The sequence below is a fragment of the Epargyreus clarus genome, unplaced genomic scaffold, assembly GCF_041222505.1.
Source record: "Epargyreus clarus isolate Ecla_fem2 unplaced genomic scaffold, WU_Ecla_fem_2.2 ptg000001l, whole genome shotgun sequence".
Lineage (NCBI taxonomy): Eukaryota > Metazoa > Arthropoda > Insecta > Lepidoptera > Hesperiidae > Epargyreus > Epargyreus clarus.
In genome coordinates, this window is record NW_027332209.1 from 4,309,667 (window position 1) to 4,453,845 (window position 144,179).

The 144,179-nt window shown below is 34.8% G+C and overlaps 1 protein-coding gene across 3 annotated transcripts; it reads right to left on the minus strand.

Annotated features, from left to right (window-relative positions):
* Positions 1–1,393: 1,393 nt before the first annotated feature.
* LOC140743446 (uncharacterized) lies at positions 1,394–121,004 on the minus strand. Of its 3 annotated transcripts, none has more exons than XM_073074740.1 (2): positions 120,810–121,004; positions 1,394–5,115 (listed from the first exon to the last, which is right to left on the minus strand). In XM_073074740.1, the coding sequence occupies exon 2, from the start codon at positions 5,112–5,114 to the stop codon at positions 4,626–4,628; it is 489 nt and encodes a 162-aa protein (XP_072930841.1). In that variant the 5' UTR covers position 5,115; positions 120,810–121,004; the 3' UTR covers positions 1,394–4,625. The 3 variants fall into 3 exon arrangements, with proteins under 3 accessions (XP_072930841.1, XP_072930832.1, XP_072930822.1); XM_073074731.1 differs by lacking the exon at positions 120,810–121,004 and adding an exon at positions 20,683–20,908; XM_073074721.1 differs by lacking the exon at positions 120,810–121,004 and adding an exon at positions 5,473–5,722.
* Between the last annotated feature and the right edge of the window lie 23,175 nt (positions 121,005–144,179).

Genomic DNA, 144,179 nt, shown 5'->3' on the forward strand with positions numbered 1-144,179 from the left:
TAAAACGTGTATTTATTTTTAATTTAATATTTATTTAATGATCTCTTAGCTTAAGACAGGAAACATTTATAAAATAGCAGCTAATCACAATAATAAAATTATTATAACATTCATCAAACGTTTCTCTTTACACTCAACGATTTGTTAGCCGTGCCTCTAAATAGCCAAAATTAAGCTTGGACCACACTAAGGGTTTATAAAATAAAATAACATAAAACGAAAGAAATTTAGATCCAACTGCAATGGTGTAGCCACAGCTTTATGATAGTATTCTCAAAGATATTTTACTATTATGTCAATGCAAATAAGTTCGAGTTATATTACTCAACCATATAAAATGGTGCAATATATGAGCCGTTTTAAACACTTCTAAAATCTTCGCCTGGTGATCGACATTCAGTCATAATAATTATTGAAAAGATGGTTATTGATAAAATTAAAGCTCATTTATAGTTACCAAAGGAGCTTATAATGTCTATTTATTTAAAGATTCTGGGAATTTATCTTTTAGCATTTAATCAAATCTATTTGGCAGTTGTATATTGACAATGCATAAGTGTTACTCAAAAGATCAAATTATTACGCAAATGTGTTGACGCAACATAAAACTATTGTACCTTCAGTACTATTGCGAAATATGCGCATAACAGATTAAATAAGTATTGGAAGAAGTGAAAAGTCATTTTAGCTCCTTTTTCTTAAAATACATTTTTAAGTACTTTTGCTCCGGTATTTTTGGAAATGATGATTGTTTTTTTCAAAAGTCATTATTTCATAGCAACCGTATGTTATGTAAAAGATCTGATAATCTTGAAAATATACTTTTTTTTAGGTCTACGACTATTTTACTTCTTTTTTTTACTTTTTTTTAAAATATTGAATCGTGAATAATATTGAAGAGGTTCATCTGTAAAGCCCTTAGACTTTTCTGAATAATACTTTTTTTTACTTTTTAAGCATATTATTTTTGTTCAGTTTTCCTATCACATAACTAAATGCACGAATAACTGGCGTATGCAGCTATATGTGGCCGCACCACGCGTACGGATCGAGCTATTTTTAGTGATTGCAACAATTCTATAAGCTTTGGAATTGAGAACTTTTGCAATTAGATGTTAAGTATTATAAGTTTCTTGTAATAAGTAAATATCGGGTATAAAGAAGAAACCAGTTCAGTGGTTTAAGTAGGAAAATTAAATAATTAGATGTAAAGATGAGAGTAATTAATTTGCTTTATTTAATCAATTGCTTGTCATTACACAATTACTCATGACAAGTATGTGTATGACAAAATGTTTTCTACTTAAATGGATTTAAGTCCTTATATTTTACTTTTTTAGAAATAATTAGTGATAGAATACTAAAGTAAAGGATTGATAAATGATAAGATTCATTATATTTTGTATTTTTAATAATAAAATCATTTCAAATAGAATGACGACTTTATCTTTATATACAAAATGACTTTTGTGCTAGTTTGATAAACATTCTGTTTTCCTGTTTTTAACTTACATTGATCATTTTACATTTTCATTTAGTACACTTTTGGTTCAATCTCAAAGCTTACACAATAGTGCTTCACAATCACAAATGCCAAACATTTAATTAATACTGAATAATACGTAAAGTATTTCCCATATAACATTCTGAATCATTCAATATTACGATTTCTTTGTGTAAAAATATCTACCACGAGCACGCGGCGATCGCGTGACTGTGTCAAACAACCTATATATTGCGAGTTCAACATTATTATAAATCTACACAACGTACATAAACCGCAATGTATTACTATCATAATCAACAATTCTATAATCTCCATTTTGGTATGCAGACTGAGTATCGAATTATTCGATTACGGGCATTTCGCTCGTCAGAAGCGCTTCTTTTATGAGCTAAGCGAGAAAGAGACGGCAATATGAGTGAAAGACTGCTTTTTTCAACTCCATCAGTTAGGATCTATCCCCACAGACCGGAACTGAGAACATTAAGTAATGTTGCCGTGCGGCAGTATCTAAGTATGGTAAAATAATTTTGGAACGAGTGAAATTGACTTTTATACACTAAGACTTACACTATACGCCTCGATCCAGTTAATGGGGTAAGATCCTGATACCTCACAATATACAATAAGTACATTTGACTAAAAATAGAGGCTCGGCATATTGTTTTTAATCTCGCATCCCTTAAGGAGACAGTTCTGAGAGCCACGTGACCTTAGAAACAAATGATAAACTCTAAAAATCTCTTACTGAGTACATTCAATAATTAAAGCTCTGAATAAACTTTCATCCAATTGTTGCTAGAATACCCAACAGAGGCTGCCCTTTCCAACAGAGATCAGACATTATCCCAGATTCAGAAATCTACATGTATATTAGGCTAGTACAACATTAAAATAACTTCTACTCTACATAACATTGCAAAATATTGCTCGGTAGACAAGAGTCTATAGAGTCACTAGCTTTATTTCTGGACTTTTAAACGTGGCTCCCAGAAATGAGTATAATAAAAACAAATCACTTATAAATTACATATTTATGTGCGTTTACATCCATTTGTTGAATACTTTGGGTAGTGTTACCGATTAACAACTAATGAACGAGATTTGGAACGCCGCGTTATTCAGGAAGATTAACTTGCGTGCGGGACCGTACACGGTATAGCCGTCCCTTTCTTTCGTACGCCAACGACTCAATATGAGTGAGAGGAAATATTTAAGTGTAAAAGTGCCACTAAGTTTATTTTCCGAATAAAGCATTATGTGTGCGTTCCTGTACAAACCCTAACGGGTACAGCAGGGTGATTGAAGCACTTAATTTTATAATACATAATTCTTATCAACATACAAACTTCATACAAAATGAAACTACATCCACGTTACAGTGACAAAACATCTAAACGCACTACCGTCGAATATACGACTTAAAAATCGGATAATCCGTATAAAATTGCCGTAATAGAAAAGGAATCAATTTCTTTAAGCGCTTACATACATAGCTCAATGTCCAAAAAAGTCGGATGGGGAAACTAGCACAAATACGACATACAGGCTAGGCTAATATCACAGGAGTGCTGGGAACGGCGCGCCCCGCTCGCCCCCTACCACCCCACTCACCCCACGCTCCTCCAGGTACCTATTTACTATTCAGAGGGGCGAAACGGGCTACTACCAATATATTTTGCGACAATTAATACTTTAATAGAAAAAATAATTAATCCATTACCGAATGAATTGCACATTCTGTCCGATTACATTGCACAACCAAAGTTTTATATTTTGAACTAATATCGCCTACAATAAATTAACAATTCAACGTACAGTTGATATATAAGTACGTATATAAATTGACATAATGGTAACAAAGCGTAAATGGTGATAAAGGTAACACGGTCGAAACAAAATATACAAAAACATAATAATGCTTGAAATAATAACAAACATTCAAACTAAAGTCAGACTTAAAAAGAGACGAATTCGGGTGTCGGTCACTCAGTATATACTCGAGCAAGTTCAACGGAATCTCTAGGGATGTAAGTTGATTTAATTATTTATCGATATCTATATCGTAACTCTAAAACATCGACAATCTCTACACGGTATTACAGATAATGTTGTATTTTTCTACGACATAAATATTCAAGTAAAATGATCTTTTTTCGCAGACTAATGTCGAAGATAATTTTGGTGACCTTTTTCCGCCTATTCGAATTACTTGATTAAAACTTTAATATCGATATTTCAATCTTTACCGATATAATAATACCGCATATTTCAATATCGAAATTATCGATATTTCGATAAAAGCACATCCCTAGGAATCTCATCAGCTGGCGAGTGTGGACAATGCACACGCATTAAATATTTTCATTGTGTTACGATCGTCGTCGTAACGTTCGATTGGCCGGATAGTATTTCTTAATATGCGTGCTCTCTCACGCTCACAGTGCAGTGCACTTGGCTTTTACTTTCAAACTTTATACGCGAAATTATGTCTCACTCGAACAATATCTTTCATAAACTCGTAGCTTTAAACCTACACTAAACCCGATCTTCGCCGAAGCGACTCGAATAAGCTTGGAATATCATTAAAATATAACACGCAACCGTTCCCAGTCGTTTGCACTATCTCTTAAACGCTATATTTATTTTTACAATAATGTAACATTAATAATTATGGCTTAAAACTATTACTCCATTATAAAACTTAAATCCTCACTATCTGTTGTACACCGCGACGCGACGTCACAGCGGACAAACGCACTTCCGAGTCCTTCGATACACGATCGACGAACACTAATTGGACCGCGGCCGCCGGCAGCGCCTGAGCAACTTTCACTAAATAATAAAAACACGCTAACAAAGTAAGTACTCCTCTTAACAACAAAGAATTGGCTAAACGTCGACTGTCCATTCAGGGTAACGAAATCTATCAACGAGATGTCCAGCGGTCGGCCTGCGGGCCGCACTCGAGCGCGACCCGGAACGAGTCGCATTCGGGCGAGCTTGTTCGGAACGCGTCCGGTAACTCGGTCAGCGACTCGGACGCTTCGGGCTCGCGCGAGCGGTCTTCACTCGGGCGCTGGCATCACAGCGGAGAGTGCAGGTGCGCGGGGCGGCGCGGTCATGAGTCGAGAACCGTCAGGAGCCCGGGAGGCAGGAGAGGTACGTCTTGGCGGGGCATCTGCCGCGCCAGCTGCGCGCAGCCGAGGTTGGCGTCCCCGAGTTCGGGTATGGCGTCTAATAGAGCGAGGCATTCGTCCTCGACGGCGCGTCGGGCCTTCTTGCCGACCCAGGAATCGTCACACTCCTCCCTCGCGCGTCTCCGTCTGGCTTCCTTTTCCCTACGCGCCTCCTCGCTCAGCCGGCAATATGTGTTGTTAATGCACACAGATCTGCGAAGGTCGCGGGCGGGGTCCTCAATGTTTTCCAATTTCTGAGAGCAAATCTCAATGACGCGCTTGCGTTCCTCGTTGGCGCGTAGACGGGCTGAGATCATGGAGAGCTTGGGCCTCTGGGCGGGCTCGGTGCGCGGCGGGCCGAACATGTCGTCCTCAAACGCGTCAGCGATCTCCGCTCCGCGCGCGCTCTCCCGCTCCTCTTGCGGTGTCATTCTGTAACAATCACACAACCACATTAGCACTCGTTAGCGAATCTAAATTTACGCTAAAATATCGCTACCACCTCAATTTATTAAAGTGAAACCAGTTTTCGTTTCAAATATTTTTTCCTTCGATGAACAAAATTCAATAAATATTTTATTTTACTGCGTACTTTTTGCTTCCATTACAATAACTTAAAAATAACATTCAAGAATCTCGGCTCGTACGTCTTAACAGATTTCATAAACTCGCCAAATATTGTTAAAAACGTTCACATTCAAATTAATTAGTTACAGCGACTAGCCATTAAATAGACCAGTTTTTAAATGCGACTAGAATGTGACCTACAAAATTTCAAGTGTTACCAACCTTGCCGTCAGTTCTGGGGAGAGAATGAAAAATCCTGACATAAACATTGTAATACACAAAGAGTTGACCAACAATGAGATAAGTCTTTCAAGCACAAAAACAAAGTTCAAAACACTAGCACAGCGAGCGCGCAATTCGTCACTACGTCCTCGACGGTGGACGAGTATGAAGGCACAAGTGAAACAGAAATAACCCGAGGCGCGAGCGGCGTGTGCGCACCGCGGCGATCGCTTGACGAATGACAGTATACCTCGGTGTAGATAAGACATTGAAAAAGCCAATTGCGTCATTCGAATACGGCTACGTACGTGCCGAGAGGAGAGGAAACGGGTGACGTACGATATGAACCGTCATTATAAACGCTATTGACTATCGTGACTCGTTCTATTTGTTTACGACACGAGCCGCAGCCGAGCTACCGACTGCAGAAAACAGGTCCGCAGGTCTGAGCAGAGGATCTACAATTGCGACGGAATTTCCCGTTTCCGTAAATTAAAAAGGCCGTACTGTAGACTTTAGAGAACAATAGTTGATCGCGCTAATGTATCTACTCTGGTTTTAGATATTTGCACAATGAGGAAAACAAAGATCACTTCACAATCTCACTATTATTGGTTAGGAAATGTTTCAAGTTGCTTGATGTTTTCTAGGAATTGTATCAGAAACCTATACGGGATTGCATTGTATGCGGGGCATATTAATTAAATAACATTATCGCCTTAGCGCACTTAAAGGCCCGTGATATGACATGGTTATCGCGAAGGAGATAAAACTTTATATTTATTTTGGTGTCGGCACTTATTTCGAGCTGTAACAGTTAATCGCATTCGTTCACATTTGTCGAGGCTGAGAGTTCAATCTCCTTTCATCCGAGCGCTTTCTCGAAGTAACTAGTTTGACTATGAAACTGTTTTTGTAAGCACCGACTGTCTGACCTTCATTATAATTACAATTGTCAGAAAATCGCCACTGAATTAATAGATTCGTTTAATTTTCAATCCGACATTATAGACATTGTTAAGTTGTTTATTATATCGTCAAATCAATAACACACACAAGGTTTATGCTGTTTGTATTTTACGATGCACTTAATGAAGCCGATTGCAAATAGGAAAACCTTGGTAACGGATATGAAACAAATACCTATTTGTGTACGATTGCTTGGATATTAGATGAAAGTGACGTACTTCACCGGGTCCTTTTGGACATGGGTTTTCACTTACAATGAGTATTATGGTAACAAAGACATTCAACAAAATAGGGGCAATAAAGTGGAGGAAAATTGTAATCCATAAAATATCGATTTGTAATAATTTATTATGAAATATGTGAAAGGTCAATAAATGCGAGATGATGTCAATGTGAAGTTGGATGAAAGTTTTTGAATTAGAATCTTGACAATATGTGCTACAGCAGAACTTACAAAGACCAAGTGCAAATTGGCAAATTCCAATATTTGAGGACATGAATTTAAAGCAAGTTTTTTCTCCCATTATAGCAAGTGACAATTCATTTTTAGATTCGTAAATTCGAACCCCCATTTCTATAGCCAAATTCATCCTGAGATATCCGCTAGTCAAGCATACTTGTACAAGAAAAATTGAGGAACGAAAGTGAAGTGAGAACACTCAAGGTTTGACAACTGAGGAATTGTTCGAAGCTCTGATTTCGTTATAACAGCCTAGTAACTGAACAAAATCGGAGTTACGTAATACTTTCGTGTTGTAACCCGCAATATTTCAGTTATGTCAGCTGTAGATAGGGATGGCGATCTGAGATCGATTAATCGAAGAGTCGATCTTATGGGTCAAAAATTACGATTATTTTAATCGATCTTTCATCCTAGAAAATCGAAGATCGATCTTTCATCATAGAAAATCGAAGGTCGATCTTTTCGAAGTTGGTTGAATTTGTTATAATTATTTCAGTGTTTGTTTAGTCCTGATAAGCTTTTTTTCGCTATCACCGCCCTTAGAAGCTGAAAAGATTTATGGAGAGTCGATTCGTTGGGCCTAGTTTTTTTGTGAATCGATTATTGCACTTCGATTCGAATCGATTCAAGAATCGATCTTTTTTCGGAAAGAATCGCCATCCCTAGCCGTAAGGTTACTGTTGGCTTATTAAGAATGTAGACGGAGTATGAAAGTTATGTTTGCGAACTGCCCCGGTAATGGCAAGTAAATACCTTAGCTCTTTAATAATATTGTAATGAGCAATATGTAAGTCATCAAAGTAACAGCATATATTTTAATTACAGCATGGCGGACCTTCGACCCAAATTTTAATGAAACTGCAGATTATGCTGAAGAGGTTGTATTAGTAGACAATTTATTTTTAAAATTAGATCGAGCGAGCGATTTAATTTGGCTTTAGCTACTAAAGCCACAGGTAAACTTTAAGCAATACTAATGTAAAACATGTATAGTATGTTTAGAAGGAAATACTTAAACTGTATTACAAAATTATAAAACGTATTTATTTTATTTTACCTGGTTATCAAAGACTCCATAATATTATGTCATTTAAAATACAGGGCAAACGTCATAAGTCGGTAAAAAGGACATCTTCAGAAGACTAGATATAAAACACAAAATGACTTCAAATAACACATACTTTATGGAATTTAATATTTAAACTTTTTTGTATTTTTAGAATAGTAAAGAATTGAAATCTGTGGAACACGTACCGTCACAATCTGATTATCGAAAAGACGTTTACACGAAACGTGTTTTTGTTCTAAAATGGCTACCGCTAGCCGTCATCCGAGTATTTGGTTTAAATTTTCACTTTAAATTAAACGTAATAAATTAATTAGAATTTAGGTTTTCATTTTAGATGTTCACGGATTTTTAAATTTTGTGAATGACATTACAATGACGTTTAATTTTTAAAAATCAATTTAGCACGCACTTATTTTATTTTTTCTTTTGTTATTATTTTATTTTAATAAAAAATATTTACTTAGAAAGATAACTTTGACCTAAATATTGATCCTCCAACGAAAATAACACACAAAAAAAAACAAAATCTTTTTTATCATAGACACAAAAACGGTGCTTAAAAATGTATTCTTGTCTATGGCACGTCAGAAATAGGTTGGCCGCAAAAAGCGCAAGGCAGTCTGGTGGGCACTTGTGTGGGACAGAGAAAAGAAAGTGCATGCGAGTAGGTAGCGCGGGATTTATTAGATCGTAACTGGTGACGTCGGTGGCAACTGGCAATGTTGAGGGTAAAAAATAAGGAATTCTGTTCAAGATTATGCGGGGATGACGATTTTTGTGTTGCACTAGGAATGTTGGGCAGATAAAATAACCCTTATGTTTTATACTACACATTTATTTCGCTTTTTACCCGATTGTGGACTAATGTATTTTGAGCGTATGTATGGTCTCATTGTCTCATGTATGAATCATTTTAACATATGACGTATAGTTGGATTCATCAAAACTGCGGTAGGAACTTAAGTTATAATTTTAAGCAGAAGTTTTTTTTTTATAATCATGCTCTAGTTATCAAGTACCATGAGATAACTGCAAAACCCCATACTTAGATGTAGACGTAGGTAGAGCATTATATTTGAAAAAAAAAAACTATTACAATTCCTAAGCAGTCTTGTAACACAAACCTAGATGTCACAATTAACATTTAGATAAACGTAAATAAGATAGAGTTTAAACACAGCAATAAAGTGTAGGATCAAAGAGAATAACGAAAGTTGATTTACAACGGTGTCGTATTGCCAGCAGTGTAGAGTTTCCCACATACGTTATAATAATCATCGGCATGTAGAGTTGGCAGTATCTCTTGATGTCGTTAGTGTATATTTTTTATGTGTTGAATCAAATGATTGATCTGTTGTGGTCACTATCTCTTATGTACATCTACCCCAGATAGGATTGGACATACTTGAGATCGGCCATAAAGGCGTTGTAAACTGTGATAACTAAGTTAAAATGCTTCGTATAAATGTATCATCTTTACCACCCTTCAGATCAGAACACAAAAATACTAAAATGATGTTATTTGTCAGAAATGATTGTGGTGATACACTGGAATGGGACTAAGCCTTATCATATAGTATACATAACATTTAAACAACGCTATATCTAACACAAAAACACGTAATAGTCTAGTTCAACCATCAAACGTATTTCGATTTCTGCATCATAGCAACAGTATAAATTAATAAACGGTTTCTACACTCACAGTCCCACACTAGGATTCCCTGTGTCGTGGGTGCCATGGACACACACATAGACAAATGCACAAACACCCAGACCCAGAAACAGAAATATAAATTCATCATTTAAATACCTGTCTGGCCGGGGATCGAATCCGGGACCCTTTGCGCGTCAGACCAGTATTTTGACCGCTCCGCCACGCAGGTTTTACTGCAGTGTTCTGATTTGACTTGGTGGTAACTCGTATAAGACACTCATACGAGGCGTTTCAACTTAGTCCTCATTAAGAGAGCGCCTGAAGCCGATCTTAGGTAGGACCCCAATTACAGATATCCATGGACAGGTATCTATAGACATTTATCAACAGATGAACTGCAATGTTATTTGCCACTTCTTAGTATAAAAAAAGGTTCAATCGAATGGTTTGCGCAGTCGATTAAACGAATAGGTATTTAATGTTGCGCGGTAATCGCTGGTACAACGGCCCGACGACCTTCTCGACCGAAAATCGTCAAATAATGTAGTTGGGTAATTGAAGTGATGTAAAAACACTTGTTTTAAATAACAAATAGATAATGTAGCAATTTGTATGGCTACTACTGTATGTGTTGTGCGGAGTTTTTTTTTTATAATATAGGAGTAGCAGACGAGCATACAGTCCACCTGACGGTAAGTGACTACTGCCGCCCATGGACATCTGCAATCAACCCCAGATAGGATTAGATATTCCTACCTGAGGTCGGCCACAGATGCGCCGCTATCCCTGAGGACTAAGCTGGAACGCCTCGGAAAAGTATGTTTCCCTGACCACACCCTTCAAAACAGAACACAGCAGCGCCTAACACTGCTGTTATTAGGCAGAAATAGGTGTGGCAGTGGTGCCGCCGGAGTCAAACCACAAAGGGTTCTACCACCTTCTATATTATAAAAAGACATAGTATAGTATACTCTGTCTTTTTATAATATAGAAGTAGCAGACTAAACTGGAATGCCTCAGAAAAGTATGTCTCCCTTAACACACCCTTTAAACCTATATGATGCACCAGTTACCGTGCAATAAGTTGGTTCGAATAGAAACTTGGTTTTCAAGGGTGTTAAAGAGCGTTAGTGACACGAAGCATTATAATTTAGTTTACAGGAATAGCAACTTTATATACGTTTTATTTCAGTTCATATAAGCTTTAATTCTGTTAAAAAAATTACATATAAGGATTTAAAAATGGTTACGATTAATTACAAAAGAGTTAAATAAATGCTTGGAATTCATAGCAATAAATATAAAAAAAAATATTTATTTTATTTAGATTAAATACATACATGAATATAAAATCCCTAAATCTGTATCATATATTTTAGAGACGAATTTTTTTATTACTTCACAAACTACAAACACATCAAAGCAATATTTAATTAAACAAAGCAATTACTTAATACCTTCTCTGTTTTGAAGTATTTTAACGAGTTGTATCATTAGGCTCAAACAAAATCCATTCTTTCGGAGTTTCAATAGCCTTCACCGTATATTCGATGGTACTTAGAGCGTTCTTGGAGAGTAGGTCTCGGCAAATGATTGATCGTAGAATGTAGGCGTAGAGCCGGTTCTACTACGACACTGTCGCTAAAGAACTTCAAAACTGTTGTTCTTTTTTAAAATTTATTTTATTTTAATATTGATTTTTATTTACGGTGAGATTTCTGTCGCTGCTAAAGAAGTTAAACTGTTGTTCTTTTTTCGAATGTATTTTATTTAATATTGATTTTTAAATTACGTCTTTTCTTTTGATGCTACAGAGAACTTAAAATTTATTGTTTTATTTTTTAATCCATTTTCTTCTAATATTGTTTTTTAGTATTTAACGATTTCTCTCGTAAAATACCTTCAAAAATGTTGTTCTGTTTTTCAATGTATTTTATTTTATATTGATTTTTATTTACGGTCAGATTTCTGTAGCTGCTAAAGATAATTAAAACTGTTGTTATTTTTTAATGTAATTTGTTTTATTATCAAATTTAGGATGCAACGATATTTCTGTCGCGTATAAAGGGAATTAAAACTATTCCTTTTTCGGAGGCATTTCTGTCACTAAATAACATGTTGATGTTTTTATTGTTATGAATATGAATTTTGAGATTATCGTTATATGGTTAACTGTAACTTAGGGTGTATGGTGTTATGATAAAGTCATTTGGCACAAAACATACCTATCTTTTACAGATACTTTCTCCCATAAAGACAAAGGTCCTATCGTTGCTATGTGGTAATCACTACGGTACCTTCCACTAACTATATATTAAGTAGAAACTATTCACGACGGTATTCCTACCGTCATTATCTAATTATAAAATGTTATATTCGCTACCGACCTCCTACCCTTAATTGTAAATAAATCTACCGGGATTTTTATAACAAATTTCATGACGTTATTGTTCTCAAAATAATCAATGTCATTTTTACTGTGGACAGAGTAGGCATTTGATCTTTAGTAAGTTTAGACGATAAGTAAATAAGCAGGTGTAGGTGTAGAAACCCATAGTGCCGCAGTAGTAGTTGTCCTAGATCCCATAGTCTCACACAAAATCATAGATTAGTAAAGATTACTCACTCCTAACAAGAAAATGTACCCAGTATTGAGAATTGAAATAGATGTATAAAAAGTTTTGCCACGTGTCCGTGCTAAAATGTCCCTAAAATATTTGAAATAATTATTTATTTATAATGTAAATTACGCAGTATTAGTTATTTATTCGTAAATTTTCTCTAAAAATGTTTTTATTTGTCAAGAATTCAAAAAAAGAACTTACTAATAAGCCGTTTGCGGCTTCATTCAATTTCAAGGCGGCAAATTATCTTTACTGATCTATGCACAAAATACATAACACTTCAAAGATCTTAATCAATAATTAAGTCGTTTGTTTGGCCACTATCGAATCTAGAACCTTCTGAATAACAGACAGGTGTGGATCACTTTGGATTATCATAATGAATTTACTTTTAATTGTTTGTTTGTTTGTTTATTTAGGACGCAGACAACTACATAATGCTGTTAATTAAAAATTATTTTGCAATACTCCGCAGGCAGGTATTTAGGTTTCTTTTTGGAGATCTATATGTCTATATCTCATCTTTTTATGTGTCTAAATTATTCATGATACTAATATCACACAAAGAATCCTAACACATGGATAGTAATATATACCTACATTGGTATACCAATATATTAATTGTCTCGCACAGCAGAGAACAAAGTAAGAAATGTCGACAGTTTAGATAAAAAAAATATAGAACCAATAAAGAAAGCGTTATTATTATTTGTCATCAATACCGAGAAATGTGTCGAAAATAACAAGAAACAAAGAATCAACATGAACACGTAGTCGCAATACCTTATCACTACAGCATAATCACGTTCGATTTTAAAAACTCGATATTTCATAATTTAATTACTTATACAGAATTAGAACAATAATTTAGAATTTCCCGCATGCGCAGTGGTACTGACGCTCTTGGCTTAGGAATCCGCGTTCGATTTCCGGGGCGAACAGATATTTGTACGTCGTGTTATTGTCCCACTGCTGGGCACGTATCTCCTCTCAGTGGTTTAGCTGGGCACGTGTCTCCTCTCAGTGGTTTAAGTCATGCTCCACCGTGCTGACCAAGTGCGAATTGTGTGTGTGAGTATGTGAAGCTTAGTCCGCGTAAAACTGCTACTCCGCTCTGAATATAGAAATGAATCGCGTCGCCATAGCAAATTGTATGACTACACCTGCTCGCAACTTCGGAGCGGACTAGCAGTTTGGCGCGGACTATACCATACTTTTGAGAACCTTTTTTTATGGTGGCTATGTTATTCCTCGAGAGTGGCGACGCTTCAGATAAAATCTATTCTATATGGTGGCCACTGGCAGGTGACCACTCACCAGGTGGACTGAATGCTCATTTACTTCAATATTTTCAAAAACCTAAGAGAGTTCAATATCACGACGAGTCTACCGATCGTCAAATCCAATTAGAGTTTAATCCAATCGCGCCTCTATTTCTCGATACTAATAACTTTTTAATTACATTAGGGTTACAAGAGTTATTTGCGTGTAGCAACACGTTTCTGTCCCACTGCTGGGCATAGGTATTCACAGAGAAGTTCAGGCCATAATCCACCACGCTGCCCAAGCGGATTCGGTAGTTTTCTCACATCCTGGAGAAGACAATCCCACAGAGTTTCTTACCGGATCTTCTCAGTTGAGGTCGCGTTCCAATCCGGTAGTAGATTAGGAAAAAATATTGTAATTACAAATTTGTAGGTAGACATGTAAGTGGATTTAACAGGCATCTATGGTTTTAATGATGATTTCCTTCACCGTTTAAGCACATAATGTATATACTTGATTGATTATACTTATACGCACTATAATATGATTTGGTCTTTGAACTCTTAGAGTGAAGCTGAACTTAAAATTGTTATTCTATCACCATTTTATTTATTGACATGAATTTTAATATATACTTATACACATTACACATAAATGGCAATATAATAAGACATGCTTATGGAGTCGTGTGGGTAAATTTTGTGGTTTTACCGCGCGGCAAATCCATGCTTTACCGGATCAAGCACAAGAGTTTAGGCTCAAAGTAAGTATTTTTTCTGATTTAATTTAAAGTTCAAGGATACAAAAGTAATGATGTTGTAAGTTATGAAGCGTTGGGTAAATATTAGGTTTCCGATAGTATTGGATATGGTGATATGGCTAAGACGAAAATACGATAGATAATATGTGCATAGGTAGCCGCTTACGACATTTTTTTAAATACAATAAATCTTTACAAGTTATTGATACTCCATCAATATATATTATCCTCATACAAAGTTTAAAAGCGAAATTAAGCTGTAAATAAATTTTAATCTTTTTAATATTATTTTACCGAAAGAAAGTTCGAAGGAGAACTCTTTTAGCTGTCTCTGCGGAGTTGAACGCCTTATGTAAGCCTTATCTATATGTTTATGTGTCCTCATACGAAACACAATAGCTACTATACTAATAATTTAAGACAAAAATAGCTTCGGCGGCTTACAACAGTCAAATTATGTAGTATCCGGATATCCTTAGATTTAAATTATAATATTGAAGTTGCAAACGAGCATACGGTCCACTTGATGGTAAATAGGTACTGCTACCCATGGACCGATGTAATCAACCCCACATAAGTTTAGATTCTTACTTAAGGTTGGCAAAAGATGCGTCGACCCCTAAGGACAAAGTCGGAAAGCCTCGGATAAGTACGAGGTCCTCTTTACCACACCCTTCAAACCAGAACACAGCAGCGCTTAACGCTGCTGTTATTAGGCAGAAATAGGTGTGGCGGTGGTGCCGCCGCAGCCGTACTACAAATGATTCTTCAGAAACATTTACTTTATAACTATTTACTGTCCAATGAGTAAATAGCGTATATATAAATATAATTGATTATTGCCACTTCTACCCAACAAAGGCCAAAGTTGAGTCGCTTCTCTCACATAAATAGACCTGAAATGACAGTGGCAGGAAACTTCAAAGGTTTAGGCGTAACCATTTCACGTATGATTTGCTTTATATACCAACCAATATATATTTTCTTACTCATTTTATATATGAAAGACCTTTTCAGCCCTTATTTATGGTAACAATGTAAGAACATTGTAGAGACAATCACTATTTATGTGTGTGTAAGTGGCAAACACCTTTAGGTATATTTGTGTGCGTATATTAAGTGACTTTTTTTCGGAAATTGTAATAAAAAAAGGCGTTACTAAAGTTTACAACCTCAAAATACACTCGATAACGATAACAAAGAGTGAACAATCCGTCAAAATTTGTTTCACTTTTTCTAAGGTAGCAGAAACTCAAAAACAATTGTTTTTTTGGATATCATAAAAATAAGAGAGTGAAATTAAGATAATTTCTTTCAGAAATGTTATTTATTTCAATGATCAGATTGACCGCTAAATTTATAAGCTTCTAAATCAATTTCTTTATGTATCGACGATTTTATAATACCAATTCATTGTTATTTGTGGCCTCGGGAACAATAGCATTACAAGAACTTTATGAATTTCTAAATAAAAACCGTGTTATGCGACTTTTCAGAATTAGCCACAGCCAAGTGAGCTCGATGATGTGGATAGAACAGTTAGTTTTATGGCATTTTAACGGTAAGACACTGTTTTATCAAGAATGGTCTCTGGCTTAGAAAAGCAATTGATATGCAGTACATGACTTTGAGGCTTCGACGGTTACATTGTACATGCAGTGATATACCTATATAGGAGTGATAGCCTAGTGGTTAAGTAACTCGGCCTCTTGGTCGAAAGGTCCTAGGCACGCTTTGATTTTCAGTTAAGAAATTAATTATCACTTACTTAAAATGGTGAACGTCAAGAAACCTGCAAACCTGAGAAATCTTAAAAAAAAATTTCAAAGGTATGTGAAGTCTACCTTTTCGCATTTGGTTAGCGCGGTGGGGCAGTAATGGATTGATGATAATTATCTATATACTATCATCATTAACTCATTACATTCTACTACTGATATTTTATAAGAGAAAGGTTTAAGATTTAAGCCACCTATTCCTTGTTCAGTGGTAAGAATTATTAAAAATATCGAAATTCTAGAGAACTCACAATAAAAAAATATTGCTTATAACACCACCTTTGGACGAAAATAAATAAAAATGTGAGAAACCAACCCCAGTTACAAATAAGCTAATAGATATATTAAAGATATTATATATTAAAGATATTATAGATATTAAAGATAAAAATATTAAAGAGATATAAAATGATACCCACAAAATGTACACGAAATAAAATAATAAAGTAAGTTGTGTATTTGATAGTAGATATTAAAATATTTTCTTTGTGAGATAAATAACAGATAAATAATACTTAAAAGATTTTAGGATTCCGAAAACCGTAGAAATGTATCACAAATAAATAAGATATTTCACTGATAAGGACGTATTAATTACGGATATATTAATATGATGATTGATATTAAATAGAACGGTTCTTTCTAGTTTCTTTTTGTAATATAGGAGTCCACCTGAATGTAAGTGGCTACTGCCGCCCAATGGACATCTGTAATCAACCCTAGAAAATCTTTTCTATCTGATTCCTACTCCTAATCTTTTCTATCTTCCTGAAGTCGGCCACAGATGCGCCGCTATCCCTGAAGACTATGCTGGAACGATTCGGAAAAGTATGTCTCCCTTACCACACCCTTCAAACCATAAGACAGCCGTTGACATTGTTGTTCTAAGGTATAAATAGGTTTAGCGGTGGTGCCGCCAAGGTCGAACCACAATGGGTTCTTTAAATATATGTGCAGAGGTGAAAAAGTAGCCAAACGGTGAGATTTTAATAAGATTGCCTTTACAAGAAAATCTTATCTATTTATTATTTCGCAGTGTCAAGACAGACACGAATGACGCGGGGGGGCGGGATATTTTTGGTAACGCGACTGACATACAAATTTGCTTGTAGGCACCATCTGTACTTTTATATAACATATATTTGTGAGAACAATGGCAGTCGCAACATAAACGTACCGATTTTCGTTGTTAGTGTTAGGAATTTAATTGTAAAAAGTAACACCTATTTTAGACATGAGTAACACTTCTTATGTGTGTATGTTTTATAAAAAAGCATGTATATAGGCGTACAGTCCAACTGATATTAAGAAATAACTGCAGTTTACGGACATCTGCAAACACAATCGAATAGAAAAAATGCATTATGACTGTCTGCGTTTCAATGTTCAATGCTTATAACTTCTTATTAAACGCTTACAAATTCAAACTATTGCCTCAGCAAGTATTTGAACTGCAGGAGCATGTTACCGTTAAAACATAACTGTCCTCCGAGCTATAAAGCCTAATAGCATGTAATTTATCAAGGGGACTAATCGAAATTTCCATATAATGCGCATAATACCTTGCGGGTGTGTACTGGGAAAGTATAAAGTTGATAGTCCACAGCAGACAATGGACGACGCTCAACGGGAATAAATCAAGGGTAATAGCGACGCAGTCGACGCTCAAGAGTTATTGACTGTGTATATTACTTAATTTATTGCGGAAAAATCGGGCCTAGACACCATTCGATATGTATTATTTTAAACGTTTTGTGGTTATTTCGGTTTTTGTAAAATACGGTAGTTAAACCATGATAAATAATACTGATTAGCTTGCACGGTTAAAAAAGAAATGATTAATTAGTGCGCTTATTCAAAGTATTTTCTTCAATATATAAGTAAGTATTTTTCTATACTTAGTCAATAATAATATTTCATAATAAATTGGTCACTGCTAATCTTGAATGTCTAAGCAATGTTAAATACAAAAGATTAATAAGATAGAAGTCCTATTTGACGCCAATAACACCGTTTCTAGTTCTACCCTTAGGAATACGGGGACACGCCTCTCGTGTGTAAACCTTACCACACCCTTCAAACCAGAATACAAGGCACTACGTAAAACAGTAAACAGTAAAACATACTTTAGTACGCACATTTTTATTGAATGCTTAATATATTTTTTAAACTCATTATATACCTAACTATTAGATAAATTATTATGTAAAAAGATTATTAAAAATTGTAAGAGATTTTAAAACATATTTTAGCTCTACATTAAGTTACTAATTAAAAGATAATTTTAATAAATTAAACAAATTACCGTTATTTCTCAAACATTTCTTTGTTTAATAGTTTGTTATCGGGTCAACTAGAACAATATAACTGTTTTATTCTTACATTTACATACTATAATACTTTAAATAGACTTAACTACATTAAATAATAACTAAAATTGAACCCACATTACAGCGAATACAGTTATTTCAGTTAATTTTATAAACTGGATGTAACTAAAAAATGAAATCATCAGTATTAATTCTTCATTGTGGCACTGCTTAGCAAAGGTTTTTCTCAGAATAAGAAGGGTTTAGTTCATAATTAAATACTTAGTCAAGTGCGAACTAAATAAGTTAATTTATTTTAGAAAAAATAATACCTACATAAGTATTTTGAGAATTACGTAATTTAATTCTTACATTTAAGCCTGATTAACAAAATGGCTACCTACGCTGACTAATGCGAATTAAATAAGTTATTTTTTTTTTTTAATTAATACCTACATAAGTATTTTGAGAATTACGTAATTAAAATGTTACATTTAAGCCTTATTAACCAAATGGCTACCTATAACGCCATACTGTTTAATAAACTGTGATCACTTCAGTAAGCGAATAGGCCTGAATCTCTTTGTTCATGTCGTGGTAATCGTGGGAGATAGGGCGGGGATACGATAGCATCGTACAACAGATGCTTTGCAACACAGCCTTGAATATCAGCGCCGCTTTGCGTTTTATGTAAAGTTAACAACATTTTCTATCTTATTAATTAACTCGAGAATACTAATGATTAATTAAGCCTACTTTAGTTAAAACAGAAACGAGTATTGTCTATGGCTTCTTAGGCTAAAATGCAAGATGCTAAGGACGTGAAAAGACGTAAAAAGAGTTACGAAAAAAGTAGAATAACGAATTTCTCACTTTTTAATTCTACAAAATTATAAAAACATCACCGCACGTGCTATAACGTATCTGTGAAATCCGATTGATAAGATAATAACAATTTATAAGCATATTTTAAAACATGTCACTTTAAAATATTATTTAGTCATTAATATGAATAAAACTGAATTTTTAATGATTTAGCTTTTTTTTAAACTCGAGAACTCGTTAATGCTTAACTTTTAATCTGCCCGTTTACTTTTGTGGTGATGCTGTTGGCACTTTTCCCACGAACATAGTTATATAAAATATACGAGCGAGAAACATATATATTATCGCTCCATCCTTTTCGTACTCTACCTGCGATTTCGTAAGTAGAGTCAAAAGAAAATCGATTAAAAACGGAACACCATTTCCTTGTGTATAATTATTAATTATTAATGTTACTAACTTCAGCTCTATTTTTAGTTAAAAATCCATAAAACAGATAATCAATAATTCTCGATAGTTTATGGAAACCAATATTAAATCTATATTTGATCTGTGATCTGCCAACAAACCAATCAAACAAGTCAACGCTTATCTCGCAAAGCACTTAAAAAACTTTGAACTCTACATCAAAGTAACCTACTGCGTATATTTGACGATAATTATTTTGTATCAGTTCGAACTCTTTGTTGTTGGTACGTATGAGTCAAACGTAATAATTTACAGAATATTACCTAATATAAATAACGCATAAAATTTAAATTTTCATTTTTTTACAAAGAAATATAACTTTATGTAGAGCAGAGAGAGTTTCTATTTAATTACATAAGAAAGTCAACTTCATGTTATAAAGTTTAAATGTAATGTAATTGTTATTGTTAATAACAATAACGCACACTATGCATAAACACTACAATTTAGTATCAAATAATCATTGACGCATTATGTCCCTATTCCAATGTTCTCAGAATAGGAACGTACTAAAAATTCTTTCTCTCTTAGTAACGCGTCGAGAGAAAGAGACGACCATATTCTGTTACAAAAAATGTTGGCCAGGTAGAAATTGACAAATCTAGCGATCTCTAACGATAAAAAATACCCATTTCTACATTTCAATGACTAATTTGAATGTATTGTTTTAGTTTTCTACCTGAATACCGGTTTATCGTGTAAGTTTTTTAAACACATACATTTCCTAATAAGTTTGAAATTACGTTAAAAGCACTTTTAAATATATTAAATAAAATACAAATTAATTATTATCATTACATCATCAACGTATTCGATAATTAACACTTAAGACCTTCAGATATCAATCGCTACATAAGTTGTGCATTGTCAAATTGATAAAGATTCTTTGTTCAGATTATTTAAAAAATGTCTTATCTCAAAATCTACAATCAACGATAAATCTGTAACAAATACGACACAAAACACCAAAAAAAATTTAAACACATATAAACATATTAAAAAATATAAAAATAATTAATTACCTGTCTAATAAAAGTCAGTCCGAAAAAATAGAGCACTCAGTTCATAAACGAAAAAAAAAACAGTATATCACTTAGCTATTTAAAACTCGAACGCTTAATTTAAACATAATGCCAACCTCAAAGAGCTGTATCACACGAAACGATCAACTTAACACTTGTCCAAACAGCGCTGAAGCGGCTCGCGAGTGAGTGAGGAGTCACGTCTGAGACATGTGTTGTAGTCGGCTTCGCGCGCCAAACTGCGGCGCTTCGAACTTCCGAACGAAACGTTCACAGAGGGCGCGCAGGCGGGGAAGCGGCCTGTATGCGACCCTTCCTTGCAAAGGATACCTCATTATCCTCGCTGTAATCCATATGCCTTTTTGATAATTTTTATTTATAGGGTCTCTAGCGGTGACCTTTTTGATCTAGTGTCTAATAGTTAAAGCTTATCAGCTGATTATGTACACTGAGGTGGTCCGTTGCGTGCCAGCTATGTCTGAATAAATAACGGTACGAACATAACATCGTATAGAAATAATAATAAAAGTGAGAGTTGAAACTAAATTGAACGCGCGGTAAGCGTTAACGATAAAGAATTTTTATATTGCTTGTTAGTGGAACGCGTTCTTGCTAAAAAATAATATAACAACAGTTGCGATTAATTAAACATATTTATTTCATACGCTTACGTTATGCAAACGTTTAGCAAAAACGTTGTTTCTTACATTAATAATAATAGTAGAGTCGATTAGAGTATTATTAAAAGTAGAGTCGATGTAGAGAAAGAAAATATCGTTTATTAACCCTCTTTTTAATATACACAGATGTCAGGAGCGTCGTTAGATTGGAAACGTAATTTACATTTCAGTCATTTCGTGGATCAATACTTATTGTGAGAATATTGAAGAATACTTTTTAAAAATAGCCATAGAAAATAACTTTGTTAATTTGCTAAAATATCACACACGATTAGTTATAAAAGTATATACATATAATGATTAAGTCGTTCGTGACATAAATATAAGCATTAAGAACTCGTTTAATTAAGCAATTAATAAATAAGTAAACGCAAAAACTAGTAGTAAATAAGTAAGCAATAAAACAAGTTAATAATTTAATTGTTAGGAAGTTAAGCTACTTTAATAGTAATAAAAAGTCAACGACGAGTTTTACCTGTCACTATTTATAGTAACAATAAACAATAGTAATAATAATCAAAAAATAAATCTTAAATAAAATAAAATATTGATGGGACATGCATTTTTTTTATTATAAAACGAATATTTAAATATGTATATTATAACTTTCATATAAATTTCATACAAAGAAGAGTAGGTATGTATTTAAAAATGATAGCTAAATCGACGAATGATATATGAGCATTCAATTAAAACAGTAAAAAATCCTATTAAAAACAGACCAAAATTTCACACGGCATACGTAAATGATATAAAAAAGAAGAATAACGTCACATTTTATAATATTTTACCACATCAACATAAAAAATATATGCCTATCGATTTTTTTTAATAAATCCTTTATTAAAAAATACAAACCGATTTGTAAAACTTAGCAAGAAAATCAATTTTCGACTTAATATTGCACTATATCTGTTATCTGATTCTAATTTGTATCGCTTTATACTGAAAAACATTTATTTACACCTACGTATACTTTTCCAATCGGTGATTTTCCACTAAAGTACATTTAATTAGAGATGTGGTACGAACTTTTTGAACGTCAGATCTCGAACCTCTTGCTCTAAAGCCGTATGAATGAGCGAGATACCTATCTTGCCTAGTCGGTTAGTTATGGTAGAGATTTGGGTATCATGACACAAATACTTTATGACGATAGAAGACTATTTATCCCATACTTTGAAATTTCGTCATCCAGTTATAAAATACTTTGGATGAAGATAACAAAAATGTTTCTTATAATTACTTAGGTAATATTATTCATGATATTAATAAAAGGGCTGATGTAGATCATAGTGTAAATAGAGACACTAAGCAACCGTATATTGGTACCAATATGACATGGTATAAGAATTACAGTGGTACCAATGGTGAGAACTAAGTTAGTATGAAAAAATCATAGTGTGTGTACTTATACACGTAACAGAAGTGAAATTTGTTAATTACTTCTTCGGCATAATTAATTAAATATTTTACCTGTATAATATATTTTAACAAAGCAAAGGACTAAATGACGAAATTAAATAAAACAAATTATGTGTTACATCTGCGCGCGCAACTTAATTTTGCGCTAAATTTTTTTGCTAGTGCTAAAACACTTTGGTCTTTACTAAACCCGCTACAAGCATTATAACTTCAACAATAGCATGTATAATGTTAAAATTGATTTAAATTCAAACATGACCGAAACGCCAAACCAGCCGACCCTCGGAGTGCCATTCAATCACGCATGAAGGAGCAGTAGCTATAGCTTACAGATTACCTACTGCTATTATTGCAATTACCTTTTTGTACACAGTTATGCACGCTTCTTGGCCGAGTTACCTTGTAGAACTCGATATTACTCGTAGAATTAAAAATATTGATTGAATTGAAAACTATAGTTAAGTAGAAAATTCAAATTTTTGATGATACACTGTTTCAAGAATTCAAATTTTGTATCTTGTATTAGTAGTGTTACAAGTTACAAGTTGTAACTTGTAACTTGTATTAGTGATGCCATATTATGTAGAACTTGATGATTCAATGATTCATAAACTTAAGAATATACAGTCTAAGAATACTAAAACAAAAACGAGGAATTATGAAGACAAGTTTAAGATTTCTATTCTTTTCGATAGGTCTCAGTAGGGCGTCGATAAATGCGTCCAATGATTGTGGCAAAAACAATATGAAATACCTCTTACAATACCGTTATTTACAAAGTTTAGTACTGAGCCGGGGAATGGTAAGTCGTAAAAAGGTCGTGGATCAGTAAAAACCTACTAATCAAAGCAAGATTAGTGACATAAACGTTAAGATTAAATTCAATTAGGCCGATAGACACTATTATTTAAATTGTTGAAAGTGATCTCAGTAGATGACACCAAAGCATTAGTAATCGTGCAATAATCTTAGGTTTAAAATAAGAAACAACTATTTATAATCATATGCAACTATTTTATATGTTAGGAAATGATGAAAAACAATTTTAATATTTACAGAATGTTAGTACATATTATATACAGGGGACTGATTAATACCGTTAGTTACAAAGTGTTTAATTAATGCCTGTTCTTACAAAGTGTTAAAATATCAGGTTTAATATAAAAGTTCATGATGACCGTTACATATAAATTGATCATCGAAAAGTGCCCTACACCAAATAAGTTCAATAGTTAGTTTATGTTTGCAAATACATACTAGCGAATATTAAAAGGATTTAAACAAGGGAATGACTAATACCATTACACGATAAGTTATCCAAGCCAAATCAAGGCAGATCAAATCAAAATCAAAATCATGAAAGGTTTATACAAGGGATTGGCAAATACCGTTACGCAGTATTAAGAAGTTCGAGCCAGAGAATAGTGGGCCGTGGTTCAAGAGGCTATACCTATAGACTTTTTAGTATTTAGTACTGAATATCATAAAGGGTTTATACAAGAGACTGACGAATACCGTTACAGTGATAAGTAGTCTGAGCCAGAAGCTGGTAGGTCAACGTGTCTATATACTAGTATAAAATATTTGCGAGTATCAAAAAGGGTTTATACAAGGGACTGACGAATACCGTTACAGTATTAAGTAGTCTAAGCCAGAAGCTGGTGTCCACGTGTCTACATACTAGTATAAAATATTTGCGAGTATCAAAAAGGGTTTATACAAGGGACTGACGAATACCGTTACACAGAATTAAGTAATCGAAGCCAGACGATACGAGGATGCGGTCCACGTGTTTATATAGACTCCTTATGTATAATATATTAGCGAGTATCAAAAAGGGTTAATACAAGGGACTGACGAATACCGTTACACAGTGTTAAGTAGTGCGCCAGAGGATGGCGGGTCGAGGTTCAGTAATTGCGAAGACTTTCACCTTCGGCGCGCTCGCCAAGGCCGTGGAACACCGCTCTCCGCTTCCGTAGCTCGTGCCGGCGACGTGTCGTTTTCGTAATCGGGTTGACGACGTTGTGTTGTTACGAATAAATAGATATACCGTATGGATCGGTTTTCCTTATGTTGTGTCTATTTTTTGTAACTCTTATTTTCCAAAAATGATAATGTGGTTTAAAAATGTTTGTTATAATTATAGCAAAGTTTTAAATAATTAACATATTGACTAATGACTGAACAAAAAGTGCTACAGCAATACAACAAATTTAATATACTGCCGTTCATATTATAAATAAAATTAATAATATTATTTAAACATAAAAAAATGTTTTATTGCTTGAGTTTTCAAAGTAAGTATTAGTAAAATGTGAATTATAATGCATATTAAATAAAAAATACAAATAATTTCATAATAATAATTACATTGTTAAACAAACTAATATTTTAACTTAGTTCTGTTTCCTTCGGATAAAATCGTGAATTTATTACTAAACAACATCTATCTATTACTAGTTAATAAAATACTTAATTTTTCATTTTATACCCTTAACTTTGCTGCCAAATTTCAACAATATAATTCATGAATGGGCCCCCTAGCTACCACTTGGTTTGAACACCGCCTTACTTCCGCGACGAATGTTGCTTGCGATCGTTTTTGCAATCCTTTCGTCAACCAGTTGCTATGGTAGTTACGTAACGTAATGAAGCTTTATTGGTCGATTTACGGTATTAAGTGTTTTCTACTGTACTAGCAAACTGAGTATCAAAATCGACCTCAAACTGCAGTCAAATCCGACGAATCACAGTTTAAAACAGGGTTAAGAAGCATAAAATATTGCACAGGCGTAAGTCATATGACATAGACAAGCACTAGAAAAGTATTTTGGAAAATTCACTTCCTAAAGAGTCGTCCATATAAATATTTAGTAGCTGTTTAGAGCAAGCAGGTTATTGTTGCACCATTTTGTGCAAATCTCCTTATTAATAGTAATTTTCTAAGCAATAATAAAGGAATAACTCCCACCTCACTCTTCAGTCAATATTTAAATTTTAAGTATATTAGCGAGCGTTCTCATGAAAACCTGTTATTTAAGAACACTACTTTGATTCAATCTGTTAAACACAAGTGTAATATAAGTGTAAGTGCGAATTATAAGCGATTACACATTAAACAGATCCATTGACGGCAGCAGCGCCTACGTGGTATTGTTATTCATTACCTGTTCGCGGCGCTCGCCCGGGCTCAGCGAGCCGAGTGTGGGGCCGCCATGTTTGACACATTTGTAGGACAAAACGAACAAATTCTCACATAATATAGTATAATAATTAAAATATGGAACGTGTTTTTAATAATCAATCTTAGGGACATATATTTTATAGGAAAAAACGTTTGCAACCCAAAAAAGGGTTGCATATTGCTACATTTTTTGTTATATGGCAGAACAGCGCACCGATATTCTAATAAAAAATATTATGTGTTACCACGAATAAAGTGTGTTCTAATGAGCAGCGCTTGGTATTTCAGAATAGTACTTTGATTAAATCTGTTAAACATAAGTGTAATATAAGTGTAAGTGCGAATTATAAGCGATTACACATTAAACAGATCCATTGACGGCAGCAGCGCCTACGTGGTATTGTTATTAATTACCTGTTCGCGGCGCTCGCCCGGGCTCAGCGAGCCGAGTGTGGGGCCGCCATATTTGACACATTTGTGGGACAAAATGTATATGTAATACAATATCAACGCTTGAAAGATAATTCAAGATAATATTTTACACTCCTATATTAAAATAATCGTTTTTATTTATATTCATATTTTTATTTAGTTTACATTTATGAATACAAACATAAAAATAGAATTTGTAAAAATAGAAGCATATTCAGGGTACATGCCCCTAATATTTATAACTAAAATAGATATCATTACATCTCTGACATTATACACTTTGTGTAAACGGACAGTCCAGAACATTTCGCGCTGGTGGCAACCCTACTCCCAGTCGACCCATATTTACACTGCTCGGCGTGTACCATCTCATTCGGCTCGTTAAATCGAAGCTTTTAATAGAGATCACGGTTCAAGACGGAACATATCTGAATATCGCAGTCACGTGCAAAATCACGTGGAATTGCTGATTTCAGAATCAATCGCCAATGTTCAGACATTGACCCTCCATTTAACGGGGTTGAGATCAAAAATGTTCGGATTAAGAGAAAAAAAGAAAAAGTAAGTAAGAATGCCAAAGGGGAAATGTCATATTGACTTCTTGATGGAACAAGCACCATCGCATGTATTTCTGCCTATTAACAGCATTGGGCCTCATAGCTGCTATGTTGGTTTATAGAGTGACATAATTGCCCGAGGCGTTCCAATTTAGTCCTTAATTCATTTGTGGCCGACTTCAGGTGGGACTCTAATATGAGGTTGATTACAGATGTTTGTGGGCGGCAGTGGCCATTTAACATAACATACTAATGCACGTTAGTAAAAATATTTACTTATAGGTACTTAAAAGGTCGCAGCGCTACAATAATTGGTTAAGTTTGATTATTACTAACAGCCGTGAGTTTAGTCCAATGTCTTCCATAGACAGATTACATAATATACTATCGGCAAGATATCACACTATCTCTAAGTTATCAATGAGTACTTTACAGTTACAATAGTAATAGTAGAGAAATCCATGTTTAATTCAATTACCTACGTACTTAGAACTGTAATGTAAAATTTTAATCTAGTAACAGTACTTATTAAGTCATTTGTATACTAAATATGTATATTAATGTAAACTAAACCCGGTTATTAAAAAAAGTCTTGAATAATCCGTCATTTTCGGTATATTTCAAAGTAGAATGACTAATCATTGTTACTCATTTATACCTCTTTTACTTCACACATTTGCAAACCCCGGTGTCCATTGTTAGTAGGTCAATGGAAGATTCCTAAAGGATCCGAAACATTCTATTCTCCTCTCACTCGCTGTCTATAATGTGTAAGCGAGATATATCCAAAACCGCCATTTTGGATTACATGCTTTATAGAAACAAGTTAAGTTCAAATTACACTACTTTTCGAACGTATAATATTAATAGGTTACATTGGATGATGTCAAATATAACACAATACAATGCATAAATTGTTGTGCGGTAACAAAGCAAAGCATTAATTTATCCCGCAATGTACTTTATAGTCAGGGAACTGCCACAAAGGCAACCATTTTAATATCACAAAAACAGTACACTCTTAAATGTACTCGTAACAGAACTTTTATAACACCGGTTTAACGTGTAGGTATTTTATGTTGAATTTATTTAAGTTGACTGTATCGTATTACGGCAAGCTTTGATAATAGTTCTTCTCTTTGGGTCGTAATTGTTAAGGAAAAACAATTTTTGCGATTCACCAAAAAATAGATTTTGTGTGGAAATAATTTAAAATTTCAGTAAAAAAAAAAAAAAAATTTATAGTAATATGTTGCCGAATTAATAAAAAAATTGAAGAATGTAAAAATAATTCCATTCTTTCATTAATAAAAATATCAGATTACACAATAATGAAAAAATAAAACAAAGAAGTCTTATTAGTTATTTTACATCGCGTGAAAAATGTTTAAAAAGGTCATAAGCAATTTCGTATTATCTGTCATTAACTTAAAAATACACAGATTTACTATAAAAAACAAAGAATCCTTTCCCTATCCAATTCTAATCTGTTACCCCATAAAAACACTCATCACGTGCGGCCACCGAATTCTTGGAATAACATAACTGTAGGATTAATTCTTTGTTAGCTGTGACGAAGTTTACACAGTGTGTAAAAACCTCCACGAACGAACGACAACGACCGATTAATTTTCTAGGTTGTACATAGAATTTGACATTATTTTGCTCGGATTATCAAATATCGGTGAGTATCACCTTATCACTTATCACAATTTTATACTCATCGTGATGACGTGCGTGATAATGATTACGCTTTACGTATGATACTCGACGATCATGCCATATTATGTAAAGTACTAACTTTGCCCGCGGCTTTCTGTGTTGATCAATTGACACTGTCGTGGGTTCTTTTTAGTAGGTATTTAATTCTTTCAAAACAGTGATGGTGATATTTTGTTATTTTCTTCAAATAAATCTTAATGAAAGGTTTTTAAATTGTAATTTATTAAATTGGGTCGGTATTTTGTGCTGGATGCTTAAACAAACATAGGTACGAATAACAGTCATAAATAGTGCATATTGCTATAATTTAGTCTAATCTTAAAATTGTTAAGAAGATCTTCCTAATTATTTTACAATAAAATAGCGTTTTTTTAGATGATTCTACATATTTTTTTGAGTAAACCATACTCCACGTTATTTCCGATAAAAACTCCCAATTTGCTTTAAAATATCGTACTTACAAATAGATTCAGTATTTTTTTAGGTCAAACAGACGAAATTACAATACAGATATATAAACTTTATATTGAATAGATATCATATCACAATTTTGGCGAGAACGCCTCTCACTCAATATTTGCGTTACGAAAATCACCTTGTATCGCCACTTGCATTCCACGACTTATATACAATATTATATCACTTTGCAGCAAGTCTGGGCATGTCCCCACTATTTTCCGAAATGTCGTTACCCTTGCCTGCGAGGAAGCGAACGTAAAATACCAACAGTATTAAAAATAATTAGTCATGCTTAAAAATACATAACATTATGTTATTCGCATCTTTTAGTCAAAAAACTATTTTACATTAGGTGATATGTAGCTAGGTTATATTGAAGTAATTAAACTTCAAAATAAATGTATTTTTAACGCGACCGCTTATTTGCATATTATACCTATTATATAAATGTTATGTAAAAAACTTTAAAACACTTTTTCTTCTAATCGATTTCAATAAAATTTTTCGAAGTTAGAATGAAGAAGAATGTATAGGTAGACCCTAACGTTCTTTTTATTTATCCTTTTTAGTGAATCTTTAAGGTTCTTGCCTAAAAAAAATGAAAATCCGCGATGAAAGGGTGCACGAAGGGGAAGACACCCACAATTATAGCTATGCTGTCTATCAAGACAGCACGATATTTTATAAATACAAGTCGATTCTTCCATATTTTAAATTAAATATAAATTAAAATGTCAGTTTTTGTTTAAACAAACATTTTAACATGTAACATTTTAATATTTTTATTATACTACTTAACCTCGTAAAACCGAAGGAAAATTGATCGCAAATTGTATTTAAGACCGCAGGTACTTTGTGAAGAACCAATTTTTTATACCCTTTACCGCCGGGCACTTCAAATTAAAATTTAAATAAGTTAGAGGTATCATATTAGCTTAATACTTACTGGAGGTCTATGGGACACAATATAGAAGCTATTTAGCAAAAAAAAACCAATATTTTTTCGTACTTTTAAATGGGCCTCGGGGCTTACAGACTATAATAAATATTTTTTTAATAACTGTTTTATGACGACATGAAGAAGGGATTTGATTGATAGTTTCAATATTTTAAAAGTAATTAATAGTAAGTTAACATGTAGCTATGAAATTTAAAATAATTATATCAAGTTTTTGTTTTATTTTAATATTTATATTTAGACCCTTAGGAAGTTCCATCGGCTTCAATTATTATGGAAGGTATTTTTATGCTTATTATTTTAGACCTTCGTTAGGGACAGAAATAAAAAAAATGTTAGGAACAAAATCAGTCTTTAATTATTTATCAGTATCATTTTCGAACTATCAATAGCATTATTTATCTTATGGTTACAAAAACAGAGTTTAATGATTTGATGATTATATTACTTTAAAATATATTTTTTTATTAATATGTCATGAAATAAATGCAATGAACCTATTTGCCGACAAAGTTATGTAATTATTTATTAAATGCAACACAGTTTAAGATGACAATATTTTACATCTTTACAATTTATTATCAAACGAATAAGAAAACAATGTTCAATAAATATAACTATTAATTAACATCCGATCAGAAAAAAATAGAAACAAGATTTCTAACAAAACAAAACAACACACAAAATAAACACGTAATTTTCTTCAAACAAAAAATATGCAAATTAAAAAGATTAACAATGAAATTCTTTAAAACAATTTCTATCCCTCACGATACACAAATGTATTTGGCAACTTCCACACATCATCCAGGTTTTTTTATGGCACACCCTACATTTATTTTGGCTTTTCGCAAACTCAGGCATATGTCTGGCACTGCGTTTTCTGTATGAAAGTGACGGTGTGGGGATTAATGGTTTCTTGCCTCTTCTTACCGGAGTATTAGGATTATCATTTTCGTCAGACTCTGATCCAGTTGAGGTGTCACAATGGCTGTCGATCAAAACTTGACTCAAAACCATTTTAAAACCACGCAACTGAAGTATATTTTTTGGGATAACTCCTCTAGCTTTGAGATCTTCTTTGTAAGAAACCCACGAATTGGTGACAGCTAAGTCAAGCATATGACAGAAAAACCTATGCGTCCATTTTCTAGTTCTATGCCGGCTTGGACAAACGGATAGGAATCTGTCTGCTAAATCCACGCCACCCATGTTTGTGTTGTACGCTGTTACGACTTTTGGCCTCGCGATATATATAAAACTCCCTAAGCTTTTACTCCACCTTTTACAAATATCAGTAGGTTCTTTGGCATACAAATTAGACATAAGCAAAACGGCTTTATTGTCTAACCACTGACTTATCGCTAAACTATTGGCAGAGTTAGTTATTACTCGACAAGCCCCACGGCCTTCAATTTGCAGATCACGCGTATTGTTCTGTAATAAGGCTTTAGTTTGGGCTGGAATACGATTTTTCTGGATTGTTCCAGTAGCCATCAGATTTCTGTTAGTGAGTTCCTTCATTAATTTTACGCTAGTAAAATATCTAGTAGTAGTAGTAAAATAATTCAGTAAAATCATCATCAATGTCTTCCAAATCGGACTCATTTAAATATTTTTCTAAATTTTCTTCTAATTCCTTTTCAGTGAGGACTAAAAAGAGTAATTATAAGATTTAGTACTTTTAAAAGTGAGAAACTAAAACCGGTAGTCCCTTTGAAGGGACTATACGTTTATGAATAGATTTCATTAAAATGGCAAATGCTAATGATATTTTATACGTTTAATGTAATGAATTGATTTAAAATTTTATTATTGCAAAAAATAAAATCAATAGAAAATATCCTAGTAAAGGCCGACAGTCCTTTGCAAAAGCTTATAAACTTTAACTTTGAAAATAATCGGGAAATAGTCATTAAACCCGTGAAATAATTACGTCAGAGTTTTGAGACACTATTAAATTTTAATTAATAAACATTGTTTTGTAAATATTCTTACAGATTTTATAGAAAACAAAAGATTTTCTTACCATGTCCGCGTGTTCGCTCCATCGTTGCCAGTAAAATATCATTTCTTGACAGGTGTCATTATTTTTCAACTTAGATGACACCTCTCAAAGACAGGTAATGCTTCGAGTCCACAGACAAAAAATATATTTTTTTTGTAGGCGCGAATATTTGAATGTAGTTGACCGGTATAGTTTTAGTACTTTTAAAGGGCCGTTCGGTTTTAATTAAAATATGTCCATTCAAAATTCCCGGTTTTAGCGACTTTCAAAATTAAGTCCCTTTAAAGGGGCCGGAGGTCTTACGAGGTTAACATAAAACTGTTACATATATTACATAACATTAACATACGACTTTTTTGTTGTACAAACATTTTAAGATATAAAGTGATATATAACTACATTAATACACTTCCTTAAACAGGTTTAGATGCAAATAGCACAGATTGTTACGCTAATTATTGGTTCGTGCTGTAATTAAGGGCTCTAATTCATTTACAATAACACATTAGCAGCTAATCGGTAGGCAGTGAGTTGAAATGAATTTTGTAGCACGTAATGATAATGCCTTGAATATTGTACTGGATATCTTAATTATAGATTATTAGTTAGTTGAAACCTTTCTACTTCTTGGTACTTCCTGGAGGACGTCTGGAGTATATAATATATATTATACTGCTTAAATTGGAGGTAGGAGACCATAGCCAGTTTGTATCAGATGGTTTTACAGGGTCCATATGGCAAGTAAGATTTGAAGTGTACGGGTTAGGTTCGGTTGGGTTAGGTTTTCATACTGCCCATCGTAAGCGAAGGGGTCACCATATATCCTACTCCTGTAACAGAACTTTGGCGTAGGACGCAATTGTGTTCCTTCAATTGCCCTCGCCGTGGAGAGCAACTATGATAAGTTACCTCAGGTTTTCCAAAAATGGTTTTCAAATTGGCCATATGGCTGATAAGATTTAGCAACCAACGTCAACAAGAATCCATGGTTTAACGTGTCCTCTGATCTATGAAAACGTATAACTATCTATCTAAGGAAAACTTATAATAAAATATAATGAATATGAATAAGGCTTATTCGTTATTCGTATTTTATATTACTATAACAGTAATTTTAATTAAGCCTCAAACAACATGAAATAAACAGCCCTAGAATGCAAAATATTTTGCACCTATTACGTGCAAAGGAATAAGTACCTAGACATAAGTAATTTGTTTGTAAATGTCTACGAGACAAACAATACGCAGTTGATCTGGTGATGTTTTTCAACAACGCACAGCGTAGGCAAGCGAGTTCAACAACTTATAAGAAATAACGTGTGTACATGAAGCGAGATATTTTGCGTGTGCAATCATTCTCGAGGGTTTTGTGTTAATCTGCTAAGGATCTGGTAGTGCCCGTGATTGATAATCAATCAATGCATTTTTCTATATTATTATTCTATACATAAGACTTGTAACTAATAATATATTGATTATCAATTGATATATTACGTAAATAAAAAAATGGTAAAATTTTTGATCGTAATTCGAGATTAGAAAGTTTATTTATAACCACCACAAAGTACGTGTTAAATATCAAATACTTTTTTTTAATAATATATGAGTAGCAGACGAGCATGCAGTCCATCTGATGGTAAGTGGCTACTACCGCTCATAGACATCTGTAATCAACCCCAGATAGGATTAGATATTCCTACCTCTAAATTCCGTAAAAAATCATGTATTTATCATGTATCATCATGTATCATGTAAAATCATGTATTATTGGTGTTAAATATCAAATAAACTGTTAGCAGATGGGTAGTTGATAAGTTTAAAATAATAAAATCTCAAAAGTTTAACGACAATGCAACTTTTTACAATCCAACAGCTAGCCGTAGGTCATGTAGTCATTAATTCCTCGTGATTAACATTTGGTCTAGGGATGGCGATTCACCGAAAAAGATCGATTCTTGAATCGATTTGAATCGAAGAGTAATAAATCGATTCACAAAAAAATCGAGGTCCATAGAATCGATTCTGCAAAAATCGATCATCGATCTTTTCAGCTAAAAAGGAAGAAGATAGCTAAAAAAGCTATCAGGACCAAACAAGTACTGAAATACGTATCCGTTAGCAAAAATGTTTATAACACATTCAACCAACTTAAAAAAGATCGACTTTCGATTTTCTAGGATGAAAGATCGATTCACTGAATCGATCCATTACTGGAAATCGATTAAAATAATCGATTATTTTGGTCCAAAAGATGGATTCGATTAATCGATCTCAGATCGCCATCCCTAATTTAGTCGCTGGTGGTGATAAATTTACCATCGGGGCTATCTCTCGTTTAGATCGGGTAGACAGTGATTACTGTACGCCATATTTCATATTGATTCTTGTTGGTTTTAAGGCGTCTGGGTGCGACAAGTGTCGTGGTGCTAATAAACTAAGTAGTTTTTGTTTAGGCAGGTAACACATGGGCGACATTGAGCGTCACGAGGAATAGTTTGAGTTGGCGACTGTCGCCGAGGACTGTAGCAATGGGTGAAAGAGCCTAACACTGATGTTAGGCTGAAACACCTATTTCCAACGTGAAGCAATTATCGTTTAAAGAGGTGTAGATTCTGAATAAATTTCATATGAGGCGACTATAATAATTCTTAAAAGAAGCAACGCGTCTGCAATCGGCTTTAGATAGAGACCCTGTTCTACATCGTGGAGACCAACTACAGATAGGTAGATAGGTACTACTTTAAAGGTAGAACCCTTTGTGGTTCGACTCCGGCGGCACCAACGCCACACCTATTTCTGCCTAATAACAGCAGTGTTAGGCGCTGCTGTGTTGCGGTTTGAAGGGTGTGGTAAGGGAGACAGACTTTTTCGAGGCGTTCCAGCTTAGTCCTCAGGGGTAGCGGCGCATCTGTGGCCGACCTCAGGTAGGTATATCTAATCCTATCTGGGGTTGACTACAGTTGTCCATGGGCGGCAGTAGCCACTTATTATCGGGTGGACTGCATACTCCTTTGCTATTTCGATCTTATACAAAAATCCTTCGCAATCTGAGAGGAGACCCGTGCAGCAGTGGGACAATAATGGGTTGTCGATGATGATGATGAAAAAAACTCAAAAAGATAAAATCGGTTACTTACCAAAAGCATAATACAATACAATTCGCATTTGATTATATGAAATAACATGTTATCAAGCTTTGTGATAATGTAGTCCGTTATTTATAACACTAGCGTCAATTGTTATATATAAAATTAGTGTTTATTGTTATATTTATATTATGTGTCATAGAGTGTTAAAATATACGCTATTTAATCATGCTAGAAATATTAAAGTTATATCATCATCATCATCAACAACCCATTACTGTCCCACTGCTGGGCACGGGTCTCCTCTCAGAATTAGATTAGGCCATAGTCCACCGCGCTGGCCAAGTGCGTATTGGTAGACTTCACATACCTTTGAGATTTTTTTTATAAATATCTCAGGTATGCAGGTTTCCTCACGATGTTTTCCTTCACCGTTTAGCAAGTGATAATTAATTTCTAATACGCACATAATTTTGAAAATCAGAGGTGCGTGCCTGGGATTTGAACCTCGGACCCCTCGATCGAGAGGCCGAGTTTCTTACCCACTAGGCTATCAGTGTTGTTATAACGCCTACGTAATTAACGCTTATTACATTATTAATGATAATTAATAATAATTTTAGAGGTACAATTCTTTATAATTTGAGTGTGGGAGCACCGCTGCACCAATTTCTGCCTGAAATAGGGTCTTGTAAAAAGGAGGTATTTGTATGTAGGAGGTATCATATGTGCAAATACATTACATTTATCTAACGTGTGGTAATATGAACAATACAACTATTATAAAAACAAATAAAACTGGTTTGCTTTAAAATATAGCCTAAGTCACTCCTATAATTATGATGTATACAAAGATACCTTATTTGCAACCTGTTCGAGCTGCAGAGGGTTCAAATTAATTTCAAATTAGTTTTATTATCAGACCTAAATGTCTTACAATCTACCAGAGTCCACCACATCCTGAACCAAAACAGCAGCTTTACACTGCTATTTACGTAATAGTTCTTTCTCAGTTTCTATGTTCTTTTACAAATATGTACTTAGTTAAAGGTAGGTTAATGAAATCATAATTTACTGGCAACAGTAAATGCATACGATAAAATGATTGATATTGCATAATTAAATGCATACGAGCGCGTTTAACGACTGCGTTATACAAGTGTGAATTTTGTATTAGTTTCAGTATTACACTTAGGTATTTTTAAAGATTGTAGCCAACGAACATGGAGCCCACCTCATAAGTCACTGTTACCCATCTGGAACCATCTTATAAAACAGGTACTCTACCTAAACCTTACCATGAGTTTTTACGTTTTGACAAATATGACTATTTTGGTATTTACTTACGTATTTGCCCATACAATTTCCAATCAGCGCCCCAAGCGGATTGAATCAGAACTAGTGTCAGTAACGTAACATTAAATGTCTAAATTGACAAAACGGCGCTTTATGTATTGTCTCTCTCTTTTGCGAGCATGTGATGCAGACAAAAAGACTTGAGCAGTTGCTTATCGTTACGTTTACTGAGTCTACTGAAGCAAACGTAACAGAATAATGGATTGAGTAAATTAACGTAAAATTGTGGGATGTTTTGAAAACTCATGGTAAGGGTACTGATCACAAATAAATTGTTACACCAGAGGACAATGGTCGTCATAATAAGTCAGCCGGTATTTATAAGAAACAAGAACTGTTACATTAGAAGTAGATGTGGCCATGGTACCTCTCTGGTCGAACTGTACTTGTTTTACATTCAGTCGGTCAGCGTGGTTGATATTGGCTTAAATTTCCTTAGAGGTCACGATTATGAAGGTGGTAGAACCCTTTGCGGTTCGACTCCGGCGGCACTACCGCCACACCTATTTCTACCTAATAACAGCAGTGTTAGGCGCTGCTGTGTTCCGGTTTGAAGGGTGTGATAAGGGAGACAGACTTCTCCGAGGCGTTCCAGCTTAGTCCTCAGGGGTAGCAGTGCATCTGTGGCCGACCTCAGGTAGGAATATCTAATCCTATCTGGGGGTGATTACAGATGTCCATGGGCGGCAGTAGCTTACCATCAGGTGGACTGCATGCTCGTCTGCTCTTATATTATAAAAAAAAATCTATCGTGGGTGACATGAATCTCATGTCCAAAGTATTTATAAAACTTTAGTTTATAAATACGCACTTGATCAGCGCGGTGGAGATTTCCCAGGCTTTTCTCAGAAGTTTTACTCGACCGTGAGTCAGTACCTAGTACTAATGAAAACATTTACATATACTATGTATGTATTATACCAATAGTTCGGATCTACTTCCGATGTTGGCAATGAATTGGTATCACTATGTTCTAGTGCAGAGTAGAGAAAAAAGTATAAATAATATCTAAGCATATTTGTCTGCTTAATTATTCTAGATTTTATATAAAATTCTCGTGTCACAATGTTAATTACCATACTCCTCCGAAACGGCTTTACCGATTTCCACCAAATTTTTTATGCATATTCAGTAGGTCTGAGAATCGGCTACTATCTATTTTTCATACCCCTAAGTGATAAGGGTTGTTCATCCCTAACATTTTTTTATTTATATAGCAACACAACGTTTGCCGGGTCAGCTAGTATATTTTATAATAATATAGCCTTAGTACCAAAAACTTTTTAATAACTCATCTTCAAAGTATCTATGAAGTGTTGTAACTGCGATAATTACCAGAACGTATAACCGCTATAGCAATTTATCACAATTAACTGCTCAATATGGAGCATTCTGGCGTTTTTGCCAATGTTTCACTTTTTGCTCATCTATTTATCACTGACTGACATCGAGTTAGTGATATATCCGCGAAGAATAAATGCATTAAACTTGTTTAGCTAGATCATGAATGTATAATCAGCTTTAGACTCTGCTCTCTTATGTTGCATATATGTTCTGTATACTAGTATACTACTAATATACTTCTGTATACTATTGAAGGTAGAACCCTTTGTGGTTCGACTCCGGCGGCACCACCGCCACACCTATTTCTGCGTAATAGCATCAGTGTTAGGCGCTGCTGTGTTCCATTTTGAAGGGTGTGGTAAGGGAGACATACATTTCCGAGGCGTTCTAGCTTAGGCCTCAGGGGTAGCGGCGTTTCTGTGGCCGAATTCAGGTAGGAATATCTAACCTTATCTGGGGTTGATTACACTCGTCATGGGCGTCAGTAGCCACTTACCATCAGGTGGACTGCATGCGCGTCTGCTACTGCAATATTATATAAAAAAAACTAGTACAAGTGTTAATGGCAATTCTGACACGAATACAGTACGATAAATCGTAAATAAATAATGTGTCAAACCCATTACGATCACCATTCGCTAATATTCCACATTTTGGGTGCTACACACACATATACATATAAGGATATCCAGACCCAGAACTGATAATCTATTTAGTCCTTCTCTATCTACTTGTGAACAGAACAAATATTGTAAATAAAGTTTAAATAACCATGTTATTAGTATTACAAATATTTCTAAACACGATAATTTTAATTTTAAACTAAACACACTGATTTATCAGCAATGTTACAAAGCTGTAAATCCGTCTACATAATCTGTTTATCCAAAATATAAAAGGCAAGTTCCTAAAAGAATTTGCGGAAAGCCAAATTAAAAAGTTAAGAGCCTCGTAAATTACATTCATTAGTTGCGCGAAAATAGTTATTACAGAAACAGTTCACATTATTATAAATAAGCAACCGATACACCTCGCTTCTTAATTCAAACGCAATCAGTAAAAGTGGGCAGATTACATTATAGTTTGTTTACATTATTTTAAATTGAAGAAGAAACAGTGGCACCCATTACGTACATTCAAATGAGAACAAAGAGAGTAGCGTTATTTGGCAGCGGAGCCGAGGATTGCCGAAGTTTGCCGAGCGGAGCCGAGCGCCCGTGGCACCGATACGCGGCCGCGTCGCGCCGAGGCTGACTGACGTCGCTAGTCCTTGATTATTGAAAAAACAAGTGACAGTTTCATCAACATTTTACGGTTATTAACTTGTCGTTTTACGTCCATAAATTGTTGTATACCTGTTTGAGATTTATTGCATTAGTTGGCTCTTGAAAGGTGATAACGTTGCGAGATAAACGCCGTGCACTCGTAGACATTATTGTTACCTTGATGCAACTATTTCAACCGCGATACGATTTCCGTTATCAGCTGTTTCGGTCGACTGTTCTTTATTTACACCACTTAGATTATACAATATTAAACGCACCTCTATTTGCCATTGAAACTACGAATGTAATATGAAAATAGGAAGTTAATAATAGGAAATATTAGGTAATTTTATTACAACGTTTACCACAGAATTTAAATACATGGGATGCGATTTCCTCAAACTGAATGAATTTCAAGAATTTATAAAACAATCAAATCTACGTGTATATCCTGTTAGGCCACATATACCTATCTATCTTTATATAAGTAGGTATACCTATGTCTTTCTACTGTTGCAATACCTCCGTGTTCAAAACCTACCCGTTCTACTAAAACAAAAAGTAGTTTTAACAACATATTACTTTTTATTTTTTTTAATGTGTTGACCTATCATAGACTGAAAATATTAGGACCTAGTTTTATCCAACACAGATAGATAAGTACAGCGATTTTTGGCGCGCGAGCCAATGGCCATTTATATTAAAACAAATGATGATCGGGCAGATTGAATCATCCGTACGGAAGTAATTGATTCATACCGAATGATTTATCATAACCTATATAAAAGATGATTATGGCCAGTTATTTATTTACTCTACTAATAATATAGAATACGGTCAATTTATAAATAGTCTCGTTTATTACTGTATCATACTTTATAATTAAACCACTCATGGTCGTGTGAGCTCTGATCACGTTTAGGTTATTTGCAGTGCAAACGTTGCAGTCCACCTGATGGTAAGGTACCACTACGCCCAGGGACATCTGTAATCGATGTCTAATAGGATTGGTGTTCTATCTTAGATCGATTACTAATGTTATTCTTAGATTTGTAACATTTGTAAATCGACTACTGCTTCTATAATAGCGTCTAGCAACTGTAAAAGTTACTAAATATCAATTAAGATTGACTGCTTTCCCATTGCTTCAAAAGCAATTTATTTTATATATTACAAAGTTACATTTTACTCAATAACTGATACAGAAATAAATTTCAAACAATACTGCATCTAAAAGTAAATTGTAAACAGCGTTCTATGTGTTTTGAATATGTATATTGTATACGTCGCGCCGCTACCAATAGTAGAGTCGCCAAGTGGTAGAGTTCTACGTCAGCTCGATCGCCGTGCGTGTTGGTACTTAAACTAAATTATGTCTACTTAGGATTGGGGAATGTCAAATGACTGCTCTATAGTTGAAGATTATATTATACTACTACTAGCCTTCATTAGAAGTGAATATCAGTATATGGTTTTTAGAATTCAGTCCCCAAATATCGATATCGGGTGTTTCTTCACCTAGATCAATTTGCTTTCTCTGTGTGTTTTTAGCATCCTCCATATAAAATTCCAGTGATCTTTATAAAATTAATGTAGCGCGCATTAGGACTTGGACTCCTGTGACTTACATACTTATTATGATGTTCAGATGACCATCTGACGTCAGAAAGAACGTCACAGAACGGTGTGATCGTGATTTCTCCAAATTCTGTGACCTTAGCAGCTTAGACTATTTTATAGTCTTTAGTATACTCTTTAGGGTTATTAAAGGAGAAATTTCAGCTTCTATGACTAATATTCGATTATTTATATGGACTTTTATTACAAAGGTTGTGTTAAGCTTACCACTTCATATTAAATAGAGTCATTGATATTCTCAGGTTGTAGCCGCAACAATACTCAGTTTTTTTGCTGCTTCGCAATAAATTAGGACTCAAAAGGCAATCTTTCAAGCGCCAGAACTTCGACGTAATAATTATTAGGAGCATCAGACATTAGCTAAGGTCATTGACCATAAAAATCGGCCAAGGGCGAGTCGAGCTAACTCATAGTGGATTCCGTACTGTTCAATATAGTTGTTATCATACATACATATTAGTAATTGCTATCATACCGGCTGTAGAAGTACATGCAAAGTAAAATATTAAGTCTACCTATAACTGTTCAAAAGATACGTATATCAAAAATAAAAAAAATACCAGTTGATAATATGAGTTTGTTTTATACAGCCACCCCTTTATTTTTAACGTTATTATGTATAATATCGGTTGTAATAGCGGAACACACAATATTAATGCACACTTTTAAAAAAAAATAATGGTCTATTCAAGGGTTGGACCTCGTAGCAGACGGACAGAGGACGGCATAGTAATAGATCCCGTTTTTACCATTTGGATACAGAACCCTACAGAGATAGAAATCTAATCATAACTAGGTTAATTACAGACGTACAAGATATGCAAGAAGCAGTGGTCACCATGTAGACTGCACGTTTGCAATATTAAAAAAGCGGAACCCTACAAAGGTAGTCACTTGTATTAATATTTGAGGTAGTGTAACACTACGAACGTTGTTCGCGCTGGTCATGAAAGCATTGAGGTTATTTTTAGTCACCAATGTCACTTTGGATGCTATTTGCCAAAAGTGTCAATGACTCCGACTGTTGCGTATTCGTACGACACCTGTCGGTAAAAAGGAACCGATTTTGTTAATGCGACCTACTTGAATGACCCATTTTTCCGTTTCATTTCAATGGCATGTTTGTGATGTGATATTAGTACTAGTTAACTGGTTAGCGTGAAATTGCTTAGTTTAAGCAAGAAACTATGAATTTAGGTATAATGTAGGCATACCTACTAGCTATTGCCCGCGGCTTCACGCGTAGACTATAACAACTTAACACAATAGAAAACTTAAGCCCCTAACACTTTAGGGTTTGATTTTCCAGAAACAGGTGTTTAGTTATTTCTAACCAGAAAGTGAAATACAAATTTTCATAGGGCTCGCTCAAAATTAGCAAATTTTCAATCAAACTTTAAACCAACTTTAAACCCCTCAAGGGGTGACATATTAAAAAATCCTCTCTCGAAATAAACCTATTGTCCTTATTTAATGATCCTATCTTCAGTATTTTAGACTGCGAAAATCAGTCAATCGGTGAGTGAATGAGTATTCCATCCCTTTTATAATATAACTGTAAGTGACGACTTCGACTCCGGCGGTACCACTGCCTCACAATAGCAGTGTCAAGCGCTGCTGTGTTCTGGTTTGAGGGGTGTGGTAAGAGAGACATACTTTTCTGAGGCGTTCTAGCTAGTCTGTGGCCGACCTTAGGTAGTAATATCTAATCCTATCTGTGGTTGATTACAGATGTCCAAGGGCGGCAGTAGCCACTTACCATCAGGTGGACTGCATGCTCATCTGCTACGCCTATATTATTTAAAAAAATCTGTTATTAAATCTTAATGGTGTAGCCATTGAAAACATTTTATTTTCAATTAAATTCATATCGCTATTAATACGTATCATCTGCCTTGCTACCGTTATATAATTTTTTTTTTTTTTTTTTTTTTTTTTATAATATAGGAGTAGCAGACGAGCATGCAGTCCACCTGATGGTAAGTGGCTACTGCCGCCCATGGACATCTGTAATCAACCCCAGATAGGATTAGATATTCCTACCTGAGGTCGGCCACAGATGCGCCGCTACCCCTGAGGACTAAGCTGGAACGCCTCGGAAAAGTATGTCTCCCTTACCACACCCTTCAAACCGGAACACAGCAGCGCCTAACACTGCGGTTATTAGGTAGAAATAGGTGTGGCGGTGGTGCCGCCGGAGTCGAACCACAAAGGGTTCTACCACCTTCAAAATTATGACGTTACCTGACGTTACATGTTTTATTTTTGATAACGTGGGCGATTAAAATAGCTCATAAAGGCGTCTTTTAGACACAGTAGCCAAATAGACGCCTTATACAAGACTTAGGTATACTTTCCCTCATGACATCACTGATGATCTTACATAAATCTATACTTCGAACTAAGAACTGTTCTACCACCTTAAGATGTGTGTGTTAGAAGATATACTTCTTTGACATAATTATTAAAAAAACGACTAACAGACGAAAATAAAGAGGTACTACAAATAAATTATGTGTTACATCAACGCGCGCAATTTCGTCCTAAAATATGTGTTACACTGGCGCGCAATCTCATCAACGACCATTTAAAATGCACTCTGATCAGTTTTCTTAAACGTGCCAAAAGAATAACTTCAAAGAAACAGTATGACGAAATAGTTTCTATAATCAATACTCACAATACTCACAATTAAGTATATTATTTGTATTGTAATAAATATATCATAATGTAAATAAATATATAATTTTTAACTGCATACGTATGTTTGTAGCACGCGAATGGGTGACGAAGCGTCGTGACTTTACGTGACGAGTGTGATAAGCGGGGTTTCTAGATAGCCTTCAGCTCCAAAGGAATATCTGACTAATGACCGCTTTGGCAGATTCGCTAGTTTCTTTGAGAACAAGTACGTTATAAATACTGAAGTTTAGACAAATAAAATATCTTAAAATCTAAATCGAAATAGTTCTGATGCAAATATGTATGTGAACGATGTAACTGAATGTTTTTCGCGCGTATGTATGTGTGTGTGTGTGTGTGTGTGTGTGTGTGTGTGTGTGATATATAAACATGTCTCATACTATGAAACCCTGCAGCTCAAACGGCTTAAGGGATTCCAACATATAAGGTGTTGTTGAATTCGTCTAAATTGTGGGAATGACAGAGACTTCTTAGTTAATTACTTTTTAGTTAATTATTTTGAAATATTTGTTTGTTTTTATAATCATTAATAATTCAATTAATGTACGAGTAGATAATGCTATTAAAATCATAACAAATATAATTAAAAAAAAATATCGACAAGTCAAAAACTTCAATTACGATCAAAACAAAAATCGGCTAACACACTATCGATCCGCGATCACACATCCGTCGTAACGACGTGCTAAGTGTGACAAACGTAGCGGACGTGGCCGCGAACACACTGACAAGATTACAGAGGGGACCCTAATGGACAGCTTTCGAATACCCAGAAACACTTACCACCCAGGACTAAAAAATAAAATCTATGTACCTACATACTTGAAGAAGAAGAGGGTAATCTCATTAATGAGATCAATTGATTATGATAGTATTATGGTATTTCGCAAAAATGGTTTTAGTGATGTATTTAACATGTGCTTCCTTTCATTTCAGCATCTTTGACACGTGACAAAATTTTTGGTGATGTATTTATTTAACATGTGCTTCCTTATGGCCTCTCAGGTGGTCCAACGTTGGCATCCTAGACATGCACCTCTGATTTTTAGTAATGTTCATAATATAAGTTAATTATCACTTGCTATAACCATGAAGATGATATGCTTCCCCTATTCTGTTTTAGCAGAATGTGGTATGGTATGTCCCAGGCCTTTTAGGTTCATAGGAGAGACCCTAAAAGGGTTAGCTATTAAATATTTATATACGAGTACCTATCTAAATAAAACAAAGTTGAATCCAGATTCGTATAATCCCTACGGATTGATATTGCTTTATATACGAGTAAGTACACCTATCTAAGTAAACATGTATATTTGATGACGAATTTTGCTTTTTTACTGCTGAGTTTTGCCTACAATAATAGTGCCTATCTTAGTTTATAAGTTACACTTTAGCTACATCTTACTTAAGTTACATCACATGTTTATTAAAAAGAACCTATTTCTAAAGAATACAAATTACTAACAATTATGGCATTGAAAGCATAAGTAATCCCTTTATTTTCATATTTTTTTTTAAATAATTGTTGATAAAACTTTTTTTTTTTTTATAATATGAGAGTAGCAGACGAGCATGCAGTCCATCTGATGGTAAGTGGCTACTGCCGCCCATGGACATCTGTAATCAACCCCAGATAGGATTAGATATTCCTACCTGAGGTCGGCCACAGATGCGCCGCTACCCCTGAGGACTAAGCTGGAACGCCTCGGAAAAGTCTATCTCCCTTACCACACCCTTCAAACCGGAACACAGCAGCGCCTAACACTGCTGTTATTAGGTAGAAATAGGTGTGGCGGTGGTGCCGCCGGAGTCGAACCACAAAGGGTTCTACCACCTTCAGACTGTTTAATAAGCTACGATTTCACAGAGCTATCCAGATTAACCAGTTAGGGCATAGTAGTTAAAACTCGGTATCTCAACCGAAAGGTATGAAGTTCGAGAGAAGATCCATGCCCAGCAGTGGGACAGTTACTTTGGCAGTTATTTTTAAAATCATAAACACTTTGAAGATGGTAGAACCCTTTGCAGATTGACTCCGGCGGCATCACCGCCACACCTATTTCTGCCTCATAACTGCAGTGTTAAACGTTGCTGCGTTCTGGTTTGAAGGGTGTGGTAAAGGAGACATACTCTTCCGAGGCGTTCCAGCTAAGTCCTCAGGGGTAACGGCGCATCTGTAGCCGACATCAGGTAGAAATATCTAATCCTACCTCGGGTTGATTACAAATGTGCATGGGCGGCAGTAGCCACTTACAATCAGGTGGACTGAATGCTCGTCTGCTACTCGTATATTATAAAAAAAACTTGCCCAACCTACACGTTAGCATAGAGTAGATTATTAAACTCTGTAACATATCTGCCATGTTATCAAATGTATGACTGCTGATATCATATGTGTATATCTAAATATTGCCATGCACAGAGATAGGTATTATAATAATGTCTGGTACCTATCTTATCAATAATTCAATGAACACTTATCTTCGCTTCTGCTACATATATTAAAGCAATTACTTTCACTTGATAATATAAGCCTCATAGTTATTACTTAGTGCATGTGATCTAAAGTATTGTAAGTTTAATTGTCTGAAGCTGGTAGAATCCTTATTTGTTTGACTCCTGTACAAGAGAGTTATGTGCTGTTGTGTACTCTTTTGTAGGGCGTGGTACCGAAGAGACTCTTCTTCGAGGCGTTCCAACTTAGTCTGTCTTAGATACGAGTAATACTCTAAGACAGAATAAGTTGCAGTCGTTGGAGTAATCTAGATGTGTCGCTACCCCTGAGGACTAAGTTGGAAGTTGGAACGCCATATACAAGTGTCTGTAACTTACTATAACCATCAAATCAAAATACAGCAGCGCTTAACATTGTTGTTTTAAGGCTGAAATAATTTTGTAATGTAATAGCGAGAATTAAAACTAAACTTTCAGAAGACTCTTCAGTAAAAAAAAGTATTGTACACCTACGATGTTAAAAAAAAAACCTACTTACATTTCTTATATAAAGCCACCATTTACAAATCATAACACGAAACATGCTTAATTATGGAAGAACTAAAATTTCAATATTTATGACTAACCTAACCTAACCTAAATAGGATCACTTACATGACTGACTTCTATAAAGATTCGATCAAGTTACTATTAAGTCTGATTTACAAATAAGGCATTATAATGTTTCCGTTACTGCAACACCGTGTAGAAATACATCCTAAGACTTCTAAGAATGCTCCTTCTTACGTGATGACGGAGAAAGAAGTCTAAAAATAACAACCTACTTTCTGGATTTGTTGAAGGATATGTTTATATATGGACATTTTATGTTACGTCTTCTTTCCGTAATTGTTATATTACTACTCGATCGATTTATACTAAATATGTTAATATTCATATTATCATCATCATTATGTCGTTTTACAGAATAATCCTTATGAAGTAAAACTACAATGGAAAGTCAGAGAAATGAGATAACAATCAATATTTGTTTCATAAAAATGTTGATAAAAAATCAGATTAAAAAATTACAACCGAATTTCACTAGATAATATTTTATTAAAATGTCATATTTAATTTCTAATTAATTCCCAACACGCGAAATATTAGGATTTTGAATAATAAAAACCTTGATATCTTTTTTAATTTCAAAACAGTTAAAAGTTAAAAATATTCTTAGCGTGTATCCTGTAAAAATCTCGAATTGCAAGAAAAAACATTTTTTTCGCATTAAATATGAATAAGTATGAGCGTCATTAAATCTTTACATCAGTGGTACGCTAGCTTTAAGAATGCAAAAATATGTAGGATGCTTTAAAATTTACTCCGAATGCTTAGATCCTTACATCTGAATGGTATCTTAAGACGGTATGAAAAGGAAGGAGCTGAAAAAAGAAAGACGGGAAGTCAAGAGTTCCGTCTTTAAGGCTTCATGCCCGAGGCATGCTTAGCTCCTGTAGACACGTGGAATAATGCTAAGATAATCCGGATAATACATACAGACTTATTTGTTGTGCCCGTTTATATTTTAAACATATTTTTAACGTTCAATTATCGTTTGTAATGAAATTAATTTTATGATTTCTTATAATTAAATAAAAAAGTAAATAAAAATAATAAGATAAACATAATATAAATAACATCACAAACACATTCGGAGCTTTATTGACTTAATTTATCGTTTAAGGATGCTTATTTTAATTTTTTTTTATTTATCGTATCGTATTTAAAAAAAATTAAAAAAAAACTATAAAACTTTTATTACATTTATCTTGCTTTAAAGTCCAAAATTGTTTCATCATACTTATCAAATGATCCGAATATTATGAATATTTTGTACATAAACTGTTTTTTTTAAAACATAAAAAAATAATGATTCACACCTATTTCTGCCTCATAACAGTAGTGTTGAGTGCTGTTGTGTTCTGGTTTGAAGGGTGTGGTAAGGGAGATATGCTTTTCCGAGGCGTTCCAGCTTAGTCCTCAGGGGTACAAATATCTAATCCTATCTGGGGTTGATTACAGATGTCCACGGGCGGCAGTATAATATAAACTGAACTATTTCAGAGCTTCATTGTTTATAAATAATTAAAATTATAATCGTTGAGAGTAAATTAAATATCATTCATTACAATACTATACAAATATATGTACATACTTACCTACTCATTAATTGACCTACTTATTACGTATCACACAATTTAAGTGATACATTATTTCAATAACCATTTGTCATGCTTATTTTTATTTAAATTTACGCATTAACTACATATTTACACATTTAATGTATGTTGATACAACTTGATGTATTGACATAAATGTAAAAATTAATACATTATTTATTTTGTTGCCGTATTGTTCGACAATTTTAAATTTTTGACACATTTTGTCCATGTACTATGAGTAAATTTATGTTAAAAAAGTTAAAAAAAAGCACAAGCTGAACATTTTTTCGTATTATTTTCAGAAAACTTATTCATTTGTTACCTTTATCACAGGGGTGTATAAGAATTTTTGGTCTAAAATATTGTGTTTAGAATGATACCTCTAATCTAATCATACATTTTCATCCAAATCGAACGTGTATGCAAAATTTCAGCTCAATCGGTTGTAAATAACTGTTTTAAAATACGTAAACGTTTCGATCCTCACACTAAAAACAAGGTAAGTTAAATATTATTTAATTATTCATAATATTTAAATTACTTAAATATTTAATTAATAAAATCGTATATTGACATCAATTCTTGATGATTGTTCAAAATTTTAAATTAATCGGACCGTTCAAAGTGGGTAAAAATCGAGGTCAAAGATTCCGTTACATACATACATACATACAACCCAAGCTAATAAAAGGGTGTTAAAAAAGAAGTAGTTGCATACTTTAATTATTATTATAGTCCGCACCAAACTGCCAGTCCACTATGAAGTTGTTGCGAGCAGGTGTAGTCATCGATTTGCTATGGCGTCGCGACTCATTTCTATATTGGACAGCAATTCGGTGCGGACTAGCAATTTTACACGAACTATACCCTGTGACTGATGTGTAAAGTAAAAATAATATAGAATGCGTTTATTGATATACAAACTATGAATTATAAAGCAACCTACTACGCAAATTCAAAGGTTGTTGACCCATTTTTGCTGGCGACCGCGCACTAAGCTTAGCCGTTCCGCTTACCGTCTGACACTTCTACGTAAAGGCGGCTCCAGACGAGTGTAATGTATCGTGTAATGTAACGTGAAACGCATATCTTGGTATTGTTTGTTTTATAAAACCTACACTTAACGTATACGAGAGCCGTCACGAACCCTGTATATAAGGGCTCACGTTAGATTTCAAGATTGAAAGCATTATACGTTACAATCGTCTGAATGTGCCTTAAAATTGATTTGTGTATTATAACGTAACGTGAAACGCATATCTTGGTATTGTTTGTTTTATAAAACCTACACTTAACGCACACGAGAGCCGTCACGAACCCTGTATATCAGGGCTCACGTTAGATTTCAAGATTGCAAACGTTATACGTTAAAAGCGTATGAATTTACCTTAATATTGTGTATTAAAACAAATAACAGATTGTATGTTAATAGTACACAAAAAATCGTCACTTAAAGTCTACCTAACCGGGAATCTAACCCAGAACCCTCATCAGACTGATAAGATAAAAAATGTATGCGGTTGAGTGATCTATATTATTTTTAGCCAACGCGGAGGGTAATGTTTTCCGTGCCTATGTATGTGTCTTATTCTTTAGCTCGCACTATAGCCTACTTGACAGATCTTAACATATGAGGTACCGTTGGATTAGTCTAAATTGTGGTAGTGATATGTCACTACACTACATCCCTTTTCAATTAATTATTTTAGAACAAGCAGGATTTTTGTTTTCATAATAATTACTAGTTCCTAATGAATACTTCGAAGATTTGTACCAAATATTTCTATTTAAAACTACATTTATTAATACGTTTAATAATATAATAAACCTGTTATATTGACTTATTGCTTAGCTACATAGCACACTAAACTTAGCAGTTACTTTCGCACCCCTTTTATACACCCCCTTGTAACAAGGGTGTTGTGACGAAAGCAAATTAACAAATTGAAATGACTACATTAGAGTACACTACAATTTATACAAACATTGTATTAGACAACTTTCGAAAAAAATTAAAGCCTTTGAAGGCAAAGATTATATAGAATAGAACCACAGTTAGTCGCAAGTATTTTACGATGACTTATAACAAAAAAATAATATGTTTTCCCTTTAACTAATTATTTACTTTAATCTTTTAAAATAAACAAATATTCGGACAGAAAACTTATATTTTTAATAAAGAAGTGCACGTACATTATACGTTTCTCTACATTTGTGTCGCCGCCGTCTCTACAAATTATAAATATTCATACAATAAAATTATAATAATTTATTTATCTTTTCATTTAGTGATGTGTGCTTCAGTAAACATTTTAAAATATTTACTTCATTTTAATATTATTATGTAACCAAATAAAATCGCTTAAACTCAAATAAAACTGTTAAAAATACCATGTTATTGAACAATGATTATTTCATTACATCATACATTGGTCGGTCAATAGCGATATCGTTTATAACAACATATCGTAGGCATTGTTCCACTCGATTCATTCTCACTCCACTTCCAAATTACTGTACAGTGAAACCTATGCACGTGGTACACGGCTCGCTTTAAAAGGGATGCAGTAGACTTGCTACTTTTAGCGTCGGCAATTGACGACTTGCGCGCGTTAAAAATCAATTTATGTTTAATGTGGCTACCAAAGATCGATTTGACAATTTCTTCATATTTAAAATGAATTGTTAAGGTTTTGGTAGATCTTTGTTAGGTAAGGAATGTATAGATTAAATATTAACAAAGGGCATTAGCTCCTCTTCAGAAGGTAGATGGAGTGATCAAATACTACAGAGTTACAGACGGCACGATGTTAAGCGCGGGTCGTAAATACTTTCGGATACTCTTTGCAGCAACGAGACGCCAAAGACGCGATGTAGCATTAATTTTATTAGTAAAAAGCACATTTTCAATACCACGACCGAACGCAGAAAATCGCCAAATCGCGACGCATGTCTATGCAATCGCCAAAACGCAAAACGCCGATTCTAAAAGTAGCATGTCTGCTGCGGCCGTAAAAGGTTTCGGTTTTGAATACCAACACCAGACCGTATTTTTAGTAATAACAGATTTTTGTTATACTCGAAAACAACGCTCGCTCGGATTTCCACTTCGTCTAGTGTTCATTAAAAGACAAAAATACACAATTATGAAATATTCTCTCCATTTTGAAGTCGCTTTGTTTTGTGTAATTTCGGGTTTGAATGCGAGCGCGGATCTAATTCTTTTGCAAAACGTAGGTGGAAGCGCACAGCTACACTGTCTAGTCTAGATCTAGTCCAGACAGATCTAGCAAAGTCTGGCTCGAGTTCAGTGCACTGGTCGATGGTCCCCGTCAGTCTAGATTCGACTAGACACATAGAAGTACCAAATTTATGGACAACTCAGGAAATTTAAGTGTGTTTGAAAGAAATATTGTCATGAATAAATCTAAATTGTATAACGTCTTGCATAATTAGTTTAAATTTAAAAGCTAAGTCTAATAAGTTGACGTAATAGTGTTACTGTCTTTAGGAAGCACTATTTGCAGAACAAGCGCAGCTAATGCCAAATTTGAAATAACTAATCACGATTTTAATTAAATTCATTGCAACGCCATTTCGAATTATATTCACTACAACACAATGAAACATAATTGAAAACTAATATTACGTAAATACCACAGACTTATTATAGAAGCGATAAAGTTACGGAGCGATAAGTGGCAAATTAATTTTGTGGCGTCATAATGCCCATCTATAACGTGAGCGAACATAAGCCAATTAGCAGACAATCGCGCGTTTAAAGGAGGAGACAATACAAAGTCATGATCGGTTAAAAAAATGCCAAAAAGGGCGCCATTACAGCAAATTTAACAGAACCTATTATCTTCAACGCCGTAAATTAAACTAGGTACGTACCGACGGCCGACGAATCGGCCGACGGGTGACGCAACCGCGCAGACGTCCAAGTCGTCGTCCGACTTGTCGGTGGATACGTACGCGGATTTCAATCTGATTTCTTTGTCCGCACGGTTTTGTGTCGACTCGTCGCTCGATTGGTTGGACACCGCGACGGTGACATCTGTGGATGGGTCCGTTCGAGCCTTTGCGGAGACTATATAGTAGCTTCAAATTCAAAGATGCCAGCATAAGCGGGGAGAGTCAGGTGCGTTGAGTAAAGGAATCCAATTGCTAATCGTATGTATTAATCTTCAAGAATTTAATCAAAGTAGGTACTTAATTAATGTAAATTGATCAGGTTATTTTATTAGCGAAGCGGAATTAAGCATAATGTGGTTGTTCCATTTCAAAGGAATTATGACGACTATAAAATAATTATATTTGATCTTGATGTTATATGGTTAGTGATTAATGTTAGAACATTGAAATAATAATTATGTATAATGTTTTCGATCGATAATCTAAGACAGTATTGACATCGCCTTTAATTAAGACTCGCAAAGTAATTAGAAAAACATTAAACAACTTTGTCTGGGTAACTCTTCGCTGTGAGTTTTGAGATCAATAAATTTCTCTTTGCTTGTTTGCTCTACGAACTAGAATGTATGTAGATATACGTTTATTTATACATTTACTAGCTAACCCGGCAAACGTTGTGTTGCCATATAAATAAAAAATGTTAAAAGGTAAACAACCCTTATCACTTAGAGGTATGAAAAATAGATAGTAGTCGATTCTCAGACCTACTGAATATGCATATAAAATTTGGTGAAAATCGGTAAAGCCGTTTCGGAGGAGCACGGTTACTAACATTGTGACACGAGAATTTTATATATAAGATATATCAAAATATATGTTCATTTAGTGACTGTTTGCTAATGAGCATTGAAATAACTCACAGTGTGAATTGAATAATTGCCTACCGATTACTAAAACAAATTAGTCATAGAGGCCGTTTTGAAGTATCAAAAGTGTAAACGTATATTTTTATCACACCAATGGTTTGAACTCATAGATTAGTAAAGATTACTCACTCCTAACAAGAAAATGTACCCAGTTTTGAGAATTGAAATAGTTGCGTAAAAAAGTTTTGCCACGTCTCCGTGCTAAAATGTCCCTAAAATATTTGATATAATTATTTATTTATTACGTAAAATACGCAGTATTACTTATTTATCGTAATTACACTAAAAATGTTTTTATTTTTCAAGAATTCAAAAAAAGAACTTACTAAAATAAGCCGTTCGTGGCTTCATTCAATTTCAAGGCGGCGAAGTATCTTTACTAATCTATGTTTGAACTATTCACTCCCGCGTTCTTTTATGAAGAATTTCATTATCCCAAAGATGTTGCCATCAATTTCTAGAACTCAAATTAAACCAAGCATAAATAGTTGATCGAATTTTCACATAGCCCTATAAAAGTGAAATGAATGTGAAGCCTCTCTATTTAAGCCATAATTACATTTAGAACCAACTTTTATAACCACGTCATATTCAGAGCAATTCTATTTACAGAGGCTCTTGAATATTGAGTTTTCTGATTGTAAAAATTCCCCAACCCGATTCAACTTTATTTGAGTTGTGTTACGCAGTTTACACTGTAATGAGGTCCAACGGTTGCCTTTTGAGTAATTATGTTTGAGAATTTCACCAAAAAAATCACAGCTGGTAACTAGGACGCCATATTCTATTCGGACAGATTATGCGAAAGTAGTTCGAATTCCGAACGCTCGTCGGTGTCGTAAGTTTACACGACCAGCGTACTCAGAGCTCTGGTAAATTAACTTAAAACGAAACAAAACGATGTTACGACTGCGTTCACGATACAAGAAACTGTTATAGAGAAGCAGGAAAATATCCAAATATTTTAGTCCAAATGTATTTAACAATGTGTCAAATAAGCCGACATAATTTCCAAAAGATTCATTCATTCATCATCATTTAAAAATTACTCAAATCAATTGTTCATAATGTATAACATAATCGTATGAAACACTTATTCTTTAATATTCCTCAAAACAAGTAATACACCCAGAAACAGGGATACTGTATTCATTTGTGACATTTGTTTCGGAGCGTGCCTTTCAGATTTACCCCGACAGGTATTTCTCGGTCGGGAGGGACGGAAGAGGTCTCCATAAGCTGGTGATCGTCTAAGTACCTTTCACGATCTTCGCGTCACTTTCCCCGCTCGGGCGAGTTTTTTCGAACGTAACAACATCACGATTACATCAATGTAGCATGCGGATCGTTCCGCGTGTAAGCCACACCTGTGAATCGGAACGCATCGGCTGAATGAGCCACGATTTGGTTGAAGATTAAAAAAAAATGTCACCAATTTGACAGAACGAACTTAGCGCGTGTTTCAGAACGCGTCGGCTGAATGACGCATGAATTTGGTGGAGATTAAAAAAATTGTCACGGAGTTGACAGATAAAAACAAAAGTTTATCAATTTGACAGATGAAATATGTATGTCGCAATGCATTACCTGAATGTATCACGATTTGCATATAGTTTAAAAAATAATTTGGAAAAGGAAACAAAACGTAACGATTGAGGAAAAAAAATAAGGAAACATTTGTCAAGGCTTATTTTATGGTCTTAGAAATGTCCACACTTTTTGCATCAAGGCTGGGTTACATATTCAGAGTTATCTAATCCTCAAAACAGCTCAAATAAATCGTAAAATATATTACCGCTACTAAAAATCCACTGACATACATTTCAATGTTGTTTATAATTAACTTTACATTTTTGACATTTATAATGGGATTTAATATAAAATCATTAGATTTATTATTATAACGGTATAACTTGTCAATTTGTCAAGAAGTAGTACCTAATATAAGTATTTTACGTAAAAAGTAGTCAATAAATAAAGTAATAAAAAACCGTTATTTTTTATGAAAATGACGTCAAAATAATTGTAGTCATACATTAATCATTTTAGCCCCAAATAGTTTATGCTCAGTACTTCCTCAAGGAAGACAATAAAAGACAAACAAATTATGAAAACAGTTATTATGAAAACCCAAATACACAGTCTTTATACAATATAGAGCGTCGAGTATTGGACCACGCCCGCCACGTGTCGATAGCCTGTTTCGTCTAAACATCTCACTACAAATAAAGTCATACATTTAGCCATAGATTAGTAAAGATACTTCGCCGCCTTGAAATTATGAAGCCACAAACGGCTTATTAGTAAGTTCTTTTGAATTCTTGACAAATAAAAACATTTTTAGAGAAAATTTACGAATAAATAACTAATACTGCATAATTAACATCATAAATAAATAATTATTTAAAATATTTTAGGGACATTTTAGCACGGAGACGTGGCAAACCTTTTTTACGCAACTATTTCAATTCTCAAAACTGGGTACATTTTCTTGTTAGGAGTGAGTAATCTTTACTAAACTATGCATTTAGCAAACAAGACTCACAAACGTGGTCGAATAAACATTATTAAAGTTCCAACGAGCCAATATTGGTATTTAATTCAGGCATTACAAGTTATGGACCGCGGCGTAATCAGGACATTTCTAAACGTACGTATAAATTTTATGACTACTTATAATAAGTATTATAGATTTTTTTCGGCAGCTCGCGTGTTTAGGAATACATAATTAAGTTTTAGATTTAATTTTCCATTGCCACCGGTTGGTAACTAATGATCAGATGACGGTGTTTTTTTTTTTACTTCTGTAATTATCAAAAATTATGTTAAAAAATTAATTTATTCAAATTAACATACTTGTTAGATACTTCTAAATATTTGTAACTTGAAATGAGTGTAAATAAATATAGAAACCTGGCCGATGATTTTATGTTTTACATTCCCTATTTTGTTAATAATCGTATGATAATTAAGTAGTTAGTCTAATTATTATACAAAATCACTAGCTGACGCGGCAAACTTTGTGTTGCCATATAAATAAAAAAATGTTAAGGGTGAACAACCTTTATCACTTAGGGGTATGAAAAATAGAAAGTAGCCGATTCTCAGACCAGAATATGCATATAAAATTTGGTGAAAATCGGTAAAGCCGTTTCGGAGGAGTACGGTAACTAACATTGTGACGAGGGAATTTTATTTATAAGATAATAAATGCGCCGCGCATATCTCCGCGCGCCAGAAGATATGTTTTCGTAAAAAACATTGTAATTAATTTATCATGCATTACTCATTACGTATAAGTTAAAGGTTGTCCTATCTCTAGCACCCGTATAAATATATAAAGGTATTTTATGAATTTTATAATGTTAAAATGATAAATGCTTCGAAGGTATTAACTTTATTTTGCTTGCATTACAATCTAATAATAATTACTTTATTTTCTCTGACATACGGTCATCACACCATTCCCCCCTTATTTTTAAATTCCGAATAGCATCTCTTTTCTCTTTTTTATTTGACTTCTAAAATCTCTCCAGCCATTAACATACCTAAATATAAATTATTATTTTAAACATTGTATTATCGTGTAAATAACATAAAATAATTTATTAAAATATTACTATGATAAAAAATATTTGCTAACAATAAGGAAAATCCAAACGCGTACTCTTTCTACGCGAAATAATCACAATACACCCGACATCTCGGTAAACCGTCATGTAACGTGTAGTTATCGTTTTTGTGTTTATACAGTATTTCCGCTCAATAAGAGTGGCTTAGTTTAGTTTCAGAACGTTAGATTGTACGTTTCATTGTGTGCGTGGTGTATGTTTACATGCAAACTCACACAGTTAAACATGGTGACAGTAGGTCTTTTGATTTTGGAATATAACTAAGTACGCTGACATTATGACGTCATTCTCGATATGCCGTAAGTATTATGGTAATTATGGACCGACACTCGGTGGTCCATAATTCATGTAGTAAAAATCGAAATTTTTGTTTTAATTAAATTAAATTTAGTCGAAACTGTTGAAATTAATCTTAGATAATTACTTGTATTTGTGATGTACTACTAATATACTTAGTATAGAATTTGGAAATTGAAGTATGTAGTGTAGCTCTGCAATTATCTCTTACTCTACAACACCTAAAACCAGAACCCCCATCATAGATTAGTACTAATCTATGACCCCCATCTTATTTTTTCCCTTTTTATCAAATATTTTGAGAACTGTTAACTACAACAGGAGACAAATTCTTGAATGATTTTATTCTTTTTGTAAAAAAAACATCATAAAATAAAAAAGTTACATATTCGTACATGCGAGTTATGTAATGAAAAAAAAACGAAAACAGGTCATTGTTTATTAGAAAGCTTTTATGAAAACAAAAACATTATTATGCAACGCACACAAACAAACTCGTAATAAAATTACGTTAAATATAATTTTCTATCTTGTTTACAATTTTATTGACTAAAGGCAAAACAATCGATAAGTATGATGTTTCTTGTACAAATAAGTCGCTATCACTCGCTATCCAACAGTATTTTCTTATAAAAAATCTCTTTTTTAAGAATTAATGGAATGACTATATTTAAACGAACTAAGTCATTATTTTAATCAATAAGACATGGTTATAGTACTTAATACACTTTTTAAAAGCTTCTAAATAACCATACTTCAAACGCGCACGAGCAAAACAAACCAAAATTCTCGAGAAAAGAGTCATCAAGAACTATTCCGAAGAATCAATCTCATCTCGGACGTCGAATCCTATTTACGATAGATTCGCGCGAAATTTCTGCCTTCTATTTGTTTCGGTTCGAAATTCAATGTACTCAAGAACATACTGTGCGTTCCATTCCATCCTTCCATTCAACCGCACCACTATTATATTATAGTGTAAAACAACTTAATGCGATTTTAGACTCTATATCCCCGTAACACCGCACGTCTTTGTCAAAATAATGAGCATAGTATCGCGGCAGAAGCGCGCATCGAAAACGCACTGTTCTATTTTTAAAATCAATGCGGTGACCGAAGTGGGGCGTGTGTATCCTTTACAATTATGGAACAGTTATCGTTATATTAATACGTGACTGTACTATGCACGCATCTCCCAACAATGTACTCGCCCACTGACCTAGCGATCCGTTTGTATTCTACTGTTGTTCGACTTATCTTCTATTAAATTCATCGGAAGTTTTGATTTGAATTTCGAACATGTCAAAATTTAAAAGTAAAAACGCCCTTCATGCGTGGATTTTAGTTCTGTTATCGAAACTGTATGCATGTCGCTTTCTAGTGGCGTACTCGTACGTTCGTACATGCGTTGAAGCGTGAGCAATCTAAGCTGCCTACAATTTCTGTAACTCCATTATTTTCTTTTCTCGTGTTTTTGTAAGAATGACAAATTACGATCTGGTATTGGCAGTTATACGTATAGTACTGATCAGTAAGATATACGTAGATAAAATATAGTTACATAATAACGTAGATAGTGAAGTAGCAATATCGGTATACAGATAATAAATGTTTCTACTTTCGATTTTAATCTGCATGACGTATGGGTTGCGTGGATGCCATATGTCAAATGGTAACTTTGCGTTGGTCTTTTGAATATCGAACTCAAGCTCAGGTTGTATTACGGTCTATACACACAGCTGCCGAAAGTTTTATCTCGGGAATGACCCTGTATTTAAAGAACAATTTAAACTTTGCTGTGCTGAATATAGGGTTTATTTTAAGTTATATATTCTGTTGAAGTGTTCAGGTAGTCGTAAGTGGCGATGGAGCGTGCGTGTATTATACTAGAAAAGTATAAGTAAAACAAGCATTTTATGGTATTAAGCGTCACATTTTAAACGTACTCAATTTCACCTAGTATTTATAATTGTTGTATTATTCAAACTGAATACAATTCGAACTATGTATATTGGAGACAGTTCGATGTAAATATATAGATAGTTCAATTCATTCCTCATGCTTATCTAATATAATAATAACTGCTACTTAGATAAGATTTCAATTAGCAGCGGATTTACTTTGTATCTTTTACTTGCACATCCCACAGAACCAGATATTTAAGTATCTTACTAGTAACAGGTAGGTACTAAGTATCGAATTTACCTAATACGATCAACCTTAAGTGGTTTTGGCGAGCGTGTGAACAGTTACCTTCACGGGTGAGTCGGTCGGTGCGAGCAGGCCGTGCAGGACCGTTATGCGGCTATACCTATCTACAGTGTAATGACTCAGTACACAATGCAACCAAGAATTCGCTGAAGGACCCCGTACTGCGCTTATTGCTCGCTCAAACGCTCAATTATATAACATTAAAACTGATATTTAACCGATATTTGTGATATAACTGTATCGTTATTTTAACGGTGTTATATAGGTAAGGATAGAATTGTTATATCATCTATTCAAATCGTTGTTATATAGGTAAGGATAGAATTGTTATATCATCTATTCAAATCGTTGTTATCTAGTATTATCTAATATTATCAGTGCGATATAAAATGTGTGAAGTTATAACAATATAGTAGGATTCAATCCTGGTAGGATTGTTTTATGTAATTTATAATTGTAAAAATAAAATAGAAACGGAACATCTAATTACCTACCTTTTTTTATTAAAAAGCTTTTCAATAAAAACTCATTAAAACAACTTAACAAATGTGCTTCCTATAATTATTTACCTATTACTTTCATCTACAAGTATTGTGATTTTTATAATACATATTTTAGTAGGTAAAAAATAATTAAATGTAGTGAAAGTCATTAACAGAGTGCGGAGTGAAAGAGAGGTGCGTATTGAATGTTTCGCTCTAAAAAAAGTAAAACTGTACGCGACCTCGTTCGTACAGCGTCTTTAACCACAGATTATGTATGTCTAGATTCGTGGCGGAACAAACGACAGATAAAAAATGACTCGATTTTTAATTGATGTGTGAGTGACAGGCGTGTGGACTATAATGTATGTGTGCGTGAACTTTGTATGAACTACAGATAACAATAATAGCGGGAAAGTAATACATTTGCATTTTTGATGTATTCCTGTGCCCGACTGTTAATGTAGACATATTCGTTAGATCATTAAATAATGTTAACTAAAATGGCGCCATTTCTGTTCCCCTTTCGTGCATCTTTAATATGTGAGCAAGAAACATATAATAGCCGCCATTTTGAATTATGTATATTCATTTACGTTTCCGTTTTAAAACCAATACCAACCATAGTGCCATCCATAGACAATATTTAATAACAAGTGACGTACCTGAAACAAAAATGTACACTTTAGTAAAAATAACAATATTTTACGAACACTAATGATATTAATTAAGGGCTATACAAGATTGGCAACTGTGGAAGCGGTCAACCAAATATCTCTCCCGTCATATTTGTTATTCAGTGTTATGTTACTGGTCAGTGCTTTCTAAACTGATACTTATTGATGTAATTTAGGAATAAATTGAGGAACGTAACTAAAATATCTAAAAAAAAATACAGAAAGTTATTTAAAATTGTCTTTTCCTTTAGTTTGTCATTTATTCCCATTTTTTCTCCATTCTACAGTGTAATAATACTTCCCACTTTTTTTTAATAAACCTGTTCGGTACAAAATGAAAACCATTGATTTGTCTTTTAAATAACCAATATCAATCTATAGGCTTAGATTGACATTGCGTATTTTGCTTAGGAAGATTACCTAACATTTATTTTATAAAATATGACGATAAGAGAATGATAAAATTTACACTCGTCATTCTGTCGACACTGAATGTCGCAGTCATCGTTCTAAGACACTGTTCGAATAGTGTAGTGACACTAATGTCGTGACTTGTATAGTAATTTAACAAGTATATTATCGTTAAAATGCATACCAAGAACGGTACGCATACAAGTCGATTAAAACCAGTTTAGCGATGCAGCATAGTTTGTTACAGAAATCTTGTATAAAGTTTGGCAACTATTTGCATTTTTTAAATTTTGCAAGAATTATTGGAATATTAAGATAGTCTATTTTAGCTTGGTGAAATATGATCTGATCATTATAAGCAGTAGTCATGCCCAGCAGTGAAAATAAATTGCAATTGTATTTAAAATCAAATATTTGTAATAAAAATTGCAATTGTAATAATTTATTCTACAGTAATTCTTATAGAACTCTTTTTCAACACTCATCACATGTCAACACGGCTACCACTTCGGAATGTGTTTCGCTATAGAGACTAAACAGCGCAAAAACCTCCGTTTCAAAGTTATAGCTATTACTTAAAACAAACCTATTATTCATCACTACTATTTAGTATGAATAACACTATTACAATATATTTGACCAAGGCCCAAAACTTTGAGGCTCACTGTCCTAAGCGAATATGTTGGACATTTGCCATAGGGCTTTATCGTCACAGTTTATTTAACTTAGAGCGTTGACTCTATGTTATCTTATCACCAATGATAGCAGAAAAATGTATCGGGCGAGCGTGTTTTTGTGATCATACGATAATATTTGTATTTAAATGAGACGGCAAATTGGTTATTATACAGAAATTATGTAGATAATCCTGTGGTATTAATTTTAGACCATTTTACTGATGACCCAGGTTCGAATCCCAGGAACTTGCCCTAGCGTGGGTATGTATTAATAATAGATTATTTTACCTGCGAGGGAAAAGTGAATAATGTTACCTATTTATGTGATGAATGATTTTAAAATTATGACGTCACAATACTTCTGACTTGTGGATTATGACAGACACCTTTCTCACTGACGATATCGGAGCCCAAAAGAAGGACATAAACGTGTTAATGAACGCGGAAATTAATTAGCGAACTATTGTGAATAAATTAAACATATTTATAGCACTTTTTAATAACATAACTTGTAGGTAATACAACTATAAATATTTGTCAGTAGGTATATTTTAAAGCCTGACGCCGCACCCATCAAGGAATTATTAGTATTACGGATCATGATAAACACAAAAAAAAAGAACCAAATCAATTGAAATCCCAGATAATCCCAGATAACGAAACAAAAGAATCAAGCAGCCATTTACATATTTCGGATAATGAAGGTCTGTAACAATAAAATGTCGATCTCGGCTTTGATTCTACAAATATCGATATCGGTAACGTATCTAGATTATTATATCGTAGTGACGACAAAAAGTATTTTATTTTTATAAATGTACACATTTTGAAGGTGCTAGTATCCTTTGTAGCTCGACTCCGACGGCACCACCGCCACACCTATTTCTGCCTAACAACAGCAGTGTTAAGCGCTGCTGTATTCTTGTTTGAAGGGTGTGGTAAGAGAAACATAGTTTTCCGAGGCATTACAGCTCAGTCTTCAGAGGTAGCAGCGCATTAGTGGCCGACCTCAGGTAGGAATATAAACCTATCTGGGGTTGATTACAGATGTCCATGAGTGGCGGCCACTTACCATCAGGTGAATTGCACGCTCGTCTGCTACTCCTATACTATAAAAAAATGTAAAAAAAAACAAAGCTGTTAAATACGTATTTTATAACATAAGTAGGTGGCTATTGTGGTATATGTCCCATTATAAATCATACCAGTGTTCAATTCCAGTTGAAATAGTCATCTGTTTAATTAAGAGATGATCTCAATATTCATATGCCTATAACAGTGAGATGAAAACGTGAATAATATTTGTTAAATGTATTAATATTATTCATATAGTAGTTTAGTATTTTATTAAAAACGTATATGTAGAATGTAGATAGTGTTTATATCTTTGTGTTGTGTTATCATATCTCTACAAACTTTAGCAGTAAATTGCTAGCAGTAATTGCTAATACCACCTGAATTACGGCTTTTTTTTATCAAACAGTAACGACTAAAGATGGTAGAGCCCTTTGTGGTTCGACTCCAGAGGCTACCACCACACCTATTTCTCCTTGCTTACATCAGGGCTAGGTATTTGGTAAAGGAGACATACTTTTCCAAAAAATTTCAACTTAGTCCTCAGGGGTAGAAAACATTCATGAACAACCTCAGGTAGGAATTAAATCTTATCTGAAGATCATTTAATCTTATATGGACCGCATGGCATAAAACACATAATTGAAAATATTATAAAAAAAAATTATAACAATTACCAATACAACTTATTTAATACTGCCATAATAAACATTGAGTAATAAAGAACATACGAATAAACCGTTATTCTACAAGATTGAGAGGGCAAATTCATTTTTTATCTGTACCGTTGTGCTTCGTTCAAAATTTATTGCTTCGTAGCGTATCAAGGACGTGAAATAGGTCGCTTAACAAGTTCCGAAAAGATATCGACGAACGAACAGTAAATGCCTTAAAATATACAATGTAAGTGAGCAATTTTCAAAAGTATTTGCTCATACTTGTTTAACCAAACTGAGAGTTTGGCACCACCGCCACACCTATATCTGTCTAATAACAGCAGTGTTAAGCGCTCTTCTGTTCCGTTGAAGGGTGTGGTAAGGGACACATACTTATCGAGACGTTCCAACTTAATTCTCAGAGGTGGCAAGGACCTGTGGACTCAGGTAGTAATCTAATTTTATCTGGCATTTAACAGGTGTCTATGGGCGGCAGTAGCCACTTACCATCAGGAGGAATGCATACTGATTTGCTACTATAAAAACTTCAAAGTCCCTTATGTATATCAATCAAATACACCTTGGACTTTCATTTATGAGATGTTAAACAACTGCACACTGTTGCATAACTTAATTCCTCTATTTAATTCCTCATACTTGTCTATTATCTTAGAAGACCACCATATCATGCAGTATATGACCGCCAGTTTTACTGGGAAACGTAAAACGGAGCTATAATTATGAGAGGGAAATTACGAAGCGCACGGCCAACGCCATCTATCGGGGAGTATGGGAACAGCGTGACATTGCACGGCCGAGTGGAAATGAACTGAGTATGCCAAGAATTTACAACGAATACATACCTACGTAATTAGATTACGTTCTATCACTAAGTGGAACTGACTCTGTTATACTTGCTGAGACAAATATTATAAGGTCCTGCTCACCTCTACACAAACGGCCAAGTGTAAAACGAACTCGCGCGGGAGGGTTCCGTACTGTCATTAAATATTTAACACTACATATTTTTAAAATATCAGCATTTATTATTATAGCAGCTATAGACGTATATCTTGTTGTTTTCAATATAATTGAATGTAATGTAATTTACTTACTTTTAATTAACCAATCTACGTTTTTTCTATGTATGGGTGAAGTAGTAGTATGATGATGTATGTAGTTATCTTGTACAAGTTTATCTTTTTTGTAGTTGCCTGCTGTAATTAAATCTTTGTTTTCAATCCCGAAATCACAATCAATAAAAAAACGTATTAACAACTTATTACTTCACTAATAAGGATTATGACTTATCGACATTCAAATAAAGAACAATAAGGGTTGTGCATGTTAAAATATGTTACCGATTCTCAAAATCGGAACTCTTAATTGTCGGCAGTTAGTGACCACAATCCCATGCAATTATATTTGAAAAACTACTCCAGCAATAACAATATCAAAATGGAACTTGGAGAGCTGAGAATAAAGCGGTTTTTAGAGGTACCGTTAATATAATTTAGCTAAAATTAGGGACACATTTCACGATTTCGTTGCCCCCCGGCCCATGGCTTGAGGGACGAGGTTCCCACTAGGGATGTTCTGGACATAAAGTTTCGGATCTCGATATGGATACGGATTTATTTAAAATATTATTTCGGTTTCGGTTACGCTTAGAGATATGGAATTATTCCGAATCATTAGATAGTTTCGGATATGGATATTACATTTTTAGAGAATTGTAAAAATGAAGGAAATACAAATAGGTAAGGATTTGTTTTTATTTGGTAAGTAAACAGCATATACTCTTTAGCATAAAACATAAGAACCTACTAACTAACAGCATGTACTAACCTAACCAAAATTTATATCGGTTTCGGATATTTATTTCGTATAGTTACGGTTCCGGAGTTCCACAACATCACTAGTTCCCTCAGCCAGTGACAGAAGTTGCTCGATTAATTATGTCTCTGGCCCCTTTTCGAATATCGAATGAGAATTTACAGAATAGGGTTGTTTACTTAAATGATTTCGTTTAGAAATTGAGATTGTCCGTAATTCAATTAAAAATGTATCAGCGAGAACTATTTGCTCAGAAATTTGTTGTCAAATTAAATACTAAGATCTGTTGAAAGGGATTTGTGATTTGCCTTACAGTATCCCAATTTAAGTAATAAGTTTGTTATTATTGTCGCTCTAATTAATTTTATTACAGATTATTGATTTTACATTACTTTGTTGTTGTTAAATTTATGTATTTTTAGAAGACTATGTAAAGGAACTGAGTTTATATTTTATTTAACACTTGCCTATTTAATTCCGTGTTTCTTGTAGTATGAATCAAACAAAGACATGTTTTATTATAAATAACTTCTTTACATTTTTCTAAACCACTTGTTTTCATTATATAAGTAAACTTTGAAACTTGCAATTCCGGAATTGCAAACATGACTTCATTATATATGGAGGAAAAATAGATAACTACTGAAAAAAAATATTTAAAAATGAACGATAAAACAATAGTAATGTCAATGCTAATAAATATAGACACTGAGGGCTTATAGAACAATAGGTACAATAGTAATAATATTATATACTTTTTATTAATTTGAATTACTTCTTCATGAGGTATCATAAAAATCGTATGTAACATTGCCAAAACGCAACACACAGTGAATTTTAATTGCATAACCTAACATTACCAAAACTTAACAAAGACCACCATATTTTTAATTACACAAAGTGTAAATTACAGCTAGCATTTATAAAAATAACGCCTCCGAATTGTGAAGTAGTATTCGCCTTTGATTTTTGTTATTCATTTCGGCGAGGGGGTAGGGCGGGCCCTTGACACCCCTTTATTTAACCCGCTTTGCCGACTTGTCAGACAAAGAACGCCGGAACGGAAAGCCATAAATGATTTTGTCACTAACGGAGTATAAACAATTGTCATTTGATTAAACTAATCACCGATCCCTCAGTAGTATGGGAAAATAAAATAAATATTAATGTGTAAGGTCCGGTGGTTTAAATAAAATAAGTTTATTTAAAGTACATCTATGTACATACATACATCTATGTAGTTAATAAGACTTCGGCTATTCGTTAAGGATCGTTAGTACCGGCTTGGCAGATAAGGAACGCCTAAACGGTAACCCATAAATTTGGAATATAAATAATTGTCATTTCAATATAGTAGTAAATAATCGATTTGTTAGTCGACGTAGTTTATTAAATAAAGACTTGTCAAGAAACGTCCTAACCAAAAGGCATTAATGATTTTGTCACTAAGGGACTAAATCAAGAGTCATTCGATCGAAGTAATCAAGTAAAGATAACGTTTATTAAATAAAACTACTTGTTTAGTAAAAGGCGTACAATGTCATGCCATTATATGCTCGTAGTAAACTAAACTAGTAGAGAGTATATAACTTATCTAAATCAGGAGATGATGTAATCATAGGATAGCTCCGTGGGTAGCAAAATTTATTTAAATACACTACAGTACCCTTTCCAGGAGTTTTTACGTTTCGACAAATATGACTGTTTTGGTATTTGTTTACGTATTGGCCGTCCATAATATCTCAGTGTATAAAAACCACGTGTTACTCGTACTTTACAAATTTCCAGAAAAACAAGTCCTTAGAATTCCGTATTTCACCCTGTTCTTCCACTCATTATTTCACGGCAAGGCATCACATTCTGGGAAAAAGTTCAACAAAGGGAAAACTCGTGTCGTAATAAAATAAATAACCCATATTCCGTTTATTTAGCCTTTAGTATGAAATCTTAGGGACTTTTCTTATGATATTCTTTTTCATGCTCAAATGTTATGACAAAATCATGATCTTAAAACAGTATTTTGAAAACTGCTTTGACAAAATGAGTGGTGGTGATTAGGGGTCGCAATACCGGACCATCTAAGCAAAACCGGTATTTTCGGTACTGACCCCAGACAAATCCCGGTATTCCGGTTTTTTCGATATTATCGAGATTAAGATAAAGTTACTAATTTTTATTAAGCATTTTACTATGTAATGTTAATTTACTGGAATTCCGAAGGAAAATATGTCCTATTACTTAATACCAAGTTAATTACAGAAGTTTATTATTTATTAACGACGTTATGAGTTCCGAATTCATCAATAAATGAATTATATAAAAATATATGTGGAAAGCTGGAAAAAAATATCTCTGTAGTCGTGCACTCTTGACAGAGTGGTCGTGGCATGATGATGACAACTGGTCAGTCATCCACAGCTGCCTTGAACAGACGCTGTTGCGATCCTTCGCCACCGCCTTCTATGCTGGCCTTGCGGCAACACTCGACGAGGGAACACTGTTTGCTAGATTTTATAAGGTCTGTTCAGCGAGTAGGCGATCTGCCGCGTGACCTCTTTCCATCTACCTTTCACGGAACTACAACCGTACTACTGAGTTCTCGTCCCTAAATATGCGGCCGAAATATTTTAGTATCCTAATCCAGATAATCGTAGATCCAGAGAATAGTATTTCTAGGGCATCAATTTTACGGCGATCTTGCATCCGAATCGTCTACGTCTCTGCAGCGTAGAGAAGGATAGGAAAAACTAGACTTTTCATAAGTCTTATATGTAACCTAACGATAAGGCAGACGGGCTACCTGATGGAAAGCAGTCACCGTCGCCTATGGATATTTGCAACACCAGAGGAGTCGCCAATGCATCGCCGGCTTTGAAGGAGAGCTCTTTTTACACCCCTCTTGAAGAGCCCCATGTCATAGTCCTGAGGGAATACCTCAGGAGAAAGTTCATTCCACATTTTGCACGTACGCGGCAAAAATGAACGATCAAACCGAACCGTGGAGGACCGCCACGGGTCCAGTTGACGTGGATGGAACTTCATCCTTCGGCGAGAGGTGCGATGAAGAAAGGCGGCTTAGGCACCAGATCAAACAGTTCCTCAGAACACTCACCATTGTAAAGTCGGTAGAACTCGCAGAGGGAACCTATGTCCCTCCGCAGGCTTAAGGGTTCTAACCGATCAGAGATCGCTGGGACATCGACGATTCGCACCGCGCGTTTCTGTACGGAGTCAAGTGGTTTAAGCTGGTATTGTGGTGCCCCTGCCCAGAGATGCGAGCAGTACTCCATGTGGGGCCTCACTTGCGCTTCATAAAGCAGAAAGAGTTGGCCCCCAGTGAAGTACTCCTTGGCTCTGTTCAGGACGCCCAGTTTCTTTGAAGCCAACTTGGCTTTAACTTCCAAATGACTCCGATACTGCACGTCACACGAGATGTCAACTCCCAGAATCCCTACACTTTTACCAATGGTGAGCGGGGTACTTTGGAACTTAGGCGCTATGACGAATGGGGCTTTTTTAGCGGTAAACGCGCAGACTTGTGTCTTCATGGGGTTGAACTCAACAAGGGTAAGACGACCCCATTCCAAGACCTGCTCCAGAGAGTTCTCGATTTCAGACACAAGTCGTATTCTGCTTTCTTCCACGAATGTCCGGGAGGTGTCCGCACGGCCTGTGTACATACCATCTCCCGTGCTATGATCTGCATAGCAATGAATGCCACCGGTTAATAGCAGCAAATCATTGATATGCAGAATAAAAAGCGTGGGAGATAATACAGACCCTTGGGGCACGCCAGCGTTGATGAGCTCCGTGTCTGAGCAGCACCCGTCAACTACGACCTTAATATGCCGCTCAGACAGAAAGCTGGCTGTCTATGTGCACAACCTCTCGGGAAGACCTTAAGATGGTAACTTCGCGAGAAGGACCCTATGCCAGAGCCGGTCAAAGGCCTTAGCGATGTCCAGGCTTACGGCCAATGCCTTCCCGTTGCTCTCAACAGCTTGTTCCCAAAGGTGAATGAGGTACACAAGAAGATCACCAGCTGATCGGCCCTTGCGACAACCATATTGGTCTGTCTTGGTGTTTTTTGATATGTTGCGGTTCCTCCAAATCTTATCAAGCCTATCGACAGCAGATCTTGTTAAAGCGAAGATCGTGTTGGCGGGTTGTTTCTTGACGCCTATTGTCATAATTGTCATTGTTATAAAATATTTTGAAAATATATCATCTTCCTCTAAATGTTTCTTTTATTGTGATACACTCAAGAAATATAGCATAAAACTATAGTTACTGCACTTCCTTGTCGACCCTTTCGTATGAAGTGTAATGAAAATAGTGTGGGCCCAGTGTCGTGGTCACTGTCCATTTTCCCAGACGCGATTACATATGGTATGCAACATGTCAACCTCGAGTTCATCCATTGATCGAAACACTTCAATAGGAATATCATCTATATTAATTGCTTTGTCGCGTTTTAATAAGTTAAATAGCAGCGCGTACTTCATCTTTGAATATACATAGATGGTTCTTTTTGTTTATCATTATTTGGCATATGTTGTGTATAAGGTCGACTATTAGAGAAAAGTGATATGAAGTATTTTGCCATACATTGACGATTTCCTTAATTTCGGTAACAATCACACCATCAGAATCCTCAATAGCCCATGTTCTGGATTTAAATTGATGGGTTATACATCGGATTTTTTAAGAGATATTTTATTTCAAATCGAACCTTTTCTTTAGTTCTCCGACGAAGTTATACAATACGCCAAGTCTCACCTGACATCCAATGCTGATGTTTGTTGATTTTCATAGGTTGTGTCGATTGTAACGCTTGTTTAATATGGACTTTTGCATTGTGCCAGAGTCCATTGGAGTCAATTTATATGACTATAACTTTATTTTGTTTTATTTTACTAAAAACCGAAAATACCGAATATCCCGGTTTTTGTGAAATTAAAACCGGTATTAATAAGACCTAAATTTGGCCCGGTATCCCGGTATTTTCGAAATCTCGAATACCGGATTGCGACCCCTAGTGGTGATGCTTAATTTTGGAGTATTCTATTCATCCTTCCGTATCCTAATGGACAAAGAACTTTAGGAAGGAAGACTTAATATAATAGTTGACGCCACTCCATCAATATGGTGTGGAGAACTGGGAACTGGCCACAAAAGAAGTGGGACTGCATGCGTTTAGAAGAACCTAAATGTATGATGTAATTATTTAGAGATATCAGAACTTTCCTATCGTAATAATGTCACATAGTCGGAAATTCCATCTAAAGATCGAAGGTTTTTTGAAGATTTTTTCCATAATAAAAATGTGACGTCTCTCAAACCACTCCTGTCCCCTTTGTATCCATAATAAACTTAGTAATTTACCCTATTACTCCATACATCTTACCATAACCCCTTAAAACTTCATACACTAAGACGGAACTGTATATTTCAATTTGAACATTTTCGTTGGTAGCAAACCTAGCAATATTAAATCGTGTGTCAAAGGGAAGGTACTTTCGCTAAATTTTAATCGAAATGTTTCCTAACATTTTGATACACCGAAGCGCGTATTCATTAGAATTTGGGCGTACTTCCTGTATACGTGAATGCAGGTAATATTATAGAAGAAGTAATGGGGCATTCCACGAAAGTTCTACCTGAAATAGATTTTAGTCACGATGATGTTCCGTTGAATAAAAAAAGACTGATTTTACGCTCTTCTTGTCAAAGTTGATAAATCAAAGATATCTTGGATCAACCTCAATTCTCTTTACTGGGAAGACAGAATTGTGTTCAAATTCTGGTGTGTACTTTACCCATTTAACTCTGTTGTATGATTACTTCTCCTTCTTCTTATTCTTAAGGACCTCTAAGGTTCTAAATCCGGACAATTTCAAAAGTAAGCCTTTGCCAGCAGCAAAGAGCTTTCCTAAAAAGTCATACTTATCTCCTGAACTTAATTCCTCGTACGCCTCTATGACATCAAGAAAATGAGAATAGTGTAAAATTACTATCCATTCAAACTGTTATTAATTAATCTAATTGTTAAATCTATCTAATCACCCGCAATAATGGCAGCTCAATGTACTTATATTATTGAAGGCCATAATTTTTATCAATTCCGAACTTGGTTGGTAAATGACAGCGGTCCCCTCTATAGAACCCATAGATAGGGTCTCATTTGATTAGGGCTACCACGTGTCCAGATTTTACTGAACCAATCCTAGTTTGCAGGTGTTCTTACAATACAATGAACTCTAATTGTACGCTTTTTAAATTTTGTATTTTCATTTAATTTTATAGTGACGGTAAGACTAAAGTGTATTTGAATAACTGTATGTTCCTAGCTTTATATTTCGCAAATTTTCAATTTTCAATTTCTCACATCTCTGGATTTACTTCACCTTTCACAAAAATATCAGAACATGAGCTTTTTGATAAAAATACCTTGTCCTGGGGTCAAGTTTACAAATGGCCACCCTGTGTATTCAATGGCCGATACAAGTCAACCCCTGTGCATTTATTGTTTGCGATATATTTGAACAAGCGCACGCAACTGACACATGGTCACACCATTTCCTGTAATGGTTATAAGCAACAAAATTAGGCCGAACTAGGTACAAATCTAAAATGACCTACTTAAGGTTATTATCAGTTAGGTTAAGTCATACTCTACTCTGTATGGGATTGTTTAATACCTATTGTACTGATATTTTGTATTTTTTTTTGAGTTACTCGTATTATTTTTTATATCTATAAATGGAATCAATGATATAAAAATTAAGTGTCATTTTTTCGCTTTTATTTCTTTGTCTGTTTCTTTTTCTTGCGTATAGGTACTTCCATTCTGTGTTCCATTAGGATTATTTTCTTCTCATTTCATATTATTTTTTCTTTTCTTTCTTTCATTCTATCTTTCTTTTACATAGTGACAAGGTCCTTCAACTTAACATAAAATCGATATTTTTTCCGATGTCTCACTCACTTGCTAAATGTCAGCCCCCTATGCATAGGAAGCATGGGGTCCCAGTTGATGGCCGCACAAGACAACCCCTATACGTTTATTGTTCGCGATATGCCCTTGTTTTATTTTACGAAACGCCTTCTGGTGTATAGTTATATTTATAGTGTATAGTTTTAATAGAAGTATGCATTGAACCGACTACCTAATACCTACCATTACATCTTTATGATCATTACCAAATAGAATGCGAATTCTATCTGCAAATGCAGACAGACTTACACTCTTAACATTTACTTCACATTTCGTTATGTTACTTTTGAGTTTTTTTTAGGTCCAAAAATCATTGATCGTATTTAGTAATCTATGAGATTGTGTGAATTCCCGAGAACGTAATAGGAATTAGTTAACGTTTTAGATTATGTGGACCATTAAAATTTATAAGTTCTAATACATTTTATGTATTACAAAATGAGACTTGCTGTAATACTTTACTATATACAAACTATTAAATTTAGATATGTATATTGTGTAAATTAAATATAAACTTTAAAAATAAATTTATGTCTGAAAATTAATAAGATTGGGAGCAAATAGTGTACGTTTTTCCAAATTAGCAGGATAACTTTGAAAGTCAGCCCCAACGACAATACCCTATGGAATTAGTCCACCTATACAAGAATATAGATCACGGAATAAGTTTTTAAGGGATTTTTCGTTGATTTCAAAGTAGCAACAGTAGTATAATCATGTCAAATTATGGCTTGTTAATGTTTGTGTTACAATACCAAATGTCTAATATACCTCTGAAGTTACACCATAAATATATATTTTGCATTTTATTCGATATTCACATTACAAAATTATCTATGTAGTACGTCAAACATTAGTTAACCACAATAATATTGTTATACCAACTTTAACGGTAATGAGGATTTTTTGTTACACAACGTACCTACCTATTATAAAAGTAACAAACAAAAATGCAGAGCACCTAATAGCAATAAGTAGCTACTGCCGTCCATGGATATCTATAATCAACCCCCGATTAGAACGAAGTTCTTAGTTCGACCACAAATGCATTTTGGTTCCTGAAAACTAAATTGGTACACCAAGTGTATTTTTCATACCACACCCTTTAAACCAGAAAACAACGGGCCAGTTATTATATGATGTCTTAGAGCCGAACCACAAAGAGCTTTACCGCATTTAAAAACTACTACAATAATATTTATAAGTGCCTATTATTAAACAAAAATAATTACATTATAAATTTTCTCAAATAAAGATTCCGATGATCAAATCGCCAATCTCGTTCACGTGAATATAGCTACCACGCGCCGCGCTTCGGCCATCTTCGGGCATCGTCGGGTAAACTCGGCGAGCGTGTGAACATACACTAATACCCCGTAATAGCGCGGCTACAATCGTTTAAGCTTATGCCAGCAACCTCTCGATATGTACTCAATAAAAGGTTTTTAACGTTTTTCTTTTAAGTTCTTTGCGGTAACTTCTGGTATTATGTTGTATCCACGTTCTTTTTTGATACTGTAAGGTTATAATGCATAGATTAGTAAAGATACTTCGCCGCCTAGAAATTGAATGTAGCCAGAAACGGCTTATTTTCGTAAGTTCTTTTTTTGAATTCTTGGCAAATAAAAACATTTTTAGAGAAAATTTTCGAATAAATAACTAATACTTAATATACGTAATAAATAAATAATTATTTCAAATATTTTAGGGACATTTTAGCACGGAGACGTGGCAAAACTTTATTACGCAACTATTTCAATTCTCAAAACTGTGTACATTTTTTTGTTAGGAGTGAGTAATCTTTACTAATCTATGGTATAATGGTATAACCCCAAGAGTTTTAAATAGTAATTGTGTCGTTTTTTTTAGATCAATGATCTATTTATAAACAGTATAGTAGAAACGTAAAACAAAATAGGGCTGCAACCAAATTAATTTTACATTAATGCGTTTCTAAACAATGACTTTAAAGTATGTAAGACAAAAAAACACCGGAACAAAAATCCGTAAAATATTTTTTCCGATAATATTAAGTAACTATTAATTTCAAGTAGTTAAAAAAAACAAACTGTCACAACTGTAGCCGTTGGGGGTCTTAAAGATAACTCTTTTATTTTTAATCGTTAGCGACAGCAAATTGGTTAAGAAATAATTACGTACTGTTAAATTCAGCATCATTTTTACAATAGCTTACAAAAATGAACAAAAACGACGATGAGTAAAAGATAATCTTGTACTCAACTAAAAATTACTTTACTTTATATTATTATCACTAACACCCACACCTTGAACAGATATCTAGATTCATCATTCTGATTTTTGTGTGGCCGAGAATCGAAGCCAGAACCCTCTGCGTGTCAGACCTATATGACCGCTCTGTCAAACATCACTTTACACTTTGATAACAGATATTTAATTTTAGAAGCAAGTAATATTTATTTTTTTACAGAATTAAAAGGCATGTAAGTCTCCACAAAATATTTTCCTTCACCGTAAAGAAAGTGTATCAATTCCGCGTCAAAAATCTAAGTTGTTAGAAAAAGATTTAGGACTTTTTCTTAGACTCATCCTAAGTACTTTGTTCCTAGACTCTGCCTATTCCATTTATAAGTCGTTACCGCCATATCGTATCTACATGACATCAATTCTACACAAAAACTATATTGAACTTTACCACCATACTCATACACCCTTGTAAAATACAAGTAACAATTCTATAGAAAATAACACCCCAAGCAACCCCCATACATTTTGCGCACCTCCGTTATGGGGTAGCGTGACTTACGTTCCATTCTGCAGATATGATTAGGGGTTGGTTTTTAAAACAAACTTATTAAACCCTTGGCTTTTTGCTGTTGTATCATTCTATTTTTGTTTTACCTTGAAATTACCTTGCCGTAATGGTTATAAGAGTAAAACAAAAGTATTTATTTAATTAATATAATTCGGATTTTAAATAAGATCCAATTAGCCGGGTTTATCAGAAAACACTGTTAAGCTATTTATATTTAGATTACCCAGAAGCACTGCCGTATTTAAAAAATCAAAAACAATAGGACATTGGAAATTAATTAAAGGCCTCTTTATTATCACGCGGGTTGTTGTCACGCACGCGTGTCACACGTTGTATCTTTTCATAGATTCTTTTCTTATCATATATTATTCCTATCACAAGCATGCGTGAAAAGACTACAGCGCGTTAATTCACGCATATGGCTAAAACAAGTTTTAACGCATGACAAGAAAAAGAACCTAAAATAAACCTAATTTCACTTAAAGCAAAGTCTGAAAAATATATCAAATTGTCCGAATTTCTTTTTAAGTAGTTCAGTTTCGGTTTATGTAACCAAAACTTCGGATCACAATATAATAGACATAAACTTCTAAATGGACTAAGGCCACAGACTATAAATGAAATCTTAAAAAGCCGTAAAGCACCATCACTATTATCTGTTCCGTTGGAAGCCGGTCAATCGTTACGTCACTAATCTACTTGTTCTACGTACGACGAATAAGTGATTTACTATAGGCGCGATTAATCGCAGAGGACATATTATTTAAATTATCATGAATTATAAGCAGTAGCAGAGTGGTCGTAATATCGGTCTAAAGCCCAAAGGGTTCCGGGTTCGATTCTGGGTTCAATTAAATGATCATTTTTGGGCGTGGGTGGACGGGTCTTGGAATGTTTATGGCACCCATGTTATGAAAATCATATCATGGGGCTAACCGAAATATTAACAGTGTTACAGAAATGGAGTACGAGGTAGGAAAGAAAACGTGCGTCAAAGCAGTATTTCTGTATCTCAGAATTTCTGTGTATCTAACTGATGTTGTTTTTGCGGTGTTTATGTGGAGCGAAATCTCAAGAATTGATAATAAACCTCCTTATTCTTAAAACAATAAATGTGAGCCGTCACGGGACGCCTGGCAGATGTGAAACATCGACATTATTTTGTAAAAGTAATATGCAGAAAAGAACATATTGTGATAGGAACTAAATATGTCATAATGATAAAATAAAATATTACGATTTTTTTCCAGATAACGATGACTATTTATTGAATTCGATTGCGCATGGCGACGGGTCGCCACACCGTACACACTACTGCATATAGACTGTATATATATACCATCGTATAGCGTGGCGACGCCATGCGTCGCCACGCCAGAAATCGATTTTACGTGCGGCTATAGATGTTTCACATCAATAAATATAAATAACTTACATAGTTGTACTCGTAGCTTACTCGCGCACTATTTCACGGTGATACACGTCCCTAAGGAATTTGAATATCACTTTTATCGTTATTCGTTACGCTCTCTAGTGTTATCGTTAAACACCTACGATTTCTTTGAATCATCTTCAATCGATTATTGTCCCACTGCTGGGCACAGATTGCCTCTTAAATTGGGAAGTTATTAAATTACGGTCACAGTTCACATGGCTAAAGATATATGAGATAGTACCTAATATTTGTTGACGCTCTTTAAAAACATTTATGAGTTCGCATATGATTTTCTAAACATTTTTCAGGCCGTTGAAAGGATGTACAATAATATTATAATAGAAAAAAAGTGTAAGAAAATTATTTATTCAGTAGCCGGAAAACACAGCATATAGAAAGATTACAAGCATCCTTAAAATAAATTAGTTTAACATGAGTAAACAAAAAATACAAGTATACATATGACAAGTCTGTCTGGGAATCGAACCCCAGTCTCTTAAAGTTAGCCCAATTCATACCACAGGCCACTAGGCCATGACTCCTCATTCATATCACCAATCTCTGCATAATCATAGATAAATAAAGAAAAACCCTAAAACTGGAAAACTCAGTCAACACCAACCTTCACCTCGTTGCTTCAAGGATTCAGGCACATACTTGTACCAGCATACCTTGTTGTGACAAGATAAAGAATATTCAGTTTTTGTTGAAATGTATAGAACTGAAAAAATATTTCCTCTTTTTGAAGTTAAGCATACTTCTTAACGCCCCGCGTGGCGGAGCGGTTACCATGCCGGTCTGACGCGCAGAGTCCCGGGTTCGATCCCCGGCCAGAGAGATTTCTAAATGATGAATTTAGATTTCTGTTTGTGGGTCTGGGTGATTATGTATTTGTCTTTGTGTGTGTCCACGGCACCCTCGATACAGGGAATCCTAGTAGTGTGGGGCTGTGAGTGTAGAAAGCGTTTTTTTTCTTCGTGTCCGAAAATTTGGGAAAAGGTGAAACGGTTTTTTTAACGGAAACGGTTACGTTGGAGCGTTATGTTACGGTAATAAATAACTATTGATTTATAGATACCATGATACGGCGATACGATACATGTTCACGATACGATACGATATGATATTCAATTCTACTATAAAAGGCAGAGAAAATAAGTGTTTTTATATTATTTACGCCAAAGAAGTACCTTTTTTTGTTTTTATTTTTCTTCTCGAGGGGGAAACCTTCGAAAGGTACCCGGTGCCGTGGGACGCGACACGGGGTTATATGGATTTTTACCGCACTAAAACCCTCCCGGTGGCCGTCCTCAGCGCTGCGTAGAGGACTCCGGGATCTCCAAAGGAACGGAACCGGAGTCCTCTCAGCGCACTGCCCCGCTGTCCGTGATTCAACCTCACTTGGGCGGAGCCCATTGATCACCCCACCGTCCGATGTACACGACGGTATGCGACCACACATACCGCCGTCTTTCCCGGGGTCGCTAGCCGGGCGGTTCGAGCTCCCACTCTTACCACCCGCAACCCTGAAAGCCCCTTTTAGTCGCCTCTTACGACAAGCAGGAGATACTGTAGCCCTAGTCTGGTCCCGGAACTACAGGGACAAGCGCCAAAGAAGTACCTGTGACTACTTTAATGTGCACACACATGTATTTGCAGTCTGAACACATAAACGATATAGATACTGAAAGGTATTGACACATTTAAAAAACGATACCTATATGTACAAAGGTAGGTACTACCAATGAGCTCATAAGCAGCAGTGGACACTTAAAATCACACAGAACACATACCAATCTGTGCTGGAGTACGCTTCTAGCCTTGGCCCTTATTTATAGAACATCCATGGGATCTGACGCCCAGCAGTGGGACAAAAGGCACCCAGAACACTGTGCTACTTTCACAGAAACAATCAATTTTATATTGAAATACTAATTAATGACTAAATTTATGCTCTGATATAAATTAGTTGGTTAGTCATTTTGCAAAAATGTACAGTCATGCAGATGACGAGACGGTCTTGTGTAATTATAATGCTTATCTTAACGTTCAACGGAAAATTAACATGTGAAAATTATAGTCATAATCATCTTCTATCATGAATCCATTACTGTCCCACTGCTGGGCACGTGTATCTTCTAGGATTTTTTTTTCTAAGATTGAAGTAAGAGACATGCAAGTCTACCTGATAGTAAGTGGTCACTACCGCCCATCGACATCTGTAACCAATTTTATACAGAACAGGGGATCTCTTCTGACGACTTGAACTATATTGAAGACCCGCATAGCGTCACTATACCGGCCTGACGCGCTGAGGGTTCCAGGTTCGATCCCTGGTCATATAAATATCTGAATGATGTTATTAGATACCTTTTCTGGGTTTGTGTATATGTGTGTGGGTTCATGGCATAGACGACCCACGACGGGGAATCCTAGCGTGAGGTTATGAGTGTAGAAAGCCTATTTATTAAAACATCTGTAATTTCTCGAACGTGACTACAGTAACGAAACTGTATTTTTAACCTCCTAATCTATCCTTCACTTTTTCCCGGAACAAAAAGATTCCTATGGTACTCCCTAAGTACATTTCATTGAAACATTCGCCAAAATAGGTACAAGTTTGACCGAACATATTTTTTTAAAAGGGTTTTCGTGTTTCGATATCGTGCAAATAGATACGAGATAAGGAAAAGAGGTTTCAATATCACGGAAAGACAGTTCCATTTGATTATTATGTGCTAAATTACATCAAGCTTCAAATCTTTAATATCTAAAACCAACAGGATCTTAGATGAAATAGAACTTAGCTACTTTTCCATAAAATTAAAACTTTAGTTTATTTCATACATGTGTCATCAACCCGTTACTCTCCCAATGCTGGGTATGGATCTCCCCTCAGAGTATGACGCGTTTAGTTTATAGTATTTTCAAGAGCTTTTCAAAAACTTTTTCTTCTTTTAAGAAGTCTCAGGCCTATAGGTTTTCTAACGATGTTTTCGTTTACCGTTAAAGCAACTAATAAATATGTTTATACGCGCATACGATTTAAAAATCAGAGATCCTTGTCTGAGATTCGAACCTCGGAGTCTTGACTGAGAGCCCGAGTTTAAACCATAACTATCACGAAAGTTCATAGACATACGGATAGATAAACACACAGACAGACAGTGTGTAATATATTACAATGCTCATTTCAAGAGATCAATTTAGAAAATATCCTCTCCAAATATTTCCATTGTCGCAGAAGTCTTCATTGTTCATTCCACGTTTTGTACGTGGTGTTGTACACAATGTTCTGCAGTGGCCACTTGTTTCAGGATGACATCTCAAACTGCATTGAAAACAACAAAAAACATGATACAAAGTTTTAGTTTAGCAAATAACAGTAGGTCTTCATCGAAACCAAAAAGACTAACGGAGTTGGTCTTATAAACATTTCCTTATTTAGGATACATATCCTCTATGGAATAATAATGGAATTAATGGTGCAATTTGAACGATAGTTTCACATAATAGAAAAGTCAGTATACATTTCTACTTAAATTTTATTTTAATTAGATTTCAGAGGAAGGGTATCTTGATGAATAAAACACCGCGTGGAAGAAGCACATATGGATTCGATTACTTTGCATAACTCACCAAAACGTAAAAACATCGATTTCCGCTAAATAATGCCTGATATCAACTATCATAAATATAGTTATCAGTATAAAATCGCAGACGTATGAATACACACATTCTTAGCTAATCACGGCCACACTCGACGACACACACACACAATACACGTACATACCTTAAAACAATACATATGTTCTCATATACTATGACTTCATAGCCTCAATTCTACTTATTCTGAGATATATATCTCAGAATAATATTTTATATAGAACTGTGAAGCAGTGCACCTAATGGTTAAAAACTCGATCGAGGGGTCCGAAGTTCAAATTCCAGGCACGCATCTCTGATTTTTCAAAGTTATGTGCGTATTAGAAATTAATTATCACTTACTAAACGGTGAAAGAAAAACATCGTTAGGAAACCTGCATACCTGAGAGATTTATAAAAAATCTCAAATGTATGGGAAGTCTACCAATACGCACTTGGCCAGTGCAGTGGCCTAATCCTTCTTATTATGAGAGGAGATCCGTGCCCAGCAGTGGGGCAGTAATGGATTGATGATGATAGAACTGTTGTAATACTTAAACAATAAAGGGCTGATGAAGCTCATATGTACATACATATTTCTCTAGAAATCTTAATAACCCAGATAACTTTTGCCCATCTAGATCAATATGGCTTTCTAAGAAAACGAATCGGTCCAATAGAGTTGAAGATTACTTCTGACATAGAAACAGTCTTCACAATATCTATTTGCATAATACTTAGTTCATGATCAATGACAATTATCATCGTGACTTGAGGACATTACAATCGTGGCTCAGTTACATTATTATGATGACAAAGATCGGAATCCATATTTTATTGTTACTAATTACTGAAAGTTATGACCTACTTTCTCTAAAGGTAGAAATGAAATAAATAAAGAGGGAATAATGCAAGAAGAAGAAAAAGGCAAACAAATGTTTACTTTCTTCTTTGTATCTCCATTTTATAGGTTGGTATGAAAGATAGAATCCTTTGTGGTTCCACTTTGGTGGTACCACCTATTCCTACCTAATAACAAAAATGTTAAGCGCTGCTGTGTTCTAAGTTTAGGTGACATAATTATCCGAGATGTTCCAAGTTAGTCCTGAAGTGTAGGAACGCATTTGTGGCCGATCTCATTTAGGAATCTAATCTTACATAATATGTCCACTGGTGACAGTTACCACCATCGTGCTCGTTTGCTCCTACATTATAAAAAAGAAGCTAATGACATTTGACGCTAACCATATTCCATAACAAAGACCTTAAAATAAACCTTCCAAAGAAATCCAAAGAACTCCATTTGAATATCGAACAACATTACGCACCGGACTTATCGTGTACATGTATGTACGCATACGTATCAAGTGACGTGCAATGGCCATTCACTCGACGACAGTCGCTCGACGCATACCGCTATACTCAACTCAGCGTATTAGCCTTAAATGGGAAGTGAGCTACTCAATGGATTGATTGATCTACATGCAAACACTTCAGTTAGTTATTTCCAGTCTAGAAACGGTTGTAGAATATTTTTTCTGTTAAGGTATTTTCAGTGTTTGGTAGTATTTTTTACCCGACTGCCAAGGAAGGGTTATTGTAGATGATGTTGATGTTTAAACATAAGTTGTAAAATCCATCCAGAATCAGGAATCAGGAATCAGAAGCAGTTAGGAACATTTGAACATCAATGGATTTATAAGCTAATGTCATCTTCGAAAACAAATTTCCGTAAAACACTTTTACTTTTAATGCACTTATGTAAGCTATCAAGGTTTGAAGAGAAAGTGATGAATTTTGATATTGAGGAATTATTTCACTTTTAACAAAGTAAAGATAAAAGTAGTCCAAAAGTTTTCACTTTAAATCTAAAGAACTTAGAAAGATAACGATGAGAGTCATTCTCAGTTTCTATATATGATTTAAATCATGATTTTGGTTTTTTGAAAGTGGTAGAACCCTTTGTGGTTCGACTCTGGCGGCACTTCCGCCTATTTCTTCCTCATAACACCAGCATTAAGCCCTGCTGTGTGACATACTTACCGAAGCGTCCCAGCTTAGTCCTCAGGGGTAGCGGTCATCTGCGACCGACCTCAGGTAGGAATATCTGATCCTATCTGGCTAATTACAGATGTTCATGGGCGGCAGTAGCCACTTACTATCAGATGGACTGCATGGTCGTCTGTTACTCCTATATCATAATAATAAACTAGTGTCTCAAAGAAATGTAACATCGGCATTGTGACGTAACTTGAACACAACGATAATCTGCGATATCATAATAAATTAATGTATTAGCTACATGTGTATTGTTCGCGGATCATTGAATTCAAATAGCGGGCAATTTGACACCAATATCGGTATTGCGAAATGTAGGCACACGAATCTTAGCTCCGAAAATATGTCAAGATCGAAACCTGAGTACTGCAGCATAACTTCATCGGATAGGTATGCGGCGTTTTAACTCTGTTTTTAGGGTTCCGTACCCAAAGGGTAAAAACGGAACCCTATTACTAAGACTCCGCTGTCTGTTCGTCTGTCCGTCTGTCACAGGGCTCTACCGCTTAAACCGAAATAGATAGACACTTGAAACTTTTACATTAGGCCTTTGAAACTGCACTTTTCCGAATATTGATTTGGTATGGAAATATGACATTTTGTGTTGACATTGCCGCAAATTTGATTTGGGGTATTAGCGCTTTTTAACACGATTTCTATTTACTTTTACTTTATTCGACTCATTTTGAAAAATGTGTTGTTATACATTGAAATAGCCGATCCTAAATTTATATCGAATAATTGAGACATCACCATTAAACCTATATTTATAGTGTTGTTTTTAAATATTATAATTAGGTACTACTTAATAAAGAAAAATGAAGTAAAAGAAAAACTACTCGAAGATCTGAATTACGGCTGACCCTCACCCATTTCACAGATGAAATCGCGATATATTTTAAGCTTAGACCACAAGTAAATTTAAGCATTATATCATCTTTATACTACGCTCAAACGAAAGGATAAACATTGAAGTTGAACAGTGTAGGAGGAAGATGCAATGCCTACACTAAATAGTGAGTCAACGAAAACAATACAAGAATACATGAAAATATTTAATTACTGGCGACGGCCAGTGCCGGCCGACCCACTTTTAAGTGAACATTTGTAGGTCGTTTATCGCATTCCCTGGTACCAGCAAATCACGCACAACAATTCTAATAAACACTCACTGAGCATTTATTCTACGCACTGTACAATACTCGCGTAACTTCCCGTCCGCAAACACCATTGTTGTTTCAAACAGCAATGAATTCGCATCTAACTTTTGTCTCCGTCTTTATATGAGATTAATACAACAAAGTTAGGTAAATAGAGTTTTTGTGAGTACTTACCGGCACCAACCAAGGCCGAGTTGAGAAATCATTAACGTATGGACGCTCTTAATTGCATTCGAATAGTGTCAATGTTAATCAGGTGTTTTGAGATGTTACAAATCCCGTTTCAAATAGTTTAAGAAAGTAGCACTATATTAGACTGACAGTTTTTGGAGTACCTAAGTAATTTTTATTTATAATTTGACAAGGACCTAACTTAAGTACCTACAACTAACTTTAAAGGTGGTAGAAACATCCGTGGTTTGACTCCGCGGCACCACTGCCACACCTATTTCTCCTTTATAACAGCAGTGTTAAGCGCTGCTGTGTTTGCTTGGAAAGTGGACATACTTTTCCGAAAGTAGGCATTACAGCTTAGTCTTCAGGATAGCGGCGCATTTATGGCCGATCTCAGGTGGGAATCTGGTCTTGCCTGGGGTTGATTGCAGATGTTCATAGGAGGCAGTAGCCACTTAACATCAGGAGGAGTGCATGCTCCTATATGCCATGATACTTCTATATCATATAATCATAAAAAATACGCGATGATCTCATTTTAACGCGTATTTTTATATGTTAAAATATTTTAAACTAAGAGGAATGCGAATAATTTATTTTTATATATGGTAAGCCGAGGACACAGTGATAAACCGGTGATAACTATAAATTTCGATTATTTATCGGCGCAGACAGGCGCAATCCAAGGTGGTTTTGATTTTTAAAATGCGTTAAAAGAATTCATTATAACTTACTTTAAGATATTGTGTGGAAAACTAGAACAGAACCACAGACCTGTATCTTGTATATTTTTATTGTTGTTTTACATATTTGTAGGTGGTAGAACCCTTTGTGGTTCGACTCCGGCGGCACCACCGCCACACCTATTTCTGCCTAATAACAGCAGTGTTAGGCGCTGCTGTGTTCCGTTTTGAAGGGTGTAAGGGACACATACTTTTCCGAGGCGTTCTAGCTTAGTCCTCAAAGTGGCCAACCTCAGGTACGAATATCTAATCCTATCTGGGGTTGATTACAGATGTCCATGGGCGGCAATAGCCACTTACCATCAGGCGGACTACATGCTCGTCTGCTACTCCTATATTATAAAAAAAAAAACTATTTCATATTCTGTGGGCATAGAGTTAAAAATTATGAAACACCTATTTCACCATTTATGGAAAATCGACACTCAGGGGTAATATTACATTACAACTTAAGCGTACGAAACCACCGGCAGAAGCTAGTTTTGTTATATATTACGCCTATTCTTCTTTATAACTGTTTCATTATTAAAATTGCTTGTTAAATAGTGAAATTAAAAAGAACTCTAAATTATTTTTTGCTTACAATCGCGCAACGTAAAACATCCGTAATAGAGATTGAGGCTTACGTAAGCAACCACTAAGCAATCTACTAATGCTAGGCTTTAAGGAAAACGGAAATCTTCCGTTCCTATTTTAAGTTTTATTAAGAATTTTAGCTCTTCAATTCAAAGATTAGGAATTTCTTTTTATTCGTGACTTTGATATGTATTAGTACGCTAGCATCAATAGCTTAGTGGTTTAATGGTTTAGACTTTAGTACTCTTACTGTAATAGTCTAGTGGTTTGTGGTGATCCGAGGTTCGATTCCCAGGCCTCATTTTACAGCCTCCTCTCCTTTTGGCATAGATACGTAAAGATTACTCGCTCCGAACAAGAAAATGTAACCTTTTGACAATTGTTACTGTCATCTATTTTCGTGTTTGAAAAATATTTAACAAATATAGTTTGTAGATCTTTTACGAATGTACCGATATTTTTCTGCACTTTTTCTTCGATTTCGTGTCTTAACTGCGCATGTCGGCATTGTTACGCGTAAATTCTATCATGACAGCCATTAAACGGCTGACAGAATTGTCAGCCGTTTAAGTCATTTAATGGCTTCCTTCAATTACAAGGCGGTGAGATATCTATACTTATCTATGGCATAAACTCTATAAGTTAAATATCACCTGTGTAAACTACACGGTTGAGAGATGTTTAAAAAAACGTTCTCAAAGGTATATAAAATCCACCAATTTGCACTTAGCCAGCGCGGTAGATTACAGCCTAGACTGTCACTCTGAGAGGAGTCCCGTGCCCAGCAATAGGAATTTACTTTGGAATTACCGTAGATTGTAATTCTGTGTTATAAATATCTCTACAAATCTACACGAAAATCGAATACGAAATCTACACCAAACTTCGCCTATAGTTACTTAAGGTTAACTTAGTAATAATAGTCATTAAATCAGTAGAAGGTTGTTAATGGATTTGAATTAAATCTATTAATATACTACCATACAAGTTTACCTTTGATATTATTGTATTATCTATACTAATATTATAAAGAGGAAAACTTTGTTTTTTTGATTGTAATGAATAGGCTCAAAAACTACTGGACCGATTTCAAATTTTTTTTCACCATTCGAAAGCTACATTATCCACGAGTAACATAGGCTATATTTTATATGAAATATATTTGAAAATATATTAATATAATTATAGATTTTGAGGCGGTACAAAGTATGCCGGGTCAGCTAGTATTAAATAAGTTGAAAAGTAGTAACACTTTGTAATCTAACTGCGTTAAGAGATACTTATAATATACCTACCAATGTTAGGTACATATATTTCTACCTTTTAATGGTTATAAAGCTGCTGTTTTATTTTGAGGGGTATATTCAGACAGAGATCATACTATAAAGTATTCCAAATTCCAATACATCATCAGGAGTTGCAAACCATCATCGACCTCAATACACCCTTTTAATTGAGGTCAGTGATCTTGAGTAATTACAATGTCATGAACTCAAGTTACAGATGAGCCACATAATCGTACGTAATAACAAAATAAACAAAATTATTTTTAAGAGAAAATTTTTGAGTCTATCAATATGGATGTTTTCTATGAAATGATTTACATAATAATAATAAAAAAAAATAAACAAAATTTTTTTTTTCAAGCAATTTTTTTTACTGTATCAATAAAGCATTTTTGTATGCCAAGGAAAGTCATCATAGTTAACACAACGATCACATACATACTGTAACAGATAACAAACGACGGCATATGAATTTTTTGTACGGGCATGTATCATTTAAGTGCATAGCTGATAAGCATCTATTTCTGCCACAGGAATCCCACCTTTATGTAGTAGAAATTGGGTAGAAAGTCGTTCAAAGGATGAAAGAGACGGGGAAATACATGGCTAATGAATAATTTACACTAACCCACATCAACTGGAGATACATAGCTATCTACTGCTAGAAATTGTTCGGTACGTTAGTTAGTCTATTGAGCTTACGTATGAGCTTTTTGTTTTGGTTACTACTGTGAAAGGAAAGGTGCAAGTCGTTTCGTATACAATGAACTGAAGTTCCACAGCTTAGAGTTTTTGTAATAGGTGTAGATGTAGCAGACAAGAGTGTATTTGTGCAGTCCATATGACGAGTGGCCACTGTCGGCTATGAACTTTCTGTAACCGATCCCAGATAGGATTCGAGTTCTACCTGAGATCGACTACAAATGCTTTGCTATCACTGAGGTCTAAGTTGGAACGCCTGGGATAGGTATGTCTCCCTTACCACAAGAACATAGTAGCGCTTAACATTTCTGTCATAAGGGAGGAATTATTAATATTATCCCTTAATTTCAATGGTCTTTCTCCAAAATGTTTCGTTTGTTCTCCAAAATCTATACGATAGATTATAGCAATCAAATGTTATTGTGAAGTTTATGTAGACTGCTCATCATCATTGCCAATCATTGGCAGTCACTGCAGATTGGGTTCGCTTTATAAATAACCAAAAAATGTAATACATTTTCCTAGGATAAATACACTACCGAAATCAAATATGTACATTCTTAATTGATTTTCAGGGAAGCGGCCTATCTGGAAATCTCGATTTTTGTACCAAGTTCCATGTAATGTCCGTATGCCAATATTGAATATCAAAATAAAATATCAGATTTGCAGCCCACGCGCGGCTTCAAAGAAATACACACAAAGTTTATGCTAAAATTATGTAGGAATTATTTTCTGAAATATCGAAGTTAATAATGAATTGAACGAAAACATGATATGTAGGGGCAATATAGATCGATAATAGAGATACCACCTCCACATCCATTTCTAGCGTTATGGAGTTGTGCCTTTTAGTGTATGGGTTTGGATGTCGGCTGACTTACATAATATGACGCGACCATATGTAGTTCCGAGAACACGGGGAACACGGGCTACGGTATACCCTGCCTGTCGTAAGAGGCGACTAAAAGGGGCTTCCAGGATTGCGGATGGCAAGAGTGGGAGCTCAAACCGTCCGGCCAGCGATCCCGGGAAGGACGGCAGGACGTGTGTGTGCGGGACGTATTCCCTCGTGTACAACAGATGGTGTGGCGAGCGGCATGCTCACCTGGGCGGAGCCCGATGGGGCAACGCGCTAAGAGGACTCCGGTTGCGTTCCTTTGGAGATCCCGGAGCCCTCTACGCAGCGCCGAGGACGGCCAACGGGGGGGTTTTAGAGCGGTAAGAATCCCACATAACTCTGTGTCGCTCCCACGGCACCGGGTACCTTTCGAAGGTTTCCCCCTCGAAAACCAAAAAAGGGGTACCATACCCATTTTTAGTGTGATGGAGTTCTCTGTATCGGTGGAAGGGTGTGGATGCTGACTTACATATGACGTTACCATCTTAGTCATTAGTAATGACAATACATCTGTAATCGGCTTCAGGTAGAAATTGTCACAGATTTGTGTATTTGAAGGTGGTAGAACCCTTTGTGGTTCGACTCCGGCGGCACCACCGCCACACCTATTTCTGCCTAATAACAGCAGTGTTAGGCGCTGCTGTGTTCCGGTTTGAAGGGTGTGGTATGGGAGACAGACTTTTCCGAGGCGTTCCAGCTTAGTCCTCAATGGTAACGGCGCATCTGTGGCCGACCTCAGGTAGGAATATCTAATCCATGAGCTGCGTTGATTGGAATTATATCAAACTTATTTAAGCAGCCATTACAATATGAAATTGCTATATTGATCCATTAATTTATTCTAAGTTTATTGTAAAATGTTTTACAACCTAAATCAACTTAAGTGTGTCGCTAAATGTGTGTTGTGGTAACATATTACATGGAATCAAATGGCATTAGGAACTTGAGTATGTTACGTAATAACTAACCATCAAGCGATAACTAGATTATACTTGAGTATAACTCTACAGACAGTATTAAAGTCAGTTGCAGAGTATTTAAAATATATGTCTCGTTTTGCAATAAATGATTGAATGATCCATTGTAGAAAAAATAAATTGAATATTTATAGTACTTGCAACACATGCATATAACTGTATGGAAATTTGTTTATAAAAAAGCAAAGAAAATTATACATACACCCATTTTTATAGATAACTGCTTATGTCATTCAAACTATCTCGTAGTATCGTGAAGAAGCATTATGACATTAGTTCTCGTACCAGTACCCTGAGTATGAGTTTTTACGATTTTACAAAAATGAATGTTTTTGTATTTGTTTACGTATTTCCCATACTATTATAATCAGTTCTGATACAGTCCGCTAGGGGCGCTGATTGAAAATGTATGGGCAAATGCGTAAACAAATACAAACACAGTCATTTTGGTAAAGACGTAAAAACTTATACTAAAGGTACAGTTGCTAAAAATGATGGCACTGTTAGCTTGGTTTTAACATAGTTATTATTCAATGAAATTAGTCCGAACACGAATGCTCAGAGTGAAGGTCGGTCACCTACGTAATATTATTTTAAATTCACTACCAAGTAACTAAAAAAATACTAGTCTGTATTTTTGGTAACACTCTTATTTCACCAAAAACGTTATTAAATTTTGGTAAGCACAAAATTAAATAATAAATTGTTTAAGACATAATATTTTTATCTTTTTATTTATATGAATTCGATTCTATATTTTTTACAATGATATCTGATTATAACGTATAGAAATTAAAACCTCCTAATTTATATGTCTTTTACTATTTGCAAATAACATCGAGGAAGATAAAATAAGTAATGATATACTTCAAACAAACTCGACGGCTCCACTTATAGAATGTTGCATAAATTATCATATTGTACGCATTTCTACACAACGACACGAATGAAATCGAGTATAGCAGTTCTCAATTTGTGGGTCTCGACCCCCTGGGGGATCACAAAGCGTCTCTAAGGCAGCCGCGAGGGATCGGGATCGCAAAAATATTTTCTTTGTTTTTAGTTTAGTTATATAATCTATATAAAATATGTCAGTTTCAGGTACATAATTATGTGTTTAAACAACACCTACTTATGAATGTAAATAAAGATTTACCTACGACCCATTTTTTATTCGTAATATAATAAAATACACGTTAGAGCCTTACCCGATGGCAAAACATTTTTACATAATAAGGGCATCTATAAAAAAGATTGGAAAACACTGGATCGAAGTAATCAAAGATATTGTAGATGTTATTAAGATTAAACCATCTATGAGTAGTTCAGCAATATCTTCTTTTATTAGTCATGAGGAAATCAGGATTGTAATAGAGTGAGATTGGGATTTTCTTTCTTTGTGAAAACTAAGGAAATCAAGACTGCAATAGAGTAAGATTGGAAAATTCCTTTTTTTGCGAGAACTAATTTTATTTTTCCTTATGTACCAATATTTGGAGCTACATCTGATATTTTCACAAGCTTTTATTTAACTTGCTTTGTTATATATTTATATATGTGGGGGTCAAATCTTGCAACGGAATTTTAAGCCAGTTAACCCCAACCGAATGGGCTGAAAGTTTGCATACACGTTTTGTTTAGATGAGAGTGCATGATCAGATTTGTGACGTCATTCTGAATCCAATATGGCAGATCAATTATTTCGCATACATGTTTGAAGGTGGTAGAACCTTTGTGGTTCGACTCCAACGGCACCGCCACACCTACTTCTGCCTAATAACAGCAGAGTTACACGCTGCTGTGTTCCGTTTTGAAGGTGTGGTAAGGGAGACATACTTTTCCGAGGCGTTCCAGCTTAGTCCTCAGGGGTAGCGGCGTATCTGTGGCCGACCTCATGTAGAAATGACCTCAGGTAGGAATATCTAATCCTATCTGGGGTTGATTATAGTTGTCCATGGGCCGCAGTAACCACTTACCACCAGATGGACTGCATGCTCGTCTGCTACTCCTATATTATAAAAAAAATAAGAGTGTCAAAATCAAAGGATTTCTGAAGAAAAATAATGTCATGTAAGTAACTAAATTCATATCTTTCAAACTTTTTTATAAAATCATTACAATTCGACCCAACAACAGCAGATTGACAGTTTTAGTTATTTAGTATAATGTAACGACAATTATTCGCCTCATCTTGGCCTTGCCTCCAATACAGGTCGACATTGTAACTTGAAACTCGTCATTCGCCATTCAATTCGATATTATATATTCGTCTACACATAAAGTTTGTGTTTGTTTGCTATTCGAGTGATTTTGTGCGTATGTGCATGATAACAAAAGTCAAATCTGGTTTTGTTGTTAAACCTATTTATTATTTATAACAATTTTAGGGTTATTAGGTCTACAGGCATAGAGCGTATCAGGCACGTGCTATGGCAGACAAAAAATATTTTCGTATGAAACAAATTGCCGAAATAAATCTTGCTATAACGGAAAATATTTTTGTAATTTGTCAAAAATTATGTAACTGTTAGTGAATGTCAATAATGCGAACATTGAACATTTCTCAATCAAAAATTCGTTAAATTGTGTGATATTGGGAAAGTTGTCTTGTGTTTCTTATTTTGTCAAAATAATTGGAAAATTCGTTCCGATCGCAATCTCATTTACTCATATCGCAATGAGATCAAGTAGTGGACCCAATAGTAAAAACTCTGTCGTAATTCTAAATAGGACTATTTAAATTTAATCTCTGGTAGGTGCCGCTTTTCTTGGGAATTGCATCATCTTCAAATTGTAAGAAGTGTCCCATAGGTGGATACGAATATACTTTCAGAAAAAAGTATTACCGACTACGCCGGCAAAGTTAGGTTAGGTTAGGTAGGTTTCCTCGCTATGTTTCCCTTCGCGATTAAAGAATATTATTATTATTTTAAATTCCAATTTTATTTTGAAAAATCAGTAAGTGTCTCGGATTTAAATTGTGTACCTACAGATTAAACATGTACCTATAACTATTTTTAATTAAAAATGGAATTACCTACTAATGATATAATTACGTTAAAATCCATCAAATTTTGAAAAAATCGCTGTTAAGCTTTGGCGGGAGACGGGGCCAATAGCATAACCACAATCTAATATGAAATATATTGTTCAGAATTTGCAAATAAATATTTTATAATAAACAGCTTAATTATATCGTTTATATATCACCATATAATATACCTATTAACTGTAAATAATAACCGTGACAATTGTATCGAACAATAAATGTAATATTTGCAATACATTGTAAAACACTCTCTCAGCATAAGGTTCCAACAAAAATATTTTACGACCAACTTCACATACTCGTAAGTGAGTAGGTATGTTACCTTATTCTGAAATAATTCTTCAAATAGTTTTCAAAATTTGGCTTTAGTTTGTCCTAGAACATTTCTTCCCATAATTTGATTCTTCTAAGCGACACTATCCGATGATGGAATATCCAGGATATGTTTTTTTTTCAAAATGAACGCGTTCGGGTTCCCGGCTAGGGAAAAAGAATTTTTTAAAAACGAATGACACCGTTTTTATCAAAATCGGCCTCGTAACTCCTTTCAGCATTTTCGCTAATACTTATAGTTCAAAAAGGCCAAAAGTTAACACTGTAGTATATACCTATTATTGTATTAGGTACCCTACGACCGACTATACCCAAGCCACATGTTGTGCATATTACACAGTTTAGTGACAATCAATTTTAATAAAGACGTTTAAAATCATTGCTGATATCATTGTTGCGAGCTAATTAATCGCTGTATCGGAATGTCATTCCGTAATATTATAGCGTGGAAGATAAAGTAGGGATGGCGATTCTTTTCGAAAAAGATCGATTCTTAAATCGATTCGAATCGATGTGTAAAAGATAGTTTCACAAAAAATCGAGGCTCAAAGAAACGATTCTCCAAAAATCGACCTTCGATCTATTCTGGGGCGACCAAATGATCAATCAAAAATGTATATAACACATTTGTTAATGTTCAATCAACTTCGAAAACTCTGAATTTCGAATAATAATCGATTGTTTTGATCCAAAACATCTATTCTTCGATTAATCGATCTCAGATCGCCATCCCTAAGAAACGAACAAGGCCGGCGTAAGTATTGCAAGCGATAATGAAACATAGTCGCCGTCAGCCGTTTCTTACTCTTTTCGTGTTCACCTAACGGTGTTTATGCTGTTTGAGGCACATTGGGTGCATTTATAGCTTTTATTTACCTTGCCTTATTAACTTGTATGTATATTGGGTCAAGCCTTGCAACTTAATTTTAAAGCTAAAGGAGATTCATAGAAGTTTGGTTTGAACGACAATGCAAGATTAGCTTAGTGACGTCATTCTAAGTCCAATATGGCGGATGCTCATAGATAGATGAAAAATAGATCCATAAAGTAATTCATTACCTCGATTACATGGGCATAAGGTAAAAACTTGTGATTCAATTTTAAATAAGTACTTAAATAACTATGCTTATATACAAGTAATAATTTAATGAGAAAATACTAAATGCCATACTATAAACTTGTAGTAGATCATAAAATCAATTACAGATATATGGTATCTGCGACGCTATATTGGAAACATGATCTGTGACGTCATTCAGCGCCATCTATCGTATAACATGTGACAATCACACACAAGTATAGATTTGGATGTAACTCAGATGTAATGTATGTCATACTTCGGTCAGATAGTGGTTCTCAAAGCACAGTTTACCTGGCTATTCGGTAATGAATAAATGAAAGAGGAAAAGAAACTGAAACAATTTGCTAGATATGATTCATAAAATACTAAAAAAAATATTACTTTGGAATTAATAGTTTTGCAATAACATTATCATACCAAATGTACAATATGTAACACACCTAGTACCTATTTAAAATGTTATTATTTCGTGTATTGGATATTGCACGTAGGTATTTATAAAATACATTACGCACTTAGTTGTAGTTAACTTAGTTTTTAATTTTAACTAATAAAATTGCTAGTTTATAACCATTTTTTACTTGCCATACTTCTATGTAGATTTTTTTAATTTCCAAACTTATTTATTTTCAATATTTAAGTGATTATGTGTTACAACGAAGTTGAATTTTTTTTTTGTTTTTCACATCTTCAAACATTGATTATATTGCAACGAACAATACCACATTGTATAAGCAAATGTACACAAAATTACATATTACTTACTCATAAGACCCAGGTAACGTAACACAAGTAAATACCATTAAACAGTAAATCTGTCGCTCAGTCGTAATGAATAAGTAATGTTATTTGAGTCCTACTTGGTTGAGCTACTGAGTAACGAGATGAGATGTGAAGCGATTTTAACCTATCCAGTTTAAATCGATATACTTGACATTGTTGTAACAGTCTTGCTATGAAATGATATGTGATACCGGTTTGAAACATCAATTGTTAGCAGGCTACAGCAACAGTCCTTACTGTCCCACTGCTGGACAAAGGTATCCTCTAAGAGTGGAGTTAGGCCTTAGTCTACCGCGCTGGCTAAATGCGAATTGATATACTTAATTCACCTTTCAGATTTTTAAATGAATCTATAATCTATGGGTATCCTTATTATGTTATATCTTTCACCATTATAGCACGTGATTTATAGTAATTTTAAATTAGCACATAACTATATATATTTTTAATTTGCCTGTTTCTTGATATTTGCATGTTATTTTTGTGCATTTCGTCTTCTAAATATTTAAACAGTGATTATGTGTTACAATGAACAATACCAAATAGTTTAAGCAAATGTACACAAAATTACAAATTAGTTATTCATAAGGCCCAGGTAACACAAGTAAATACCATCAAACAGTTAATCTGTCGCTCAGTCGTAATGAATAAGTAATGTTATTTGAGTCCTACTTGGTTGAGCTACTGAGTAACGAGATGAGTCGCTTGAAGCGGTCTTAGCCTATCCAGTTTAAATCGATATACTTGACATTGTTATAACGTCTATGTGACAGCGGTCTTAATTTGTTACTGTACCACTGCTGGGCACAAATCTACTCTTAGAGTGGGCTAAGTGGGAATTGGTAAACTTCACACATTTATGAACTTTCTTAAACGCTTATTAGTTTGAAAAATCAGATATGCGTGCCTGGGATTTGAACCTTAACCTTTGACTGAGAAACCGAGTTTACCACAAGATATCACTACGATTAAGGAATTGTTAACAAAGGAACGCTGTAAGTAACCACAGCATTATTTCTGGAGACTATGTTCAGAGTTCTTATAAGGGTGATAAGACATACCCTCAGAGATCTTCCATGGCATCTAGCATCGTCATCAAAAATATTAAAAATGCATAACCCGCGTGGCGGAGCAGTCACTATACCGGTCTGACTCGCAGAGGGTCCCTGGTTCGATCCCCGGCCAGACAGATATGTAAATGATGAATTTAGATTTCTGTTTCTGGGTCTGCGTGTTTGTGTATTTGTCTCTGTGTGTGTCCACGACACAGGGAATCCTAATGTGGCTGTGAGTGTAGAAAGCGTTTTTATTTCTATAATTTTTGGCACTTATAAGGAATCAAAAAATACTAGAAATTCGTCTGTAATTAATACTGAATGTACTACTTAGCTCATTAAAGCCATCATAAATGCCAAATATAGTAGGTATGTACTATTTACAATAATATTTAAAATAATTCAAGATATAATATTACAGTAATTTAAATGATCACGATTAATTCAAATTACATTCTTATGACATGGAATAGGTATATTAAATTATCTTCATAATGCGTAACGGCCTTAAAGGATAATAATAGCAATATTAATTCCATTTTTAAAATATGTTTTTTTTATTAAGTTATTCGAATACGCGTATAATTCCCACAATTTAATTTCAGAGGCTTAATTTGAGTTCGTACATCAAGTTAACTGGCTGAGTCGATGAGAATTGGCGTGGAGACTGGCAGTGAGAGCGCGGCCTCGTGACGTCACTGAGGTCGTCGCGACGCCTTCCTGCATCGCAATCGGAATATCAATACGAAATCACAATTACGCTATTTGGTTGTTTTATTAGTAAAAATAATTAAACAGCTTGATTAAGTGAATTATAGGCTAATGCTTGAAGGGTTTATTAATTTACGATATGTGCCCTGCGGTTTCTTGTTCAAGTTGATGTTAATACGCCTCGATATTTCATAGGTTTTAGCAGGGAACTCTAATTCTTTTCTAAATTAAAAGTAGCTTAAGTTACCTACTCCTTATAACATCAGCTGACTGCCAGTGAAAGTCCCGTCAAAATCGGTCCATCCGGTCGAAGATTAGGCGAAACAAGCAGACAGACAGACAAACAAACAGAACAAAATGTTAATAATTGTTTTTTTTTATGTAAGTATGGTATACACTTTATAATTAGATTTTAGTACAAAATTATAAAAAAATACAATAACGGTATAAAAAACGCTTTATTTTTATTAGTTCGTATAGAATGTGTAGATAATTAACAATTACAGCGTAATCAAGAAAAAAATCTCGCTAATGTATTTATATGTATATATAATTTTGTGACGCTGTATGCATGTTATAAATTAATTTATCTGTTTAACGATGAAGGAAAACATAAGGAGGAAAACTATATTGAAACTGAACTGAAAACCCCAGTGAATTCTTTGAAAAGTTATCAAATACAATATACCTATATTATACGTACCCATGTGATTTCTACAAATCTGCACCTGGTCAGGGTTATAGCTTGTGTATGTATAACTTGATTCTTCTCATTCTGAGAAAAGACTTGACCCCAACAGTGGGATAATAGTGAGCTCATGATGTATTAGTCCATAAGAGTAATGATAAGGAATAGATCAGAGGTGCAAATTTAAGTCTTCCAATCGTCAGAGATTTGAACCCAAGTTGCCGAATTTTTTTAGTTTGAGATTCAAGTATGCCATTTGAGAGGTTTGGTCTGAATTAGCTCCAGCTCCACATATACCATTACGTTAAGTTGACATTGTAAAGAACATTTTTTTTTAAATTCTTCTCCATAACGAAACACCTTGTGAAGTGGTAGTTGTATTGGCATTCAAAAAGTGCTCTGTAAAGAAACTATTTTGAATAAAAAAAATGATTTGATTTGATTTCATTTGAGAGGTGCATTTTACAGATCAATACACACTTGCTTTTACAATACGTATAATTAAAACCAAGTATGTATTTTTATACTTCAAATGTAAGTACCTGATTAAATTATAGTTCAGCTAAAATATATTTTAGATAAGAAACTTGCTACAAGTAAAATTTTAAGCACAGTCAAATTAGGACAACATATAATAAACACCTTTCATGAACGAAATGGTGAATTTAAGACCGCAATTCACGTTTTTAATCGTGTTTTATCACTTCACGACGGCGCTACTCGAAGTCCTTATGTTTACAGACATAAGACTGAGAATTACTTAAATACCACGCCATTGTAGAATGTAACAATAATTGAGTCACGGTCCTGGCAGACGTGCTACTTTTAGCTCTTTACGCGATTAAGCGATTTTATCGATGCGATGGCACGTCTTGGCGACTCTGCGTTCAGTCGCGATAAAAATACTGCGACTGTATTGATACTGCGTCACGCTTTCAGTAACTGCACCGGCGCTCAAATGTTTGATAATTTATAAAATGTAGGAGACGAGCATCCACCTGATGTTAAGTGGCTATTGCCGCCCATGAACATCTGTAATCAACCCCAGATACGCCGCTGCCTCTGAGGACTAAGCTGGAACGCTTCGGAAAAATATGTCTCCCTTACCACGCCCTTCTAACTAGAACACAGCAGTTCTTAACACTACTGTTATAAGGCAGAAATAGGTGTGGCTGAGTCAAATTACAGAGACCTCTACCTTGGAAAAACTTGCTAAAAATAGCATGTCTGCTGAATCCTTTAGTAGATGAATATTGATGACAGATCTTTTTCATTTAGGAACAAAAAGATTCATTTGGTCCTTGGAAACTTTTTTTGGTTAAACTTCCTGCTAATCCGGGAGAATGGAATTGAAAGTGAAAATCTAGGCAGGATTGGTTATTATTTTATTGCTACTCTCAAGTACTCAGAATTTCTTCTAGTTTAGCGCGAACATTTTATTTCACAAAACTATAAAAGTATGATTATGATTTAAGGTTATGATTCCTGCTTATATCTATATTTTCTTGTTAAGTCAAGCTCATTGTTAATAACTATTAAAATCTTGTTAATTGCCAATTTTATTACCAAAGATCAAATTGCTATTTTAAGACCGGAAATTTTATTTTTTTTAACAATCTCTTCTGTATTTTCCCGTATTGCTTTAAGTTCTTTTAATAAGGCTAGGTGAAGAGACTTTTGTTCCTCCCCATAACTACGTCATCCACCATGCTGTCCCATTGCGATTAAGAAACATGTAACTTTATCCAAATCGAGATTATTTTCAAATATCCTCGTAATTCTAGCGAAAAGACAGCGCCTAGATTAAAATGACTCACTTGACTATGGACAGAGTGCCAATGCATCGCCGGCTTTGAAGAAGGGCGCTTTATGCCCTATTTTTGTAGAGCGCGCCGTATCAAAGCTTTCCAAGAGAATACGTCAGGAAGTCTATAGAATGTTACATCAGGTAAGCCCTATGAGATGTTAGAATGTGTTCCTCATTGTTCAAATTGGATCGAGCAGAAATATCTGAATTTGCTCTTACTCTTGTATGTCCCGTGATATGTCAGATAACAAGTTGCGTACACTTACCAGTAAGACCAGTAAGATTATCAGGAACATTTGAGTTGTAGTGACCGTTTCCAATTAACCTGATGTTGAAATCAGCTCCACAACTATAGAGAAAGATATAAAGCTAAAGAGACGTTTTTCATAGGATTATGTGTCGTGGGTGCTATAGACACACGAAGAGGAATACACAAATACCCAGACCCAGAAAACCTATCTAAATTCATGGTTTAGATATCTAGCTGGTTGGGGATCTAACCCGGCACCCTCTGCGCGCGAGTCATCAAACAACCTTATTGTATAAAAAAAATCAGGTCATAAAACTACTCTATAAAATGTAATCAAACAAAAATTAGGCATCAATCTCATACCGTGTCAAAAGGCTCATAGAACATAATAGACACATTGAAACAATACGACCCGTTAACCGTCTCATTCACAAGAAACTTCTGTTAAAAAGTAACAACTACTTTAGCCATTACAGTAATAAAAAATCGCGAAGCAAAACAAAACTTTTGTTATTACTGGCGTCGGAGTTGAGCAAGGTCGCTCGGTATTTCAAGCGACGCAAATTATTATTTCCAATCCATTGCCGGTTCGCTTAACTTTAACGTTGTAAGCTGCTAGTGAAACAAGCAATGTATGTTGCATGAAAGTAACAGTGACGTATAAACGTAACGGTGTTACGTACACTCGGACAGAATAGAAATCGTTATAGTTTATGTCGTCACAGAATGTGATTGTCAACAGACACAACGCTTTCTTAATGAAAATCCTATACCTACTTTATTTTCCTGGATTATGGCAGCAGAATAATATGTTAAAATGAGGCGTGCTCATGTCAAAGGGTTGTAAGAGACGATTAAGGGTTTATTCACATGTACAACGAGCGTGACAGACGCGTGCCGTGACAGGCAAACATATTTTCCTATACAATGCGTAGTAACTTATCTATATTTACCGTATCCCAACCGCGCTGAGAGCATTGTCTGTCAAAATATTGTATATTGTATTTTATATAATATGATATGTCTGTCACAGCCCGTGTCTGACACGATCAATGCCTGTAGATATAAGAAAGTTATGACTGTTTATTAACTCCGAGTAACTTCATCCATACTTCTAATATACCTTTTTCCTCTTAGTTCCGATTTTACCAACTCTGATGTTGTACTGGCACCAAACCATATCTCATTTCCTTCCATAGCGAAAGATAGTGAAGAAACGCTTTTTATGAACAACTAGCTGACCCGGCAAACTTTGTACCGCCTCAAAATCTATTTATCAAATATATTTCATATTATTATAAAATATAGCCTATGTTACTCGTGGATAATGTAACTTTCGAATGGTGAAAGAATTTTTAAAATCGGTCCAGTTTTTGAGCCTATTCATTACAATCAAACAAACAAAGTTTTCCTCTTTATAATATTAAGTATAGACAAACATAAAGCACGTGATCAGCGTTTTCCATATAAATAGTGTTGGCATAATATTACAGATGTTCAAATACCTCTGACAGCGATACTGGTGACATCTGTGTAAACGAAACAGTACCTAAATGTAACACTAAACAAATGATTGCTAACGGCAAGATGTAAGATAAAGACGTAACCTATCGATTTTATACTTAAGATCATTCACCCCCTAGTCCTTAGTTTAATCCAATAAAATTATCCTTCTAATCGAAATAGACTGCCATTTTCCTCCACCTCCACGCCTATTTCTGCCTAATAACAGCAGTGTCAAGCGCTGCTTTGTTCTGATTTGAAGGATGTAGCAAGGGAGACTTTTTCGAGGCAGTACGTAGTCCTCAGGGGTATCGGCGCATCTATGGCCGAACCCAGGTAGGATTGTAATCTTATCTGGATTTGATTACAGATGTCCATGGGCGGCAGTAGCCATTTACCATCAGGTGGACAGCATGCTCGTCTGCCACTTCAATATTATCTTATATATAAAATTCTCGTGTCACAATGTTAGTTACCGTACTTCTCCAAAACGGCTTTACCGATTTTCACCAAATTTTATATGTATATTCAGTAGGTCTGAGAATCGGCTACTATCTATTTTTCATATCCCTATGTGATAAGGGTTATTCACCCTTAACATTTTTGTATTTGTTGATAACACAACGTTTGCCGGGTCAGCTAGTAAAATATACAAAACAAATATAAAAGCAAACCGTTTAAACACTTAGAATCAATTATTGAATGAAGTAGGAAGTTTTGCAACAATTGCGAAGTGCAAAAACTTCTCAAGTGTTTAAAAAGTGACTTGTTAAGGATGGATAATCTAAGGTCGAACTGGTAGTGTTACTTTTGAGAAATCATTTATTTTCTAATTTTTTTTTGTGACTAGTCTATAGATTGACCGATGTAGATTTTCACTTTTAGGTTAGGTTAGGTTAGGTTTATTTTAGGTCTATGAGTTTAGGAGATTTTAGGATGCTAAAGTTATGAAGAAATATGTATAAATCCTTCGTCATAAAAGCATTACTGTGCTACTAAACACACAACTATTTCAGGAGAAGATAGGCCTTACTCCACTACACCAATTATAACTTCATCAAAAAAATCGAGTGTTCAAACTAGAACCGCACAAACATAAAAAGGCGGATATAGATGTCGCTTAAGTCAATAAAAAAAAACCTTTACGCATTTACTGAATGACAAAAAAATAAAATCACTAAGTTAAGTACTGACGGTTTATGGCCGTAAAATATAAGTATTAACTAAGAGTTAATCCGTGAAACATACATAACCGCAATGTTCCGGTGTATGCGCACCATAGTAAAAATACGAATACGTATCGAATGTCCGCGTTGCAATCTTGATTGTAGCGTCAACCCATTACTGTGTTACTGTACCCTTACCAGGAGTTATTACGTTTTGACAAATATGACTGTTTTGGCATTTGTTTACGTATTTGCCCATACAATTTCCAATCAGCGCCCCTAGCGGATTGTGTCGGAACTTGGAAGTAGTATGAGCCAATACGTAAACAAATACCAAAACAGTCATATTTGTCAAAACGTAAAAACTCATGGTAAGGGTACTGGACACGGGTCTCCTCAGTGAGGGTTTGGACCATAATCCACAGTGCTTGCAAGTGCAAATTAGTGAATACGTTTTAAAACTATGTAGTAGAACTCACGATATTTTCCACCACTGTTTTATCAAGTGTAGTGATAATTTCTAACAGGTATATGACTTGAAAAATTAGAGGTGTTTGTCTAGCGAGCCTCCGATTACGAGGTCGAGTTTCGACCACTAGCACTGCTTGATTATATTTTTTATAATATTTTTTTATAACATAAAAGTAGCCGACGTGCACGTCACCTACTTTATAAGTTATATCTGCCGCCTAGAGACATTTACAATCAATCCCAGATAGGAACAATTCTAACTGAGGTACCTTTGAGGACTAAATTGAATGCGTCAACTAAGAGTTTTCCTTTACTACACCCATCAAACCAATACACAGCAGCGCACAACACTACTGTTATTTGGAAAACAAAATTCTCCTTCATCAGTACTTGTTAATTATATTTACGCAATACTTATAAACAAACTACGCTACTGTTACTACATAAAATTTTAAAGTTTCCATACTAAACGCTTAAACTACTCGCTTATGTTTGCTACTGAGCAAATTGAAAGTTTAATTAGCGGTTTTCTCTTTAAATTAACACATTAACTCAGATACTAGGCGTTTATTTTATTATACAACACCATTATTTTATACTGGTTTCAGCTTAAAGTATCAGTTAATTATCGTATTGTTTTTGAAAAAAATTCATAAGATAAGACTACACCCATTCTTGTAGTCATAAAAATCTTGATAGTTCCTATACCTATTTAATTTTTCCACACATTGATACAGTACATACTGTATCGTGGCTCACTTCAAGAACAACTTTTTTCAAATTGGGAATAGCTTCTCAAAATACGCACTGCTTTTGGGGCTTTGGATAGCGTCATATTTAAATACATCAAATACGTCCATATTTTTCGCGTCGCTTGTAAATTGTGGCGTCACTTGTAGCTCGTCGCATCGTTTGTAACGTGTCGCGTCGCTTGAAAGTTGTCGCGTTGCTTGTAGTTTGTCGCGTCACTAGTCTGTCGCGTCAATACTAGTTTATCGCGTCGCTTGTAGGTTATCGCGTTTATTGCAGCTTGTCGCGTTGCTTGCAGTTTGTCGCGTCTCCTGTAACTTGTCGTGTCGCTAGTAGCTTATCGAGTTTGTCGCTTCATTGGTAGCTTGTCGCGTTGCTTGTAGCTTGTCGCGTCGCTAGTAGCTTGTCGCGTCATTTGTAGCTTATCACGTCGTTTGCAGCTTGTTGCGTCGTTTGTAGCTTGACGCGTCGCTTGTCGCAGGCGCCCACTGTGGTCTAGCGGTAAGCCCAATCCGTGGCCGAGCGGTTAAACATAAAACGTTTACGTGGTCATTATCCTACGTTCGACCTAGAACCGAGTGATAGATTAATCAAATATTGCCCACGCGTCTGCTGCATCTCAGCTTATTGTGTAAAGTGTGTCATATCCATATACAAATAAATATAATAAAATTGCTCGTCTGTGCCTTTATAATTTACTAGCTGACCCGGCAAACATTGTACCGCCTCAAAATCTATTTATCAAATACATTTCATATAAAATATAGCCTATGTTACTCGTGGATAATGTAGCTTTCGAATGGTGAAAGAATTTTTAAAATCGGTCCAGTAGTTTTTGAGCCTATTCATTACAATCAAACAAACAAACAAAGTTTTCCTCTTTATAATATTAAGTATAGATTAGCTCGTCCTAAATTTTGTAATTGTTATTATTTTAAAACAGAAGAGCACTATACCTACACTTTTTAGTGTTCCGTATTTAATCGTCAAAATATTTTGAAACCGTGCGCATGTAACTATTTGATCAAGTTACTCGTAGAACCTGAATATGCTCATTAAAATTTAAGTAAGGCAATGACAGGCTGTGGCGGTTAGCACTATAAGAGTCTGACACGCAAAGCGTTTCGAGTTCGATCCCTGGTCAAGCCCTCCAAAGTTACAACTTTAGATCTCTATTCTGTTGAAGTATTTATATATTCGTCTCTGTATCCCATGTCGGTACAAATTATGAATCCTAGAGTCATGTTATGAATGTAGAAAGAGTCATTCACTAGGATCAAAAAAGGAAGATAAAGCCTCCCAAAACATTGCTTTGAAGCAAAACTTGCACTTGTGACGTTGAGCGCCATGGTATATTTCGTGAATGTTACAGTTGTTTTCTTTTTACACGACAATATTTGTATGTGTCATACACTTCTCAACTCTCGTGTCTACAGTCTTGTGCATACTATATCATTTTACTCTAAGAATATTATTAAGAAAATCTTAGAACGTGTTTTTAATAGGTTTAGCAGAGTCCAGCAGGCTTTTAATTGGCGCAGTCTATATTATTTAGGCTGAACCTCTTCATCAACCCATTACTGTTCCACTTCTGAGCACGGCTCCTCCCTTCGATTGATTGACATTTAAGCTGTAGTCTACTGCACAAGCCAATTGCGAATTGGTACACTTTACAAACCCTTAAAAAGTATTTTTTTGTAACTATGTTTTCTTTCACCGTCATGCCAAAACATAATTAAGATTGGAACCTCGGAACAGTCGGAACCCTCGATAAAAAACTAAGTATCTAACCACTAGTCTATCACTGGCTGGAATTTATTTAAACTTTAAAAATGAGATGCATACCTGGGATTCGAACCTTGGAACCCTGGATTAAAAAACTTAGTGTATAACCACAAGTATATCACTAAATTAAACTTATTTAAACTTAAAAAAAATCAGAGATGCATGCAACCTTAGAACCCTTGATTGCAAGAGCAAGTTTCAAACCACTAATCTATCAGAGATTTGAACTTATTACAAATAATGACCGTTCTAATGGACCGTACAAGACCGGTCATGAGTTACGAGGGTAATGTATCTAGGACAAACATATTCATGCATGTGATGATGCTCTGACCTCCTGCATAATGTTTTCCGTTCGTCTCATCCGCGAATTCAAGGTAAATGCAAGATTTTGGAATCTTAAACGATAACCTTTTGGTCACAGTACATTTTTAATTGGTTCTGATTCATATTTTTATATTTTTTAAGTAATGTATTGCAAATAGAACATTTACAGCGGCATCTATGTATGTAAATAAAGTACTTTTTTTATAATGTAGGAGTAGCAGATGAGCATGCAGTCCACCTGATGGTAAGTGGCTACTGCCGCCCATGGATATATGTCATCAACCCCTGATAGGATTAGATAGACCTGAGGTCGGCCACAGATGCGCCGCTACCCCTGAGGACTAAGCTGAAACGCCTCGGAAAAGTGTGTCTCACTTAGCACACCCTTCAAACTAGAACACAGCAATGCTTAATACTGCTGTTATAAGGCAGAAATAGGTGTGGCGGTGGTGCCGCCGGAGTCGAAGTCGTTATGAAGTTGTTGTACGATCATACAGTCTTCTTACAGAACTACTGGTAGTAATTGGCCATCGTCACTCTTGGACATCCGTAGATTAGTTCATGAGGTCGACCACAGATGCATTGCAAATTGCAACTGAAGACTACATTAGAATGCCTCTTATAAAAATCTTACCAATGTGTATTAGTATCTAATCTCACCACACTTTTCAAAACAAAACAGAGGCTCTTAACACTACTGTTATAAGGCATAAATAGGTGTGGCGGTAGTTCCAGCGGAGCCACAAAATGTTCTACCTCCAATTACTCTCCACATTATTATTAGTAGATACATCAAGCGTACACGTGTCATTTCTAAAGTTATATATCATTACATATACCAACGATATTGTAAACATAATTAGTAGGACACGTGTAAAAGTCTAATCACAGAAGTTAATTTAGTTGTTTGAAAACCGTTTTCGACTTGAATGGTGGATTGTAAACAAAATACATCTAAATTTATAAATAAGGTCTTTAATTCTTATAGATTCATACTAGTGCCTTGTGTCGTGGGTGTTACACACACAAACAAGCTCACAAACACCCAGACATGGTATATGACTACACTAACTATAGCGGAACCCTAAAAAAGAGAAAAATAGAGGGTTTATCTTTTTATAATTTATTTAATTTTATATTCCCCAGTAACTACAAGTAATAAAAAAAATACTTGACTTATGGAGCGCAACGGTTCCGTAGAAAATTCCGGGTTCTATTCCCGGCGAGGCATTAAAAATGTTATATTTCTATTTAATTTTATTTAATAATTTAAGTTAATTTATTATTTTAATCTTAATCATAATCTACCAGGCAATCATATCACTATAGTTAGGTATAGTACGATCTACAGAGTACGGAAATTCCTTATTACAATCATGACCCCCGACCCTGGGACATTATCTAATATCTAAATACGTTCAGAAGTTGTTCCTTAATTAGAATTCTAGTAAAGTTTGTTATTGCCGCTGTAAATGTACTACATGATCGCTTACATAATGAGATATTATATAATTGTGATGTTATAAAAATAATTGAAGTGAATCATATAAAATATAGCCTATGTTACTCGTGGATAATGTAGCTTTCGAATGGTGAAAGAATTTTTAAAATCGGTCCAGTAGTTTTTGAGCCTATTCATTACAACCAAACAAACAAACAAAGTTTTCCTCTTTATAATATTAGTATAGATTATCTTTATGTTAATTTATGATATATATTTTTGATCATATTTCATTACGTAAGATCACTACATCACTATTGATAATAATATTTTATTTTGTTTGTATAAAGAACCAAGTGAGTAATAGGTACTTTATATTAATTATGATCTAGCCTAATTTAAGACTAATGAGTAATTTACTCTAACTTAAACTGCTAAATAATCATATAATGAAGGTGGCCCTCTGATACTGCACTTCTTTCTTTTAACACATAAAGGAGTAGACACATTGTTCTTGTGTTCTATAATGTTCACTTATCTCTATTTCACTAACACTACACTGTGTCATGTCACAAGCTCAAAGGGTTTAGTCCGTTTGAGTCTTCTCACTAGGTCCGTTGTATCGAGGAGCTGGATCGCCTCTATAGTGACGTGATTAATAATAATAACAGGTATTAATAAATCCGTGTCTCTCTATCAAGGATCGAAAATGAAAATTTATACCTGACACATAGTCAAATTTCTATTAGGTAGACAAAATAGGATTGGACCTAAATTGTTTACATATTAATTTTAGTTTTTTTTTTTGAACTGCACAAATTTGCACAGTTTTCCTTTAATTACATTATCTATATATACTATTTATTTGCTCATATTCTATTGACTTATTACAAAGTACCATGCTGCATCAGCTACTAACTTCAGAGTTATGAAAACTTTGGCAACTTTATTGACATTCTTACCTACTTACCTAACCAAACCAAACCTAACCTTTTGTTTTGTTTACGAGGGGGAAACCTTAAAAAAAACCGTATGACGTGGGGGCGATACAGGGCGACACACGCAAGAAACCCCTCCTGGTGGCCGTCCTTGGCACTGCTTAGAGGACTCCGGGATCCTCTTAGCCCGTTCTGCTCCGCCCAGGTGACCATGGCGCTCGCCACTCCGTCTGGCGTGTACGACGGTATGCGACCACACATACCGCCGTCCTTCCCGGGTTAACTGGACGGTTCGAGCTCCCACTCTTGCCGCCCGCAACCCCGGAAGCCCCTTTTAGTCGCCTCTTACGACAAGCAGAGGATACCGTAGCCCTATTCTGGTCCCAGAACTACAGGAACACGTCGAACCTAAACTAAAATAACTTTAAAAATCCGGTTACCATTAACATGGCTACTAATATACTAATCAAACTCATAGATGTACAACATAATAGTACCAAGTTATTTCTATGCAGTAATCAATGCGTGACACACAATTCTCACGTGTACGGTAACGATGCCATAACGCAACTGTTGATAAAGTTTGCGTAATTATCAACGTACTTATTATGAGAAAAAAGGTATAGAGCGCCGCTTAACTGTTACATTTTTTTTTCTTTTTCTCCTAAAAAATAAAGATGTCATAATAGGTGAAAATAATGCGTAACATAACTGTACATTACTATGAAAACAATGATATACATATATTTATTACAACATACAATTCTTTAGACTCCTTATTACAAAATATTGTGCCTAGTAATAGGACTAATATGAGGTTTATGATTATTAACCTTATATAAGATTAAAAACAAATATTACGCCATATATGGAATTAGATATGCTTAACTGCAAAACGAAGTAACTTTGAAAACAATATAAATTAAAATTCCTAAATTCGATACAAGTCAAATTTATACAGATTTTAAATTCTGTGATTACCTATATTAAGATTTATTTTATACGTAAAATAAAACATTTTCCAAAAATATGTGCAGGAAATGGACAAATAACTAACTAAATGGGTACATGCCCTGCACGGTATCCTGCCTGTTGTTAGAGGCGACTGAAAGGGAGCTTCCGGGGTAGCAGGCAGCAAAAGTGGGTATTCGAACTGCCCGGCTAGCGACCCCGGGAAGGACGGCGGCATGTGTCGCATGCCGTTGTACACTCTGCTTATGCTTACTTGGGTGGGGCCCGATGGGGCAACGCGCTTCCTTGGAGATCCCGGAGTCCTCAACGCAGCGCCTAGGACGGCCACCGGGGGGAATTAGTGCGGTAAACATCTCACATAACCCCGTATCGCTCCTACGGCATTGAGTAGGTACCTGATGAAGATTTTCACCTCGAAAAAAAGAGGCTCCACAATAAAACTGTTACTGGCCTACTTCTGGAGAATGCTCACCTCTTGGAACGACATAGGTCACAGTCCACGCTGGCCAAGTGTGAAACCTAAGTTTACCATAGTCTTCCCATCACTTTGAGAACTTTCTTTTGAAATAGGCTACATGAGACGGTAAACACAGACAGTTGTAATATAAAATGATGTTTTATTAATCAAGATGTACTGAGCTGCGACGTAAATAAAATAAATAACCGACTCGCATCCCACTTCCCGCGTGCGATTGAGGAAATGTTCACTGACATTGATTTCATAAATGCCAATCTTGAACGCAAGACAAGTTTCCATACGCGGGGCCACGCGTATAGTGCACGGGTTTTCGATTTTTACACAAGATCCCTAAATATTTGCGAAGGATGAAATAGCCTATGTTATCCTATGGAAAATTCTTCATCTTTGGGTGAAAATGCCGTCACAATTGGTTCATTCGTTTTCAAGATAAATACATACAAATGGAGATAAAAAAATCATAAGAACCTTCGGAACTAGTTTTTATGTGCTCACAGCTGATACGTTTTTACGTGCGAATAAAAAACCATTTAAATTAGTAAAAATAATGGGTAATTAAGTAGAAAATCGAATATTTGCATATAAAATGGAACACTTAGTACACACATAATTAATGTAATTATGAGTGTACCACTTACAAACCTTTCATCATCATTATCATCAACTCATTACTGTCCCACTGCTGGGCACGGGTCTCCTCTCAGAATGAGAAGGATTTGGCCATAGTCCACCGCGCTGGCCAAGTGCGTATTGCGCACAAACCTTTATACCAAGTAATTCCATTCACAAATTGCTTCAAACGACTACTGCCACATTATCTGAAATTCGAACGAAAATTAAACAATTTAATTTTCACGGCAGCTTGAAATGAGTCACGGTTATTTGTCTCGGCCTTTCAGCGGTGGAAAATACTGAAATACCATTAATTATCACATCCGACTATTTGGTCGTGCTAATAAGCTTTCATCATCCGGGTCTCAGCACAAAGCAGTGTTTTTGGTATGTCATCGTGTCTTGGCGTTGGGTTGTAAAGTTGGGAATAGATTATCGACAGGATTTAAGTCTGTTGTCGTCATTATGATAGTAAAGGGGAGGGGCCGTTGTTTATGGTTTTATGAGGTTCTAATATTTTCTGGATGGTACTCCTTATTATGCGTGGAGACCTATACCCAACGATGGGTTAATGGTGGGCTGACAATATAGTCGAAAAGTAGTCTTAAACGTTACGTTATGGCTTTTCTGATAAAGTAACATATAAAATGCGTTTGCGCGTGTCGAAAAAAGAAACATGATAAATAGTTGAGCATATTATTGGAAAAGAAAAAGTATTCGGTACGTACCGAGACTTGCGATACTTCCAAAAACGATTGATGTTATTATTTCTAGTAAATAGCGAGGAATATAAGGAAGGAAATTTTAGTGAATATTCGAGAAATCGTGTATAGCTTAGTTACATTAACTTCTCGACGAAATTTCCAAGAAAACTAGAATATTGCGTTACTTAGAAACGACACCCATAGCTGGTCTTAATTAACACCCTTTGTAATAATAAATTATAACTCAGTTTTGTCTACTAAACATCGAAAATTTACAAGTATTGGCTATAAAAGTAGTTTCGTACTAAATTAAGTAGGCTATAAATATATATAGGCAAAAATTATAGGGCTTTTTTGGTAAAATTTACTTCGATATTGTGGATCTACGCGCGACAATATCATTAACAGGCCTGCCAACTAAGGTCCGGATTCGTTCCTCGGTCATACAACTCGGTCATATTTTCGTTCAAGTCGATTCTTTTTAATAGATATATTTGAACGACAAAATCTACCACCGCCGTAAATAATTTGGTTAGAAGAACAAGTTACAAAAGAAACTTCGTAACACGTTATTTTCTTACAATATAATTTAAGCCGGTTTAGTACTTCACATCACATACCGTTGCTTTAAGAAATTATTTTTTTATATAGAAAGACTTAATAACTAAATTAAGTTAAAATAAGCCACTTAAAGAGCCGAAGCAACACTTAATAAGCATGACAATATGCATTCAATAAGTGAATATTATTCCCTTGAACACGTAGTGATGTGCCAACTTACTGATAACGGTTACCAATATGGCGGTTGCGTTATCTGCGACCGATAACCGATTGTGGTTGCCGTGAACTTCTTTGTAATAAGGTAAATCAACAAAGTTAATTGCTTTGGTTTGTTTTAAAATATTTGCGTTGAGTGCATTTAGTGCATAATGAAAGTTAAGCAACGTCAGGCGCGGTCGGGATTTGGATGGGTGACGCTAGTGGCTAAATTTGATGGGTGTTGCCGTTCTTTAGAGAGCACGTTTAGCTATCAGCGCCGATCTATACCAAGGGATAGCAGTCGTTACATTTTATTGCACTTTTTCGAAAAAATAATCGATACAGATTGGCCATTTCCGCATACCTCCCTTCACCATGATGTGATTCATTCTTCAGACTTGTCTCGGTTGTGCCAAAAGCAGATGCCCAGCACTGGGACATGGACATGAGAAGTGGAACATAAAAGTAAATCAGTTAATTTATTCATTTAGTCAATTAGTACGGATTACTCCAAATACACTAATGTATTAAAATACATTAAAATAATAATAATAAAAACAGATCGTGAAATTCAAAACCAAGATAATAATAATTAAAACAATGTCCATGAGAAAACAAAAAACAAAGAAAGAAAGGGTAAGTACAGTAACATAGAATAGAAAATCGATAAATAATATACAGCAAATGTCCAGATTAAACCTATTAAACCAAATTCCAAGTCCTGTTAAATACTAGTCACGCTTTCAAATCAAAAAACAAAATTGTTATACATATATGAAACACTATTGTTTAAAGAAACGACAACAACCCAAAGTCTACTCAATAGCTTAAAATGCGTAAAACAAACTTACACGATTAAAATTGCTGAGCACAAGGTTTAAAATTGTATGCCACTGTAATAATTCGTCGAATACGTGGGCACTGCGGCGAACGTGCACGCTACGGGATTTTGACCCTTATTACGATAAACACGGGTACAATATTGCATGTTCTCACTTTGAGGACCGTAGTCGAGTCTCCGCGAATTTGTTAATTAATTTTTGCCCATATACCCGTAGGGTAGGGTCGATTTTGGTTTTCTATCAACATTCTGATAATCCACTTGAATGTGATTTTGAATTTACGTCTAATTAAAATAGAGTTGGTTTTTTGTTCTTTGTATGTCCAATAGTGTCGCTGAATTAACTGAATTTTACTTAAAAATAAAAACTATAGAAAGGGGTATTATTCTGAACCCTTTGTGGTGTGGCTACAGGCACCACCGTCACACAATTTTCTGCTGAAATAACAGCAGTGTTAAGCGCTGGGTACCGCGCTGGCCACGTGCGAATTTGGAGACTTCAAAAGCCTTAAAAACTATTTTTTAAATCTTTTATGCATGTAGGTTTCCATATGACGTTCCTTCACTGAATATTCTTTCTACCTATAATAATCAGTGCTTGCATAGATTTTGAACCTGGGAACCCACGATTCGTCGTGAGAGGCCGAGTTTCAACCTATCTACCTAGGCTATCACTGGTTTATGCCCCCGTGTTATGCTACGTATACTACAAAGTTCTTACCCTATCTACACTCACAGTCTCACACCAAGATTTTGCTTTTGTCGTATGTGCCACCTACACACACAATGACACACACACAGGCCCAGATCAGTACACTAAATTCGTTTTTTAGTTAGTTTGGGTATCTGCTTAGCCGGGGATCGAATTCGGAACCCACCACGTGTCACACCGATATTGTGCGTATCTGTTTGGACCTCGGACTTCCCGATTGAAAGGCAAAGTTTCAACCTCTAGACAAAGGTGTTCACACTTGTGCCTACTGTTCATACTCTAATAAGCTCGCTCTATATTTTAATGTACTCTGAATAACTTTCATTCTCCATTTCAGGGTTAATACAAACAGACAATTCTAAAATGTAGAGAAACTTCTCCAAAACAACTAATTTAGATCATAACAAATTGGGACAGTTAGATGAAGTTGTTGAACAAGTTTTGAACTGTGTTAGAAATTAGAAATGAAAATCGCCTTTTGATTGGAATAGAATAAAAATATTTATTTACCTAATTGGATGTGTGTTAAAATGTACTAAGTAACGAAAAGCATACTCTTAGTAATATAGAAATTCACAATAATTATTTATTGCTTACAGATGTCCATAGGCGACGGAGACTACTTTCCATCACACAGTTGTCGTCAACCATTAATGTTCCACTGCTGGGCACGGAACTCCTCTCAGAATGAGAATTTTAGGTCATAGTTCACCGCACTGGTCAAGTACGAATTGGTAGACACAACAAACACAAACTCGTGTTGTTTCATGGGTACCATCTTAGCACTATATGGGTCCTGTAAAGATACACGCTCATTCCGTAGTCACAAATAGTTTAGTAGGACTACCATGAGTTCACAAAAGTATTACTCGCTAGCGACTGCGTAAAATAAATGTATGAAAAATTGTACAGCGCCTCTGGTGGTTACTCGTAGAACTAAAATCCGTAGTGACGTAACTCGATACGTAAAAAACCTATCGAAATCAAATCGCTAGCGAATGTCATTATGATCTATTGCCATACAAATTCGGTCCCATGTCATTAATTTGACAGACGTTGTCAAGAAATACCGTAACGATAGTAGTTATGTTATTCACTAGCAAAATGACAATAGTTTTCTATTAACCATTTCTATAGTGGCGTTTCTATGCCAACTCATGGTAATGCTACTGATGTCTACATCGCCGGGGATCAAACCTATTAACCAATCTCAGGTCTACGAACAGGGCTAAGAACAGACAATTACGTATTTCTGATTCAAATTCAAACTCAAAATTATTTCTACGTCTCTCCAACTAAAAAGGCACAATTTCTTTGGCGTTCACGTTAAATAAGCGCAGAATATTTAACAAAAGATAAATAGAGTTACAAGTTAGGTATAGCGTACAGAGTACAGACGTTAGGTAAATCTAGTGTAACCCAATCCTAATCTAAGCGAGCGAGCTGCGAAGGGCCAGACCAGAATATTAAGCTAGACGGGTATGTACTTGCATTACAAATTACGATCTTTGTAACGCATACCTAAATGAGTATTTAAAGTATCTATATGTACAATAAGTCTATTAGATAAAATATAAGTCAGTCTCTAATCCTTACTAATTAATATTATAAATCCGAAAGTAACTCTGTCTGTCTGTCTGTCTGGTTGTCTCTTCTTCACGCCTAAACCATTGAACCGATTTTAATGAAATTTTGTAGATACAAAGATAATCTGAGACCCGAGAAAAGACATAGGATAGTTTTTATCCCGGAAATCCCACGGGAACTAGGGATGGAGATCTAAGATCGATTAATCGGAAAATCGATATTTTGGACCCAAAACATCGATTATTTTAATCGATATTAGTAAGGATTAAATGGTACACTATGCATTTGATCAAGTGATGATCTATAGCAAAGTTGAAGATACGAATTTACAGTTTTATGTATGTTATTATGTTATATTATTTTCTTTTAAACGCGGGCGAAGCCGCGGGCAAAAACTAGTTTTAAAATAACGCGTATTATAACTTATGTAATGCTTATTTAAACTCTTGAGGGCTCTAAAACAAAAAGAAACGAAATTTGCTATTTAGAGTTCCCGGTGCGATTTCGACTCACACTTGGTCTATTATTTCTAGTCAGGATGATCTGAAAGCGGCTAAACTTATTTTCACGTAAGCTGACACAAGCAAAAATATTTAATTTTACAAATTGCAAAGAACACTTGCTGGGTCGAATGCCGTGGGCAGTCAGACTAAATAGTCATGAGTCATATGAACAAATAGTCTTACATGAATACATATGAGGGAGGATAAAAACTTTAGAACTTAGTAACCTAATTTAATGAATACTAACGTAATTTAAATATAATTACTCAAAAACTTACAAATACGTAGTGTTTGAGAACCGCCCGAGATACTACAAGTAACCCTCTCACCGGCTTTTCTATTTCTAAAACTGCTTGAAGCAAAGCACTGGAATGTCTGCCTTATGAGCCACGAAATAAAGTCCTACAAGTCTTGCTTTAATGTACATTTTTATTATTTGCCGATATCCTGACTATGAATACAAAATATTTGTTACAGCGTTAATAAAAGGCGAATTTATCGCGAAATATTTAACTTTATAAGGAATTCGAGAAACTTATGTGATAGTGATTTTAATAAATAGTATTTTATTGTCTATATGTACCAATATAAATACTTTAAAATTAAGCAGTGTTTTTTCGGAAACGAATATTTAAACCAATCGAACACATGCATACTTTTATCATAAATAAAAAACCTCTATACTCAACAATTACATAAATATACAATTAGTTGATATGAGCTATTTGTTATAAAAGTTTATAAGAAAATTAATCAACAGCAGTCTTATTAGTCTGTCAAAACTAATTAATAAATGTTTTTTTTTATAGTGAATTGAGGTTGCACCTTTAATCTACAATTAATAAGGACTGCGAGATTTTTTTCATACTAATCTGCCGAGTTCTTAATCGGAACTTCTCTGTACCCTTAGTATGAGATTTTACGTTTGCCCGAAAACGTTTAACGTTTAAGAATACGCTCATACAGCGCCCTCGTGGACCGTATCGGAACTAAAATTCCACAATATAAGAGTCAAAAACAGAACAATAACGCTATCAAAATTAAACTAAAAACGTAAAATTAAATGCACTGTATTTATATTTGTAAAATTAAATGTCGTTACAATTGACTATTCAGTTTTTAGAACTCATAATGAAAAATTTTAGTTCCGATACGGTCCACGGGGGCGCTGTCTGAGCGAATTCGTAAACGTTGAACGTTTTCGAGGAAACATAAAAACTCGAACTAAGGATACTGTTAGGGTCGAGTTACGATTAAGTAGTAATATATACCAAGTTAAACCGTTTGGGCTGCAAGGCTTGCAAAAAATAAGACATACATACTTACACGCATACATACATACATACATATATACATACGCTCGAAAATAATCTAAAATTATCTTAAATTAGATCCGTTCAAATAAAGAAAGACAAACATACAAGATACCCGCGAAAAACATAACCCTTTCTTACGCGACTGGTAAAAAGCGGGTAGACAATACATATTTTGACATTTCTGTTTCATTTTCACTGATATAAAACAAGTTAGAATACGCCAAACATTTTTATTCACATAAAAAATTGCAAGTAGAATTTTTTTAATATTCAAATTGTTTTCAACTGACAGCAATGATGGGATGACTAGATGACACTCAATTCTTTGGAAGCGCTACCGCCATTAATTAAAGCGGTGTCGCTAATGATAATAAATTACACCACACTGTAAAGAGCGGAAAACACACGCATCCAGGGCTTTTTATACGTACTCTGTATTTAAAAAGTTATGACTTGACACTTGACAGATGAAAATTACTTGCTAATCTATGTTTAGACTTTTATATTTGTAATCTGTCTATATTAAAATAAAATTGATAATGAATATTTATTGTACATATTATTATTACTATGTTTAAAAAAATATTAAATTGAATATCATTACTGAAACTATACAGGTACGTGGTTTAGAAAATATGTAATCTTCTAATCTGAGTAGGCATAATATTTAAATATTTGTATAAGTACATAATTTAATGTGATATGTTTTCCTAAGCGCACACGCAAAGTACTTGGATGAAAATAAAATTGTACAATATAATCAAATTATCAATCAATCATGTTCGTATAAAAATATAGATAAAGTATTTCGCTTTCTTTCGCTAGTATTTCGCTTATATTGTAGAACAAAGACAACATTTGGGTGATTGGTGAAAAATGATAATTGAGTCATTACTCTGCACATTAAGTGTCGATTAATTAAGTAAACATTGAAATATCATAATCTTCTTAAAAAGAATTAAAGTAGCCACGTGACACAGTTGCCACTTCACCGGTAACCGGTACAGGAAACCGATAACTAGTAAAGGGCCTTACTGATTTCCGGATGATACAGTAAGTTTAAAATTGTGACGTCACGATCAAAAGAGGTCACTGTCACAAGTGGGGGGAGCCTCATATCTGACATAATAATATAAACTAGATAGCTAGCTAGCTAGATAAGTATTTCTATATAACAAAAAATATGTTATCAATATTACGTACATAAATATGTACTAAGATATATTACGTCGATATACCTACATAATATGTTTTAGGTACACTTTTCTTAGATAGAAAAAAATATAATCATTCATGTAATAATTAACGATTTTTTATAGTAATTTATTTAGATTATGTCTTATTTATTTATAATACTTAAGTTATAACAAGAAATTATTAAAGCTAAAATATATACAAAATATTTCTAATTAACAATATATACAATCAAGAGTAAAAAAAAAAAAAATATATATATATATTTTATATATATATTTTATATATTTAGATTATTGTTTCATTACTTTAATATCATCAAAATTGAGAAACTACCATTTGAAACGTATTTTCTTGAGAGGTCAACACGGTTGTTTACATTTCAAACACCTCATTATTAATCAGACTATAGTGTCACCTTTATCTGTGACATTTATCATATTTTTAAGAAAATCATGGATATTCTATTGCTGATACGCCACGCCTATGTGTGAGAAATCACAAAATTAATTTCTATTATTTGACTATTATAAAGTAATATTACAACTTACCTAACAACTTCCAGGCTGAAAGAGTTATTTATTACTTAGCCTTTAAATGTTAATTAGACTAAAGACCTAAGTTTTAAATTAAACGATGAATTATAATTAAACTGTTTTACTCTTTCATGTCTTCAAATACTGGGATATTACTAGACTGGTAACTATTGAACACTAAAACAGAATATCATCTCTAGTTAACGTATACAAAGGGTTAATAATTGCATAGTAATTTGCGACAACTAATAACGTCATGACCCTCAACATGTTCAGATTCTTACACCAATTATAAAGGGCTTTCTCCATTAGAAGACCAGCTTTTTTGTTTTGTGGTCTACCCTTTTCGGTCCCACTGTTGGGCACGAGTCTACTGGGGGGTTACTACCATCTCTTAAAACAATATTATTTTAATCATACTTTTTTTGCAGAAATTTTAACTTTTTAAGCAATGACAATTTCAGTTGGTTTTATACAATGGATAAGCGAAACATTAATAAGGGTTTAAGTTAGTTCAACTGTGTATTACGGAATATTTTACTGTTTTAAGGAGGAAATAAAACTTTCCTGAACTATGATGGTTTGTAAAAGGTGGTGGTAGGCCCCCTGTTCACTGAAAAGGGTTATAGGGCGTAGTCCACTACGCTGGCCAAGTGAATAGTAGATTTCCTCACTTTAACTTTGGCTAGTCTGTAGGTCTTAGGTGAAAGTCTTACATATGTAGGTTTCTTTGTAATCATTTTCTTGACCATTAAAGTATGTGCTGATTAATTTCTAATAGACACATAATTTTCAAAAATAAGTGGTACTTGTCTGGGATTCAAACCTCGCACCTCCGCTAGACAGGCACATAACTAAGCTATCACTGAATCAAATCTATCAATTCATTTTTTTTTTAATTCAAAATAGGTTCTTTACAGAGCACTTTTTGTACGTCAGTACAACTACCACCACTTCACAAGGTGTTTCGCTATGGAGAAGAAGCGGCGAAAGAAACTGCTTTATTTTATCTAGCAAAGATATTTTTATTCCGATCTATTAATTTAAAATTGAGTAGGTGGAAACGAAACAGATATGCGATCCATCTTAATTGGTCACTGTTTCAAAAATATAAAGATAGACTTGGCTTTTATCAAAATATTGAAGCATAATACATTCTGCCGATTTATTTAGTACACTGAACATTGCATTGAAAAATTAAGTACTCGTATATCCTCATATTTTTAAAGTCTAAATTTTAATCATTATTATGTGTAATAAACTACTTAAGATCGGTTAAAAGTAACCACAGGCCTCTCGGTAACTGTAGGAGGCTTATTATTATTATTATTATGTACAGATATAATGTTATTATTATGTAACTATACTAACGAATTAGGCTATAAACCTGTAATGTTAGATGTAAGAATTATAAAATAAAATTTATACTATATAGCAATAAGCAAGCATTGTAAATTATTATTAAATAATTTGTCAAACGATACAGGTCTAAATTGGCTCAATAAAGATGTTTTTTTTTATTTTTATACCACCGCGTTGCTCCTATATTAATTGGGGGAAGAACGTTTAGTGATTACCCCGTGTCACCAATAAGGCCTCCGATATGGTTTGACTACATCACTATGATAACAATCGGGACCGTAACGTACCCTTACCTAGGGTTGCCATCCGTATTATAATATAGAATATTGTACTATTATATATTACAGAAGAATAATAAATTAAGAAAAGTGGTTTATATTCATCAGTAATTCTCATGTCTTGTGGCTCTGCCCCAAAATCGTTTCCTAAGCATTGGTTTAACAATTGCTCGGTGAAATAAAACAAAATATCAGGAAAAACCTACCGCACATTATTAAGGTGTTTAAATATTTTCTTAAAGTACCCACTATATTTTTACGATATTTATATAAGAAATATAATTTTTCATCAAAAACAAGCAACGCTAGCAAAGCACGGAAGCGCACATACCCACTAGCGCCACTAGCGGTCACCCATCTAATTCTCAAACACCCGACGTTACTTAACTTCTGATTTGTTACGATAACCACACTATGCGCTCTAAGTAAACAGCAATAAGCATAAAATATTTACAACATGCACAAGAAACTACATTAGCTAAGATATTGGTCGTTAAAATGGCTGACATTGAGCCATTTTGATTATTAAGTATGGAAACAACATGCCGGATACCTATTGAACTACATTTATTGATTTACGATGCTTAGATACGGAACCCTCGTGTGCCAGTTCGACTCGCACTTGGCCATTTTTTTATCTATACTAATATTATAAAGAGGAAATCTTTGTTTGTTTGTTTGATTGTAATGAATAGGCTCAAAAACTACTGGTCCGATTTTAAAAATTCTTTCACCATTTGTATGCTACATTATCCACGAGTAACATAGGCTATATTTTATATGAAATATATTTGATAAATATATTTTGAGGTGGTACAATGTTTGCCGGGTCAGGTAGTATATTTATAAGATTGTAGTAACAGTTTGTAGTCGATCTGATATTCTGATGGGAGATGGTTGCTGCCGCCCGTGGATATTTGTAATGAATTTCATTTAAAACAGGGGTTTTACCTGAAGCCGATTGACTTTTATTTAAATCAGAACCACACCCTTTGAAACGCAAGAACTGCTTTACGCTAGAAATAGGCGTGACTGTGGTAGGTACCTCCCTAATTGAACTATATAGGTTCCACCACCTTCAATACTACAATTTACTACTCGTATCTCATTTAAAAACTACCTTTTTGATATAATATAGGAGTAACAGACGAGCATTCAGTCCACCTGATGGTAAGTGGCTACTGCCGCCCATGGACATATGTCATCAACCCCAGATAGGCTTAGATATTCCTATCTTGGGCCGGCCACTGATGCGCCGTTACCCCTGAGGACTAATCTGGAACGCCTCCGAAAAGTATGTCTCCCTTACCACACCCTTCAAAACGGAACACAGCAGCGCCTAACACAGCTGTTACTCGTATTAGGCAAAAATAGGTGTGGCGGTGGTGCCGCCGGATTCGAACCACCATGGGTTCTACCTTCAACTACCTACTTTACTAACCTAGATTGGTACTTTTTAAAACTTTTATGATAGAAGTAAGTGAACTTTTATTAAGTAGGGAGTCCCATTTCCTAACATAATGTAAGTAACTTCAACTAATGTTGAACGATCACAAACGATAACAAATGAACATCCAATCGAGTTTAAATGGAATTCACGTAAGGCCAGTTGCACACATGCGTTTAGTTGCTATGCTGTGTGACGTTGTGAACGAGTAGTATACGTGTATACACGTTATCATAAGCCTAAAAAAGGACTACATTATCAAATTATTATATAAATGTCGTGTTCCATTTGATCTTTTAAATAGGCATTTTTTGTGTGAGTGAAATGGGGTTATCCGTTATGTCATTTTTTTTTTGTTTTTGTCATGATTTTTAGTGTTACCCCTGTATCCTCAGAGCGTGAAGGGACGTTCTTGGGTCTCTCCTGAAGACAATGGTCTTTTTCCTAGAATCCTGGAACCCATCTTCTGCCTAGCCCTTTAGACTATAATCAGCTAGGTAGCTAGTCAATAGCCCAATTCTAAGCTGTACTAGCTAACGCAAGTTGTTTTTCCAAAACCTACCTACTTATCTGAATAAAAAAAATAATGTTTAGCATAAATTGTATCTTTCAAGCCGTCTTTAGTCATAATTACAAACGTCAGTTGATGCGATATCAATTAGTGCGTGCCAGATGCCTTTCTACAGAAAACCTGTTTCGGTCCTTTTTATCGCGCCGTTTGAGCGTAACCTTTGTTTCTTTGAGCCCACATCACTCCAGTTCTAATTCTAACGCTTTTTTGCTCAAAACGTGTCAATTAAAACATCTACGGAGTTACTAGGCTTGTCTATTAAACTACATGTGTACCTACTGTATAGTGCGGTGTAAGTATGTAAGTAACTTAAATGACCGAGTTACATAAATCTCATAACTAAGAAAGTAATACGCGTCGGCCGGAAGAAAAAAGTTTGAAAACATTTGCCTACCTGCTAATTAGACAAAGAGCTCGATCGCCAGTCAGCCGTCAGTGACAACACGGTACACAAACGCAAACACGCACGCACACACTGAAACATCCGATTCGATTTCGCGGGAAACGAAACGAAACGAACGAGACGCGGCGAGACGGGCGGTGGGGTCGCACGTCTACCCGCGCGCCGTCGTCGACAAAGACTAGTCCCGAGTAGTACGCGGCCGCCCGCAGTCGAGCACTGTATTCAATCGAGCAACTGGCACGAGCGGCGCGGTCAACAGCTGATGCTGATGGGCTGAATGCGCACACCTGTGCAACTCCATGCCAAAGACTAACAAAAAATATTCTTAAGAATGCCCCAGAGTTGTGTATTAATTATTAATCTTATGCAAACGGTCCTAACATTTTACTTGAAATATACAAACTGAAAATAATATTGAAGAAGCAAAACTTAAAATGACTTTTTGATAACAATTCCCTTACATTCACATTACCCTTACAATGTTGACTTTATGATATTAACATCGCTTTAACACTACATAGTAGACTAGTTGTTTTAATAAGCCACATTCAATTAGCAAGCATGTCATGGTAACTAGCAACCCACCTGTATTAAGATTAATTTAGTTATCTTTGATACCTGAGAACCTTGATCAAACTCATAATATATGGACATATTACGAAGTCAACAAGTTTAATATCTAATCGTAAAAATCGATACAATATTCACCATTATTATGCTTTAAATTTTTAAAGTTAACATTTTTCTCATTCGAAACAAGTGCCACAATGCACTCAAACGATAAAAAAAATAAAATCATTCATTCATAGAGTCGTCATAGATCATAGAGCGTTTCTTTCGTAACACAATGCAAGTGTGCGTGAGCTGTGCATGCGCTTGCATTGTACCGCGCGGACTATCTGTGCGTGCTACATCACTGCACTCTCTCTTTCCCGCACACCGTGCCAGAAGCTGTGACGTACTGCGTGCTGTGGAATGACCCCCGTGTGAACGCAACACACCAGCTGGTGGTATAAACTGCATAGCGGTCGCTATGTCGATCAGATGCCATTGATTTACGTAATTAATGCCGCTGTTTCAATTGTTTCTTTTGTTTAACTTTGGTTGGATTGGGACAAACTTTTTTTATTGCGGATATTAGATGATTAAAAATTAATTTTAATATCAGGCTGGACTATGTAATAGTAATGTTAATATTACTATCCTGCTAAAATGCGCGAATTTGGTTCATCATATTAGATTAAGCGAGCGTATGTTTTGTAGGGACGAATTACCTACCGACTCATGACGTCATTTTTTCCTATTTAGTTGATTTGCAGAGCTCGGATAATCTGTGCAATTGTGCATATTTTACACTATCGCTGAATTCTCTCTTTCCCGCACAGCGTGCCAGAAGCTGTGACGTACTGCGTGCTGTGGAATGACCCCCGTGTGAACGCAACACACCAGCTGGTGGACTAAACAGCATAGCGGTCGCAATGTCGATCAGTTGCCATTGATTTACGTAATTAATGCCGCTAAATAATTGTTTCTTTGGTTGCACTGGCATTTTTTTTTTCACTACAGTAATTAAAATAACTTATCTTTTATCTATTATCATCTCATAAAATGTATATAATTAAAAATACAAATGTTTTGCAAAATATAAGTGGTAATAATTTTAAGTACCTATTTACAAGATATTTTTTTTAATAAAATAATTGAAGACTACTATTTAAAATTTAAGAAATTGGTATAATGGTAACTATATTACATTAAAAGTATGGTAAAATATTGCATTAAATCAGGAAATCATGGATGCCTGTGAAATCAAATCAAAAAATCTGTTGAAGTACAAAGAAATCAATAAATCACAAATCAATTCCTAGTTACCTACCCGTTTCTTGCTAACTTAAGCTAACTAGAATTTTATTCACACCAACATATAAAATTATAAATATTTATGATCTCTTCATGATCCAGTACAGCATAGATAGAAAAACGTTTATGCTCGGTTTAGTTAGTATCAAAAAGTAATACACTTACCTCTAGGGTTGCCACTTGCCAGTATTTATACTTTGAAGATTTTTTTAAGTTATACGAGGAAACACGCATGCAGTTCACGTAATACTAAGTGAAAACTATCGCCCATGAATCTACAAAATCAATCTCAGACAGAACATACGAATATATAAACAAAAAAAAAATATTTATTTCCAAAAAACATTTCGTCAAATTGTTTAATATTTTTTAATTATTTGAGATAAGTGCTCAGATAGAACATGCGAATATATAAAAAAACTAGGTATCGCTTGTGTGCGCTCGCTGCTAAAGCAGCTCGCGGAACGGTTGTCTTCTTTAGTTTTGCGTGCAAAATTTTTTTACATTTTTTCCCCTATATTGAAGTTTTATTAATTCTGATTGGGGCTGTTTGGAAAAGATATGAGTTAATATTAGCAAAATACCAAGAATTTGGGTCGTGATTTTTTTGTCTATAAGCCATACATTTTAAAGACATAATAAGGAGACAAAAGCTTAAAATATTACATACAAAAATAACTATTTATAAAAATTGTTATTTCTTGTATGACAACACTAACATATTTTTTTATCAAAATGTGCAGAATATTAGTACCTACAAACGCCTCATACATTCTAATGATATCAATAGAAGGCAACAGCTTGAAATATTGCATACAAAAATACATATATATGAAAATTATTATTTTTTATACGGCAACACTTAAATATTTTGTTACCAAAATGTGAAGTCTATTAGTACCTACAATCGCGTGATACATTATAACGTAGTCAAAAATTTACAACAGCTTGAAATGTGCCATACAAAAATGCACATGTATGAAAATTATTATTTTTTGTATGGCAACACTGAAATATTTTTCCACCAATATGTACAGTCTATAAGTACCATTAAACGCCTCATACAGAAAACTGACGTTAAGTGATGCTGGGCATGATGGTGGTGGTCTTTAAAGGGAGACAACAGCCCGAAACACCACATACAAAAATACAAATGTATGAAACTTATTATTTTTTGTATGGCAACACTAAGATATTTTTTAATCAAAATGTGCACAATATTAGTACCAACAAACGCCTCATACATTCTAATGTTACCAATACAAGACAGCAGCTTGAAATATTACGTACAAAAATTTATATGTATGAAAATTAATATTTTTTGTATGGCAACACAAAAATATTTTTTTACCAAAATGTGCAGTCTATTAGTACATACAAACACGTCATACATTATAACGTTGTCAAAAATTTACAACAGCTTGAAATGTGACATACAAAAATGCACATGTATGAAAATTATTATTTTTTGTATGGCAACACTGAAATATTTTTTTACACATTGGTACAGTCTATAAGTGCCATTAAGCGCCTCATACAAAAAAATGACGTCAAATGGTGGCAACAGCTTGAAATCTTCGATAATCCTGTAGAAAATGCATTTGTATGAAAACATTTTTTTTGTATATGGCAACATTGGATTTTCGACTTTTTACATAGGGTCCATTTGAAATAAAAAATATCTCCCGTACATAACTTATATGCTCTGTCTATGGTTTCCGCTCAAGTACTCAAAAAGTGAAAATCGTGATAAAAAAATCTGTATCCCAGTGTTGCCAGTTGATTAAGATGAAAATGGTCAAATGTCATTACGACACCCAAAAAAAATAGTCGTGTGAGAAAATTTAATTAAAAATATTTCTCCTTCTACTTTTTACATTTTTGAATGAAAAGTTCCAAAAAATGTATGAACGATGAAAAAAAAAACTTTACCTGGCAACACTTCGAGCCGAGCTCCATGACCGCCCAGTACAAAGCGACTCGCTCAAATGTTGCCAACCTCAAAATATTTCACTTCGAAAAATGCATTTTGTCGTACATTTTACAAAATGGCTGACACAAGGAGCGCCATCTGGTTTAAAAAATTTAATATTGCCATATGATAAAATTGAGGATACACTCCGGCCAATAAAACAAAAATGTCGAAAAAACATTAATAAAACCACCGCGCTACGAGCCCACAAACACACCTCGAAAAATGAAAGATTTCAAACTCAAATATCTCGGCGGCCATCTTGTTTTTCCAATTTTTTCTAATTTTATCGTAACAGTCGTCCCACAATTAGCCGAAAATGATACCAATCTCAGGTAGGCGCGCAGAATAAAAAAAAAGTTGAAAATCGCAGGAGTGCCGCCATCTTGAATTTTGTATGTTTCCCATTTTTCCTATAACCACCATAATATATCGAAAAAATATCTCATACATTATTACTACCCCCTACCAATAGTTTAGGCTGGGCTACTCGAAATGTCAAAAAAGTGAAAAAAAAATCTAGCTCCCAGTGTTGCCAGTTAATTTGGATGAAAATGGTCAAATGTCATTACGACCCCCCTGATAAATACCCATGTAAAATATTTTCATTCAAAATGTTTCTCCTTCTACTTTTTACATTTTTGAATGGAAAGTTCTAAAAAAAGTATGAACGAAGAAAAAAAAACCTAAACCTGGCAACACTTCAAGTCACGCTCCACAACCGCCCCATACAAGGCGATTCGCTGAAATGTTGCCAACCTCAAAATATTTCAATTCAAAAAATGCGATTTTTCATACATTTTACAAATTGCCTGACGAACGATCCGCCATCTGGTTAAAAAAATAAATAAATCCGATTTGGTAAAATTGAGCATATATCCGAGAAAAAAAACGAAAAAAATCAAAAAAATATTTAAAAAAACACATCAGTGCCACCCCGCGAACACACCTCGAAAAATGAAAATTTTCAAACTCAAGTATCTCGGCGGCCATCTTGTTTTTTCAACTTTTTCTAATTTCATCGTATCAGTCGCCCTCAAATTAGCCGGAAACGATACCGATCTTGGATAGGTGCAAAATAAAAAAAAAAGTTACCCAATCCAGCTCGGCCGCCATCTTGAATTTTGAAAGTTTCAGATTTTTCCCATAGACACGGAGGCAAACAAAAAATTCCACTCATACATCAAACCCACCCCCCACCACTCCTTCAGGTCGATGAAGTCGATTTTTCGTAAAACTGAAAAAAAATTCCTGCGGCCAGTGTTGCCAGTCGACATCGACGAAAATGGTCAAATGTCATTACGACAGCCGAAAAAAATATTCCAGTGAAAAATTTTCATCAAAAATATTTCTCCTTCTACTTTTCATATTTTTGAATGAAAACTTTGAAAAATTGTAAGAGTGGGGAGAAAAAAACTCAAACCTGGCAACACCTCGGACCGAGCCCCATGACCGCCCCCAACAAAGCAAATCGCTCAAACGTTGCCAACCTCCGAATATTTCACTTCAAAAAATCTGTTTTTTCATACATTTTACAAATCGCCTAACAGACGACCCGCCATATTGTTGAAAAAAAAAAAAATCCGATTTGGCAAAATTGAGGATATATCCGAGAAAATTTTAAAAAATGGCAACAAAATATTAAAAATCCCAAGAGATACGACCTCCCAAAAACACCTCGAAAATTGAAAAATTTCAAACTCAAATATCTCGGCGGCCATCTTGGTTTTTCATTTTTTTCCAATTTCAACGTAACGCCCACCCGAATATTATTCGAAAAAGAAACAAACATCAGCATAAAGTCAATAAATGAAAAAGTTAAAAATTTTAAATCGGCCGCCATCTTGAATCTATGGCCTCGGGGGGGAGAGGAGAAAACCCGCCATAGACAACAAAGTCGCTCCTCGCCGGCATCATGGAGAACGGCATGTCAGTCAGTCAGTGGTAAGTTCAGGATTATATATATATAATATTAATTTGTAGTATTTTGATAGTAGCCAATTATTTATTTTGAAAAACGTTTCCTCAAACCGAGTGCATTTTTTTTTTGTAAAATAAATGTTGTTTTCATAAACAGAGAGACAGCCCTAATTTTTTAAACACCAGAGGGCACGACATTGGCTTAACCGTTTTTCTGTCATGCCAGGTGCAGGCATAAGCTGAGTTTACATCACGCTTTTATCTACAGGTGGCGCTTCTGTGACCAACAACGTTTAGCCATGATTATTGAGTTCGTTTTATGTGCAAGATATTTTAATAATCCTCGTCGGTAGATTTTAATTAATATGTCGGGTTTGGCGCGCTTTTCTTTGATTTTTTTATACAGATAAGCCAATAGGCGAATGTTATCTTTAGTATTTTATAAAGATATCTGTCATGCTATAAGTATTTTTACTCTGTCATTTGCTCATTTGCAATTATGAATTTTGTAAAAATACAATAACTTTAGATTTATTTAAAAAAATGTTGTCAATATAACAACATACAGGTACAGGTTATATAACAAGAATTAAAAAATGTTTTTATTTTAACAGAATTTTAATTATAAACAAATCATTTATTACAACATTTTTTTGTCAGTAGTAGGTATATATTTTTTCCAATTTAGACACACAGATGTTAAATTAAATATATCACCTAATCGGCGTATATTATCTGTGTCAGGTGTGTGAAAATTTGCACCATGCCCAATATTACGGGTGTCTTTCGAAAAATTAACATTTTAATAATTACTATTTAACTGAGATCTCCATAATAATCATTTTGTTCTGACACTATATGTTTACAACCTTTTATCCGACTTACATCGTTATTCCAATTTAAATATTTAGATTATACATTTTATATGCAAATTTATAGATACGGAATTTCAGTTTTATTTCGTTTTAATACCAAATCATTTTAAATGAATAGTATTGTAAAATATTTATAGGAACTTCATTAAAATTATTAAAAATCATTTGAGGTATGGAATTTTGTACCTGCGATTTCAAATAATATACACAATGTGTTTATAAAGAAATCATTCCTGAATATTTATTGAAATAAACGTGTAATACAATTACGTACATTTACGTTTAATAATTATATTATTTTATTATTCATTCATTCATTTAATAACATATAATAATTATATTAGGAGAGAGGAACAATAATTGTTTTTAACGACTCCACTGAAGGCCGCAGGTTCGATTCCGACAAAAAATCCAAAAAAAAAATTATATCCTGCTCTAGTTCTAAATGTTCGTGTGTCCATAATATTAACAACAGAGGGATTAATGTGGGTCTAAAAAAAGGAAAAGTGTGTCGCAGCGGAGCGACATCAGAATCGATGATCCAAGTTCCGTTGTGCGAACGAGTAGGTATGCCGCTTACTACGGTCACCATGTTTGATACTTCAAATCAGGACATTGTAACACATATGTTTATACATGAGTATTGTTACAAGTGTCAATCACATTTAAGGAAGAAATGACGTCATTAAGCACAGCTAAATAATAAAATGTACAGTTTAATTGAGAACCTCCACCGTTTTTCAAGATGGTTCGAATTGTATAGAAGAAATGTAAAATTACTTTATAAGGTTTTCTTGTACGAGTTGCGTTTTAATGTTGTTCTCAGGTTAGCAACTCATACCTACCTTACTTCAATAAATCGATAAATAGTTAAAATAGTGTCCAATACTCAAAAACCCATTTTGAGTTCATTAAAAATATCAATGGGATAACATTGTATTATCATTTAGTATAACAATGATATATAATTTGTTGAAAATAATTATGAAATTATTAACTTTTAAAGATACTATGATATCCAACCTAAAGCGCATTACCTTTATCAAAATATGCAAATGCAAATTACACGCATGCACACCTATCTAAACTTGTATCATGCACAGAGTACCATACACTCTATTGTTCATGCCATGCGTCACATAAAGGCCTTTACCAAGGATCGGCCTTAGCCAAGAGAATAAATAATTTTAAAAATAGAAAACACATAAGCACAGATAAAATATAACAATCGATAACTGTAATGCCGTGATTTATGTTTAACATTAAGTATCTATCTATATCTATCGAAATTATGAACGTAAAACCTTTCTTGACTTTACGCCACTGCAGAGGGCTGAATAAAATAAGCAAATTTGAAAATAAGTAAAACAAACATTAGTTTTAATGAGAAACATACGTGAATTGCTAAATAACGGAATCGATTGATTTCAGAACAGATTTCCTGCCATTATTGCCAAATCTGTCAAACACGCAATTACTTTGAAAGAAATTTATATTCTGGCTGTTCGTAGATAATTGCAAAAAAGAAAACATTCGGAACGGTGATTGGCGATTGTCTCAAAACTTCGAATTTCGAACGCGGCCGCCATGACGGTCCGCGCAAGGTTGGCGCGAACACGCCGAGGTCATTGAACATCGAGCTTTCATGTCCTAAATACCTAATCGTTGGGCTGCCGAATTAGAAGATCGTAAATATTTCGCTAATATTCACGTAGATTATTTATTGTTTACGTAAACTGGGTCATCACAGAGTAGTTGTCAACCCATTACTGTCCCACTGCTGGGCATTGGTTTCAAGTGATGTAAGTACGTACCTATCACATAGATAAGTAAAGATTACTCGCTCCTAACAAGAAAATAAAATCTTTTGATAATTGTCACTGTCATCTATTTTCGTGTTTGAAAAATATTAAAAATGTAGTTTTTAGATCATTAACGAATGAAACGATATTTCTTCGCAGTTCTTTTTTCGATTTTGTGTCTTAACTGCGCATGTCGGCATCATTCTGCGTATATTACACCATGACAGCCATTAAACGGCTGACAGAATTGTCAGTCATTTGATGGTTTAAGTCATTTAATGGCTTCCTTCAATTACAAGGCGGTGAGATATGTATACATATCTATGACCTATCAGAAAAAATATTTTGAATTTGTACAAATTGTTGAAAATCTGAAAAGACAAGGTTCGAACCTTGGACTCCCTGATGGCTTTGTTTCAAACCTCTAAGCTATCGCTGCCGCTGACTGAAAATATACCCACCAATTAAGTAAATATAAATATTATGCGTTAAAAAAGGAAGTGGCATGCCCATTGTTAGTAACACTTCCTTAAAAACCTTTGAACATAATATTAAAATCATTTTAACGTTGGCAGCAGTATTATAAAACATACGGAAATATTTATTTTAAATGTACACATAAATTAATTAAATATTTTTTATATTGTTACAGGAAGTGTAGTTTACGCACCTATAAAATACTTTTTCCTTTGTTTAGAATCGTGTATAAATAACTAAAAAAATATTTACTTGGCGGTATTGAGACTTTTTATATAAAAAGGATTAGCAGACGAGCATGTAGTCCACCTGATGATAAGGCAGACGAGCATGTAGTCCACCTGATGGAAAGTGGCCACTGTCGCCTATGGGCATGTGTTATCAACCCTAGATAAGATTAGATTCCTACCGGAAAGAGGCCACAGATGCGCCGCTACCCTTGAGAAATAAGCTTGAATATTTCGAAAAGTAAGTCTCTCTTATCACATCCTAATCCAGAACATAACAGCGCTTAAAACTGAACTGTAATAAGCAGAAATAGGTGAGGCGGTGTTGTCTTCGGAGTTGATCGACAAAGAGTCTACCACCTTCAATAAACTGATTGTTAATTAAGAATACTCTACTTACAAAACTTTGTTTTATTGTTAACCTAGTTTTGTATTGAAGCTATCATTAAAAGACCCCCTCAGCCCGCCCCTCTAGGGACACTCTAGCGTTAACACTATCGCCGGTCTGGGGTTGCTTATAAAATGGATGATAGTAGCCACTTACCATCAGATGAACTGCAAACGTATTTGCTCCTCCAACCACAGGAATTACTCAATAACTAAATAATTATCGCAGAGCCTTAATTACTGAAGCTAGAATCATTCAATTTGGATAATGGTTAGGTATACAAGGTTTTTTTGAATACCACACCAAAGGGAATTAAACAGGGGTTGAAAGTTCGTTCCACAATCTGTCAATTTTAAAGCAAGTATTATGAAAATTAGTGTTTGGCTTTCCGTTTATGAATATTGTTTGGATAATATCGCATGATTAGTTAAGTGACGTCACTCTAAATACAAAATGACGGCTCACCGAAGATGGCGTTACAATATTTCTTATGCACCACCATGATATGGGCATTAAATTAAAAAAATTGGGAAGAATCCTAAAAAAAGTTGTGTTTATTTAAACTTTTTTTTTCATGTTATGTTACAATTTAGGTCTGCGAAGTCGCGGGCAACACCTAGTATAACTAACTAACCTGCCGAATTCGTACCCTTACCAACACTTAGGTATACATGAAGTATTTTAACCAAATTTCCACTCCCCGTCTGATAGTTGACGGTTCGTGCCGCGTCTGTGGTTTAAGGGTGCTTGAAAACTTCACGCCCAAAAATCTACGAGTCGAACCACAGGCTGAACTGGTAATGGGATAAATATCTCTACGAATCCGACTTACATAGCAAATAATTCTGTTTTCTGTTATTTTCGGCTATTAGGAATGAAGCTCGCAAAAATATTATTTTAAGTATAACATGACGTCGAATAGGTATATTAGTAGTCTATCATTTTTTTTTATCTTAGGCTTGGCTGCAATCTTACCTGATGTTAAGTGAGATGCTGCCTTGGACAAAATACGTTTGCCTAGACGTAGCCTATTCACCCTTGACTTGTACAATTCCAGGTTGTAGATCTAAACCATCTAGATTGTTTTACGAGAAAAATAGTAAAAAATGTTACTAATTTTAGAAATTAAACAACAGAGAAAATACAATAAATAGACTATGTACTTTTTTAACGACTCGCGTATCGGAGCGGTCACCATACCGGTCTGACGCGCATAGGGTTCCGGGTTCGATCCCCAGCCAGACAGATATTTGAATGATGAATTAGGATATATGTTCTGGGTCTGGGTGTTTGTATATTCATCTTTGTGTGTCTCCATGGTACCCACGACACAGGATATCCTAGTGTGGAGCTGTTCGTGTAGTGTATTTTATTTTGTTTTAGTAATTCTAGATTTAAGCTGTAAAGTACAACGCCTTTGTCTAGAAACCTCCTAAGTGCTAAGCCGAGGCTAAGCTACGATATCCAGATTATTAAAATGTAAGCCTGAATTTTTAAATATATTCCTGTTGTAAATAAATAAAATTATATTTTTTTTATCATTAAAAATAAAGTAATTTAACGAAGAATGTTAAAATTCATGTGGTTTTCAAACGTTTAAGCATTATAAAAATATAAAAACACTAGCTGACCCGGCAAACGTTGTGTTGCCATATAAGTAAAAAAAATGTTAAGGGTGAGCAACCCTTATTACTTAGGGGTATGAAAAATAGATAGTAGCCGATTCTCAGACCTACTGAATATGCATATAAAATTTGGTGAAAATCGGTAAAGCCGTTTCGGAGGAGTACGGTAACTAACATTGTGACACGAGAATTGTATATATAAGATTTATTGATACACATTGAATAGAATAACACATTGAAATATAATAGAAATCAATATTTCTGCATAAAAAAGTATATTAAGAAGAAGTTCGTAGTATAATATAACTGATGTATATACTAAATAATTTCAATTTCGGGCGCGGTCAGGAATTGGGGGGGTGACCTCGAGTGACTAAAATTTACATCTTCTTCCTTGTTTATTTACTCTTGTTGTAATATATGTAATTGTTGTAATATAGTAATATTCAAACCATGACACTGCTGCTATCGTATTTATCGTAAATTCTTACTTGTAAACGCCTATGTTACATATACGTAAGTAGGTTCTTTTTCGTATAATACCTACAGGAGTAGCAGACGAGCATGCACTCCACCTGATGGTAAGCTACTGCCGCCCATGGACATTTGTAATTAAACCCAAATAAGACTAGATTCCTAGCTGAGGTCGACCACAAATCTTGAGGACTAAGCTGGAGCGCCTCGGAAAATTATGTCTCCCTCACCACACCCTACAAACCAGAAAACGGCAGCACTTATCACTGCTGTTATTAGGCAGAAATAAGTATAGTAAGTATTAAAAACAATAGTTTTTGGTTTTGCAAATATAATCTCGATTTCCTGAATTACAGTACATATCGTATTCGCGGATTGCAGACTAGTCTGAAAAACACATTGAACAGTGAACGATGTAGTCTAGGGCGAAAGGGGGTGAGGGTAGAGACGGAGGGATGAATTGCGGCTACCTTATCATGATTTAGGCCAGCCTTTCTATAAGAATTATGTAGAATGTTTAATGCAATTAATAAATAGCAATAAAGGCGATGCACTTCGAACTTATTTTTACCCTAAGCTTATAAAAAACGCATATCGATACCATAATTCGCAAATCAGCCAACTCCACTTTTTTTCAAAATGTGTTTTTTATTTATTTTGATAGTAAATGGCGTTGAACGAAATCAAATTAAAAAAAAAACACTGACAAAAAGTGGAGTTGGCTCATTTGCGAATTAAGGTATCGATATACGAGTATAAGACACCTACACATAGGGCACTTTTCTCTACTGTGTATTTATAGATATCCACAATAATAAACAAAAGGCACCCATATCTAGACTACATATTTAAATGTTTAATTAAGAAAGGAATTTTAATATTCTAATCTAAAACCGATTGTTCATTATAACAGTAGGTATTACAATAATTGTGGCGGAGCGGTCACCGTAGCCAGTACATTAATTGTTTTTGTTTTGTGAATTCAATGAGTGTTTCGTTAGTTAGACATCGATTAACTTTTTCTTGTTTTGATTAGGGGAAACCAAATTTTGAACGAAATGCTTACTACAGTATAGTCCGCGTCAAATTGCTAGTCCGCTCTGAAGTTGTTGCGAGCAGGTGTAGTCATACAATTTGCTATCGACACGATTCATTTCTATTTTCAGAGCGGACTAGCAGTTTAACGCGGACTATACATAGGTAAAGTGCAGATCTCTGGAGAGAAGGGTGCGATAAGACACAATTACTTAAACACGTTCCAACTTAGTCCTGAGGGGTAGCGACGTATCTGTGCTCAATTTTGGTAGTGTTTCTATCTGATATAGTATAGCATTTTATGCCTGTTTGCGTTAAATCAAAAGGGCAGGTATTTACAGAGTATTGATCTCCTTTCTTGTCTATAGAGGACCACTGTGGTGTATGTACACACACATACATAGCAACTACATAAGTACTACGGCAATTATCGGCCAAGTGCGAGTCGAACTTGCACACCAAAGGTTCCGTACTACCATGATATAATTTAAAATATTTTTTACTATTTGATATCATAGCAGATCTTGAAGTGTATTTTTATTTATTTATTTATACTTTATTGACCAAAACAAAGTTGTGGTACAACAGGCGGACGTAATGCTAAACAGCATTGTATGTGTTGTGACAATTTAAAGAAATTAGAAAAGCAGGTTCAAGAGCCCTGTGACGGACGGACAGAGAGCAGAGAAATCTCGTCCTTTGGGTTCTAAAAACTGACGAACTAAATAGACGACCCGCGTGGCGGAGCCGTGACATACCGGTCTGATGCGCAAATGGTTCCGGATTCGATCCCCGGCCAGACTGATATTTGAATGACGAATAGATAGGTATCGGTTCTGGGTCTGGGTGTTTGTACATCCGTCTATGTGTGTGTCCATGGCGCCCACGATACAGGGAATCCTGGCTGTGAGTGTAGAAAGCGTTTATCAATATCTTCCAAGTTTCAACTATCAAACGTTATTCAACTATCACGTTTTATTCGAAAACAGTTCAAAAACCGTAAAAGCATGAACAATAACAAAACTGATTCCCGCTAAGTTATTAACCATGAATATCGTGTTTGTTAGTCGCGTCTCCAATTAGGAAATTAATTTTATAGCCTGTTACAGTGTTATTTTTGATTGGGCTTTGATTGTACGAAAATCCATTATCGATTTTGTACTAATGGGTATATAAAATTGACTGCCCTTTTGATTTAATGGAATAATTAAAAAACATGCAAAATATCTCATGTTAAGTGGTCCCCGCTGTTGACATCTTTAAGAAGATCTAGAAATCGAAATTAAGACGCATTCTACACTCAAAGCTTCACACTAGGGTTCCCAGTATCATGTCATGAACATACACGTAGACAAACACCCAGACCCAAAAACAGAAATCTAAATTCATCATTCAGATATCTGTCTCGTTGGGGATCGAACCCGGGACCCTCTGCGCGTCGGACCGGTTTGGTGACCGCTCCGCCACACGCGTCGTGGATAAAGGATTAATTACTTATTCGTTTAAATTGACAATTTTATCAAAGACCCTCTATACTTTAGTATTGTTTAGCGACTGTACTATACTATACGAGTTGTCATTGAGGTGAGGCGTATATACTGGAACAGGTTCAGGGACTAGGTAGCTTACCGGACTAGGTCGCAACTTATAAATTTTTTGGACGCCGCGCCGGCTCACGAAACCTTTAAAGCATGAACGAACTAGCTTCCTAGTACCTAGAATAAGTACCTAGTCACACACCAAATTGTACTAACTAATGAGACTTTATGGTACTAGGTGGAACAGGTTTCTGGATCACGTATTTTTAAATACCAGGAACAGGCATACCTAGTCCCAAATTTACCCAGTAAAACCCATCTCTAGTTGTCAATTAATACTACGATATACACATAAATATGACAACGAGCTCACCCGTTGTCGTCACGGTCACGTTATTGAACACATTACCGAAGTGCTTCAACCCGTCTGCTTCGTTTGATTACGATTACATTTGTGAATACTACTTCTATTCATAGTATATTGGTATCTGCTATAATCATAGTAGGTTAATAGTTTACAAATCCAAGCATATATCGACATTTACCTAAATACTGGGTTACTTTATGTATAAAATGTCTTAGTACAATAGTTTCAAAAGCAACCATATAACATTGTCGTAGATAAGTAAGTAAAATAAGATGAGTCACAAAGCAGCGATTCTTAATCCAATCTGCTACAATTATAATGACATTTTTCACGCTATAAAGTTAATATCATTCCTTATTACTATAAATTCCTAATACTAATTTTTCGAACCATACATTTTCCCAAATGCGAACAACTCGAAGCGAGCGTGTCCCGTCGACGTCACGGTCTCGTTATTGAGCACGCCGCGGCGGCGCTTCAACCCGTCTGCTTCGTCTGACTACGGTGTAATAACTACATTGATTTTTATACGCTTCCAACACTACTACATTCATAGTAATGTAATCACTTACATATTAAATACATAAACACATATAAACGCTCAAAGCTACTAAATTATTTTATGTAAAAAAATCCGAAGCGGAACTTAACATAATTTACCATATTTTTATTACGATTATAATGATTGTAATTGAATACATTAGTGATAATATCATCTTAACAGCCAAGCAATTAATAAATCCAACGATATATGTATGTTCACAATGAACAAGTTAAAATGAATGTCTAGCCAAAGTTACGGTTTCGTTATTGGGCACGCTGCGACGGTGCTTCAACCCGTCTGCTTCGTCTTACTACTAATAAAGACTAAATACATAATTACACGGTAATTTTCATATTGGATTTCTATTTAAGTGGTAGCTTACAAGTTTAGTGCTACGATATGTAGTACAGAAACTTGTAGAAGCCAGCAGGCTGCTGAAACGCTTCGACCCTTTTGCTTCGTCTGATTAAGATTACAATTGATACATTTCTTACTATAGATTACTTATATTGAATTTTAGTTATTAAAGTTATTCTAATGAACATGGTTCACTGTGTTACGTATATTAAACTACACAATTTATTTTCTTGAATAGTCAATTATACATAACTTGTAGACTTTCTTTTATAATATAGGACATAACAGACAGGCATTAAGTAACGCCTAAGTAAGAGAAGGAACTTTTACAACATCAAACTTTGCAATAAATATTTTCTAAAAAGTATCCAGAATATCGTTCTATGCGTCTTTGTTTGCTTAGATTTGGGTTGTCTGTAAGAAATCGCTTTTTATCGATAAGATATAGTCTGCAGGCGTAGGAAATTAGAATAAATAAGAGAATAATTTCTTGAAGCATTTATTAGTAAGGCGTTAACAGATGTAATATATTAGTATTGCGATCATATGTTTTCTCTTTACAAAGTACTGAACATAAACAAAATTAGAATCATAATTGTTACAAAATAATCTGAGTTTGTACAAAGATATTAAATATTTTCTAAAAAGTATCCAGAATATCGTTCTATGCGTCTTTGTTTGCTTAGATTTGGGTTGTGTGTAAGAAATCGCTTTTTATCGATAAGGCCGTACATTGTTGTATGCAGTTTTTGCATTCTTCTTTTATATTTACTCTATACTGTGCAGACAATAAGAGTATAGAGATTAAGTGTGTGTTCCAACTCATATCAGAATACATCCTCCGTCTAAGTTCGCTTTAGGAATCATTGATGATAATCGAGAGGAAAGCTACTTGCCTCCAATTTTTTATATTTTTCATTTTCTGCAAAGTATCTGAAATATATTAATGCCTTGACCAGCTTAGTAAACTATATAATTATGTCTTTGAAACCTGAAATTCTGGGAGAAGATCCGAACCCAGCTGTGGGACAGTAATATGTTGAAGATAATGATAAAGATAAACTTTGATATTATTAAGTATCGAGAATAATTACAGTACTTCAGTACATATAGCGTAATATTTTACGTATAGGAAATACGTAGAATATAACGCTGTTACAATGACAAATTACGATGTACGTACATAGGAATATGTAACTATGTGCAAAAAATAGTCAAACATAGTTATGTACAAATCACTTTAAAAATGTTAAACTATCTCCTTCGTGTAATTGCTATACATTCCACAAGATGCAAGTAGTTTCATTTTAACATACAATACTCAATCCACCGTATATACGAGGTCTAGCCATATAAATAAAAAAATGTTAAGGATGAACAACCCTTATCACTTAGGGGTATGAAAAATAGATAGTAGCCTATTCTCAGACCTTCTGAATGTGCATATAAAATTTGATAAAAATCGGTAAAGCTGTTTCGGAGGAGTACGGTAACTAACATTGTGACACGACAATTTTATATATATAATAACAACGGTCCGCAGGTTGCCCAGCCCTGACTTATACCCAATATTCAGTTTAATTAAACAATTTAGCTGTAACAAGAAAAACCGTTTTCAGCAACATATTAAGTTATCGTTTTTGGTGTCACCGTTTAACATCCCACAATCCGTCGCGTGCTGTAATTATATTAATTATTTAATTCTGAGCATAATTCATAATAACTGGTTACGATATCGACTATTAAATAAAAAACGAACGAGACTACAATCGAATATCAGTTCTGCTAATGAACGGATACTCAATTATACCCAATTGAAATTACGATGAGACTAATCAAAGTAATTTATGGCGGGGAAAAAACTGCGACTGGTGGCACGGATTACCGGATATCTTTAATTGAATCAATAAATAATAAACGGTTTATACCCAAGCTAGGTATAAATTAAGCTGCAACAATTCTATGTATGTATGTTTACTTGTTGATTTTATTAATTTTAATGTTATCATTTTTTTGGCGAACACGAAATGAAAAAGGAAACACGAAAGAAAACGAGAAAACTTATCATTCGCTCTTTACTTCGGCTGACTGCCCCCACCGACTTTTCAAATGTTTTTTATTTACTTTATTCGAAGTAGGTACTCTGATACTGATATTCTGATACTGGTAGGTACTGATATTCAGTGGGCGATGCATTGGCGTTGGAAATGTCCATAGGCGACGACTACAATCCATCAGTTCGCCCGTCTATCGATTCACTAGGTTCAACCATAAAAGGGTGAATTCTTAAAATAATTATTTTGATCTTCAATAAACTACTAATACTAACATTTCGTTAGGTCCCTTCCTTTAAGAGGAAAAAACCTTTAAAAACATTATTTCCATAATAACGGTATCTCGAAATCGATGAAGAACCAAAAGATATTTAATATTTTGTTTACAGATCGATCCAAAAAAATAATATTATTTAACATGATATAACGAGGAAATCTTAAATTATCTTTTCATTTCCTTCGTGTTTCAGAATTCGTCATACATTCAAAAAATGTGTTTAGTCCGTGTGTGTGGGCGTAGGAAATTAGCATAAATAAGAGAATAATTTCTTGAAGCATTTATTACTAAGGCGTTAACAGATGTAATATATTAGTATTGCGATCATATGTATTCTCTTTACAATGTACTGAACATAAACAAAATTAGAATCATAATGGTTACAAAATAATTTGAGTTTGTACAAAGATATTAAATATTATGGGAACACTGCTGACTTACTGTTTTAGAGTTTGGCAAACTATTATTATAAGTGTACAGTGTGAATGTACATTTTTGAGAGAAAATAAATAAAACAATAAATAGTTGATCATCTTTAGTATTGAAGGTTGTTTTTACGTTAAAATGCATTATTAAAACGTACAGTTTTACACTTATGACCTAATGTTGAAAATTAATGAACCGATTTGGGTAAAACTTTCACTTAACGATCCATACGGTCATTAGTGGCTCTGACATCAGACGGGCTACATACTATCGCACTTGCGTTTCATACAAAAACTCAAATACTAGCTGAATTACCATTTATATCTTAATAACAATGAGTTAGTTAGACTGCATTTTTTTAAATACTGAGTAACAATGAGCCGGATTTTTTAAAATATTGTAATACAAAACAAGCGTGCACTTCACTTAACAGAAAATGACAACATATAGTACTGAGGATCTACTGTAAACCAACAACAAATGCGTTGACCCTTCTGGGGTCTATGTTCGCCTCATATATACGAGTATGTCGCCAGCATTCACTCACACCCATCCACTAAAAGCAAGCTAAAAATAGGTGATCCTACCTTTTTTTTATTTTTTTTTATTCAAAATAGGTTCTTTACAGATCACTTTTTGAATGTCAATACAACTAGCACCACTTCACAAGGTGTTTAGGTATGGAGAAGAAGCGGCGAAAGAAACTCCATAACACACATCTTTTAAAAAAAATATTTTTTACAATGTCAACTTAACGTAATGGTACATGTGGAGCTGGAGCTAAATCAGACCACACCGTTTTGTCAGTCAAATAATCACTTACTTTATAGTACGCTTTTTTACATAGCGTTTGTTTAACCTAACCAGTTAAATCATTTCCTTAACAACATAACCCTAAAACTAAACAAACGCTAAAAATAAAGTCTATAAAACAATGCAACTAACTTAATACTCAATTAAAACATTCAGACATGTACTCGTACAATGCTCATTTAAATTAACGTTGGCTCCATACAATGGTTACATAACATATTTGTTAGTAAAATGAAGTTATCGAAAACCACTCACGTCTTCGCATGTCGCAATTTTAACTTCGACACGTACGGGTTTAACTATATAGTTATTGTTTGCCTTTTATTTTAGTCAATATAAAAGCAGGGACAGCCTAGTAGTTAAGAAACTCGGCCTTTCGATCGAGAGGTCCGAGTTACAAATCCCAGGCCTCTATTTACCTCTGCTCTCTTATAAACCTCTCATTTTCAAAGTTATGTGCGTATTAAGAATTAATTATCACTAGCTTAAATGGTGAAGAAAATCATTGTGAGGAACCAGAGAAATTAAAAAAAAAAGTTTTTTAAAGGTGTGCAAAGAGTGTCGATTCGCACTTGGCCAGCGCGGTAGATTGTGGCATAATCCTTCTCATTCTGAGAGGAGACCCGTGCCTCGCTGTGGGACTCATTCACATACTTCTGCCAAATAACAGCAGTGTTAAATGCTGCCGTGTGCTGTTTTGAAAGGTGCGGAAATAGACATGCTTGTGACAGGCGTTCCAACTTGGACCTAAGGGCAGTAGCAACACATCTGTATCCGACCTCAGGGAGCACGCTTATCTTATCTGGGGTTTACAAATGTTCTTAGGCATCAGATAGACTGAATGATTATTTGCTACTTCTATATAGGAGTAATTATAAAACCTGTAAGCCTTTAGAAGTCCACTATTAGGCATAGGCTGGCCCTTTTCTAGTTTAGGCTTTAGGAACCTACTGTTAGAGCGATAATAGCCACTTACCACAGATAGACTGAATTCTCGTTTGCTCTATATAATGAACAATACACTTATAAATCTCTAGTCGAGCTCAAAGTGTAATTGACAGAACTATTTGTGCCTAAGCCATCTGAAAACTAAGTTGGTACGGCGCAAAACTAACTTCTAACCTCAATAAATGTACTATCAACAAAATTAAACTCAATTAGCTTTTAAGACTCATGTCAATTCATAAGAATCGGAAAAACTATCGTTTCTTGTTTATGTATGAACTTATATAGGTCTTGAGAGATATATAGTAAAAAATCGTACAAAACAAAGAAACATTAATGCATTATTGTACTTAGTTTGAAATGTTTTAATTACTCACATTAATCATCCGTGTTGACCGTAAAACCGAGCATTTAAAATGATAATTGAAACAACATATTCATATAATGATTTACGTCATAATTCGTAAAAAATAACAAGTCGTTGAACTGTAAGTGTTACGTGTTGCCGTGAAATTAATAAGTTTGCATAGTATTTGGGGATATAAGAACATTTATTACATTTATTATTTACTTTATTTCGTCATAATCCTAAGTTCTACCACCTAAGGTAGAACCCTTTGTGGTTCGACTCCGGCGGCATCACCGCCTCACCTATTCCTGCCTAATAACAGCAGTGTTAGGCGCTGCTGTGTTCCGGTTTGAAGGGTGTGGTAAGGGAGACAGACTTTTCCGAGGCGTTCCAGCTTAGTCCTCAGAGGTAGCGGCGCATCTGTGGCCGACCTAAGGTAGGAATATCTAATCCTATCGAGTTGATTACAGATGTCCATGGACGGCAGTAGCCACTTACCATCAGGTGAACTGCATGCTCGTCTGCTACTCCTATACAGGAGTAGCAGTTTTTTTTTATAATACTATAAAAAAAAAGTTAACGATTAACCGTCGTAGAGTCAACCACCCTAATGATGCTCCGTTTTGAAGCGAAACCTGTGTTGGTAGTGTATGTAATAGTGATTGGTGGTGTATATTTTTATTTCTTGCAACTCCACGCATCCTTTGTGAGAGGGAGGGTGGTACATACTGCATGGTTAAAATATATACCATCATAGATATTAGTAGCGAATTGTTGCGAAGTAGTTTTAGTCCTAATTTAATAGCATGCATTTTTAATATTTACTCGACTGACAAGATTAATGTTTCTTGAGCGTGTGCATGTATGTATGAATATTTTACGTGTATAACGTGTATAAGATTTTTTTTTTATCATATAAGAGTAGTAGACGAGCATGCAGTCCACCTGATGGTAAGTGGCTGCTGCCGCCCATGGACATCTGTAATCAACCCCAGATAGGATTAGATATTCCTATCTGAGGTCGGCCACAGATGCGCCGCTACCCTTGAGGACTAAGCTGGAACGCCTCGGAAAAATCTGTCTCCCTTACCACACCCTTCAAACCGGAACACAGCAGCGCCTAACACTGCTGTTATTAGGTAGAAATAGGTGTGGCGGTGGTGCCGCCGGAGTCGAACCACAAAGGGTTCTACCACCTTCAAGTATTTAATTCTAGAACCACCGAAAATGCCAATACAATAACATCACCGCCTCACTATCTATAGCAGGATAGTGCTTTGTTGTAGTTTAAAGTAAGGCACATAGATCCTAACGTGATCTTCCTATGGTCTATTCGAGAGTACCTACTCTATGATAACTGGTATTTCACTAGTCTAAAATAATCTGCCTATTAACAGCAGTGTTAAGCGCTGTATTCCACTTTGAAGTGTAATAGAGACTTACTAGCCACTTACCATCAGTTGGACTGTTTATTTTTGGCTTAACCATCCGGACCTACTAAGCCTCTCACATATGTTTATACTTATATGTATCTATATAACCATTTCCGCACAATTACAGCTCTGGGATGGCACGAGTGACATCAAAAGATTTATGAAGCGAATAGATTCGTTTATTTGTTCTTGGTTACATATAGAGCCTTTCATGTAGAGACAATGGAAAAACTCATTGGTTTTATGGTAAGTGGCCTTTTATTTCATTATTGTCATATTAAATCTCGTTGTACGTATTGCTTCGCACGGTTTGAGCTGTACGGGGTTCGACTCCTGGGTAAGTGAGTCTCTGCTGCTTTTGAACTAAATCAGCAAATAGAATAGGTTTAGGGAATTCAATTGGAGGCATTTTAATGGTTAATTATTTAAATATTTCTTAAAACGTAGGTATATGTAAAATTAAATATTGTGAGACGATATTTGGTCAAATGTAATAATTTAATTATAAAATTGCATGTAATAATAAATGCTATAGGTAATGATTTAGAAATATAAAAAAGTTTGAACCAAGATATAATTTTAGAAAGACACATGACATATTTTTTCTGTTTAACCTTTAATCTTGCACACAGAAAGTAATACTTGACTGACGTTTATCTTTAAGTTACCTTTGATGAATCGCAGCTAATGAGATGTCATCTCAACCAGCATCCGGGACAGTAGCTGATTATGCACTGCGGAGACATGTATTAATGAACCCCCACTGCCGCTAATTTGACACCATGAATAACCATCTCACCTTTTAGCTGCAAATCAGTTATATCTAGAAATGGGTTAGGTATATTTTTCATGACAGTAGCAAACGCGCACCTTGATGGTAAATGGCTACTGCCGCCCATGGATAACTGTAATCAACCCCAGATAGGATTAGATATCCCTACTTGAGATCGGCCACAGATGCGCCGTTAATCCTGAAGACGCTGGAATGATTCGGAAAAATATGTCTCCCTTACCACACCAAACCAGAATACAGCAGCACTTACACTGCTGTTATGAGGCAAAAATATGTGTGGCGGTGGTGCCGCCGGAGTCGAACCACAAAGGGTTCTACCATGTATAAACCTAGTAATTAAATGATATAATGACTTGCAATACTCTGTTAGGCTTACCGCACTCTTTAAATTGGAACACAGCTGCGCTTAACATTGTTACCTATAAGTGTCGTGGTAGTACCTCCACAGAACCATGAAGGGTTCTATCACATTCAAATCTAATAATTTACCGATATAACGAATTCGAAATACTTTTTAAGGGATTTATATTCCTACATCGGCTATAGAAATGTGAGGGTTATACGATCGGCAATGGCAAACGAGACATGAAGGTTCTTTTTAGGACGAAACAATAGACTGGAAGGGTTGTAGCAGACTCGAGTCAGGTGGAATCTATATATATAAAAGAAAGTCGTGTTAGTTACTCCACTTATAACTCAAGAACGGCTGAACCGATTTGGCTGAAAATTGGTGGAGAGGTAGCTTAGAACCAGGAGACGGACATAGGATACTTTTTATCCCGTTCGACCGCGTTTCCTTGAAGTCATTTT

Coding starts and splice junctions, on each gene's coding strand:
- LOC140743446 (XM_073074721.1), bottom strand. CDS start 5,519: ATGTTTATGTCAGGATTTTTCATTCTCTCCCCAGAACTGACGGCAAG. Junction 5,116..5,472: donor TCCCCAGAACTGACGGCAAG/GTTGGTAACACT, acceptor TGATTGTTACAG/AATGACACCGCAAGAGGAGC.